Raw genomic sequence first — 136,549 nt, forward strand, 5'->3', positions numbered from 1 at the left:
ACCAGTTATTAGCTCTGTGACCATGGGTAATTCATTTTGTCTCATCAGACTTTATTTCCTTATCTGAAAAATGAGAAGATTAAATAAAATCATTTCTATGACTTTCTCAGTTCAATTTTTCCCTTTGTTGTTGTTATGTTAGTCGCTCAGTCGTGCCCAACTCTTTGTGACCCCATGGACTGCAGCCCACCAGGCTCCTCTGTCCATGAGATTTTCCAGGCAAGGATACTGGAGTGGGTTGCTGTTTCCTACTGCAGGGGATCTTCCCAACCCAGGGATTGACCCCAGATCTCCTGCACTGCAGGCAGATTCTTTACTGACTGAGCTATAAGGGAAGCCCTTATTTCCTTATCTGTAAAATGAGAAGATTATATAAAATCATTTCTATGACTTCCTTAGTTCAATTTTTTCCTTATTCTATTCCAAATAATTGAGTGAACCAAATACATCAGCAAATAGTTTTTGTACCATGGTATATTTTGTATTCAAAGCATTTCTCTCTGTATTTTTTCCGTCTACAGTGAATAAAATAGAAAGTTATAAAAGAAATTACAAAGAGAATTTTGTAACAGCTAGCAATCTACTTGTGCTGTAAGCTACATTGATTTTTCTCTCTGAAATCGCCCTCTAAAATCTAAGTTATTCCAAAGAAATCATTTTTTGTGTGTTTGTCTGTGATGACAAGGCCCAAATTGCAAATGAGTATTGTCACTGGTTACAGAGGGAAATGTCTGGGGACAAAGCCAAGTGGAATTCTAGTTGAACCCAAATTTCACCAGTCTTTTTTGGTCTCTCCACTACACAACTCTAACTCTTATATCTTTAACATAAAAGAAAACACTGTCAACCATTATTTACCTAGGTTAAGTGTGCCCACCACCTAGAAGTGAAGTTGGGAATCCCTGATTACATTTCTGTAGTCTTAGCCAGTTTCTAGTATAGGGCAAGATTCACATTTTATATATATATACATATACATACATATATATATATATATATAATATACTTTATATATATCAAAGTTGCCAGTGAGTAACTAAGCACTAATGGAACGTTCTCATCTCTAGGATTCCATTTGGTCTACCGTTTGTGCACCTGTTCCCAGCTTCCCCCATTCTGTTGACTCTTTGTGACCTCATGGACTGCAGCACGCCAGGCTTCTGTCCTTCACCATCTCCTGGAACTTGGTCTAACTCACGTCCATTGAGTCAGTGATGCCATCCAACCATCTTGTCCTCTGTTGTCCCCTTCTTCTCCTTCAAAGTTTTCCAGCATCAGGGTCTTTTCTAATGAGTCGGCTCTTCGCATCAGGTGGCCAAAATACTCTACTTTCTAGGATGTGTCATCCTCTTTCCTTCTGCTTTGCCTTTTACCTTATTTTCACTCCTCTAGTCCAGATCAGGGACCCCTCTCATGTTTCTTAGAATCTTCTGTTGATGGCAGCAGTTTTTTTTTTTTCCATTTATTTTTATTAGTTGGAGGCTAATTACTTTACATCATTGCAGTGGTTTTTGTCATACATTGAAATGAATTAGCCATGGATTTACATGTATTCCCCATCCCGGTCCCCCCTCCCACCTCCCTCTCCGCCCTATTCCTCTGGGTCTTCCCAGTGCACCAAGTCCGAGCACTTGTCTCATGCACCCAACCTGGGCTGGTGATCTGTTTCACCCTAGATAATATACATGTTTCGATGCTGTTCTCTTGAAACATCCCACCCTCGCCTCCTCCCACAGAGTCCACAAGTCTGTTCTGTACATCTGAGTCTCTTTTTCTGAGCTAATCAACGAATACAGTAAAGTTGCAGGATATAAAATTAACACACAGAAATCTCTTGCATTCCTATACACTAACAATGAGAAAACAGAAAGAGAAATTAAGGAAACAATACCATTCACCATTGCAACAAAAAGAGTAAAATACTTAGGAGTATATCTACCTAAAGAAACAAAAGACCTATACATAGAAAACTATAAAACACTGATGAAAGAAATCAAAGAGGACACAAACAGATGGAGAAATATACCATGTTCATGGATTGGACGAATCAATATTGTCAAAATGGCTATACTACCCAAAGCAATCTATAGATTCAATGCAATCCCTATCAAGCTACCAACGGTATTTTTCACAGAACTAGAACAAATAATTTCACAATTTGTATGGAAATACAAAAAACCTCAAATAGCCAAAGTAACCTTGAGAAAGAAGAATGGAACTGGAGGAATCAACCTGCCTGACTTCAGACTATACTACAAAGCCACAGTCATCAAGACAGTTTGGTACTGGCACAAAGACAGAAATATAGATCAATGGAACAGAATAGAAAGCCAGAGATAAATCCATGAACCTATGGTCACCTTATCTTCGACAAAGGAGGCAAGGACATACAATGGAAAAAATACAACCTCTTTAACAAGTGGTGCTGGGAAAACTGGTCAACCACCTGTAAAAGAATGAAACTAGAACACTTTCTAACACCATACACAAAAATAAACTCAAAATAGATTAAAGATCTAAATGTAAGACCAGAAACTATAAAACTCCTAGAGGAGAACATAGGCAAAACACTCTGACATAAATCACAGCGGGATCCTCTATGACCCACCTCCCAGAATTTTAGAAACAAAAGCAAAAATAAACAAATGGGACCTAATTAAACTTAAAAGCTTTTGCACAACAAAGGAAACTATAAGCAAGGTGAAAAGACAGCCCTCAGATTGGGAGAAAATAATAGCAAACGAAGCAACAGACAAAGGATTAATCTCAAAAATATACAAGCAACTCCTCCAGCTCAACTCCAGAAAAATAAATGACCCAATCAAAAAATGGGCCAAAGAACTAAACAGACATTTCTCCAAGGAAGACATACAGATGGCACAAAAACACATGAAAAGATGCTCAACATCACTCATTATCAGAGAAATGCAAATCAAAACCACAATGAGGTACCATTATACGCCAGTCAGGATGGCTGCTATCCAAAAGTCTACAAGCAATAAATGCTGGAGAGGGTGTGGAGAAAAGGGAACCCTCCTACACTGTTGGTGGGAATGCAAATTAGTACAGCCACTATGGATGGCAGCAGTTTTAAATTCTGATTTTCTGAAGGAAAACATTTATCTTTAAGATTTTGGGAGGAGGGATGGCTTGAGTATTGGTGGTGGTAAAGAGATAAATATTGAAGAGCAGTATGTGAAATGCAATACTATTTGAACAGATTTTAAGTCACATTTCCCAGTCCCCTACTTGGGTTTTCTTCTGTTTTCTTATTTTGTCATTGAAAAGCTGGGCAATCTTCTCATTCCCTCGTTTCATATCAGCAAAAGATTTATTTTTCCAAAAATAACAGCAGGAGACAAATTATGTATTTGGTACAAATATGGAGAGGCATTTTGATCACATCTGATAAAAATTACCCCTGAACAACAGAAATTAAAATGGAAAAATATCCAAATTATGAGAGATGTTAGAAACCAGGATAATCTCTAAAAGATTTAAATATAGGAAGAAATAGGGCAAATGATATTTTTCCATACATATACAGAAATCACATTTTCATAAGAAGTTGATGTTAGTTTGGGCCCATTCCATCTACAGTTTTCCAAGACTGTAAAATTAGAGCTCTCTTGAACATTGAACTTGTAGCATAAGTGTGTCTTAAAGGGTTATATTTAAAATAAGATGACAAGATGAAGTATGAGAACATAATTCTGAGAAGGCATTTAGCTTAGGAAACCAGAAATTGTATACCAGTAGAGAAAAAGAATGATGTATCAATTAGCAAGCTATACTTTTCCTAAATGCCAAAGACATTAATATCTTAACAAGTGAAAAATATATTGAGTTGGTTAACTAATATCAAGTCAGTGATTTAATTTATATTCCGAAGGCTTTAACATATTAATTCTAAGATACTTTTAAAAATAACACAAAAATCACTAATATTCATTATGTGTCAATTACTTTTAATTTTTTATTGTTCAGCTGCATTTAAATAAAATGAGAAAATTAGAATTATTTTGGTTAGGAGGATTTCATTTCAAAATATTCCTCCTTTCTTCTCACAAATTTTCATTATAGGCCAAACCAAAAATTATTCCTTGAAGAAATGTATACAATTTTCTCTTTAAATTCTTTTGGAGGCATGATGGGTATTTATAGACAATTGCAAGAGATTAAAAATAAGAAAATAACTGCTACCACAAGCTAATGGATACTTTCAGTTCAGTGCTTTACCTCTCTGGTGGTGTTCCTGTTATTTTTCTTAAAACTTGAACTCTTCCCTGAATATCTCTAGGTTCCATCATATCTCAGTTCAAATTTATGAATTCAATTATATATCTTTTGCATCTCATTTTTCAGACCACATCTACTGAAGTTTTTAAACTTTCACTAGTTTACAACCATATGTATAAAGAAATATACCTTTCTACCCAACTTAAAAACTAGAATAAAAACTGATTCACCCTAATATTCAGTAAAGTTCATTTATTCAGCATTCTGTTAACTAGAACTCATTAACAAGCATTTATGGCCACACATAGTACCAAAAATATTCAGTTGTCAAAATGACACCTCTGTGGCATTTAACATTTGAACAACCCAGGATTAAGCCCAGATCTCCCACATTGCAGGCAGACGCTTTACCTTCTGAGTCACGAGGGAAGCCCTTGAAAAGACAATAAATTATAAATCACTCTATAGCTTTGAAAACTGTAGTAGAGCTTCACTGGTGGCTCAGCAATAAAGAATTCCCTTGCCAATGCAGAAGACACAGGTTTGATGCCTGAGTGAGGAAGATCCCCTAGAGAAGAAAATGGAAACCAATTCCAGTATTCTTGCCCGGAGAACCCCATAGATAAAGGAGCCTGGCGGGCTATAGTCCATGGGGTTGCAAAAGAGTGGGACATGACTTAGTGACTAAAACAGCAACAATATGACTTTTACACATTATAATTGTTATTATCACACTGATTTTATCCACAAATGGCCTTTTTAAATTTTGTCCTTACTCAAGTTTCATATATTCTGGAATTCAGAGACCAAGCCCATACCCTTTGTTGTTTTATAAATATCAATTGTCTTGCTGTCCCTATTATTCCCTCCCCTTATATTCTTAGATCTATCCTTTTAAACCACAGTGAAAACTGTATGCTTGTTATATAAACAATATGCCCGCATACCTACATACACATAATTTCATCTTTGTATTTTTCTCATAAAAATTTTTATTTTCTATTTTTCCTCTATACTCTGTTTTTATTTCTTATTCTGTTTCATGTCAAGTTTCCCATTCTGTTTAAGGAATTCGTCAAAAGTGACTGAAGTGATCTGTATGGGGAAAAGTGTGTAAAAACAGCCTATTGAAAGCAGAGGCTAAACCTGCCACGCAAGGACAGTCCAGTTTTAAACCTAAGAGCAAATACTCATATCCACAGTTAGAGGTTTAGCCCTAGGGCTTTTTATATTATTATTTTAAAGAAATATTAATTTATTTATTTGGCTGTGCTAGGTCTTAGTTGCATCATGCATTATCTTCACTCTTCATTTGGGCATGTGGGATCTTCAGTTACAGCATCTGAACTCTTGATTTGTCATGTGAGATCTCATTCCCTGATGAGGGATTGAACCCAAGCTAGTGGGAATTTCTAATAATGTACTTTCACAGCCTTGAGAAATTTCATAGAAATAGCACCTGGAAAAACAGTATATATCAAGAAACTGTGTTGATGATTATTTTTCATGTTTTTCTTAGAATAATAGCCTTGTTACAGACCCCAAGGCCAGACCCAGAAGGGAGTATGACTGGGCATGGACCTTGGGATACCGGGTCGGCATTAGGTATGAACACCGCCTACGAACTTGCTGATTGTTCCTGAGACTATCCTAGAAGGGAATGGCCTGGGGTAAAAACAAGGAGATCTGGACTATGTCAATGTAGTGGCTTGGGAAAGAAGGATCAAAGAAAGTTTTGTAGTGCGCAGTTAGAAATAAAAGCTGGACTCAGAGTGGACTCTGCACCTCAGCCCAATAGAGGCTGCAGATCCCCTGACCCATTGCACCAGATTTTGAGTTCTGTTTTCATTCTTGATGCTCGTTCCCAGACCTTTAGGGCAACATAGCACAAAGTCTTAGTCACTAGACCATGAGGGAAGAACGTAGCACTAGTTCTTAAGAGAAAGTAAAAGCAGACAAATGAGATAGAATCTTGTTTTGGGGCTAAACATACATTCTTCTGGGGATGTATTGTTTTGAATGAAAAGGCCTAGTAATCAACGAATATAGTAAAGTTGCAGGATATAAAATTAACACACAGAAATCCCTTGCTTTGAACTCACATTAGACAGTGAAAGTTTATTCTGATGTTAGATATGCAGTATATAATGGATTGTATTTTTAAGAAGCTTTGACATTTGTTTCATACATATTAGCACTCATTTCAACTCTAAAATCAATTCAGGTGAACAGTGTCTTGTAACATAATAAATATACAGTGAATTGTTTATGTGTATATTGCATCTCAACTTTATTCTTATGTGATTTGTTCAATCAGTGATAATGTAAGATGATACTGCAGGAACTGGCAATCCACTCCAGTATTTTTGCCTGGAGAATTTCATGGACAGAGGAGTCCAGCAGGCTACAGTCCATAGGGTCGCAGAGTTGGACACGACTGAGCGACTAACACAGAAGATGATACTGAGTATTGATTTCTCAGACTTTAAGGCAACATGATTAATTTGTTAGAAAATTTGAACTTAGCAGTAGTTTCTTAAAATTATGAGATTTATCAGTTAGAATGCTTACTTTTCCCCAGTGTCATCTTAGTCAACCTGCATAACCTGGTTGAGCCTCAGTTTTCTCATTAAAATTAGGATTATAGTTTTATAAGCTTATTGTGAGGGTTGCAAATGAGTGGATCTTGAACTCTGCCTAGAAGAAGGAGCTCTGTGATTAGTTTTTCTTCTTCAAATAAGCCCAAGAGATAGTGAGATAAAGTATCAATGTATATTTCAGATGATAAAAACAGTTTTAAAGTATTATGTTTTATATAAGCAATAACCACATTTTTATAACTTCAGAGCAAATAAGATACAACAAATTCATTATTTTTTATACTCCAATTAAGAACAATAGACACTCCAGTGTATTACTGTTTTTCTTTTTAAATTAAAGACATGTTCAGCAATATGTTCATCCACAATTTCCACAGTTATGTAAATTGAATAAGCAATGAAAAATTGTTAAGTAAAGGTTTTAAGCAAAGATGTTTCCAAAAGTGAAGCAATGTCTTCAAATGATGTCACAGGATGGCTATTTGTCCTCTTAAGTATAATTTTGTTATTCTTCCACTCCCAAGTTTAACCTCCTTTTCCCTTATTTCCCGTTTTTGCCCCCAAACTAATTATAGATTGCATGGTTTTTGTTAGGTAAATAGGAATAATCATAACTTCATTTTAATTTCTCTCTTGATCACTTTCTTAGGGAATCTGATACTAGAATAAAAAATTTTGCTCCTGACCCTAATTTCAAGGTCTAACAAAATGCCTGGCATGTGGTAGGCACTCAGAAAAAAGTGATTGGATATAGGATTGACATGCATCTGGTATGCGCTGGTATGACCAGGTTTATTAAACATTGATACAGCTCTGAACTAGCAGTGGTGTGCATGCATGCTAAGTCAGTTCAGTTGTGTCCGATTCTTTGTGACCCCACGGACTATAGCCCGCCTGGCTCCTTTGTCCATGGATTCTCCAGGCAAGAATACTGGAGTGGGCTTCCATGCCCTCTTCTAGGGGAGTTTCCCAACCCTGGGATCAAGCCCACGTCTCTTAATGTCTCTGACTTTTGCAGGCTGGTTCTTTAACACTAGCGCCACATGGGAAGCCCCCTGAGCTAGCAACAAATAGCTATTATCCTGAGGGCCCTCCAGCATCCCTCCTATATCCCTGGCCCCTTACCTGTGGACATCCCAGACCCCGGATTCAGTATTCAGGGAGTGGGATACTTTCTAGATCTCACTCCAAACCTCTGGTTACCCTCAGCTCTGGTTGGCCAGTGCTTATGTCGCATTGTGATGTATCTTTAAATCTTCAATGAAATTAAGATTCTAAATGCTGGTTTAGTGATATCTACCAGCCAGATGTGAAGAAAGCTGAGCGCCGAAAAATGGATGCTTTTGAACTGTGGTGTTGGAGAAGACTCCTGAGAGTCCCTTGGACAGCAAGGAGATCCAACCAGTCCATCCTAAAGGAGATCAGTCCTGGGTGTTCATTGGAAGGACTGATGCTGAAGCTGAAACTCCAGTACTTTGGCCACCTCATGCGAAGAGTTGACTCATTGGAAAAGACCCTGATGCTGGGAGAGATTGGGGGCAGGAGGAGAAGCAGACGACAGAGGATGAGATGGCTGGATGGCATCACCGACTCGATAGGCATGAGTTTGAGTAAACTCCGGGAGTTGGTGATGGACAGGGAGGCCTGGTGTGCTGCGATTCATGGGGTCACAAAGAGTCGGACATGACTGAGCGACTGAACTGAACTGAACTGAACCAGCCAGATGGGCTTCCCTGGTGACTCAGTGGTAAAGAATCCACCTGCAATTCAGGAGACACAGCTTCTATCCCTGCGTTGGGAAGATTCCCTGGAGGAGGGCATGGCCACCCACTCCAGTATTCTTGCCTGGAGAATCCCATGGACAGAGTCGTCTGTGGGCTATAGTCCATGGGGTCACAAAAGAATTGGACATGACTGAACGACTAAACAATAAAAGCCCTGATACAATAAAAGGTGGGAAAAGTAGGAGGAGGAGAGAAGGATTCTGAGGAGGATGAGAGTGAAAGAGGAGAAAAGTTGAAAACAAAGGGAAGGCAGAAGACTAAGGTGACACAGAAAAGAGCCAGGAGGAAACCTAATATAAGAAGATCCACCTACAAGGATCTGTTTCACTCAGTCACCTTTCTCACGTGCACTCCATCAGTTCAGACCGTCCTCCCAGGATGGTGAGTGAAAGCTCTTTGGAAAGTATATAGTACAAGTCTAGAACTGTAATTACTATTTGCAATGCTGACACCATTGTCTGACAAAATATTGTGCCAAACATTCCCCTTCTTTTGCCCTTGGTATTGGCTTATGTTAGGTAAAATAGCATTAGTCAGATTCATATCCAGCCTACATGAAATCCTATTACAGTGCACTCCCAGGCAGGGGGAATCTAAATTGTTTCCTTGTGCTTGTATTCCACTGTATTAAATATTGTTGAAGATCTGGTACTTGTGAATCTTTTGGTGTTTTGTTGAAAGGTATTACACACTAGTTTAGAAAGCTTTAAAGAACTGCTGCTGAGTGTGTGAACTGCTTTTGTTTGGATCAGAGCTGAGTTTTGAAAACTTTGCCCTGCTAAACTCCAGAAAAGTGAAAGGAAGTTCAACGGTCAGAAATGTTTGGGAAGTACATGTGTGTCAGAATATTCAAGTTCTGAGAAGTCATGTATTTTTTTTAAATAACTTTTTTAGCACCAAGTTTCCTCAAACCCGACTCTCGATTTTTTCATGGAACATCTAACGTGGGATAGGAAGTTTGAGAAATGCAAATGCTGACACAGGGTATTCATTTTTGGATTTGTAGAGGATCTGCCATGCATTTGGAGATGGGCCAGGCTGGCAAAACAAAGGCAAATACGGCCCCGTGTTGTCCCTGAAAGGCTAGCAGAGGAGGTACAAAGCAGATGATCTTACGGAGTTGTTTTGGTGTGTTTTTTAATTGTGGGAAAACAAGAGACAAAGCAACTGAGCAGGAAAGAAGGGAGGTTAGGACCATGTCTGGGAAAATTTCCCTGGTGGTAAAGTTTTGCTGTAGGAATATATTCGTGCAAAGATCAGATAATGGAGATTTATAAAATAGCCAGAAAGGGAATGACGATCCTCTCATGCATCCTCTTCTAAAATAATTTAAAATATACCCTGGCAATATTAATGCCTCCTATTTCAGGATGTTGGATATGTGTTGACACGTCGTCCTTATGACAGGTCACTCTCATTTCAGATAGTTTCCTGGAGGGCGAGTAGTGGCCATAAAGATAATCTGCATTTGTTTTCCTTTCACACACATACACACCCACAATTTGGGTCTCAACTGGACATCTACTTAGGTCCTAGCTCTCTTTGCATGGCTGGACAGGGATTTAATAAATGTGCCAGGTTTCCCGAGTCGTGAACTTGTTTTCTCCTGTATCCAACATGCACACTGGCATGGCCTTTGTTAACTAGTCATTCAGTGGATAGGCAGTGGAAATAGACTGGACTCCTTGATGTGGTTCCAAACATTGCTAGCTTTTTCAGCCTTAAAATCAATTGCCCAAAGACATTCAAACATCTTTGGTGTGTTCCATACATTCCAAATACACTAGGTGTGCAGCAGCACATTACAAATGCTGAAGGGAAATGGTGTGTGTGTGTGTGTGTGTGTGTGTGTGTCCCCACCCCCACCTCAGAAAAAGAGATGGTGTGCCCTCCACTCTACCAGTCAATCCATATACATCATTTTGTTTAAAGTTTACAACAACCGTAACAGGTAGGTATTACAGGGTTTTTGCCATTTTTACTGGCATGCAAACTGAAGAACAAAGAAGTTGGGGATTTATCCCAGGTAAGAGGTGGAGTGAGGAATAAAACAGGAGTTGTGCTTCATTCCAAAGCCTAAAAACATTTTCCATTGCACCCACTACAATGCTAGAATGGGATGACTAAGACATATTTTGTATTACTCTAAAATAATTCTAATTTAGGGTGCTAAATTGACAAGAGTTCTTTAAGCAAGATGTATTAATACTTTCTTTTCCTAATAAAAACAGCGTACCATTACTTACATTGCTCCGAATGGTTCTAAACAGAGTTCATCATTTCTTTACTTTTCTCCTTTTCTCTGATAAATACATTCTTTGAAATAATCAATCCACTTCCTTTTGAATAAGGAGAGAATGGGCTAGAATTTAGGGTGGTACTTGGAACTCGTCAATGTACGCCCTGTTACTATTGGGAGGCGCACACACACACACAAAGGGACAGGTTTTCCAGAATCTTTAAGTTGACCCTTAAATATTTAACAGGGAAAGAGTCTCATTATTGAAAATATTTTGCCTAGACTACTAATTAAAAGACAAAGCACTGACTCTGAGGTTTCTTTTCATGGTACTGACAATATGCTGTTCATAATGAAACAAAAGAAATGAAAGTTAAAATAAGCAGTGTTTCAAGTTGATATTTTTTTAAAAAAAAAAAACTTAACTTCTGAGGCATGACACAATGAAATAAGATTTAGAGGGAAGTAAGGTGTACCATGGTTCTTAAACAATTAGGGGCAGTTCCTTTGAGAATTTGGTGAACACTAAGAACTCTCTTTTAGAAAAATAGAAATATACAGTCACATTTTATATTCAGTGCATTTGTTAGTCCCTGAAACTCACTCATAGACCTGACTTGGAGGCTTTGATGTAGTCCTGAAGACCTTGAAAAACAAACAAACAAAACTATGTCCAGAAAGAAGGGCAAATGTGACATAATTTATCAAAACAACTTTGTGTCTCTATTAATCTGTGATTCCAATGGCTCAGTTTTTAATGTCACTCTAAAATCCTTGCCCCAAGAATCTTGTTTCCTATTTGAGATCTTAATAAAAATTCCTGGAGTATTAATGGCCTGAAGACTTCTGCTTTTCTCTTGTAAGAAAAGCCAGGGAACCAAAACCACAGGATTGGAAATGTTTGTATTAACTCCAGAATTTCTATAGTCCAGCATTTCCCAAATATTACTGTGCACACACATCATCTGGGGATCTTCTTAAAATGAACTGTCTGGTTCAGAAGATCTGGGGATAGGATCCAGGATTCTGCAAATTCCCAGGTGATGTTGATGCTGTTAGTCTATGGGGCACACTTACTATTAAGAGTAAGACTGGGAGTGGACCCAGTTCTTCATCTTTACTGAAAAGTACTTTAGAAAAGCCCCTCCTATCCTCCTCTCTATCTTGAACTGCCCCAACTTACCACTCAACCAGACCCCAAACCTATACAAAGAGGAAGATGTCACCAGGTTTAGGTAGAGAGAGGAAACTGACTTTTTGCCTTAGGATAAGACCAACAATGATCTGAGTTTTGTATTAAATAGTTCTCTATCTACTTCTGTGGTACTTAACGTCGTTTTTGTTCAGTAATTCAGTTATGTCCGACTCTTTGCGACCCCATGGACTCCAGCACACCAGGCTTCCTTGTCGTTTGCCATCTCCCAGAGCTTGCCCAAACTCATGTCCAGAGAGTCGGTGATGCCAACCAATCATCTCGTCTTCTGTCTTCCCCTTCTCCTGCCTTCAATGTTTCCCAGCATCGGGGTCTTTTCTAATGAGTCAACAGGGTGGCCAAAGTGTTGAAGCTTCATCTTTAGCATCAGTCCTTCCAATGAATATTCAGGGTTGATTTCCTTTAGGACTGACTTGATCCGAGATGGATTACAAGTAATGTATATGAATGGTTTATCTCTTTAAATGAGAGAAGACTTAAGATTTTCCCTTTAAAATCATTGCTTTCAAGAGAAGAGCAAGAGATGGAATCAGAGTTAACAAGTACAGAAAATCACACTATCACAATTTAATAATTGATGCCACGCCCATGCATTAATTGTATCATCAATGTGTGTGCTCGAGTTAAGAACCACCACTCTCCTTTATAGATACCACTGCCATCCTTTGAATCTTCAAAATATGAATGAGTCAAAAATAAGCAAGGCCACTGATCAGAAAGATAGATTTATTTCTGAGCCAGAGAGTAACTTTCTGTATGTTAGCAACTGGTGAAAAATTTGTAGCAACTGGAGTTATTAATTACATTTTAAATTAAGAAAAGGTTAGTAATAGTTCCTAAAACGGGGGTTGAACTGACAATGTTGAAAAATTGTGGAAACTGATTTAGCATTTAATAAATATACCTAACGGCACTTGCCCAATCCAAGAATATGTCACTTCGTGTTCAAGAGAATGAAAATCTTGACTTTCAATAAATGTTCTCATAAAAAAGTATAAGGATTGTATTCAGTTTACTTTTAATAATATAAATACATCTTTCACTATCTACTTTATGGAAGTTAGGTGAAACAAAATTTGTCTTGACTAATTGCTTAAAGAAAATAACATGACCATGCAAAGTGATAGTCCAAACTCAGCACAGAATAAAATATATGTCATCTAACATTTTCAGCTTGTTTTGTTTGTTTTCTGGCCATACCGCGTGGCTTGTGGGATCTTAAGTTACCTGACCAGGGATCAAACCCACATCCTTGACAGTGAAAGTCATGGGTCCTAACCATTGGACCATCAGGGAATTCCCAGCTTGTTTCTGTTTTAACTAGAGTATTTACCTGAAAAGCGTGGCATTGTTTCTTTTAGAAATATTCAGTTCCCCTGTCTACATGCACCAAAAATGATTCCACAGTCAGAACTCTCAGCCAGAAAGTTAGCAGGCTTGTAACTCCAGGCACAAAAATCTACTGATGGAAGACAACCGAAGTATTAAAAACTGTGGAAGAACAAATGTGGAATCACAAATAATTTTCAATTTACTTCAGTGTTTTCCTTACCATTGTTATATTCTCTTATTTATTTCAATTTTTATTGTAAATTATGGAAACTTTCAAAATGTCAGATGCCCAGATATCCACTATCTAGTTTCAACAGACATTAACTTTTGCAAGTTTGGGCCATTTATGGCAGCATTCTGTTACTCCTTGGTTTATTGTGATATTATGTGTTTGTCTCAGGGAAAATTGTTTGTTTGCCACAAATTGAAGTCTAAATGACAATCCTTTTTCTATGGGCTTAAGATAGTTTTTGTTTGGGTTGATACTATTTGAGATGAATTATCCTTTCTTTGGCTCTTTTCTAGTCATGGTGCTTTGATACATAATTTTAGTTAAGCAACTGTATACTCTTTCTGTAACATTCTGGGCTCATGGAAGTTTAAAAGTATGATCGACAAATGAAATGCTTATACTTGCTTATTCAATATCTTTTCCTATTGGATTTGCATGAAGTCTTACCTAGTGGAACTCATTTATAATGAAACCTTTTTTCCTCTTTATGTCTTATATTTAAAACAGCTATTTGAGTAGATAATTCTGTGCTTTCCATGATAAAGTTAGTGGGTTTCTTTTTCACTTCAAAAAAGCACTTTTAGTTTTGAGTTTTCTATGAACAAGTTTCAGTAAATATATATATATATATAACATGTATTATATATATATATATTTAAATATATTTAAAAACAATTGTTCATAAGGTTCATAATCTTTTCTATCTCAAGGCACATTTTTCATGATTTGCAAAATACCTGACTTTTCCCTTATACTGTGACTATAAATTTTGAAAACTCAGTTTTCAAGAGCTATCAGGAATATTTTAATAGAAATAAACTTGTTAAGTTTTGCTCTTTATTTCTTGGTCAAGAGGGTCAAGATGGCTTAAGATTTCTGTTCTTTAAAACAGAATTCATGAAATCACCTGTTTTAAGCTGAAGTACAAATGAGTTTCTTTGATTCCTGTTTACTACATTAAACATGAAATACTACTGACCTCTCAACTCAAAATACACACTTAAGTGTATGTAGGACATGACAAAAGGCATAAATATTTTATTCAACTGTAGTTTATAAAGAAATTTAAAAATTTGAATCTTTCGTATTGCCCTTGAGTTCAAGTGCTCTTGCAAATCTAATTATGTAATATGTAAACTGTTTAAACTGCATTTGACTTATCTTCTATAGTTGACTAAGGAAAGAATACTTTAGGAAGTGCCAACTCATTAGGGAACATCTGATGAATATTTTTCACTTCGACTGAATGACTTTTTACATGGAGATATATGCCACCTTAAATGAAATATCACTATGAGGGACTCGGACTGACCTTTGCCAAAAATTAATTGCGTTCTCACACAGAGACAAAATCTCCCCGGACCTCTGCCCCCATCCTACATCAAGATGCAAGATGCCATGCTTGGCTTTCAGAGGATATACAGGTATTCAGAGGACATAGGGAAGTAGGCCAGTCAGAATTTCCTGCTAGGTCATCTGGTGAGTTCTAAGTATCGCTCAGTATTTGCTTGAAAATTTCCAGAGATGAGCAACTTATTACAGCCTTAACCTTCAAAGAATTAAAACCCAAGTGGAAAGGATTAGGGAAGCATAAATCCCTCTGCTGAAAATGAATACAGAGAGTACAATAAAAATAACTACTGAGTTTAGAGATGGCCCGCTGCATTTCACAAAGCGCTCTCACCCAAAGGCAGGGCCTATAGAGAGGTTCCGAGCCCTGGCTGTCCAAAAGGGGGCGAAATCAAATCTGGACGAGGGTGGGCACCTGGAAAAATTGCACGGTGGAGACCGCATCGGAGACGGGCCTCGAAGCACCCACAGCGTTGCGCGCAGGGGAGAGGGCACTCCGGATGGAAAGCTCCCCGCCTGTTCTAAAGGCAGTCACACCAGGGGGCCCATTCTACCAGCCAGGTTTTCAGAAGACCCCTGCAAATGCAGGGGTCCGACCTAGGAGGCATTTCCGCTGTGCATTTGGCTAAGTTTGGATTTGACGAGCGCATGGGGGAGCTAGGGCTCACGCAGGTGGGCACTCTCTCCCTTCCTTAGCTCTCCTGACTCTCCACGAGACGCTCCCACACGACAAAGGATGCCGCTCCCCCGCAACAGATCCCGGCACTCCGGAGCGGCGCTGCAGTGTAGAGACCCGGGTCCCGCCCAGCCCCAGGGAGGAGGCGCAGCGCCCAGCTCACGCACCGGGCTCTGGGAGCCGCTTCCCGCCCGCTCCCTCCCGCTGCCGCGGCGGCGGCGGCGGCAAAGGCCCGAGCGGGGGGCGGGCGAGTGGGCGGAGCCAGGGAGGAGCGGTGACGGCGGCGGCCCCGGCGGCGGCGGCAGGTGTGGACCGGGTGGAGGTGCGGGGTATCCGCTCGCGCCCGCGCTCACGAGAGGCCGGGAGTCTGGGTTCCGGGCGGCCTCCCTGAAGGTGCTTCGCGTGCGGTTTCGACCCGCGCACAACTTGGGGCACGGGCCAGGGACGCGCTGGTTCCGCGTCCGGCGCCGAGAGAAGACGCGCGGACCGGGAGGCGAGTGGAGGGCGGCGGAGGCTGAGGGGAAGCAGGATGCCGCCCCTGTTTGGGCCCCCTCTCTCGCCCCCGCGAGGCCGCGCGGAGCTTCAGCGCCCCAGCCCTACCGGCAGGTAAGCGAGGAACGCGCGCGAAGCCAGGCGAACTCCCGAGTTGAGAGGGAGCTTCGGGGCCTGGCACACGGCAGTGCGCGCCCGGGTCCGAGGGCCGCCGGCGCCCGAGCGAGGATGCTGCGGCTGGGTCCGGCGCTTCCCGGGGCACCGCGGCCCTGGCTCTGCGCAGAACCGCCGCCCCCTCTCGCCCACATAGCAGGTTGTTACCCTGGCAGGATCTCCAAAGTCCCAGGTTCTTCGCTGTCTTCCCCTGAACCGCGAGGAAGGAAATATGTGGGTCTAGGGGCGAGTGCGGAGCGAGAGCTTTCAACCAGTGATGTTTCACGAGAGCCCAGTTGCTATTTAAAATTACTGCCGCTTTACAACTTAAGCGGCTTTCCCCTCTTAGAGTGAAGAGAAGTTGAGCGTGTATATTACATCCCCTCCTGGTAGGATTCGAGTTTGTTTTCGCCACATACAGGTGGGAAAATGATGCGTTGTAAATCCTGGCGTTTCCAGCGGTAGTTCACTGCTGGAAGAACCAGCGATCCTACAGCGAGACAATGGCTGTCGCGAAAAACATGAAAGAGACGTTCGTTTAATGCCGCTTTGGCAGGGGAGAAGTTAAGGAAAACTTGAGCGTAAGTGACCTGTTAATCGGCTTCTTGCGGGACCGTTTTTGTTCCGCCTAAGTGGTATTAGGACCACGAGTGACAGCCCAAGACCTACACTTGGGTTGGAGTTAAACACTTGGGGCTGTGGTTAAACACCCCCCATCGTCAGGGACCTCTAGTTTCTGGAGTCGGGCCTTTCAGCTTTGTTCATTGAAATCTAGGCAGCTTTGAAGTGAATTAGGAAAATGATCCTATTTTTTTCCTCTGGAGTTTTTTACCTCTGCATTAAAATGTTTCTCTCATGGACAAAAATATGAACAATATTCTGCCTTATACTTTCTTTTAAATGAATGTTGCTTGAATCCGTAAAAATTTGATTCGAAATTGACAGCCAAGTTTAGATTTAGGTGTTGTGGAGTTTTGTGTTTGGCTGGGGAAGGGACTGACTTTTAAATTATTATTCAAGCCTAATACTGCTTATTTTTCACGGTCTCCAGACATTAATCCGTAAGTGAAGGCCTTTATCTTGATTTTAAGAGATATAAAAGTAACAGTGGTTTAAGCCTGTGCATAAAAACTATTGCTGCCCCCACTTCTTTTCTTAATTTGTGATAGAGCATCATGAAAGTTGAACAACTTCCTTAACTTAGGGTGTGAAAACCGCTGAAGTAGAATTTTAGGCCCCGAAATGAAAGTTTTTTATTTGTGTTTATCTTCGTATAATTATCAGATTTTATGGAATTATCAGCATGTGATGTTTATCTTTATTTATGCCATATTAGGACTTTGTTGTACATGCAGAAATATTGCCTACATAATAGGTAAATGTGGGGAACCCTCAAGAAGCTCCTTTAAAAACTACACTAGGTGAAGTTTTATAGCTCTGAAAAGCCTGCATCAGACACAAAGCTTGGACTGATAATGTGAACTGTTGGTTCTTTTTGAAATTTTAAATAGATGATTAAGAAGGGAGGTATAAAATGCTTTATACTTAGCATGTTTTTTAAAATGCAAGTGGGAAGAAAAGTTAAGGGTATTATTTTTGTATAGTGTAATAACTGGATAACTATTTTAGAAGCTCTAGAATGCTTGAGGAAATAAAAGGTAGCATAAAATTATGTATTTGTACTTTTAGAACTTCAATGAGAATGCATACTTGTAAATCTCAAATGCTCAAGTGAACAGTATTAAACTGAATGAAATAGAATTTTTCTGCATATGATTTTTTCTCAGATTAAAAAATATTTATCTTGATTTGCCTTAAAATCTAAGTTATAGTTACATTTTGTTGGTAGCTATTTGGGATAATTCCAAGTGCTTTAAATCATTTACATTGACAGTTTTCTTTATTAATAGATTTGTAAGATGTCTTTTACTTAAGACATTGATACTTAATGACAATAGGTGTCATTAAATTTTTGCCACAGTTTTTCTTCATTTAGTGTATCTAGGTAGTTGTAACATATAAACATCTGTGGGGTCCCACCAAATTTAAGCTGTAAGAAAGAAGTAGATTAAATTCCTTATTAGTAGCATTTCAGGAATGAAATCTAGCTTTAAGACCAAATGGCTTTCTGAAGACATTTTAGAATACATATATGATTTTTAGAGTTCTTTTCTAGTTCTTTGAAATGTTAAATTAGCGAAAGAATCAGTAATTGTATTTTAACAGTGTTTTCATGTATTTAATAGATTATTTCTTTAGGAATAAGGCTCCCAAGTGTTTTAAACATTTGTATGAAAACAAGAAAGTCTTTTTTGTTAAAACGTATTTCTATAGACTAGGAAAAAAAAAAACCCAACTTGTTGAGTCTAGAGTAGGTCAGTCTTAAATAAGAAACGATGAAATGTGAACTTTGTATTCTGAAATGTATTTCCACTTGAGTACTTTAAAATTTTGTCCTCTTTTTAAAAACCTTTGTATAGAAAGTCAATCAATTCTTGCACCGGTGCAGTGTAAGTTCCTTAATGTGTTTGCTTTATTCAAGAGTATGGAGACTTTTTTCTCTGTATCTTAAGAGAGAGTAGTCCAGGCAATTATCAAAATATTTTTGGTGAGGATTGGAATGAAGGGGGCTGGAAATCCAAGCATGATTATGGTGCACATGTGTGTTGATTTGCAGCAAGGAAAGGGTGAAAAAGAAGAGTTTGGGGTCAGAATTTATACACATCAATCAGGTTCCCTAGTGCTTGCTTCTTCATTGTCTAATTGACTTTTTAGCCAATATATCATTACTGAGGTTAAAATACACAGTGGACACCAAAAAATACAAACTGGTTTGAAAATACTTTCTCATGGCTTGATCAAATATTATCTACATACCACTTTCCAAGCTATTCAGCAGTTGAGGACAGTTTATAAATTAAATGTATTATAAAAGTTAAATAATTTCCATTTGAGAGAAATGCCCCTTTTGAGGGACTTACTTTTTAAAATCACAAATAGCACCAATCCTTTGAGTAAAGTAAGAATGGTTATGTTAATTACAAATTATATTTTTAGCAAGGGAAAATGTAAGTTTTATTGGCCTTGGGGGCATTCAGTTTGTGGCCCAGTTTCCATTTCTCTACCTGCCCTGCCTCTTATGAAGTGTCGGGTACTGAGAGAGGAAAGACTGTGAGGAGAAAATTAATGAAACAAGCTATGTGGGCTGAGCATAGTTTTGCTCTGTAAGCCTGTGTCCACATGAATTCAGAACCAGAAGAGAAATTCTGAGAGTCAGATTCCCCACTGTCCTCTTACACTGATTCCAGTGGCAGGAAAGGGAGTAGCCGTCCTCTGCCATTTGCAAAGCCAGCTTCAGATCCACAGCAGATCAAACCCACACAATCTTTTAGTCTTGTCCAGTTCAGCCCCACTTCCTTGCCAAGGGCATAACAGCTGAAGTTAAAAGACTTACATTCAAACAAGAAAATTAGTGCCATTTGTGTATAGGCAGTAGCCTTGTTCAAACTGCTTTCAACCTTAATTGGAAAGAAAAAAAAAAAAAAAAACCCAGAATATTATTTGATTATAAGTTTTCCAGGGTAGTATGCAGGAGACCGTGGCTTAAGAATGCAGTTAGGTTTTTCACTTATCTTGAATTACTTATGGTTTACATTGTAGTTCTCTGGTTTGTGTGTGTGTTGGGGGTGGGGTGGGGGTTACAATTTGAAAGTGGTGAAAAGTACAATAAAATGGTACATTTTAACATGACCGAGATGATGTAGCACTGGTACGTAAAAGCTGTTCCAGTACTGCTGAAGTAATTCTCTGTTGGACTTTCTTCCTCATGTTGTAAATATAAGTTCTTTGCTTAGAAGTAATCCTGATTCTGAGAAGAGTGGCAGGAAAGGACAAGAACTATGGCTAAAAACCAGTGTCATCTGACATGGACATTTTAAGTTGTCTTTGTCAAATTTCAGGTGAACTTTAGCCTCATTAATAAACTGGATATGTATAAAATAAGATAAATCAGCTCAGAAAGGCCTTTATCAGAAACTTGTGTGTGTGCTTTTCTAGTTGATCTAAATATGACATCCGGTGATGAGTAAAGACCAATTATTATTAGACATTTGAGGTGAAACTATTTTGGAGTTTAAAAGTTGAAGCAAGTAAAGAATTGGTCCCCCTCACAAAGTCAAACTGGTAAAATCTTTCTAAGGTAAAATAGCCTGAGATTTGTGAATTACAGTGCATGTTCGAGTGAAAATTCAAGTCATAAAATCATTATTAAATAACCCTGTGGGGTTCTGGTAGTTTTTTCCTTGTTTAAATCTGACCTTTTACCTATCATCTCAACTTCATTAACTTTAAAAAAAGTCTCAAGAAACAGTAAGACTAAAGTAATGAAGGGTGTAAGAGCTCTTTGTTGTAAAATCTATGTAGAGTGAATGAAAAGCCTTATAAAATAGCATTTAACTGACTTTTAACTAGAATGGATTTTCAAGTAACTAACTGGTAATACTGTCACTTGACATTTCCTTTAAATGTTCTGTGCTATTAACTCAAAACTGATTTCCTTTTTATAGGTAAGAGTGGAACTCTATTAAATTTAAAAAAGCAGAAGAAACAATTTATAGCTTACAACCTGACTTCTAATAGTTTAAAATACTGCTTCTGCTGCATGTTGGCCAGCACCCTAATAATGATAAGATTCTATGTTGTTTTATTATTTATTTTTGTTTTTTGAATTAGGATTTTTTAATGAAAAGAGTAACATTAATTTCCTTCTTAAGTGAGTATCTTTGTGTATTAACTGTCAGTTATGACACCCAATAGTTTGAATTGTAATTTGAAGTTAAAAAACTTATAGGTTAGTACCTGGACTAATGTGTGCTAAGTAGCATTTTAATTGCTTCTAATAATTGAATAATTAAAATTTTATCATAGCTCTTTAATATCTGGAAACAGATTTCTAGTTTCATACCAAAGAGGAAAAAATATGACATCTTAATCTTTATTAAATTAGCCAAATAATATTTTCTTTCAGCATTATGGCTTTTCAGCCAAAAGTACTAAAAATGTCTTTGTCGACAAAAGAAGGCTATATAGGAAGGTAATGAAAAGAAATATAAGATAAGAGACTAACCAACTGGAATTTTTCAAAAGTCTGGAGAAATAGCAGTAAATCATTTATTGACAAAGATGAGCTAAGCTTTTGACAGAAGTCAGTTTCCTTTTAAAATAAATGTATTTAGTAATTGGTAACAGCTCATGTACTCTTTTCCTTTTTTTTTATTAACACATTATGGCAAAGAGACCAATGATACTAGAAAACTAATTTATCAATCAGTTAAGAACACTTCTAAAAACATTTTTTTGAAAAGTAAATCTTCTAAAGATGTTCATTATACTAACCATTAAGTGTTAGTAGAAATTTTTTGCAAAATTTAGTAAAGAAAGCATGATATGAGAACTATATATTTCAGAAAAATACAGATATGCTGGATGGCTTTATTAACTCACCTAAAAATGTAGTTTATACTGGGAATATTAGACTATAAATGGAATAGCATAGTTTATTATTGCTGCTTTTATTTCAGAACACATGTTAATCTAGAACCAACAAAACTTTTCCAGAACTGCCAGGGTGGGGGGTGTCTACTTCATCTAGATCTTTTCTCAAAAACAAATATTAAAATGTGTCCAGTTCTTCTAATTACCAAAGCAGTAATGATGACAATTATAGCTCTCTTTATTAATCATTTTCTGTGTGCCATGCTTTATTCCACATGCTTTATCTGAATTACCTACTGTAATCTTCACAACAACCTTACAATTTGGGCACTATGATTATTCCAGTCTTATAGACAAGAAAACCATGGCCTGGTGAAAATAAAGGGTTCAAACAGCTAATAAAGAGTGTGACTCTGAGATACAAACTAAAATCTTTCCTATGCCACCTCTCTGTTCTTGATTACTTTGCTGTACTTCACAGTTATTAAGCAGAATATTTGTGGAATTCTTGTAAAAAAACTGGGAGTCATTTGTATAGCAGTTTGAATGTTCTCAGTTATAGCACTTTTTTTTCCTTTACTTTTTAGAACTAGTTCAAAGCCTTTCATGTCCAAGTTTGACAGACGACATAGAAAACATATAGGTAACCATGTTTGTGACCAAAAGAAATAGGTAGTGTCTTTAAAGTACTAAGCCTGATTTTTAGATGAATTGTAAATTTTCTCTGAAAATCATTTCAAAAGCCTGTATAGACAGTTTTTTGTTGTTGTTTACTGGAACCATGGCACTGGAATTGCATTGTAGTTAAAACCTCTGGGACCCCTAATCCATAATAGGTGTTCAGTGAATATATTTTGAAACAATCTATGTAGGGAATGAGTGCAAAGAAGACATTTCTTTGTCCAGGAAAGTTGTAACATGTGTTTGTGTGTTAAACTGTGGTAGACAAGTTCTGAGTAGTTTACCATTAATTGTGCAGCTGGTACTGTACCTTCTTGAACCTCGGTTTCCTCTTTTGTGAAATGGGAATAATTACATCTTCTTCAGTTATTGTTGTGAAAGTTAAGTAAATGATCATTCACTCTTCTTTATTGTTAAACCTGACCTTTTGTGTGGGTCCAAAGTCTATAGGAGATGTGAGGATTGAGGAAAATCTGTCAGAGCCTGCCATTAATTAAGGCATGAGTTTAGACCGGAGTTCCTGTAACTGAACCCACCAGAGAAAGAGTATAGGAATGAGGTGAAAAGTGGGCTTGAGCGGTAGAGGAAGGGGGGACCCGTGTTCCAGTGCTGAATCTTTATAGTATTGACTTGTGGCTTTAGGTAAGTCAGCTGAGCTGTCAGTGTGTAAACTGCAGGCACACTGCAGGGCTGCCTGAGAGTCTCTGAAGTGTGGTCCATCGTAACAGCTCTGCTTGCAAAGTTTCAAGTGCCTCCTGCCACAGTACCTCTTCTAAGGAACTTACGGGAACTCCCCTCGAGAGGACACTACCATTCCATATACACACCCTCCACACCCTTCTCTCTTTCTCTCTCTTGCTTCCGTTTGCAGGTTAGCACTACTTGGACCTAAGCTTTTCCTTTAGCACCATTCTCCATTTCCCTTGGCCTCTTGCGCTGCTCTCTGTGATGGCAAAGGAGATAGGGACTTGTTAATTTTTTATTTGATAAGGTTAAAGGTCCTGTACTCCTGAGCAAGATAATTGCAAAGGCCCTTTTCAGGCCAGCATTTTATGGTATCTGAAATTCAGTGTAGGGACACAGGAAAAGAGCAAAAGGATCAGGCTAAAGAGTGGACTGAGTCAGTTTGCAGGCTGAACAAAACAGGGATTAAAACGCAGAGAAACAAAGGGAACTTTAATAGCAAAAAAAAAAAGTTCAGAGGTCAAAACAAAAATGTTAAGGGCAAAATTAGACAAATTAAATTTATGTGAAAAGAAAGTAAAAATGTAATGGAATTGAATGGAAATTAATGGGAAAATGACATTTAAATAGTAAAAGTAATTAAAACTCTATTTTTTTTCCATCAGAATTCCTCTTTTGAGACCCACTGGAGCAGAGTGGTTATAATCCAGAAAAGCAGACCTTTTATGTGCGTGGGAAAAAGAGGTTATGAGGCGAATGATATAAAAAATGACACTGCCAAATCCAAGCATTTCAACTGATATTTTTGACAAAAGAAGTTCTAAACAAAGTTATTTAAAAATAGGAAATCATTTTCTGTTTTTGTGTCTGAAATGAAAAACAGGGACTACACAGGTTGAAAGTCACCTGAAATTTAAAGTATTTTTTTTAAAAAGCCAAAACAGACAAGTTTGTCACCAGGGGTACTTCAAAAAAATCTTTGGAATCCAAAAGCTAGTATAATAGAAACAGTATGATAAGAACAAAAGAAACTTAGAGAAATAATAGTAGATGCTGAATTCTGTTTGAGTCAGCAGGAACCAACGTAGCTGCTAGAACCTGTGGTATTCTAGAAGCTGACACTCGTTTATGCATAATCATGTATGACAGTGAACACAGTGGAAATGAGTGAATATTACTTACTAGTTACTTGCTCATCTAGCAGTAACTTTGTTAAGTAGGTTGCTGTGGATAGAAGACTCTTTACATTGGTTTTTGTTGTTTCCCTCTTCCACCCCCACATTACAGATACCACTCGGGGGGATGGGCTTGGGCTTTAATGTTGGGAACCTTGTGTTTGAGTCTCAGCTCAGCACTTAATTTCTGGCTTTGTGATTTGAACAGGTCTTTTAAAAGCTCCCTGCCTCACTTTTTACATTCATTGAATTGTGCTGTGTGCTTAGTTGCTTAGTCGCGTCTCTGACTCTTTTCAACCCCGTGAACTGTAGCCCGCCAGGCTCCTCTGTCCATGGGGATTCTCCAGGCAAGAACACTGGAGCGGGTTGCCATGCCCTCCTCCAGCAGATCTTCCCAGCCCAGGAATTGAACCTAGGCCTCCTGCATTGCAGGTGGATTCTTTACCATATGAGCCACCAGGTTAATACTAATCTAATACCTTCCTCACGGGGTTGTGGTAAGAATCAAATGAGCTCATGTATTTTGTAAGTGTAATTGGATGATTTACTGTAATAGAGATCTTTTTGAAATTATTTCCAATGAGAAAGTGAAAGTCGCTCAGTTGTGTCTGACTCTTTGTGACTCCATGGACTATACAGTCCATAGAATTCTCCAGGCCAGAATACTGGATTAGGTAGCCTTTCTCTTCTCCAGGGGATCTTCCCAACTGAGGGATCGAATCCAGGTCTCCCACATTGCAGGTGGATTCTTCACCAACTGAGCCACAGGGGAAGCCCAAGGATACTGGAGTGGGTAGCCTATTCCTTCTCTAGGGGATCTTCCCGACCCAGGAATCAAACCGAGTCTCCTGCCTGCACAATGATGAGTTTTGATAGTAATCAAGATGGTGGTGGTGATCAAAAACATTTCCTGAGCATTTCCTGTGCCACAGGCACTGTCCTAAACGCTCTACATAGTAAGACTCTCACCCTCACAACAACCCCATGAAACAAGTACTGTTATCATCTCCGTTTTACAGGCTGAGGCCAGGCAGCTGGAGTGTAGTAGTTGTGTTGCCCAAATAACCGTGTCACCTGTAAATCAAGTTTTCCCAACCTTGGCACTCTTGACATTTGGACCATATAATTTGTTGTTGTGGATGCCTGTCCAAGCCTTGTAGAATATGTAACAGCATCCCGCGCCTTTGCTCAGTTGTGTCAACCAAAACTGTGTCTCCAGACATTGCCAAATGTTCCCTAAATTGTTTCTGGTTAGGACCCACTGTTGTAAACTTATAGCAGAAATTACTTTTTCAAATGACCTTCTTAGTAACTCTCTTACATGACTCATGATCGTGATTGGGCAAATTACACATTGTAGATTTTGTGACTTTATCAAGCTGTGTACACTTGCGTGGGGGTGGATGTGAGTTCAACTTGACCTATGCTGCTCTCCTCTACTCCCTTTCCTTTACTGCCTCTGATGAGAGCCCAGAGGCTAAAATTGCGATTCTGCCTGTAACTTCTTTTAACTGCCCCACACACTCCCAAATCATATATTGTTTCCCCTTGTACTTGACCCACATAAACACACACACAGAGTCTTGTTTTTTTCTTTCTGTTAGAGGACTTAACACATTTGAATTAGTCTGCAGTAAGAATTTATGTCTGAGCCAAGATTAACAGCTGCCAAGAAAAACATACCCAGCAATGAAAAACTCACAAAGATTCAGTGAAGAAAAAATAATGTTATATGATGAAGTAGATTACTAAGCTATTGGGTTTTATTTTTGCAGTATGATAACGTGTTAAATTCACATACTTCAAATGGATTCAAGGCTTCTGGTCATTGCTTCTTTGTAACTTAATATGCCATTTTCAGGAGCAGCTGAGGTGTAATAAAAAGAGCAATGAAATACCTAGGTTTTAGTACTGTCTCTGCCAGACACTTACTGTGTGACCTCACCTCTTTTTTTACTTTACCCCACAAGTAAGATGGGGTAGTGCTATGAAACTGATCATATTGAAAGGTTGAAGTGAGAGCATAGATGTACTGATATCCAGCCCAGGTCCTGACCTGTTGGTTTTCTCCTTCCTTCCAGGACCAGTTTATCAAGAACTTTGCCATGGTTTTTAACTTTATAATCCATGGTTTTCAACTTCAAAAAATTGGTAGTTCTTTCAATGTGAACCAATTGTCTTTGAAAGTAATAGAGATAACATCAAATGGCCTATTCAGATTACTATTACAAGATGGGATTTGGAAAGAAGGGAGGGTACATACAGTATTCTAAACCACTGAATCATGAAAACTTTACATTTAAAGATACAATGAGGTTGCCAAGAGAGGGAGAGAAAAGATTCACAGAGGAATTCTTGGAGCCAAACCTTACCCTCTAATCCTAGTGGCCATTTACTGATTCATCTTTTTAGTGGATATTTGAGTGCTTACTGTGTGCCAGTCACAAAGCAAGTGCTAGGTATATGAAGAGAGCAAGTAACTAAGACTGTAGCTCTACACCCTGTCCCTTTGGAACTTAGATAGTGACCATGTCATGTCTTTGTCCTAACTCCAATTGATATTTGCTGCCTAGAACATGAGTTTGGAAGGAGTCCTGAGACTTGACTCATTGGAAAGAATGCGGTGATCCATTAATATTGTCTCCCTCGAACAAGATAAAGGCAGTGGCAGCACAGAATTTGACAGTCCTCTGGCAGAGAGGTTTTTAAAGTGTGGGCCTGACCCCTTTGTGTATCATGAGATCAATTATGTGCATCACCATAAGGGTTATTTAAGAAAGGAAGTAGTGAAATAACAAAGTGCGTTGCACATAGTGATTCTAAGTATTGCTTTGTTAAACTTTTGTTTTTGTAACGTGTCATGTATTGTGTAACAGGTCTTGACGTGAAATGCATTTTCTACAGTGGGTCACGTAAAAATGTAATTCTAATGGTTTCATGAACACCTACTCCTTTTTCTCTGTGTTTCATACTAGTTTTATTTTTCTGAAATAACCTTATCTGTTTGATAATTTATGTCTGATTAAAAGCAGAACAACTCATAGATTCTAGTATTCGTTCTTCAAAACATGGTTTATCCTTTGATTCTACTCTTACTAGACTCTTTGTATTTTGTCTGAGGTGATTAATAATTTTATTTATAGTCAGTTCTGGTGGGACCCAAAATAGCCCAGTAGTTAGAAGCATAGGCCCTGGAATGAAGCTTGCTTAGTAATGTAGATCGTGCCACTTTGAAGCTTTGTGAACTGGAGAAGCTACTTGAAACTTGAATTCTGTGACCATCACACATCATACTTATTTTTTACACACATGCAAATCTTGTTTCAGAATTCTTTGGTTACTACTTAGGGAAACAGATATATGCTCTCCTATTGCATGGCCAGATCATCGTATCACATGGCAAGAATTTGTAGAAACAACATCAGAGTTAAACTGGAGAAATAAAAATGCTGCTATATATCACATATTGAGAGCATGTCCACCATGAATGATTGCAAACTACCAACACCATTTTAGTACTTGAGCCAGCATTGTTTGGTTCTGTTTAATTCCAAGAGTGGAGGGAGATAAATGGAAGTCTGTATTAAAGATAACAGAATATTGAAGGAAAGTATTTGGAAGCCTTGAGGAAAAAAGATTGAGAGCAAGAAGGTAACAAGCTAGCTAATCTGAAAGACCACTTTGCCCCTCTTCCAATAATAGTTTCGAGCACAGAAACATCACTTGAAAGTCCCACAGTGATGCTTATAGTAAGAGAAAACCCTGCTGCATGGCTTGCCTGCCTCCTCGAACAAGAATTAGATATTTACAAAGTGATTTTAAAATAAATTCATTGAAAGCACCTGAGCTGGAGCAAGACAGAACTGGATTTGAATCCTGATTTTGCCGTTTCCCAGCTCGTTGGCCCTTGGCAGATCGCTTCAGCCTCTGGAACCTCAGTTCTACCGCATGTGAAATGGATATAATACCACATTTCACAGGGTGAGGATCAAGATTAACTGAGAGCGGCTATGTAAAATTCCAAGTGTGTGATGAGTGGCCAAAAAACGTTTTCCACAACCTCCTACCCTCTCAGAAAAAGTCAGATTTACTCCAGTATTCTTGTCTGGAAAATCCCGTGTCCATGTGAATACGTAGAGATTACAGACAAGAACAATGTTTGAGGACACAGGGCAAAAATGTTCCAAAAGAAACTTTAATTGCAAAGTCATTGAGCCTTTGACATCCTTCTGTGAGTGGACTGTCGGCTTTGTCACAGTGTCAGGAACAGAGGAAAAAGAGTACTCTGAGGCTTCCCTCTACAGCCTGGCTTACTCTCTGATGTATCTCATACCACACACTAGATAAGCAAATCGTATCATGTACCTTTAATGTGAATTTGGCATTTCTTGTAGGTTAAGCGGTCTCACAGATTACTTGTTTTTACTTCTCTAAATTTGTTAACTAAGGAAATTAGACTATCCCCAATCTAGTCCAGTAAAGGTTCCATCCAAGCTTTCACATCCTAAGAATCCTGTGATTCTTCCTTTAATTGAATCATAATCTATAGTATCCCAGTTAGCTTTTCTTCTAGTTTATATCTTCAAGACTTTTAAGCTTCCAGTTGGCTTGAGTGGTAACTATACCTGTGATTAGAACATTAACAAGAGAAATTATGTTGACCTTGACTCTTCTGATCCCCACCTCCTGAAAACTCGTGTTCTTATATCTCAGTAATTTCTGATGGCAGGGCTTCTTTTTAAGAAGTAGTCCGCCAAGTGACAAGACACACTTGCCTGTGAGCATGAAAAGATGGTGTATTTGTCAAAACAGGCACTGTTATGCTTGCATTTTATAAAACCTTCTGAGAAAATGCACCTCAGGGAACAGGCTTTAAAAAGTCAATGTTCATTCAGCTTCCTGGGAAGGAAGCACCCAGGACCGACCTTGTTTGCCAGGGCAAAATATGCTACACCAGGATTTTTCTCACTATTTCAGGAATTTTCTTCCCTCCATTCGTGAATGACTTTGGTGTGTATTTTATTTTCTGCTGGCTCCTCTGTAGATCGGTATTAACTTGTCGAACCTTTCATAGCTTTGTACGACTTTTAATATGAAAATATTCTGCTTGGTTAGTTACTAGCTTGAAAGACATGTGAATACTAACTTTATGAGAAGGTTTTGAAATTACTACCCTGAGTATTGTGGAATACTTCATCATCACAGGTAAAATTCTAGTAGGACTGATGGAGGAAGAAAGCAAATGTTATTCCAGTAACACAGAAGATAGCTATTTTATCATCTTCCTGGACTTGGGAATATAGTTATTAATTAAATTCAAATCTGCAATGTTTTATACTATTTAAATTTATGAATTAATTTAATTTTACTTTTCAAGAGTTGCTAATTCAGAAGTGTAATCTTTAATACAGATGATATGAAATTTTTACAGATTTACTAGCAAAATACTGCAGTTATGAGTCCTAAAGGAGTAAATGCTTTTAAAAATTTTATTCACTTAGCCAGCTTCTCTCAGATCATTACAAGCAATGTGCTTTTCACTGAATTTTGGTTATAACTTTAGGAAATGCCTGCTTGGTACAGACAAAAGCTAAGTAAATGCTAATATACAAAAACAACATTATTTTCTAAGTAGACTTAAGAATTTAAAATGTTTTAAGTTTCTTTAAACCTGTTGACCATCCTTTAAAACCTTAAAAAAATTTTTTTGACAGCATCAGAGTGAGAGAAGATTTAAACAGTTTGGTTTTTGCTTTTGCCAGTGGGCATTTTATGCTAATCAAGTTAGTAAATTGGAAGGCTGTCAGGAGTTTGACAATCTGAATGCAGTGAGCCATTTTCTATAGAAAGCAAGCCTCCCAAGTTATTTTCTATTGATAGGGTTTTTGATGTGCTCAGTCTCAGTAACGCTTCCCACTTTCTCTGCCAAGGGTCCCTGACCTCCATAAACAACTACCATGTACTCACTTTATAAATAGTATAAATGTGTATACACACACAAACACGAGTTGTATGAAGGCTACACAGTACAAAGGCTTAATGTGCAGAGGCACCACCAAGAGGGCAGGCATCTAACCTCAGCGTCACCACAGTTTATAACTTCCTACAAGGAAATCAATGGGTTCTTCTAAATTATTAGATTTCCACTATTAAATACACGAGGAGTTTGTCTTTTGAGAGAGCATTCTTTTAAAGTCTATTAAAGTGTTAAAAATTCAGTTATATAATTTATCAAATTTCCACAGCTAGTCTGAATCATGGTGTTTGACAGTTTGACACATAGAGAAAATAGGCTGAATTCTAACACTTCGTTATTTGGGGGTAACACAGATGTAGTGCTGTGACTGGGTGGAGGGGTCTGCATAGATGATGCAGTCCATGTCTCCAGGTTTGGATTAATGGGAGTTGTGGCTTGTGATCACAGGGCCTTGAGAGTCAGAGCTGAGACTTAAAACTGGTCAGTTTCCTTCATGCTGCTTCTGGATGCAGTGGTTCTTTCACACCCAGAATAGTGCCTTTAAATGGACTTCATGCCTGAAAGTTCTGGAGAGCAAAGTGTGGTGTGAAAAGTGCATTTTTATTTTAGCCTGACTCTGCATTTACTTGAAAGAAAATACAGATTATATGTTTATATCTGCACCACCTCCTCACTTTGAGGGATATTGAACTGTGGATTAAAAAAATAATGAAGATGCACCAAAATTATAGAATGGTAGCTCCCTGTGGTTTTATTTTTTAAAAATAATTACTACTTGTGACACATTTTATCTTCAAAGTGCTTGGTGAATATTAATTAACTTTCTAAAAGTTTAAAGGAACTCAAGTCAGCTTGCTTTTTCATAGAGAATATTCCATTGAAGTCAGGTGGCATAAGATTGAGCTATAATTGAGCTATAATAGAATTATTGAAGGATTCTTAATAGGATGCCTGGGCTTCAAAGACAGAAGATCTAAGTGGAGTAAAGTAATAAACATCTAAGAAAGTAATTTGGTTTGTACTGAAGAAAAACTGAATTTATTCTCTTGGCCAAAGAAATGTATGCCCAAGTGAAATCCCCTAATGGGTGAGAGACGGACTGAGCTTAACTTAATTCCTGCATTGTCCAGGAGGCTGTAGAGTGACCCTTGACCTGATACCTATATTAAACATTTTTAAATTTTGGTCCACATAGGCATATTATTAAAGAATTACTTTTTCCATACTTAGGAAGTAGCAAAAATTAATAACCCCAGAATTAACCCATTCTAATAAAAATAAATGATCTAAAATGCTTAATATTAGAAAATACTTTCAAAACAACAAATACAAGTATTTATCAGTAGTTATGATAAATTCTACAAGATCCAGAGTTCAGAACATCCTGTAGTTTTAAAAGAAGTTAATTCCTGTGTTAAATTTCCTTGCTTTTGTTGATGGTTTCACCTTTAAGGTGGTTATTCCTTTAAACACCTTTAAGGTGGTTATTCATATTCTAATATGGCACACATTATTTTCTGATTACTTGCTCCCCAAACTGCTTACATTTAGGGCATGTCTCACTCCTACTTGCCCCGTATGCACGCGCACACACATTCTTGCATACACGCCGCCGCACCCCCATCTCTGGACAGATATAAGCAGAGAGTTAATATTTAATTCTTGTTAGGAAGAGGGAAGTTCTGTGGTAGATAAATAAATCCAAAACCCTGGACACCATAATTCATCTTAATCCTTTCCATGTAATGAGAGCAGCTGAAATATGAAAAATGAAATATGAAAAAAGGGAAGGGAAGGTTTCATATAAATATAACAATATGAAATTAACTAACCTTGAAGGTGTAGTTTCAGAGATGTCTAAAATAGCCGTTACTTCTCTGGGCCTCAGTTTTCTTATTTGTGATATGGTCTTGGTTGGGAGAAAAAACAAAACAGAACTAACTCAGTTCTTGTCATATAGTATGTTTTTCATAAATGCTTATTCCCTGCCCTCAAAGTCAAGATCCTTGCAAGTTTCTATTTTAGGAGAAAGAGCAGAGCCAAGCTCCTGACTGTTTCATGCCTGAGATCATTTGCATGGACTGTTTCTCTCCTAGAAAAGTTCTGTCCTGCCTTCTCTGGGTTTTGAACCATTGTTTAGTCTTCACAGCCCTGCTCAGTCATCATTTCCTCTGTGAAGCTCTCCATGACCTCCTTCTGGACAAAAGTCACCTCTCCTTTCCCTGCATTCTAAAATCTTTGGCTGTTTTTGTTCTTGCTTGTATTAGTGTGATGTGTTATTTTTAGTCTGTCCACCTTCTCCACTTGGCGGTTAGCTCATCAGTGCTGAAGTGTGTGTCAGTTCTTTAATCTGGTCTATAAAGGTTAAGCAGTAAATCTTAGTTGAGATGGAATGAAGTAAAAATGTTCACCATAATCACTAAAATGGCTTTAAGATTCAATATAAAATGTAATGTATCAAGTTTTTTTTTTTTACTCTACCCCATTTTCAAAAAAAGTTATTTTGGCTATAATAATTAAATTTCTTTGCAAAATTTTTGGAAAAAATATTTTTAAAGAAGAAAATTAAAATGACTTATTATTTCTCTACTCAGATAAACATTATTAACATTTTTTCCATATATCTTCACTCTTTGTACTCTAATTTGAATGTATGTAAACACACATATTTAACCAAAATTGGAATTTTACAGCCTGTGCTATTTGTAACTGCTTTCTTTTCTCTAAGTAGTTTGTAATTATCTTCACGTATTAGTAACTGTTTTTGAAGACATGAACCTACTATAATTTGTTATTGGCAGCATAAATTTTGTCCAGTTTTTTTTTAGTTTGTTTTAGTGTGTTTGCTGTCATAATCCATTCTACAATGAACAGCATTATATGCAGGACTCAGGAATGTTCATCTGGTTTGGCTATACTTACTGAGATACTGGAATATTTCATTAGTGATTGAAAAGTAGTCACTGCCCTATCCATCCTGAGTCCCCTCTCTCTACCCTTCTTGGACTCCTCATCATCCAGTTTAATGCATCTCCTGGCCCAATAGCAGGCCTCTGGGACCCAGGTGATATCCATTCTGATTAGTCTTGACTCTGGTATAGCTCTTCAAAATAGTACATGACACCCCTGAATACATCTCTCATACATTTGCATACATCTCTCATAATTTCTTGAAAAATTGGAAAGTGAAAATCTTTGGCCAACAAATATGTTAGGAGCCTGTCTGGAAACAGATCACTCAAATTAGGGTAATTCTTGTTGGGTTCAATAAAGGAGTTGTTTAAAAAAGAGGGGGCAGAGTAAGAAGGGCTTGTAAGAACAGAGATGGTTTGCAGTCCTAGACAGGAAGATGAGGGGTGGGAATAACTGGAACCTGCAAGAAGAGAGCCACTTTGAGAGGACCTGTGTCTTTGCTCCAACCTGTGGCTTTGGGCCGAGGTGCACAGTTGATCTGTGGCAGCCTTACAGCGAGCACGCCAGGGGAATGTGTATCCCAGTTTCCCTCTCTTCCTTCCTTCTGATCTCCTTTCAGGGCTCCTCAGTGCTGTCCCCAACAGGAAGTCAGAGGACAGGGGAATTGTTTATATAGTCTGTTACAGGTCAGCCTGGGCAAGAGGGTAGGGTGGAGAGATGATTTGGAGAGGTAAACCCAGAAGACAGCTGGAACATGTATAGCCTCCTTATTCCATAATGTAAATTTGTCTCCAGAAAATAGTGATGTTTTAAGGGCCTCGAGTTTTAAGGGCCATAATCTGGGCATGAGTTGATTACATTTACTTTAGATAATCTGAATTGACTCATAAAGGAGTGAAATCGAGTGCAATGGTGGGAGGGAAGAATCACAGGGATATTATGTACCTAGGAGATTCAGGGAGAGGAAAGACCAGTGAGGATGAAGGAGCATCTTGAGTAAACTCCTCCTGTCCGCAGAGTTGACCTGTTTTCCGCTCTGCTTTCTCCTCCAGTTCTGCCCTCCAGAGGATTTGCCTAACATCACCAATCATTATCAATTCTTTGTGGAGGCGTCCTCTCTTTTTTTCTCCACTCAGCATTGGTTCACCAGCTTGTTAAGCTGACCGTGATGTAACCATCCATCTGTCTTCAAGCCTTCTGTCTGTGGTTCCCTGCCCGCACAGGATAATCACATATGGAGCTTTTTATAAATATACCAGTGCTCTGGCCCTATCTCTAGAAAGTCTAATTTATTCACTGTGCTCTGAGGTCCAAGAGTCAGCTTTTTCAGCTTCAAAGGATTCTAGTAAACTGCAAGGACTTGTGAACCCATGTTCTGTTGGAGGCTCTGAAAGCCCTAAAATTCCCAGAAAGGAAAAGAATTTTCTTAACATCAGTTCCAGGCTTGTACCCTCACTGATCATGAAATGTGGAGGAAATTAAAAGTTAGCTTCTTCTCTGGAAGATTGGAGTCCAATCTTCTGATATAGAAATTGGGACAAAATTGCTCATAGTTATGCTGCTTCTAAGACATTTCGTAAATCAGAAATTGAGTGATAAAGCTCTGTGTGTGCTGTGTGCTAAGCTGCTTCAGTCATGTCTGACTCATTGTGACCCCATGGGCTCTATAGCCCACCAGGTTCCTCTGTCCGTGTCTCAACTCTATTAGGAGCAATTATCTGTGCTTACAAATGTGATTGGAAACAAAGAGTTGTATTTTCATAGGATGTATTCATTGATATTCTGTCATACACTCTTAAGTGGTTACTATATATGAAAAATAAATGTAGTTCTTAACATTTAAATTTATTGGGAAAATACACATTTTAATTAGAGTGCTTGTGGCTTTAATGTTTCTGACATGGCTCAGTAGAATTGTCTTAAGTTACAGAGTAGATTTTTAGTAAGATTTCTAAGGCATGATGTAAATAGAATAGTATTTCTAAAAATGGGCATTCTTTCAATAAATATTATGAGAGTCTAAATGTGAAACTGTATTTATTATTTGAAGACATTTTCGTTATTCATTATCTAATGTGTTAAATGAAGAGCAATGAGTTGTATTTTTGGTTTATGTTTTCTTTTTGCCAACTTTTCTTTTGAAGTCCTTGTGCCCCTGGGTCTGTTCTAACCATCCCATTGTGTTTGAAAAGTGCCTTGTCACCTGTTTGCTTCTTTTCAGTATAGTGCAGCCTAAATCTTTGTTCAGGTCTTTAAAAAGTCATCGTCCTTGCAGTAACAGATACTTTGTAATATAGTAAATAGAATAGTTTGCATTTTCTTCTGGATATCAAGCACAACAGAAACAAAGTTGAAATTACCTAAATTATCTAGTTAAATTGTCCATTCCTTTTAAAGTATTTATAAATTATGTCTCTAGGAGAGAAAGCTGATTGTAGATTAATAAGGCAAAGACTCTTTTCTTTCTCTCTTAAAAGTGTAATGTGTTTATTTACTTACAGTGCCACATACTAGTTAATAACTATCATCAGGAAATGAAATTATTTTGAGTTTGCATTTGAGTTTCTGAGTGAACAGTCATCACAGGCTGACATCAGTAACAAGATATACATAGGTCTTTTAGTAAAAATAATTTCTGTAAATATAAGCAGAAACATAATTAGGAATATGTAAGTGGATCTTCACTGTAATAGAAGATAAACATATGTGTGGTAATATACCCAGTTCTATGAAAAACAAAAATGTCAAGGGCAAGGACTTCCTCACCATCTGGGGGGTAAGAGCTTTTTCCTGTGGTTATATCAGATTACCACATGCTGGCAGAAAGAGCAGCATAAAAGACTAGTGATGACAATTAAAGTATGATGTTGCTTCTGTGGCCCAGAGGGCAGCCCCTTCAGTACACAGCCAAGTTCTTTACTGTTTGGACTTGCCTCCTCTTCACTGAAACTGGTCTTGTGTCTTTGGTTCTCCAGGTTTTCTTTTGTTCTCATTTTTTCTCTTTTTTCTTGAACTTATTTGAGTTTTTTATACACGTTTACTGGGAAAATAATGTACACTTTAATAAGTATTTCCAGAACACCTCAAGTTGTTTAGAGGAAATGTCTGAAAATGTACATATTTACTCTCATTCTTGTTTAACACCTATTAATGTTTATCTTCCCTCAGTTCAGTTCAATTCAGTTCAGTCGCTCAATCGTGTCCGACTCTTTGTGACCCCATGAATCGCAGCACACCAGGCCTCCCTGTTCATCACCAGCTCCCGGAGTTTACTCAAACTCATGTCCATCGAGTCGGTGATGCCATTCAGCCATCTCATCCTCTGTCGTCCCCTTCTCCTGCCCCCAATACCTCCCAGCTTCAGGGTCGTTTCCAATGAGTCAACTCTTCACATGAGGTGGCCAAATATTGGAGTTTCAGCTTCAGCATCGGTCCTTCCAATGAACACCCAGGACTGATCTCTTATAGGATGGACTGGTTGGATCTCCTTGCAGTCCAAGGGACTCTCAAGAGTCTTCTCCAACACCACAGTTCAAAAGCATCAATTTTTCGATGCTTAGCATTCTTCACAGTCCAACTCTCACATCCATACATGACCACTGGAAAAACCATAGCCTTGTCTAGACGCACCTTTGTTGGTAAAGTAATGTCTCTGCTTTTTAATATGCTATCTAGGTTGGTCATAACTCTCCTTCCAAGGAGTGAGCATCTTTGAATTGCATGGCTGCAATCACCATCTGCAGTGATTTTGGAGCCCCCCAAAATAAAGTCAGCCACTGTTTCCACTGTTTCCCCATCTATTTCCCATGAAGTGATGGGACCAGATGCCATGATCTTAGTTTTCTGAATGTTGAGCTTTAAACCAACTTTTTCACTCTCCTCTTTTACTTTCATCAAGAGGCTTTTTAGTTCCTCTTCTTTTTCTGCCATAAGGGTGGTGTCATCTGCATATCTGAGGTTGCTGATATTTCTCCCGGCAATCTTGATTCCAGCTTGTGCTTCTTCCAGCCCAGCGTTTCTCATGATGTACCCTGCATATAAGTTAAATAAGCAGGGTGACAATATACAACCTTGTTGTACTCCTTTTCCTATTTGGAACTAGTCTGTTGCTCCATGTCCAGTTCTAACTGTTACTTCCTGACCTGCATACAGGTTTCTCAAGAGGCAGGCAGGTGGTCTGGTATTCCCTTCTCTTTCAGAATTTTCCAGTTTATTGTAATACACACAGTCAAAAGCTTTGGCATAGTCAATAAGTAGGTATTAAAATGAAAATTTTAGCCTTAAAAGAGAAATTGGAGATACATTTAGCAAAAGGGTAGTACAGCTGGAAAAAGCACAAAGGGAAAATGTATTACATTGTTTTTATTCAAAACAGAACTCCTTTTCATGAATTGGAGTTAGGTTAGAAGGCATCAGTTTTACATATTCTCTGTAAAGAGAATAAGAAGGGAATGTTGATGTTACCTTGCAGGGCCTTTAGGGGGATTGGAAATAATCCAGTGACATATATAAAAGCTGAGCATGGTGTCTGAATAGAGTAGAAACAAATGACAAGCACTGTTGTTATCACTGCTGTTCTTCCCTACAGACTGTTCACCTTGCCACCCACTACCCCAGATTACTTGTGGCCCATGCTCTATGGCCTTCACTCCAGTCTCCCTGATGTTCAGTTCAGTTCAGTCACTCAGTCATGTCCGATTCTTTGCGATCCCATGGCCTGCGGCACGCCAGGCTTCCCTGTCCATCACCAGCTCCCGGAGCTTGTTCAAATTCATATCCATGGAGTCAGTGATGCTGACCAACCATCTCCTCCTCTGTCATCTCCTTCTCCTCCTGCCTTCAATCTTCACCAGCATCAGGATCTTTTCAGATGAGTCAGTCTTCACATCAGGTGGCCAAAGTATCAGAGTTTCAGCTTTAGCATTAGTCCTTCCAATGAATATTCAGGGCTGATTTCCTTTAGGATGGACTGGTTGGATCTCCTTTCAGTCCAAGGGACTCTCAAGAGTCTTCTCCAACACTACAGTTCAAAAACATCAATTCTTTGGTGCTCAGCTTTCTTTATAGTCCAGCTCTCACATCCATAGATGACTACTAGAAAAACTACAGCTTTGACTAGAAGGACCTTTGTTGGCAAAGTAATCTTTGCTTTTTAAAATGCTGTCTAGCTAGGTTGGACATAGCTTTTCTTCCAAGGAGCAAGTGTCTTTTAATTTCATGGCTGCAGTCACCATCTTCAGTGATTTTGGAGCCTAAAAAAATCAAGTCCATCACAGTTTCCATTGTTTCCCCATCTATTTGCCATGAAGTAGTGGGACCAAATGCAATGACTCCTTGATGTACTCAGGCCATATTCCTTCCTAAAGCCCCATTCTGGAATCCAGCTCTTCTTGGAGCCTTGATAGTCTCTGTGGATCTGAAAACTGCACTGTCATCCTTAATGGCTTAGGGTGTTGGATTTTATTTAGAGCAGAAGTATACACAGATTGGGCCCAGTTTGTCAACCTTCCAGTAGCACCAAAATCACCTGCAAGGGACCATTAAAAACAAAAACAAAGGAACCCTCCAGTGAATATGTATAATAACCTGGCATTCCTTAGTCTGTTCCTTTGTTAGAATAGGGCATTTATCATGACATGCATCAGCAGTATGGCACTACCTAAGCAGTCTTAAGGATGAATTCTGGTTTTCCAGGTAAACCAAAGGGTGAGTTTGGAGGGTGCAAAGGGCTGGAGACTTAGCATCTAAGGCTCAGCATTCTCCAGCACTTACAGATAATGGAGATACTTGAGAGCCCTTGGTTTTTGGTTTACTTGGAAGAGTTTCCTGTAATGTGTTCTTTATGTCTGAATTTGGTGGTAGTTGGCTCACAGGTAACCATCTAGCATATTTTATATTTTTATTATATTTAGTTGGTATCCCAAAAATGACTGACAAAGAAGAAGACTGAGTCATTTATAGATTTGCTGTGAATCAACTTGATGGATCATTTCTTTGAGTTCAGAATGCTCCCTTTTAGATGGATCCTTTTTTAAACTGTGAAGCAGAATGATCACTTAGAAGAATATTTCAGAGACAGAAGAAATAGTATGAGCACAGTGGAGCTGGAGGTGTCTCTGACATGCTAGGGAGATAGTGAGATGAGTCTAGCTGCAAGGAGAGCCATGCTGGTAGGTGGGAAATAAAGCTGGTGACTTTGGAATTCAGTATGGGAGCACAGATACAGTGCATGGGGAAAGACATGCTGATTCAGGCTATAACATTTACTGGCAATGTGGTTATAAACTAGTTACTTAGCCTTTCTTAGGTTTAGTTTCCTCATGCATAAAATGGATATAATTTACTCAACAACTCTTTAGTTTGGAGTTAGGATTTAATCACAGAATAGATGTAAAGTATTTGACACTTAGTATAGATTTAAGGGACTAGATCTGATAGACAGAGAGCCTGATGAACTATGGACGGAGGTTCATGACATTGTACAGGAGACAGGGATCAAGACCATCCTCATGGAAAAGAAATGCAAAAAGGCAAAATGGTTGTCTGAGGAGGCCTTACAAATAGCTGTGAAAAGAAGAGAAGCGAAAAGTAAAGGAAAAAAGGAAAGATATTCCCATTTGAATGCAGAGTTCCAAAGAATAGCAAGGAGAGATAAGAAAACCTTCCTCAGCAATCAATGCAAAGAAATAGAAGAAAACAACAGAATGGGAAAGATTAGAGATCTCTTTAAGAAAGGAGAGATACCAAGGGAACATTTCATGCAAGATGGGTTTGATAAAGGACAGAAATGGTATGTATCTAACAGAAGCAGAAGATATTAAGAAGAGGTGGCAAGAATACACAGAAGAACTATACAAAAAAGATCCTCACGACCCAGATAATTACAATGGTGTGATCACTCACCGAGAGCCAGACATCCTGGAATGTGAAGTCAAATGGGCCTTAGAAAGCATCACTATGAACAAAGCTAGTGTATGTAATGGAATTCCAGTTGAGTTATTTCATATCCTGAAAGATGATGCTGTGAAAGTGCTGCACTCAGTATGCCAACAAATTTGGAAAACTCAGCAGTGGCCACAGGACTGGAAAAGGTCATTTTTCATTCCAATCCCAAAGAAAGGCAATCCCAAAGATTGCTCAAACTCCCGCACAGTTGCACTTATCTCACACGCTAGTAAAGTAATGCTCAAAATTCTCCAAGCCAGGCCTCAGCAATATGTGAACCATGAACTTGCGGATGTTCAAGCTGGTTTTAGAAAAGGCAGAGGAACCAGGGATCAAATTGCCGACATCTGCTGGTCATCGAAAAAGCAAGAGAGTTCCAGAAAAACATCTATTTCTGGTTTATTGACTATGCCAAAGGCTTTGACTGTGTGGATCACAATAAACTGTGGAAAATTCTGAAAGAGATGGGAATACCAGGCCACCTGACCCACCTATTGAGAAACCTGTATGCAGGTCAGGAAGCAACAGTTAGAGCTGGACATGGAGCAACAGACTAGTTCCAAATAGGAAAAGGAGTACAACAAGGTTGTATATTGTCACCTTGCTTATTTAACTTATATGCCGAATACATCATGAGAAATGCTGGCCTGGAGGAAGCACAAGCTGGAATCAAGGTTGCCAGGAGAAATATCAACAACCTCAGATATGCAGATGACACCACTCTTATAGCAGAAAGTGAAGAGGGACTAAAAAGCCTCTTGATGAAAGTAAAAGAGGAGAGTGAAAGAGTTGGCTTAAAGCTCAACATTCAGAAAACTAAGATCATGGCATCTGGTCCCATCACTTCATGGGAAATAGATGGGGAAACAGTGAAAGTAGTGTCAGACTTTATTTTGGGGGCTCCAAAATCACTGCAGATGGTGATTGCAGCCATGCAATTCAAAGATGCTCACTCCTTGGAAGGAGAGTTATGACCAACTTAGATAGCATATTAAAAAGCAGAGACATTACTTTACCAACAAAGGTGCGTCTAGTCAAGGCTATGGTTTTTCCAGTGGTCATGTATGGATGTGAGAGTTGGACTATGAAGAAAGCTGAGCACCGAAAAATTGATGCTTTTGAACTGTGGTGTTGGAGAAGACTCTTGAGAGTCCCTTGGACTGCAAGGAGATCCAACCAGTCCATCCTAAAAGAGATCAGTCCTGGATGTTCATTGGAAGGACTGATGCTGAAGCTGAAACTCCAGTACTTTGGCCACCTCATGCAAAGAGTTGACTCACTGGAAAGACCCTGATGCTGGGGGGGGATTGGGGTCAGGAGGAAAAGGGAATGACTGAGGATGAGATAGCTGGATGGCATCACCGACTCGATGGACATGAGTTTGAGTAAACTCCAGGAGTTGGTGATGGACAGGGAGGCCTGGTGTGCTGCGATTCATGGGGTCACAGAGTCGGATACGACTGAGTGAGTGAACAGAACTGATACTCTAAATTCACCTTCCTCTTGGGAAACTCAATCATTATAAAGATATTTTATTGATTTATAATAGTATATTGATTTCAGGTATACAGCACAATGATTCAATATTTTTATAAAATTTTGCTTTTTTAAGACATGCACTATACCAGATCTAAGGGCGGGTGCTGTCCAAGTAGTCAGAGGGTTCCCCTTGGCTGTGCTTCAGCAGGTACCCTGTATCACTGGTGAGTCACTCGTCCCCCTTGTAACTCAGAACAGATCCACATTCTCTATATTTTTGTATTTTCACACATGAAAATAGCTCACACACCATCAGAATGCTCCAGTCTGTTTCTATAAGTGTTGATAGTTTTGTATGGGTCTGTCCCTTGTCTTTTATAACCCCAGCGCCTTTAAGACCAACAGCACACAATTTTAGGTAACTAGGATTGGGGTAGCAGTCCATGACTATGAAATCAAGAAAAAGTAGAATGACTCATACTCACATAAAGCAATGATCTGTTGTAAAAATAAACATTTTAATTTAATAAAGGACATGTTTTAAGGGCTTGGTTAAGGACTGAAATCTTTAGGAAAAGATGCCAGTTATGAGTTCAAGCCAGTGGTTTTACACTGGTGTAGACCACAGTGTGGTGGCTTTCGCAGTGCTCAAAAAGATAACTGATCATGACCTTAAACAACTAGATTTTTTTAAAAAAACTAATTGCATTAAATGAAATTCTAGGAATATGGTGTTCAAGGTGAATGTAAGAGAGCAAAGCAAGAGTGCATACTTCCTGTATGTTCTAAAGTCTCCTTCAATTTTTAGGTCCATGGAAAATTTGTTAAGAAGAGATTCATCCTTAGTCTCTTAAAACTGATTTCAAATGTCCCACATACACTCTTTACTTCCTTAAGCCTGATTTCCTTTAAAGGTTTAATATAGTTCAAGAAATTTCCGCAGCAGGGCTGTATTTTGTCCTCTAACAAAGACCCAGCATGGCCTTCCTTCAGATTGCTTTGGCCCACAGAAGGTAGATGAACTTTTCTGGGGCAACAGATTACAGTTTACCATTCAAGGAACATCAGTCTTGGAGTAATTGATACCACATATTCTTTACGTTGAAGTTCCAGATGGTGGCTTTATACTGGGATTAACTAATGATCTCTGTAATTAGGAGTCTACATTTTTAAAATATTTGTCCTCTTTCAGCATTCCCAATCTCAGTGAAAGTCACCACTTCCCATCAGGCGCACAGACTAGGACTCTGGGTTTTTCTTGGTTCTTCTATTTCTTTAGGCCCTCAAGTCCTCAAGCAAGTTTTCTCTGTTCTGCCTCCCAAATATAACTGGGATCTGTGTTCTTATTTCTTCTAATCCAAGCTGACACCATCTCTGACTGGACAACCTTAGTGGCTCCTAGATGGTCCCTGTGCATCCATTCTGGCCCCTTCCGTCCATTCACCATTAATGAGCAGCCAGAGTCATCTTGCCAAATCACAAGTCTGGAAAATAAAGACATAAAAGGTGTTAAAACTTAGAGAAAAAAAGACTTGTATTTTTAAAACAAGTCTACTACTGTTGCTTTCTTACAGCTCTTTGGCAGCTTCCCATTGATCTGCTGATATAACTTATATCCTTACTATTCTCTTATTCAACAAATACTGACCAACCTTTCTGCCAAAGGCCTTTTATAACATTGTGTTCTGGGTGTGAAGAGATAAATGAGACTTGCCTCCTATCCCCAAGGAGCCCATCATCTAGCAAAACAGTGCTGGATCAAAGTTTACTCATTTATTAATAAATACTCACTGAAATCCTACAGTTTACCAGCAGAGTGCTAGAAGGAACTTGGGTGTCAGTTGACTTTGCTATACCTTTAGTGAAATGAGCAAGTCAAAGAAATATGGCCTGCGCTGCTCTCAGGATAATTTTGACCCAGACACATAATCATTATTTATGTCACCTATCATCAGACAATAATACTACCTAGCAAACAACCAAAAAAAAAAAAAAAATCCAAAGGAGTTCAGCAGAAGTGTTTATTTGCTCTCATATCAGGGATGGTCAGCTAAGCACCTCTGTTCATATTGAATGGGCTGGCAGGCTATTGGCTGATCTAGGCTGCCCTTGACTGGAACAGCCAGGGAGGCTTTGCTCTGTGTGCCTGATTTTTCAATAGAGCCGTCTGGGTATGTTTTCATGGTGATGGCTGAGGCTCAAGAAAGAGCAAGCAAGCCTAGTATCACAGTGCTTTTTTTTTTTTTTTTTTTAACAATTTAACAAATTTATTTGCACTTGTTCTAATGTGGAATTTCTGAAATTTATTTCACGGAAACAGTTTGACTTGTCTTGGTTCTTTGTGCCTTATATTCATATTAAAATTCACACATGAGTGAAAATGGAAAAACAAAATAACTTGCTGATACATGATCTATCACCTGTGTTTTTTTCCCCAATTATTTTTATTAGTTGGAGGCTAATTACTTTACAATATTGTAGTGGTTTTTGCCATACATTGACATGAAACTCTCCAGAAAGCAGGAATAGAAGGAACATACCTCAACATAATAAAAGCTATATATGACAAACCCACAGCAAACAAGATCCTCAATGGTGAAAAAGTGAAAGCATTTCCCGTAAAATCAGGAACAAGATAAGGGTGCCCACTCTCACCACTACTATCCAACATAGTTTAGGAAGTTTTGGCCACAGCAGTCAGAGCAGAGAAAGAAAGAAAAGGAATCCAGATAGGAAAAGAAGTGAAACTCTCACTGTTTGCAGATGACATGATCCTCTACATAGAAAACCCTAAAGACTCTACCAGAAAATTACTAGAGCTAATCAGTGAATATAGTTGCAGGATAGAAAATGAACACACAGAAATCACTTGCATTCCTATACACTAACAACGAGAAAACAGAGAAATCAAGGAAACAATACCATTCACCATTGCAACAAAAAGAATAAAATAGTCAGGAGTATATCTACCTAAAGAAACAAAAGACATAGAAAACTATAAAACACTGATGAAAGAAATCAAAGAGGACACAAACAGATGGAGAAATATACCGTGTTCATGGATTGGAAGAATCAATGTTGTGAAAATGATTATACTACCCAAAGCAATCTATAGATTCAGTGTGATCCCTATCAAGCTACCAACAGTGTTCTTCACAGAACTAGAACAAATAATTTCACAATTTGTATGGAAATACAAAAAACCTCGAATAGCCAAAGCAATCTTGAGAAAGAAGAATGGAGCTGGAGGAATCAACCTGCCTGATTTCAGGTTCTACTACAAAGCCACAGTCATCAAGACAGTGTGGTACTGGCACAAAGACAGAAATATAGATCAATGGAACAAAATAGAAAGCCCAGAGATAAATCCACACACCTATGGACACCTTATCTTCAACAAAGGAGGCAAGAATATACAATGGAAAAAAGACAACCTCTTTAACAAGTGGTGCTGGGAAAACTGGTCACCACTTGTAAAAGAATGAAACTAGAACACTCACAGTGCTTTTTAAGCTCTTCTTGCATCCTATCTTGTTAACGTAACTCGAGTCAGAATGGGTACTGCAAAGTTACATGGCCAGGATGTGAATATGGAGAGAACTGAGGCCATGATTGAATCTGTCACAATGCCATGTTTTCTCTTAATATACTTTGTGTGCAGCTTGATCATAGGACTTAACCAAACTAAGTTGAAATATATACGGGTTTACCCCTCCCCCAGCTTGGGAAACTCACTGTGGACAAACACCCTGTCTTTAGCATATGGCTTGGCGTATAGTAGATGCCCAACAAATGTTAAAGTAACAGAATTATTGGTAGATTAACTTTGGACTATATATTTAAGATAATTAAGCTTTCTCAGCCTCAGCTCAGTCTTTTATAGAGGATAATAATACCCACTACAACCCACCTTTCTGAGGATTAAATAGGGGAAAAATGTAAAAGTACATACCATTTCCTCAAGAGAGTTGTTTTCTCTCCTCCTCCCCACACCTTCTTTTCTCACTGTGTTTATATGAATTTGGGAGAAGAGTAGTTGATTTAATCTTGGCCTATTTTATACAAGAAGTTGTAGGATAATGATGCCCCTATTAAAACCATCTTCCATATCTTCTAAAAACTAATTTTGTATAATACCCGTCTCCTAAAGAAGTTTGGTCCCCTTGAAAGCTTAAGCTTTTGAACCATTTGCAGTATAAGGAAGGGATAGATTTCTTTTTTCTCATTCCCACAGAGAACTTACACAAAGAGGAAGGCAGTTTGGAATGAATGGAGGACTGTAATATGGGGTGGGGCGGGGGGGGGGGGGGATGTGTTTAATGGAGAGCAAGCCTGGTAGGTGCCACAGTCTGTGTGTGTGTGTGTGTGTGTGTGTGTGGTGGGAGGGGATGGCAGAGGGGTGAATGAGATCTTCCAGCAGGAAAGCCAGAGGCTGATGGGGAGGGCAAGGAATAAAAACCCAACCCTTTCTGCCAGTTCCTCTTTAATTTAGTGGTTGCATCTTGGGGGTTGTTTCTGATGCTTGATATAGATATTCTGTTGTGTTTTATTAATATTTCTAAATTTAAAATATGTGATTTTTATTTATTTATATTTAGTTACATACTTTTATATAGTCCGGTTTTATACATTATTATATATGATCATATATAATTAAATATATATAACTATAAATGTGTGTATATATATGTAATTATATATATGTATGACTTTTCCCCAGATGCAGGGCAGACACACATCTGGCTTCTATCAATTGGGGAATAGCTTTAAGCACATCCTGTCAAGTTGTCTGTTCCCAAAAGCAATACCAGCACATTCACTGAATGTTATTTTTTCTCCCAGTGATGTTCTTGATTGGACCACAAATTTTTCCATAATACTGTACTTGAAAAATAGGACATTCTAGCTCTTTATACATAATCAGCCCTCCACCTCCAGCCATTTTTAGAAAACTTTTTTTTTTTTTAATGAAGTGTTAAGTAGACTGTATTCCAGCTCTGGAAAAGAAAAAAGAAAAAAACCACATTATTAGTTATACCATTTTCTTTTGGTTTCTGTGATTGAGTTGTTCTCATTTTTTATATCTGAGTACTCACTGGGGCTGGTATAGCTAACTGCCTGCTGTTCCCCTCATGTCTGAGACATGCTGGATTTGCTGTCAGAGTGATCAGTTATCCACAAAATGAAATCAGATTATTCATTTAAGTGAATTTAAAGTTAGTTAAAATAGTTTGAAAATTCCAAAATTTAAACTTTATTTTGTTTAATTTTACTACTGAAAGGTTTAGGAGGTTTGAGGTGTTTTTAAACATTATTTTTATTCTTCTTTTTTTAGGGAAAAAAACAGGGCCTGCATTTTCTCCAGGGTATTTCATTGACAGTATTTTTCAGAGTTTAACCTTAACTGCTAAAGGCTATAATCAGGTACCCATAATATTTTTCCTGCTTTCCAGTTGTAACATAATTCATGGTTAGGCTATATTTTTGCAAGAAATTTGTCTAAGGTGTATGTGGTGAGGAGGTACCTGTTACCCGTGTTTGATGGAAGCCATATTCCCTGGATACATCAGAGAAATTAACAAAAGGACCCAACTTTTAAAAGCAGCAGCTTCTTTAACAGGAGAAGGACATGCCCATGTTCTAGACTTTTAAATTATAAATTGGGCAATTATTTGAGAACTTACAAAAGTAAATTTCTTCCTGTTTAAAAAAAATGCAAGTAAATAAGGAAGAGGAACATAGGACAAGTTATTATATCATCCTATCTTTCCCTTGAAGTGATCTTCACTTAAAACAGCCTGTATGAATTCTCAGGTATCTGCTGTATCTGACTGGTACATCAGATAGTTGCTGACATTCAGTTTTCTTTTGCATGTGCAAGATGAATCTGAAGAAGTCACAGAGAATTATTGTTTTCAAATACATTGTGTGTTCCTTCTAAAATGATTGATCTACATCTGCCTCTGAATTATGAATATTAGGAATATTCTTAAAAAACTAAGCTGTGGGGAGAAATTTGATTTAATTAAATCTTCTTGATTCAGTGGTACATTTTGTAACCTAATCTATATTGTATTTACCATTAATTTTGAACTAATGTTCTGTGCTTGATGAACCAAAAATTCCTAAATACCTTTACATTAATAGATCATAGTCAACTTGAATTGTAATCTAGAATTTCAGTTAGTACCTCTTCCACCAGTTCCCTAGCCCCAGGACCATTTTTACAGGGTCTTGTGCAATAGAACCCTCATTACCTCCTGTCCTCCCACTAGAAATGCATACCACAGAGTGCACACATGTAAGTGAACGTGTGTAAATATACCTAGCTTCAGACTTAGGAAACAATGAGCTTTGTTTCTGGCAAATGCAGTAGATATTAATCAAGTTTAAGTGAGCACGATTCTTTCTTAGCTGTACCTTGGTAGCACTGTGCAGCTGAATGTTGTATCTTTACGTGGGTATATCTTAGATTCATTTTTTGGTAAATAATATTTATCAGAAATGTATATAAAGAAGAAAACTAAATAATGCTGTCATCTGATTACTTTTAAAATAATAAACATTATTTAAAATAATAAAGCATTCGTGTGCCCTTCAAGAAGAAATTTATATGTACACCCCAGGCTATGTATGTGATTATGCATACTTTTTCACTTACACAAAAGTTCTCATATACCACATCATTATTTTTATGCTATGATCTTTTGTAAGAATGATAAAATACATGATCATGAGACTATATCATAATTTATAGTCATAATTTAGCCAGTATCAGTCATATTGATGGACATTCAGGTTGTTTCTAGTTCTTTGGCTATTGAAAACAGTGTTTCAGTGAACATCTTTGCACATAGAGTGGTGCTTTTGGAAATGCACTGGATTACGTTCCCAGCTGGGAGTTATTGGCTCAGAGGGGCCCTATTTTTAAGAGCACATAAAGCAGTGAACTACACATAGCATGGTGACAGATTGTTATCGTTTGAGTACGTCTAAGTGGCAGGAATTGACCAATAGAGTTATTAGAGTAAAAAATAAAACTGTACTCAGAGCCACTGGAATGTACCTTGGGCTGTAGATATAGTGGTATTCACCCATAATTAACTGTCATCAACTTTAGACTTAACTGGCTTAAAATTTTTGTCAGAATTCCTCCCCACCACCCCTGTTGTCTCATAAGCAGTCAGTAAATATTCAGTTCTCATTTTTGATCAAAGGCCTTGAAAAAAAAGGAACTAGGCCACAACCTTCCTATGCTTAAACTACACCTTCCAAATCCGGTGCTCTGAGACTTGTGCTGTGATGTTCAGAAACCAGTTGGCATTTCCCCTTAACAAGTGTACTTTGCCTCCCTCAGGTGAAAGGGAAGACTGGAAAAGCAGAACACCGAAGAGTCGTGGTGCTGCTCCTGTAACTTGGAACTGGAGAGGAGGCAAGATGCTGGCATAGCTGTTGAACTGCGAACCTGCTATGCCAACATATTGCCATCTCTCTTGTCCGAAAGCAGCCATGGCCACCTGCATGCCATTCCCCTGTGCAGTGCTCTGGAGGCGTGCCCTTCCCTGGATGTGGCTTCCCAGGATGCAGCCCTGCTCACCTCCCTGACCTCACCTGCCATGCTCTCTGTCTCTTCATTTTAGCCTCGCTGGCCTTTCTGGCTGATCTCTGAACACATCCAGGATGTTCCTGCCTCTTCCTCTTCACTTGTGTCTTAACAGGAACATTACTTCCTCAGGGAAGCTTCCCTTGACCACACTCTTCAACAGCGGTCGCATTCTGCAGTTATCCATCTTGCCTGCTTCCTGCCCTGTGTTTTCAAAACATTGATCACTATCTGAAACACATTTGTTGGCTGGTAAATGTTTTTATCTTCCTCATTAGATTGTAAGCTCCTTGAGGGTTAGGGACCTTGTGTCTCGATCAACCACAATATTCCCAGACCCTGATGCATGGTAGGCCCTTAATACATACATTTGAGACTCCATCCTGACTTTCTTTGCAGGAAAGATGTTAATCTCTTCCCAGTATGAATGCTTTTGGTAAAACCCTTCTGGGCCTGCAAATCAAGCTCCTTAAAACAGTCCCAGCATAGAGTCAGTCCGCCATATTCAGACTGAAATTTGATCCAAAGTTGATTGAACATGCAAATGCAGAGCACTTACTGTATTATACCATTTTATATAAGGGACTTGAGCATCCACTACTGAGGGATGACTGTGTCTATCATTGGGTCCACAAACTCATGGAAGTCAACACAGCATAGTGGGGAAAGTATGGGCTTCAGAATAAAACTTATGTTCGAATCTCACCACTGGTGTTCTTAGACAGTCATTTTACCTTTGAACTAGAATTTTCTCAATTGTAAATTGAAGATAATACTACTAACCCCTCAGGATTCTTGAGACAAAGAAATGAGATGTTTTATCCAGATGGTTCTTTCTTTGTGTCTAAAAAGTAACTGTCTAAAACTCCTGAGATACGTGTAGTTGTAGTAGGCACCCAACAAATTTTATTTTACTACCAAGAAAAGTTAACTTTTCTCTAGCTAGAAACAGGTGGTCAGCCGTGGGATGTGTGGAAGTGCTCTGCCAAAAGACACGGGCTTTTCTCTTGAGAGATAGAGGTTTTGAAAGGTCAAGGAATTCATTGTCCAATGTCTCAGATTCTTCTTTCTGGTTTGGTTCTCACTTCTCTAACTTCTTGTATTTCTAGAGTTGCTCATTGTCTGTGGATCTCTTTTAAAAGCAACTTTTACAGAGTCACGTAACAAAATAAAAATATGTGATAAATGCTGCTTGGTGATCCTATTTTTAAGCATTGAAGTTTTAGTTTAAAAAAGTTCTGCTTTTAATAAACTTAATTTTATTTTGATTTTAATGCTTTTCCAAGAAATAAAATAACAGTCGCTACTTGTGACTTATTTATCGTTACTCTTGGTATTATAACTACAACATCCAGAAAGTGTTTACTATACATTTTTGTCTTGCCACCTCAGGGTATATTAATATCAGCTGTGAATTTAACAAAAATCTACAAAGTATGGCAATTTTAGTCTACAAGTCTTGTAAAAGTTCTGTTGATACCTGAGGATGATTAGAGACATTATATAAATTCAGTATGATAAGTAACTTAAGTAATATTATGCTACTTTCCTAACCTGAAGTATGTATGGATTTATCATCTCAGTATTGATGGTTTGTGTATTTATCACCTTTTTTTATTCTTTGAATTCTTCAACTTATCAGCCAGAAATAAATGCACAGAGCAACCAGCCCTGGAGGGTCATTATGTAAGCTAATATTGCCGATGAAGACTTTTTTTACCCCCAAACTTAGGATGTTTACTTACACCGCACCTGAAATAAAAATAGATACGATGTATGACTATCTCTTCATTCTTTTAAGAATCCACACAATAGCTGTAGCTAAAATCAGAGATCCACATCACCTTATTCATTCTTTATCTTGCTAGTAAAGAAAATGGATGCAGAATCAATAGGCTAGGACATTCTGTCTATTCTAGGAAATGCTGTTGTATAATACCTTTTTTTATTTAACCTGTAACTTAGTTCTCAAAACTCATTTTGTGAGCTTGTTTGGGCTGCTTCTACCTTTCTCAGAGTTTTGTTATACTCATCTACATCCATTGAAAGATATCCACTACCCCCTTGATGTTAATACTGTTGGTGAGCTGGATCTATGATGGAAATGAACCCTAAGCTCACTGAGATGGCTCCTCAACATCTTAGTGTGTTTTACTGTAATTCGATAAACACCCAAACTGTGATTGATTCTAAGTGATCATGGGGGGTGGGAAACAAAACTTGGGCTCTAGGAACGTCAAAATGAGAGGCTAAAATATTAATTTTCTGAAGTATCCAATATCTCCTCAACTCAGTGGTTTTTAAACTTTAGTGTTGTATTATCAATCACTGAGAGAACTTGTTTTTGAAAAAAAAAAAAAAACAACAGGTCCCAAACCATCCCCGGGACATTCTGATTTAGTAAGTCTTGATTGAGACTCAGGAATCTTAATTTTTAGCAAGCATCTTTTCTTGATGCAGTTTGACAGTGTACCCTATTTCAAGAACATTTGTCTTAAATTCTGAACCACAGGGCAGATTTTTTAAAATCATATACAATTTCCAGTATGGAACTTGGGCATGGTCTTGAAAGCAGGCTGCTTTTCCACTGCATCTGTGCTTATGGAAAGCTGGAGCAGTGTTTTGTAATTGTGCTTCATACCCTGAGGTTTCTTATATAAACAGGTCATATAACTGCATACAGGAGCACTGTAGGCTGCAGATGTGCTTCTGTGGGCTTGTTTTTAACTTCAGTTATTTTTTGTCCGCTGGATCACGTTACAGTTTCCGAGATGGTTTTTTTTTTTCTTTTCCAATTGACTTGATATTGACCAAAATCCTATTCCTCTAAGTATACATTCTTCTCTAAGATTTCTGTTAAATTGCAAATGATACGTGAGCTCCTGGAGGCTAGAAACTAAGTCTGATTATGCAGAAGGGAAATTTTCAACATTTATAGGACTTCTGTGGTGGTAATCTTTCTATAAACTAAAGGATTGCATCTTAATTGACCCATATCTTAAGTTTAGACTTTTGTGGACTTTTTTTTAATGGAGACCTCTTTTTCTCTCTAAGACAATATGGTACAACAGAAAAAACTTCATAACATACAAAAAGACCTAGGTTCTAATCCCAATTCTGTAATTTCCTAACTGTATACATGAATTTGGACAGATCATTCCATCTGTTACCTTATTTGTAAATTGGGGTAATCGTAAAAGAGATTATATGATACACTAGAAGGAGAAAAGAAAAATAACAGCTGTGCAAACTAAGTATGTAGGCCAGTTGGAAGACAATCTACAGAAAGAAAATAGTTGGAAATTTTCAGGAGTAATTTACACTTTGTTCAGTGTTTTGTTGCTTTATGTTGTTACTGTCCAATTTAAAAATCACTTAAAAATTGTGATTTTGGGTTAAAACACAGAACTTTGTTCTCATTTAGTCTAAATCACTTATTTACTAATTTCAATCAATAAAGAAAAAAAGGTGATATTGTAGTTATGTCTTGAAGAAAGACCCAGCTTCTCTTAATCCTGTTTTAACACTGGTTTATCTTATTGACCTTCAAATAACGATAATAATAATTCTATGATCCTATACATTTCTCTTATGTCATTGGCTTATTATGAAGTTCAAATTATGAAACTACTTCAGAAATGGGATGAAGTCATGTGAAGTTCTAAGATATTGTTTATAAAATTCTTTCCAACCTTCCCTTTCTCCCTTTATCCATGTAAAAGTTTGCTTTTGAAATGATTGAAATTTTAATAAAATTGAAACATTTTATTATAAACCTGGGTATAATGTTTTAAATCATAGGGTTCTCATTACTTGCTAGTATATCTATAGCAGCAAAACTAACAGCTCTGCTCATCTGGGAATGAGGAGGCCAAAAAATGAGACACCTAAGGCATCCACTACAATGGCTTTCCTATTCTGGTCACATGTGTCACGAAACAGACCAGAGTACTATTTTTAGTTTCACTGAGACTTAGATAATGTGTTTTTTTCTTATATAAACATTTTATGTACTTATTTAATGTATATTAGAAAAATGCATTAGAATTTCATTTTGAAAGTAAATTTGTTTTAATGTTTTAAGAGTTCTAAAGTGTTATATTTATGATAAGTATATATAACAAAGATTGTGGAAGTGCTGCCCACATACCCAGATTTTGGAAAATGGTAATGTGGGTAAGCAAATACCTTCTCTGGAGCAGCAGGGGTGAACTGTATGGATTGGGTGAGATATTTCCTAAAGTCTCTTCAATGTGTGGTCCAAACTGAGAAATTTATGCATTATTCATAGATGAAGAAAATTTTAGTTTTGAGTGTTATTAGACTTTGCCAGTGCATTGCATATATGATCGTATACTTAGTTACTGTCAAGAATTACTAATATTTCCCTGATACAAAAATAATACATGTTGTGTCTTTGAAAGCAAAGCCCAATTGGTAACTTATTTAACTTATATGCAGAGTACATAATGAGAAATGCTGGGCTGGATGAAGCACAAGCTAGAATCAAGATTGCTGGGAGAAATATCAGTAACCTCAGATATGCAGATAACATCATCCTTATGGCAGAAAGCGAAGAAGAACTAAAGAGCCTCTTGATGAAAGTGAAAGAAGAGAGTGAAAAAGTTGGCTTAAAACTCAACATTCAGAAAACTAAGATCATGGCATCCAGTCCTATCACTTCATGGCAAATAGATGAAGAAACAGTGGAAACAGTGGCAGACTTTATTTTTGGGGGCTCCAAAATCACTGCAGATGGTGACTGCCACCTTGAAATTAAAAGATGTTTACTCCTTGGAAGAAAAGTTATGACAAACCTCTACAGCATATTAAAAAGCAGAGACATTACTTTGGCCTCAAAGGTCCATATGGTTTTTCCAGTAGTCATGTATGGATGTGAGAGTTGGACTATAAAGAAAGCTGAGCGCTGAAGAACTGATGCTCTTGAACTGTAGTGTTGGAGAAGACCCCTGAGAGTCTGTTGAACGGACTGCAAGGAGATCCAACCAGTCCATCCTAAAGGAAATCAGCCCTGAATATTCATTGGAAGGACTGATACTTAAGCTGAAATTCCAATACTTTGGCCACCTGATGCAAAGAACTGACTCATTTGAAAAGACCCTGATGCTGGGAAAGATTGAAGGTAGGAGGGAAGGGGATGACAGAGGATGAGATTGTTAGATGGTTTCACTGACTCGATGGACATGAGTTTGAATAAGCTCTGGGAGTTGGTGATGGACAGGAAAGCCTGGTGTGCTGCAGTCCATGAGGTCGCAAAGAGTTGGACAGGACTAAGTGACTGAACTGAATTGAAGAAAGTCCATTTATATGTTGACTAGCCCATTGAGCAAATATTTGAAGCTAGGTGTGTGGTCTTTTTTCAGATAAAAGGGTCCTCAGTGCCCAAAGGTAGCATTTTCCATTGGCAGAGCAGGCACCTCACCTGTGTTTATGAAACAAAAGCAGATACCCTTTCTTAAATAGTCTAGAGAGTCTTCAAAGTCTTAAATCAGAAGATGCCACTGGGAGATTTGCCTCACAGTGCCTGTATATGTCATGAGAGTTCCAAATTTGAAAATGTCAGCAAAGATAATTTGCTAAAAAATTTGAGATTAAAATTCTAGAGATCTAAAAAGATGTGTCCTGAGGAAATCATCAAGCGTGTGTGAGGAAACAAAGCTGGAATGGCATTACAGGAAGATGATGTATTACTGGGAAGCAGGCCACCTTCATAGTTTGCATTTTTTGGAAATATGTTCTGTCTAATTGCTGAAAAATGAATGAGTTGACATGCTGATTCCAAATTAATTACCTGGCTGTTAAAAGAATTTCTAGAAGCACACTTGGAATTTCTGTGACCAAGATGGTATCTGCCCATGTTTCCTCACCTGCCTTTTCACTTACAAATCTTTCCTGATTTCTAAAACTGTGTAAGGGATCCATATAGTAGACTTCAGTGATTAACCATTAAAAAGTAGGTTGACTCTGTTGCTGTACTGTGGGGAGAGAGGTGAGGAGAAAGAGAAAGGAAGTAATTTGAGGAAGATCAGTTTCTAAACTTAGAAGAATCAGCACTTCAGAATGAAAAGGAAAGAAAAAAATGAAGGTTAAAAATTAAATTGGTAACAAGGCCACAGACTGAAAAATTAAACCATTTTTTTAAAAATTAGGATACAGTTATCTTACAATGTTGTGTTAGTTTTATATGTACAGCAAAGTGATTCTTTTTATCTGTGTATATATAATCAGTTTTATATATTTTTTAATCAAATTCTTTTCCATTATAGGTTATTACAAGATTGTTTCCTGTGCCATATTGTAGGTCTTTTTGTTTATTATTTTATATATAGTAGTGTGTATCTGAAAATCCCAAACTCCTCATTTACTCCCCACCCTCTCCCCGCTATACTGTTTGGTAAGCATAAATTTGTTCTCTATGTAAGTCTATTTCTGGAAGACCCATCTTTTATAATTAAACTCACTAGCGTCTGTAGATGAATAGTTTCCCTAAATTTAATGATTCTGCATCACTGCCTTCAGTGACTATAAAAACTCTAGCAGTTTTTTGAGAATTTTAGAAGTCTGGTACCTAACCTTCTGTGTCTTGGTCTAGACTTTCTCAGTTTTTTATTCATCATTTAATACTTATTAAGCACATATCATGTACCAGATACGTAGTCAGTACCCTCCCGTGGCTTGGATCTAAGGAAAGAGATAAGCCATTACAAGTTTGATTATGATGTGTGCTTAGTCACTAAGTCATGTCCGACTCTTTGTGAGCCCTGGGACTGTAGCCTAATGTCTCCTCTGTCCATGAGGATTCTTCAGGCAAAAATACTGGAGGGGTTGCCATGCCCTCCTCCAGGGGATCTTCCCAACCCAGGGATCAAACCCAGGTCTCCTGCATTGCAGGAGGATTCTTTACTGTCTGAACCATCAGGGAAGCGCAAGAATACTGGAGCGCCCAACCCAGGGTCGGGGTCTCCTGCATTTTAGGCAGTTTCTTTACCAGCTGAGCTACCAGGGAACCTGGTAGGGCAGTACTTTTTTGCATATGGAAACATGACAAGGGAACCTAATTTAGATAGAAAATGATCAAAGAATTACATTCCAAGGTAGAGGTGTTTTAAGTTTAGTCAGAGACTCCCAAGGGTGCTTTGTGAAGGGAGAATGCCTGTGTTACTTCTGTGTATGTCTTCACAGTACCTGGTATAAAACCTTACACATATAATACGTTTGATGAATCTGCCATGATGGTTATCAATGGTTGTGTAATGTACAAAGTACACTTCCAAGGGATCAGCTTTTATTAAGTTATAAAACACACACATATGGAAACACTACAGTTGCTGCAGGCTGTCTGCTCAGTGAGAGCTCATTTCCTTGCCCAGGCAATTGGGGAGTGCTTTATCATACAAACTACTGCTGTGGTTAAGCCCTACTGATTTCAAGGATCAGAGTCTCAGGTTACCTCAGGGAGAAGGGGTCCAGTGTAAGGATTCATGACTACAACTAGACAATGTCAAGAGTCAAAGCAGCTATAAGGGAATGCCATTTTCTTCACCTGTTGTTTCTTGTGTGTATATTGCTCATGGCTTCCTTGTTCCCTCTGAAAGTCTACCCCCTTTTTCTTCTTCAGTACACTTTTCTCAGTTCAGTCACTCAGTCATATCCGACTCTTTGTGACCCCACTAACTGCAGCACGCCAGGCCTCTGTCCGTCACCAACTCCTGGAGCTTACCCAGACTCGTGTCCATTGAGTCAGTGATGCCATCCAACCATCTTATCCTCTGTCCTCCCCTTCTCCTCCTGCCTTCAATCTTTCCCAACATCGGGGTCTTTTCAAATGAGTCAGTTCTTCGCATTAAGTGACCAAAGTATTGGAGTTTCAGCTTCAGCATCAGTCCTTCCAATGAATATTCAGGGATGATTTCCTTTAGGATGGACTGGTTGGATTTCCTTGCAGTCCCAGGAACTCTCAAGAGTCTTTTCCAACACTTTTCTAATTACTCATTTTTCTCTTTCTCATAGCTTTGGTTTAGAAGAGGCTGCTATGTGAGTGCCGCCACCTGCTCCTACAGACTGTCTGCATCACAACCTTTTAGCTTCACTTCCCACTGTTAATTGTAACAGGGTATCCAGGTATCCCAGTTCTAATTTCCAAGAGTCAGAAGCTGATGGGCTCAGCTCTCCTTTTGTACCTGACCACGTCATAGGGTTCTAGTGGAGGCACTTCTTGTGTCACGTACCACCTCTGATCTAATCATCTCGTTTTAAACAAACAAACGTGGCTACCTAGGACATAGACATCATGGGCAGAGGGTCTTTTCATAAAGAGTGTAAGTAATGTCTGCTTACACTCACCAAATGCCAGGACTGAATATCATTAATGTGTCTACATATGCTTAAAATTTGAGAATTATTTTCCTACTCTAATATATCCTAATCACACTAACAGAAACACAGATAATTTTATTGGTTAAAAAATATATCCCTAATTCTTGGCTTTCCCTTCCTCTATTTCTCCTCTGTGTCATAATGAACTTTGTTCATCAAACCAGCCATTTTTTTTTCCCATTTATTTTTATTAGTTGGAGGCTAATTACTTTACATCATTACAGTAGTTTTTGTCATACATTGAAATGAATTAGCCATGGATTTACATGTATTCCCCATCCCGGTCCCCCCTCCCACCTCCCTCTCCACCCGATCCCTCTGGGTCTTCCCAGTGCACCAGGCCCGAGCACTTGTCTCATGCACCCAACCTGGGCTGGTTATCTGTTTCACCCTAGATAATATACATGTTTCAATGCTGTTCTCTTGAAACATCCCACCCTCGCCTTCTCCCAGAGTCCACAAGTCTGTTTTATACATCTGAGTCTCTTTTTCTGTTTTGCATATAGGGTTATCGTTACCATCTTTCTAAATTCCATATATATGTGTTAGTATACTGTAATGGTCTTTTTCTTTCTGGCTTACTTCGCTCTGTATAATGGGCTCCAGTTTCACCCATCTCATTAGAACTGATTCAAATGAATTCTTTTTAATGGCTGAGTAATATTCCATGGTGTATATGTACCACAGCTTCCTCATCCATTCTTCTGCTGATGGGCATCTAGGTTGCTTCCATGTCCTGGCTATTATAAACAGTGCTGCGATGAACATTGGGGTGCACGTGTCTCTTTCAGATCTGCAAACCAGCCATTTATGGGACTTCTTCACTCACTTGCAAGATTTAAGTATGCAGATACTCCAAAAAGTCTTAACCGTTAGAGATTCCTTGTCTTTCCTTTTCCTCATCTTTTTATAATATAACCCACATCAATTCCCATTTTCTGGTGTTTGTCCTCTTACCATCCTTCATCATTGCTGTCAAGAATTTTGAATAAACTCTGAAGTACATGTGACACTGGAACTCTTCATGATCTACTTTAGATCAGATCTTTTAATGCTTAACTCAAAAATAATGTTCAGTGATTGAGTTAAAGAAATCATAGGAAGAAAAGTCTTTTCTAGATTAAAGAAATCAAGTCTAATATCTTGTGAATTTCCAAAACCTTTCAACCTTGATTTAATTCTGAAGTTATGTAATACAGAGTATTACATACATATCAGCAAATGATATGCCCCATAGAAAAATAGCCTATTTCTAATTTAATCTCATCTTCCATTTTTCTTCATGTGCTGAAAACATCCTTTTATGGCTATAGCCAGAAAAAGTTTAGCATTCCTTTAATTTTTTTTAGGCATTAACAGACTGAGTTTTTAAAATAGTAATCAAGTAGTGTGCTGATATGCAGAGTCTCCTATGGCATTTCTGTTGCTTTTAGCTAATATTTGTAATTCCTTGTTAATGTATGTTGGTTTGGGTGTTTATTCTCCAGTTCCTCTTAAAAGATGGCAAAATTACAAGAGAATATGAAAGCTAACAACTTAATTTTTCTCTCAGGAAGGCGAAGAGGAGTGATGATTTAGAAAAACACTGATGTAAAAATCAAAACCAGTCTCTAAGGAATCAAATGAGGAGTATCTAGATATCACTGCTGTTATTGACAGGCAGTTAGTAAATATTTGTTAAAGTGACAGTTTTCATTAAGTAGGTCATATCAAACCCCCACTGTCTAGATTTTGAAGGAGTAACAAGTACTTAAAAAACAAGTTCCTTTTAGGAGGAACATCAAGAGTTATTAATGACAGCACTGTCTTCCAGAAAAGTCTCAGAATTAACTGTGTAGTACTTGCTGAAACTTCATCCTTTGAAAAGATGGCCAAGGGTATCAACATTGCCTAATGGGCCGGGCTCTTCTTTTCCACAGACAACAGCCAGAGTCCTCATTTTTGTTTGAAGCCCAGAAAGATGCCTGGGTACCTTTCTCTTTATTTATTTAAGCTCAGTGGTCTTCATCTATTGTTTTCTAATGTCTTTAAGGGAGAGAACATGTAGGAGTCATGGTGTTATTGTAAGAACTTCATGAATTATTGCTATGACAGCCTTAATTATATATTATGGACAAATCAGAAACCACCTTGAGATATCAAGATAAATCACTGCCCACACTACTGGTTTAAGACCAATTTATGATGAAGATGCTTACAATTTAGAGAAAACTATTCATTAACTTATTGTATATGCATTGATAATAATGCTTGCCATTATTTCATTTTAGCAGTAGATCATCTAGCTTTAACTTGCAAAATCTTTGTTGCATTGAGTCAAAGAACCAGTGGTCTTCTTTATCTTGAAAATAAAAGTAAAAGTCACTCAGTCATGTCCAAGTCTTTACAACCCCATGGACTGTAGCCTGCCAGGCTCCTCTCTTCATGGAATTTCTCCAGGTCAGAATGTTGGAGTGGGTAGCCGTTCCCTTCTCCAGGGGATCTTCCCAACTCACGGATCGAACCCAGGTCTGCCATGTTGCAGGCAGATTCTTTACCATCTGAGCCATCAGGAAAGTCCTTAATCACTAATAATTTTAAAATTAATAAGTGCTAATATAAAATTTTAGGCTTTCAGAAAATTGAGTGCTTTTCTTGTTTAGAAGAGTGGTTGTGCCTATACTTGGTGAATTACAAAATGCTTTGTGCCTATTGCCTATCTTCATGCCCTTGGTCTCCTACCTTACTCCTCCCCCACCGTACATATCTGTGTGATTTTCTAATTATGGCTGAGTAGACATGAATTAGAGATGGAAAAGTTCAATTTTACTAAAATCTAAAACTAACCGCTATAGTTTTTAGCCTCGTACCCTTCTTTGGGGATAAAAAAAGCAATATTTTTCTTAAACTGTATGGGATGGTAATGTGAAAATACAAAAAATGTGGCCATGAGCTATGATTCAAAATTATATGTTTTTTAAAAGTCCATGTGATGAATATAAAATAATGTGTTTCCTTGGTTTCTGAAATTCCTCCAAATAACCTCAAAGTTGTAGTAGTACAATACATTATATTCAACTCTCTATCCCAATAACAGCTGACTGGCAGTATTTCATAGTGTCCATTTTCCCCCTTCTATGATATAAGATGCTTTCTTTTAAAATGCTGTTTTCTGCCTTGTACATAGTATTATGAGTCCTGAGAAGGAAATCTGAAGAAGAGGGGATATATATAAACATATAGCGGATTCACTTTGCTGTACAACAGAAACTAACAACATTGCAAAGCAACTATAGTCCAATAAAATATAATTTTAAAATTTGAAAAAATATATTGTGCATACTGATGCATACTTAAAAAAAACCGTAAGGACGTCAGAACCTGGTGTAACTAAACCATTTTGAAAGTAACAGTACACCGCCAGCAGGGGAGTCAGTTCATTTCAGGGTGATCTTAGTCTTGTTCTGACTTTCAGGATGGGTGAGATGAGCAGGAAGAGGCTCCATTTATATTCCCAAGGCTAATGAATGGTTTCATTTTATGACCTGGTTGTATTTGCTACCCAGTCACAGCGACAAAGAGGACATTTGTTTCTGAGTCTGAAGACTTTTTATAAAACCTTTATTTCTGCCCCAAAGTGGAGAACTGTCGCCACACAAGATGCTTATCAAAGACCCTGTCATTGTTCCAGTTTGCTCCACCCACGCCCCAGTTGCTACCTGTTGTTGGCTGTGTGTTACCATTTCTAAGGCATCTCCTCTTGAATTCCCAGAGGGGCCACTCTGAGGAAACAGTCTCCCCATTTTACATCTTTAGAATGACCTTCCTCATCTTGCATTCACACGTGACTCAAGGCCGCACAGATTAGCTTTCTTGACTTACTAGGTTGCTTCCCTGGTGGCTGAGCTGGTAAACAATCCACCTACAATGCAATGAAGTTTGACAGTGATAGATGGATCAAACTGAGGTGCCCTCAGGAAGTTGATTATGAAGATAAATTGACCCAACGTTAATAAGAATTTAAACCTAGAAAATTGAAATTGAATTTAAGTAAATCTGTTCAGTGTTTCTGCCTCCATGTTCTAGGCATAGATTTTCAGCCTTCATAAAGAACTTTGCAAAGTAAATCTGTTCAGTGTTTCTGCCTCCATGTTCTAGGCATAGATTTTCAGCCTTCATAAAGAACTTTGCAAATCTACTACACCTTTAGTGAGATTTTTAAGTTGCAATATCTTGTCTTCGTTTTTAGTTTATTTATTTAGAGGAGCACATTGTTTACTTGAGACACTTCTTATCTTAGCCTACAAAGAATATTTTTACCTAAAATTCAGGTGAACTTGTGTTCTTGGCATGGCAATCTATAGACCACTTAGATACCCTACCAGCTCATTGATCTTTTGATAATACTCTCACGAATCTAAGAATTTCCCTGGAAACACTTTAGGTCATAACCTCTGCACTCGTCATCCTTCCAGTACTATACCAAAAGAAATGTGTGACTAGGTGGTCAGACTGTGTTACTCAGCAAACTCATTGATCTCTGGGCCAGGTAGGCACCAGTCTTCATTATCTGCTTTTGGGTGGCTATATAAGGTAGCAGTATTGATTTTAGACAACTCTGTCTCTTAATAGTTGCTTAGAGCTTTGGAAAAGTGTAGGCTAGGTTAAGAAGTCAAAGGGCAAATGTTCTGACTCTTTAGTATTTTATAGTCTCCTGGTTTATTTTTCTCTTTGCTCCACCAAGGAGTGAAGCCGACCAAGGTCTCCTCGAGACTCTGAGATTAATGAACCCCAAATGTGACAAAGCTCTGTGAGGTTACAGTGACTTCTCTGGTGTTTGTCTCTTTTAATCCTTCAAATGTTGCTTCAGGAAAGGAAGAATTGATAAGCCTAAACTGAGATATTTGACATCAGAGGCCAGTGATAGGGAATCTTAGTTCAGTTTTGATCTGAGGAAGAATTCATAATATTAGGTAAATATGAACTGAAGGGGAAAAAGGACTTCAGAAGGGCAAGAAATAGGTAAATATTAAATTGCTAATACTAGGCAATTTATGTATATTACCTTATTAACGCTTATAACTTCCACATTATTATTAGCCTGCCAGTTTTACAAAAATGGAGACTTACTAAGGTTAACTAACTCTCCACGTACTGTACCTCTAGTGTGCTAAATTTCAGAAGCAGTACTATTTCAGGGTGGGGCCTGATTCCATTATTTCTCTGTCAGACTCATTAACTCATTATTCTCCTAGGTATGGGTCATGTTTTCCTATTTCCTTATATGTGCAGTATTTTTAATTGAATGCCAGACATTGTGATTTTATATTTTAGTGTGCTGGATTTTGATGTATTTCTTGTAAGCGTCTTGGATTTTGCTCTGTCAGGCAGTCATAATGATTGCAGATGAATTTGGTTTTTTCTAGTCTTATTCTTAAGCTCTCTTGACAGGTCTAGAGTAGTCTTTACTTTAGGACTAATTTAGTTCCACATATAAAAGTGGCTCTTTAAGGGATCTCTAATAGAATGCCTGATGTATTCTCCTATGTGGCTGGTGGAAACTTGAATGATTTCCAATCCTGAATATGCTCTTTAGCTTAAAAGTTCATGGTAATTATTTTCTTCTGAAGGTTGTACTTATTGTGCTTTATAAGGTTTTACCTAACATCAACACACGTTAGTAACACCCAAAGGCTCAAGAATATACCTCTCAAATTCTAGACAGTTCCGCCCTGGTGGCTTACTGTGACCTGCAAATTCTAGCTGTGTTGAGCACTGCAAACTCTGATCTCTCTTTCTTCAACTTAGATTGTTTAGGGAGGTTTATCCTCCCTGCAGTCTAGTCTAGAAATTGCCTCCAAGCAAAAAGCATCATTTGTTTCTCATCTCAAGGATCACAGTCTTCCACTACCTGTTATCCAGTGACCAAAAATTGTTGTTGCCTGTGTTTTGTCTAGTTTTCTAGTTGTTTATGATGGGAGGGTAATTCTTGACCCTGTTATTTCCTCATACCAGAAGTACAAGTCCATGGGGTTGGAAATGTTATTTAATTCTTTAAATCAAAAGTATTTTTTCCTTTTCATTTTTAAGTGGAGATAATAGGACCTCCCTCTCAAGCATAGTATAAAAATTAGAATTTTTCTTTTTAAATTACATATACTTTAAAATTTTTTTCCCATTATATCTTATTATAAGATACTGAGTATAGAGTTCCTTGTGCTATACTGTATGTCCTTGTTATTTACCTGTTTTTTGTAGAGTAGTGTGTATATGTTAATCCCAAAATCCTAAACAAAATTTAGAAATAATACTAGTGCATTTTCTTAGTGATGTACTGCATTTGTATTTAATAAATCTTTGAATGTCCTTGTTTGTACAATGGGGATAATAATAATACTTCATAGAATAGTTGTGTGTATTAAATGAATTAATATTGGTAATTTGCCTAGAACAATGCCTCCCTCAAAGTAAGAGGTATAATTGTTAGTTAAGTAAATGATTTTGAACAATTGTGGGTGTGTTGCCTACTACTGGAAAGAAAATTATCTTACCATTAATCAGCAGTGAACCCACGTGGCAGTTAGAGAAAATACAAGCCATTTCTTTGCTTTTCCCATTGAGATACTTTTCAGTCCATAGAGACCATCTTGGATAGCTGTCCAGGGTCCCATCCTATTCATTGTCCCCCTTCATTTTCCCTCAGGTTAAACCTCTCTTCCCTTCCCTGCCTAATTTCCTGGTTCACTTCTGGCCACAAGATGAAATGTCCTCAAGATTATGCCTCATCCTTGCCTTTTAAAGCTTTTCTCTTTGAAGAGCTTTGGGTATCTTTTATTGTTTATCTTATAAAAGCTTAGGTCATTTAATTTGTCAGAACATACATAGGACAAGTTTCTCTCTTGCTATCTGAACCACTTCTCATAACTTTGATGTGTTATAATTCTAAGAGAGACTCTTCACATTATTTTACCAAAAAATCCTGCTGAGGTTTGAAAGGGAGAAAAAGGAAGAAGATTAAAGACTGACTACGTAAAACTTTTTCAGAAGTGTTTCCTAGACAGTGTATATTCAGTAAGCAGTGGCTATTATTTGGATATTGCCTTATGAATGAAAACACAAGTAACAATGTTATCTAACCAAGTATTCAAACTAGAGAAAATCAGAAGTCAGCTGTGAAATAGGATCAGAGGGTTTTAGAACTGTCCCACTCCTGAACTTGATCACTTAGGTATATGGTCCGTACTCACCTATTATCAATTCCAGGGTCCAACACTTCTACTACTCTCTTACTAATATCTTGAAATTATTTCATTGTCATTCAGTGGAATATCACCTGGCAAAACCCCAATCCTGGGTGGACTGTGGACTTTCTCTGCTTCTGCTGAAAGCAAGGTAAATTGATGCCATTATTAACTTAGGTTCAGCAGTCTACCTAGTTTAATAGTCAACTAATGGGATGTGTGTATGTACACAGTGACATACACATTTGGAGGCTGGCAGATCCAAAATCTGTACGGTGGGCTGTACAAGGCAAGTTGCTGATTCAATTCAAGTCACTGTGGAATTCTTTCTTGCTTGGAGGAGATTGATTTTTTGTTTTATTTAGACCTCTGGCTGATCAGATGAGGCCCATCCACAGTATGAAGGACAGTCAGTCTCACTCAGAGTCCATTGATTTAAGTGTTAAGTCTCACAGAAACATCAAGGATAATGTTTGCCAAGTATCTAAATTCTTTTGCCCAGCGAAGTTAACATAAATGACCATCACGCCAGGTCAATATTACTCTCGTACCTGATCAGCCATCTCTTCCTCAACATTCTTTGCTGTCACAGCCCTAAATCTTGTTTCTTCTCTTAAACCTAGAATACCTCTCCTTTTATTGAATTAAAAACATTCAATTTTTAATTGAATCCATACTATATTCCAAGCTAGAAATATAATGTACCAGACCTTTTCAGTGTAAGCAAAACAAAGACTTGGCTAGTGCCTTGTTAGGAGAGAAAGAAAGTAACAAAATAATCACAAATTTTAGAGACCATGATGAGAACAATGAATGGGGCTATAAGAGCATGTATATGGTGTGTGCATGCTCAGTCATATCTGACTCTTTTCAACCACATGGACTGTAGCCTGCCAGTCTCCTCTGTCCATGGGATTCTTCAGGCAAGGATACTAGAGGGGATTGCCATTTCCTTCAGGGGATCTTCCCCACCCAGGGATCGAATTCATGTCTCTTGTGTCTCCTGCGTTGACCACCAGATTCTTTACCTCTAGCACCCTCTGGGAGGCATATAAGCCCAGAGAAGAGGGGTTGGAAAATAAGAGGAACTTTTGAAGGCAGAAGAAATAGCATGTGCCAAGGCAAATATTGATCCCAAAGATGGCCCATCAAGTGATCTAACCTCCTACTTCACCGAGAATCCAAATAGAAACCATCAGAATGAAACTCTGAACTTCCTCTTCCACACCTACCTACCTGTGTCAATGCCTATTCGTTCCTCTTTCCTTCCTGCCAAAGACCAAGCCTGCTTTGAGTTCCATTTCTTCTCTCTCTCTACTGACTTCTTCCAGCCAACCACTAGTCTTTCTCACTTTAAAAACAAGTCAAAAGTTAGAAATTAACAAACTTTTTCAAGATTTAACATCCTACTCCTGCTTGCATTCTATTTTTCTCCTCCCTGGAGTGATCAAATGTTTGTTGGCATTGCTTACATTGTTTTTCCACTTCTTAAAAGCATTGAAATTTGGCTCCCACCCAGAATACCCTATTGAAAAATTCTGTTTATCAAAGTCACTAATGACTTCCAAGGCATTAACTCCAACATATGCTTTCAAGTACTTTATTTTGCTTATCCAGTCATCAACATTGGACACTGTTAGACTGTCCTTCTTTCCTGAAAAATGGCTTTCCTTCTACCAATGTAGTAGTCATTCTTTAGTTCCCTTGTGGTGTCCTCTTTTACTCATTTCTTAAATACTGGTTCCCTTCAGGGGTTGATCTTAGGCTGCTTGCTCTGCTCACTCTATGTACAGAAGTTCTATAACCAAGAGGTCAATAGATGGGAACAAAAGATGCTCCCCACTGATCTTATTCTGATCTAAACTTCTATTTTATATTATACTATATAATTTGATTTTTCTTTATTGTTTCTCCTCAGCCATCCTAATCCAATTAAACCACATTCTGATGATCTTAATCTCTGCCTCACTGAATAATAGGTCTAAAGCAGTGATAGGAAGATAAGCAATCAATAAAAATGTGTTGAATAAATTAGTATTGTGAGGAACAGTACATGTTGTGTAAGTGCTTCTAGAACATGCAACCACTTGGTCCTTCTTTCTTTGGATTAATCGACATTTACTGAGAAACCATCCATGGAAGATAGACAGCATCTTATTTGCAGCTGATTGATTAATAGGGGTCTGCTTGGAGAGCTATGTTGAAAGCAGTTACCTAGGGATCAGTGGAAAAGAGTGCTGTAATCTATTAATAATGTCTAATACAAATACCATATTAATAATATTAATTGAGCACAGACCATGTGCTGTACATTGAGACAAGCATATTAATTGGATTCTATCAATTACAGAAGCTCCATGGGATGCCATTATGACAGTTGTCTTTACGTTAATGTAACTGAGACACAGAAATGCTAATAGCTTGCCCAAGACCAGCCAGCAGACAAATTAAAGTTGGGATTAAATCTAATATGCCATATTTTAGAGTTCATGGGCTAAAACATCATGCTATATTGATATATTCATAGTGGGGAGTGTAGCCTTTTTTACCCTGCATTTTTGCCATTCTTAGCCTAAATTAAACTGAAGAGGTGAAGAAAGAACAATAAAGGTGATGATAGTGTGTAAAAAGAGGGATGCTCTCCCCTATGATGCCTCAGTTACCACATTTCAAAAATGGGTTATTTAAGCTGGGGCTTCCCTGATAGGTCAGTTGGTAAAGAATCTGCCTGCAATTCAGGAGACCCCAGTTCAATTCCTGGGTTGGGAAGATAATGCTGGAGAAGGGATAAGCTACCCACTCCAGTATTCTTGGGCTGTTTTTTGTAGCTCAGCTGGTAAAGAATCCACCTGCAATGCAGGAGACCTGGGTTGGGAAGGTCCTCTGGAGAAGGGAAAGGCTACCCATTCCAGTATTCTGGCTTAGAGAATTCCATGGACTGTATAGCCCATGGGATCACAAAGAGTTGTACATAACTGAGCAACTGAACTGAAGTTGCCAAACTGACGCTCTAATACTCTCAAATACTTTAATGTGTATTTCTTACCAACAAAAATGTTTCTTCCATATAACCACAACACCATCATCAAAACTGAGAAATCAGCATTGTTAAATTAGTACCATGTAATACGCAGCTGTCACATTTAGATTTGTCCAGTTGTACAATAATACTGTTAATTGCGAATGAAGACTGTTCAGAATCACACTGCATATTCAGTAGGGATATTCTTTCATCTCACTGAGCATTCAGCAACTCATCAATAACAGTTCAGACTTTCTTATCATGCGCTGGTTCCCACGGTGGTTTCCTTCTGTGAGTCTCTGCTCTGGTGAACTCTTACTCCCTGTATTCTCCTGTCTTTCTCCATAATTTGAGGGAGAGCAGTTTGCCTTGTGTCTTCTCTTGTATGGATTCTAGAAGACTTACTGATTTACTGGTCTGTTCAGCTTTTTACTTACTATTGAGACAGTCACTGCTTCCTTGCTCCTTACATGCAGAATTGAAAACTGGATGTCGCTTTAGTTTCTTTCATTCTGTAGCAGTTCTTTGGTCTTTTTGACTTGTTTTGTTTTGTGCAGTGTTCCTCAGTTTGAGTTTAAGTAATGGTGCTTCATGGTTAAAGTTATTTACACTTGGCAGTAAGAGTGCAAAGGGGATGTTGTGTTGTTTGAGTTGAATCTTTTCTGGTCATCCATGATTTCAGTTTGTCCCATTTGGGGTTCACTTTGATCCTGTGAATGAGGTTGCGGCTGCTGGGCTTTTCCACTGTAAAGTTACTCTTTCACTTTTTAAAACTAGTAAATATTTACGTAATTGTGTGAGGTAATGTACATGTTCATTAGCTTGAGTATCGTAATCATTTCATGATGTACATGTGTATTAAAACTTCACGTTGTATACCTTAAATCTATACAGCTTTTACAAATAATAAAATTTTGTAGTACAGTACTTTGAAACTTTTTCCATTGGAAACTTTGCTTTTCTCGCCCAACTCAGCCTGTGACTTTTCATAGCAGCTGCCCTCCCCACTCCCTGCAGATGCTCAGTCTTCTCAGGCTCCAACATCTCACACCAGGTAATCTCTCCGTTTGGAGACATGCCCCACCCTCTTTGAACTCTGCCATCCCACCATGGCATCTGGACCACCAGGGGTCCCTGCCCCCTTCCAGTGCAGTGCTTTCTTTTTTCTACCCATTTTTTAGCTTCAGAATGAGTTTTTTTTTCAGGAAGAGAAAGGGAAGCAGAGATTACATGCTATTTAAGGTCATTTCCAACTCCTGCATTCTACAATAGATAATTTGCAAGTTTATGCTCAGGAAACAGGGGTAGAGCAGGGGTCCCCAGCCTATGGGCCAAGGACCGACACTGTCAGATGAGCAGTGGCATTAGATTAGAAATAAAGTGCACAATTTTCCATTCTTGTGGTGAGCATGGTCTTACTAAAACCACTTAAGAATCCATTAACTATTACATTCAAATAGTATAAAATCTCTGAAAAAAACTATTTGATCCTCACAGTATTAAGCATAATAATGACTGAGTAGCTTGTGAATCCCATAACTACATGTGAAAAGGAGGGTGGGGGAAATAATTCTTTTTGCTTTATCATAGGATTCTCTTCATATGTGTTCATATTCTGATATTACATATGTTAATAATTTCCTTCCTTATTGCTTCATAATAAACTATTTCCAAAAATTAAAAAATAGAGCACAATAAATGTAATGCACTTGAATCATCCTGAAACTATCCCCTCTACACCTGGTCTGTGGAAAAATTGTCTTCCAGGAAATCAGTCCCTGGTTCCAAAAAGTTTGGGAACTGCTGAGAAATCACTGGGACAAATGACCTTTCCTGAAATCATCACTGAAACCAAAGCAAAGTGAGTCACTGAGTAGTTTGGATCAGGGCTACATGTATCATGTTGAGTCTGGTCAGAAGCACAAGAACCAAGAGTAGGCAGAGAAGTCAGGATGTGTTTAGTCCATAGTCCCCAGAAAGGAGAGGGGTGATGGCAGTGAATATGCAGAAAGCAATAAATGTCCATTCGAGTAATCAAGGCAAAACAGGGAGAAATATTTAACACTAACCAGTAAGCACCTCAATATAAGTTAGAGTGATTAGTAATCTTATGCATTATGGGAACAGTTCAGTTGGTCAAAGCCATAATATGTTGTTGACCACAGTTATTAGACTACTAGATGCTGCAAACTTTATTTCTCTTGAAAACAATGCAAGTTGATATCAGGCTATAAGTAATTGATCTTACACTGCCATTCTTTGGTTTAAATACCTTCCTTACTAATGAACTGTTTTCGTGTATTTTTAACTCAGAGAGGTAGTCAGGATTCTAATTACAGCATAATTTTTTTTATTTTTTAGGCTCATTTGTATTGGAGGATAGTAGCTTTACAGTGTTGTGTTAGTTTCTGCTATACGGCAGAGTGAGTCAGGTGTACATGGACGTGTGTCCCCTCCCTTCTGGACTTCCTTCCCCGTCAGGTCACCAGTGCATTAAGTGGCGTTCCCTGTGCTCTACAGTACGTTCTGGTTAACGATCTGTTTTATACGTAGTTTCAGTAGTTCACATGTGTCAATCCAGTCTCCAATCCACCCCCCCTCACTTTTCCCCTTGGTATCCATACATTTGTTCTCTGTATCTGTGTCTCTATTTCTGCTTTGCAAATAATATCATCTATATTATTTTTCTAGATCCCACTTGTATTCATTACTATACTATATTTGATTTTCCCTTTCTGACTTCACTCTGTATGACATTCTCTATGTCCATCCACATCTCTACGAATGACCCAATTTCATTCCTTTTTATGGCTGAGTAATATTCCATTGTATATATTTAGCACATCTTCTTTATCCATTACACTGTGGATGAACATGTAGGTAGTTTCCGTGTCCTGGCTATTGTAAATAATGCTGCAGTGAACATTGGGGTGCATATATCTTTTTGAATTATGGTTTTCTCTGGGCATATGGCCAATTGTGGAATTTATGGGTTATATGGTAGTTCTATTTTAGTTTAAGGTATGTGCATACTGTGTTCCATAGTGACTGTATCAATTTACACTCCAGCAACAGTGCATGAGGGTTCCCTTTTCTCTACACCTTCTCCAGCATGTATTGTTGGCAGGTTTTTTGATGGTGGCCATTCTGACCGATGTGAGGTGATACCTTATTGAATTTTTATTTATATTTCTCTAATAATTAGTGATGTTGAGCATCTTTTCATGTGTTTATTGGTCGTCTGTATGTTTTCTTTGGAGAAATGTCACATTAGATCTTCAATTTATGGAAAAAGTGAATAAACAGAAACATACATTCAGATGATAAACTAAGAAGTCACTGACAAAGCCTATTTTTGTCACAACTACTCAAGTCTCCAGTTAGATCATGAAAGTGTTATATGTGATACATAATTGAATGGGCACAGTTGTGCTCCCATAAAACTATTTATGAAAACAAGTAGCAAACTGGATTTGACCCATGGGTTGTAGTTTGCTAACTTCTAATTTAGATCATTAATGTTGAGAGAACTTCAACTTCCAGGCCTGATAGATGACTCAATGCACCCTCCCACTTTAAACAACTGAAAAACAAAACATATGATACAATAGCTTTCAAATATTGAGCAACAGGAAACATAGAATAATGATCCTTGAGAAAAAGGAAATAAATATAGTTAGCCCTGTTACTGCTCCTGCTTACTGTGTAGAAAATTTCTAGGCTGCAGCACGAGGAGGAGAAGGAGAAAACCCAAACATGTCAGTGATCTCATTGAGTTAATTGTCAGAATTTGAAATTCAGAGAGGAAGAAAATATAGATGAACTTTAAGTTATAGCCATTGATCTGTCAAAAATAAAAAAGACTAAAAATAAATGAACAAAACATCATTGGCCCATATGATACTACTGAATGGTCTGACATATCTACAACAGAGTCCTAAAAAAGGATGAAAAATGTTGGAAAAAATAAGGTCTAAAACTTTTCTGATTTTGATGAAAATTATAGAAGCACAGATTCAAAAAACTCCCAAGCAGAGGACACAAGAGAAAAATGACCTCAAGGCACATCATAATTGAATTGCTGAAAATGATGACAGAGAGAAAATCTTAAAAGCTGTCAGAGAACAAGGAGAAACATTAAGTACAGGGGAATAAAATTAAGAATGATAGCAATCTTCTCTTCAGAAATTATATGAACCAAAAGACAGTGGGACAATACCTTAAATACAGTTCTGAAAGGAAAAAAACCTGTCATCTTAAAATTCTGTACCTAGTAAAAAGTGTTTCAAAAATGGAAAAAAGTGTTTCAAACAAACAAAAGCCAAGAGAATTTATTGCTAGTCAAACTGAAATACAAGAAATATTAAAGGAAGATAAAAATATTAAAGGAAGATATTAAAGGAAGATATACAAGAATAATATTAAATATTATTCAAGAAGAAAGAAAACAATACCACATAGAAATTTAGATCTTTAAGAAGGAATGAAGGACAAAAAACAAGGTAATCATACACAGAACAGGGAATGTTCCAGTATCCTGTGATAAACCATAATGAAAAAGAATAAAGATTGTATGCATGTGTACAACTTAATCACTTTGCTATACAGCAGAAGTTAACACCGCATTCTAAATCAACTATACTTCAATCAAAATTTTTTTAAAAAAGGAGTGAAGACCACTAGGAATGGTATCTGTGTAGGTAAATATGTGATAATGGTGTATGGTTGGTTAGATAGTGAATATGTGAGTAAATATAGAAAACAGATTTCCAAAATCTCTCTACTATGTAATTGACTAATTTAAAGGAACAATATCAATGCCTTTGAGGCTTAAAACATATGAAGATGTCTGACAACAATAGTATAAAGGGTAAAAGGGAGGAGATAGACATACATTGTAACATCCTTACAGTATACTCTAAATGGTATTTAATATTATTTGAAAGTAAAATGTAATATGCCATATAAAAACATAGACTGTAAACCCTGGAGAAGCTATTGTAAAAATAAAATGGCTAATAAACCAATGGTAGAGGTAAAGTGGAATCACTTTTTAAAAATCAATCTAAAGGAAAAAGAACATACAGGCAGTTAGAAATTATATAGCAAAATGGTAGATGTAAACCCAGACACATTGATAATCACAGTAAATGAAAATGGCCCAGACACTACATTAAAAAAGTAAGATTGTTAGACTGGATAAAAAGTAAGATCCAACTATATGCCATATATAAGAAACTCATTTTAAATGTGAAAAAAAATGTGTATAGGTTAAAAGTAAAAGGATACAACAAGATATAACATGAAAACACTAATTTAAAAAAAGCACAAGTGTATAATATTATACAAAGTTGACAAGAATAAGGAATATTACTAGGAAAAAGAGGGACATTTTAAAATAAAAGTCAACTCATCAAATGGACATGATAATTCTAAATGTGACGTACCTAACAGCAGAGTTTAAAGATATATGAAGCAAAAACTGATAGAAATAATAACAGTAGGTAGACAAGTCTCCGTTTGATTGAGATTTCAAGGTATCACTTAATAGTTGATAGAACAAATGGTAGAGCGAGCATAGAAAATTTCAACAATACCATCAACCAAGTTGACCTAATTACCATTTATAGAACAGTTCAGCCAACAAAAGCAGAATATAATTCCTTTGAGTTCTCATGGGATAATTGCCAAGATAGAACATATTCTGAGCTATGAAATACGTCTCAATAAATTTAAATTTCTTTAACCACAAGAAATTCAAATTAGAAATCAGTAACAGTATGATATCTGGAAAATTCTCTAGTGTTTGGAAATTAAACAACACAGTTTTATAGTCAATTGGATGAAAATAATGTGAAAGTCTTGAGTACAGATTAGCAATTATTCTCAACTACCCTTATAGTTTTCCTGAAGCTCTGCATTAAAGATTTATAGATTTATCTTGACATCAGGTCAAAAATTTATTGTCTTGATGAAGTAACTGGAATGTTATGAAAACAGGTATTATTCTTTTTGTATATTATAAATTGCCATAGGTCTTTGTTGAGCGAGAGGAAGACCAAGACACAGAGATGGAGAAAGAAGGGGGAGAGGGGAGAGAAAGAAGATGAAGAGAAAGAGGAGAAGAAGTGGGAGAAGAAGAAATTTTTTAAAAACACTAGTGAAGTTATTGCCACAATAAAAAAAAATTCAGATATAGTGAGATCAGACCCTTTCAGAAGCCCAGAGCAACTCAGCTCAGAAGAGCCACAAGAAGATAGAAATGTTTCATTTTTAATTCTTCTGTTCTATCTATAAAAATATTTTACCATAACTATGAATCCCTGGGAAGAATGTGGCTGATTTAGTATTTGTTAAGTGGAAGTCAACAAATATGTATTAATTGTTTATCATAATTTAGGCACCATGTTGTTGTTACTGTTCAGTTGCTAAGCTGTGTCTGACTCTCTTGTGACCTGGTGAACTGTAGCCTGCCAGTCTTCTCTGTCCATGGAATTTCCCAGGCAAGAATACTGGAGTGGGTTGCCATTTCCTTCTCCAGGGGCTTTTCCCAACCCAGGGATCAAACCCACGAATCCTGCATTGGCAGGTGGATTCTTTACCACTAAGCCACCAGGGAAACCCTTAGGCACCATACTATATTTTTTATATTTTATCTGCTAATCCTCAAAACTGTTTTATAAATTAGAGATGAAAAAGTTGAGGCAGATAGAGATTAAGTAATTTGCACAAAGTCACACAACCAGCTAATGGTAGAGAGAATATTCCATTCCAGGTCTTTGTGACTTCAAAATCCAAATTCCATAATTCAGCTGATAATACATGACAGATTTCTTCTTTTTCTCTATCATTTCCTTAAGCACTTGGCTTCTGTAGCAGCCAGTGGGAAGGAACAGAGCCCTTTGGCCACTGAATCACTTTATAAAGTTACTAGTTGCCCTGGATGTGAAAACATGAATGAAGTATTCAGACATTTGTCACCCTGATGACACCACCAAGCAGAGAAGCACAATGTACAGATGTCAAATAACTAATAACTGTAATGGAATTGCTAGGTAATTTTTGATCTGTGAAGAGTTTAAAAACTTTTCAAAGAGAACATGCTTTATAGAACAATATTCGGTGCAAACTATACATGGCTTGGATGTTAAGTTTATAGTCATGGGCACAAAGTTTAACATGACATAACTACCTTTGAATGGTTTCTACTCTGTCCAGTTTGGTGTGAAATTTTCTTTTCTTCCCAAGTCCCACTCCTTGACATCAGCTTAAAGCCTGTTTACCTTGTTAGCTCAGATAAGAGATTTCTGTAATTTGACTCTCATGGACCTGGATCTAAAAGTTCAAATTCCACAGCACCCAAAATGTTTGAAACTTTTTGATTGATGTAGTTGAACTTTTGAACAGGAAAAGATTCCTCCATGGAGCATGTTGACTCAGTTTATTAAGATCAGACTGACTAAATGATACCAACATATAATTGAGCTGGTAGATGACGAGGCCACGCATGTTTATATTCTCTTTCCAGCACTTGTGATTTCACTCAATGACCTGCAAAAAAAAAAAAAAAAAGGTCAAATATGAGATGTAACATCTTGTTATTACTTTGTGGTAGAGCACGTTGTCAGTCCAAGACAATATGGGTTTGTTAAGCTCCTACTATAGTTGTACAGACAGTAAAAATAGGAGTGTTTATTATACATTCGTAAGATGTCTTAATGTTAGAAGGCTGTAAGGCAATTAAATAAATAACCATTTATAAGACAGACCAAGAAAAGTGTCTTAAAAGGTGCAAAGTTCTGTGAGGATCCAGAAAGAGATTATAGCTCACTGGGAGCAGTCTAGGCCTGAAAGGAGAAGTAGTCCTTAGTTCTTGGACAGCAGGTACTGAGAATGAAGGAGGCAACAAGTGATGTTTTAGAGAAAGAAAATATTACTAAACACACACACAAGTCCGGACAATCCCATGGACAGAGGAGCCTGGTAGGCTACAATCCATAGAGTCACAAAGAGTCAGACATGACTGAAGCAACTGACCATGCACACATATGCCACATTTGGAGCAACAGTGAGAGATAAGATTGGAACGGTTGATTGGAGGTTTATTCTGAAGAATTTAGAATATGGAACTGGAGACTTCCTGGTGGTACAGTGGATAAGAATCCTCCTGTCTCCCAGTGCAGGGGACACAGGTTCAATTCCTGATCTGGGGAAATCCCACATGCCGCGGAGCAGCTAAACCCAGGCACTGCAACTGCTGAGCTCACTTGCTGTGACTACTGGGCCAGGTGCTGTAGCTTCTAAAGCCTGTGCCCCTAGAGCCTGGGCTCTGTAACAAGGGTGGCCGCCACAGTGAGAACCCCATGCACCACAACAAAGAGTAGCCCCAACTCACCTCACCTAGAGAAAGCCTGCGTGCAGCAACAAAGGCCAGCACAATCAAAAAATTAATTAATTTAAAGGGTAATTGTTAAAAAAAGAATATGGAACTGGGAATTTGTAATTCAAGAAGCATTACTGATATAAACTAGTCACATTGATTTTCTTTAGTGATTGGTACCCTAGGGAATATAGACTAACCAACTGCCCTCAAACTCTTTCCACATACGATGTGATTATTTATAATGTTTACATAGCATTTCATTATGTGGATTTCCCAACATTTATTTAACCATTCCACTATTGTTGGACCTATGCAGTGTCTCTCATGTTCTGCAATTGCAATAATTTTATAACAATCTTCTTTTGCTAATATTTTCTTTTTCATATTACTTCCATAGGCTAGAATCTTAGATATTGAACTGCTTGGCTCAGACACAAAGCAATTTAAGATTGCTGATACATATCTTAAGGTTAATCTGCTCAAGCATTTGTGCAAAGATACAGTTCTACTTGAGGTTTTAAATTTAGTAGTGTAAAAAGGAGACAACAGACCCAAAATGGAATTGCTTATGCTAAACCCCATGCCAGTAAACCAAGACTTAATATTTAACTTAATTGCAATTTCAACACCCCAGGAATGTAACCTTTAACCAGTCAACCTAGAATTACCTGGTTAGCAGTAGTGAAGTAATCTGTGTATAGGCACCTCCATCCCCCTTAGGGAGGCAACTTTGCCTGAAACAGTACATGTTTTTGTTAATAATTTTCTTTTTTCTGCCCCCTTTCTACCTTTAAAAACCTTTCCTTTTCTATAGCTCGGTGGAACCAATTTGACCTTTAAATTTACTCAGTTAAATTTTTTTTGTTTAATTTTTGCCTGACTGTGTTATGGCTTCCCAGGTGGTGTTAAAGAACCCACCAGTCAATGCAGCAGATGTAAGAGATCTAGGTACGATCCCTGGGTCAGGAAAGTCCCCTGGAGGAGGGCATGGCAACCCACTCCAGGATTCTTGCCTAGAGATTTCCATGGACAAGAGGAACTTGGCGGGCCCCAGTCCATAGGGTCGCAAAGAGTCAGACATGACTGAAGTGACTTAGCACACCCGCACACACACCATATAGGTGCTGCTAAGCCTCTGATAAACATAACTCCATGAAAGACTATTCCTTTAAGAAGAAAAACTTACTCTCAGTAAAAGAACGTTAATAAGCTTGACTAAATATTTAGAAAGCATATTGTGTTGAGTGAAACTTTGTGTATAATAAATAATGAGAGTAATAGAAGATCATTTTGGATGACTGGTCTGTTATTGTCTCAAGGAACACATGCAAAGAAAACAAATTCTTTTGATTACTTCCTCAAATAAACCAACACAATGGGGAAAGTGGAAGAAATGTCCTGTAAACCTTGTGAAAACAGAACCAGAAAGCTTAACATGTCAACTTGGAGAAATAACAACATTAGAAAACAAAGCTACAAAAGAGAACACTTTCCAGAATAATCTAAGATGCACAAAAATAAATAATCACTAGAGTAGGAGCTTTATCCAGTCTGCAAAGAGATAAGTGGAATATTTGACCTTCACCATGATTAACAAGGCTTTCTTTGAAATTGTGTTGGTTCTGTTGGCTTCTTCCACTGTTTGCTCCCAAGAGCTGAAAGTGTTTCTTTGCCAGCAAAGGAGAGTGAACCAAGAGAGTTTAAAACTTTTGAATAAACTGCAGACCTCGTCAATTCAGCAGTGTCTACCACACAGGAAAAACTTCCTGCTTCCCCAGAAGTCTGTGAATCCTCACCAGTATCAGAAAGGACAAGTACTGGCCATTCTTCATGAGATGCTTCAACAGATCTTCAACCTCTTCAGGGCAGTTGTATCTCTGGATGGTTGGGAGGAAAGTCACACAGAAAAGTTCCTTGTTGAACTTCATCAACAGCTGGAATACCTAGAAGCACTCATGAAACTGCAAGCAAAGCAGAAAAGTGACACCTTGGGCAGTGAGAACATTAGATTACAGGTTAAAATGTATTTCCAAAGGATCCGTGATTACCTGGAAAGCCAGGACTATAGCAGCTGTGCCTGGACCATTGTCCAAGTAGAAATCAACCGGTGTCTCTTCTTGGTGTTCCGACTCACAAGAAAGCTGAGTGAACAGGGCATGGAAACTTGAACCGTGTGAAGGAAGAGCCAACTGCAGGTTTTAAAAGCATAGCATGGAGGGGTAGTAGGATTTCTCCAGGCACTATTATATCTTTTTGTTTTAAAGTAGTACTGTTCTTTGGGGTGTGTGTGTGTGTGTATGTGTGTGTGTGTGTGTGTGTGTGTGTGTGTGTGTGTGTAGTGATCTTTGCTTTAAAGATGCACATTGACTACAGTTTTTATTTTGTGATGTCACTTTGTATTTTCTGTCCATCTGAAATTTTTATGAGTTGAAGCGATTCATTAATATTTCATAATTATTCTTCAATTTGTATATTTTCATAAAAACTGGCCAAGTAGATATAATGAACTTTACTGTAATACTTTGCTTATCATTGAATATTCATCCCAGTGATTTCTTTTTTTAAAAATTAATTTGTATTGTGTATAATTGCTTTAAAATGTTGTGTTAGCTTCTGCTGTACAGCAAAGTGAATCAACCATATGTATACATATATTCCCTGTTTTTTGGATTTCCTTCCCATTTAGGTCACCACAGAGCATTGAGTAGAGTTCTCTGTGCTATACAGTAGGTTCTTTTTAGTTATCCTATTTTATACATGAAAGTGAAAGTGTTAGTTGCTCAGTCCTGTCCAACTCTTTGCAGCCCCATGGACTGTAGCCCACCAGGCTCCTTTGTCCATGGAATTCTCCAGGCAAGAATATTGGAGTGGGTAGCCATTCCCTTCTCCAGGGAATCTTCCTGACCCAGGGATTGAACCCAGGTCTCCTGCATTGTAGGCACATTCTTTACCATCTGATCCACCTCCCTTTCCCTGTTGATATCCATATATTTATTCTCTGTGTCTCTGTTTCTGTTGTGTAAATAAGTTCATCTGTATCTTTTTCTAGATTCCACATATAGGAGACATTTTATAATATTTGTCTTGTCTTTCTGACTTACTCCACTCTGTATGACAGTCTCTGGGTCCATCTATGTCTCTGCAGGTGGCGTAATTTCATTCCCTTTTCTAGCTGAGTAACCCTAACCCTAACCCAATTATATATATGTAATGGAATATTATCCTTTTTATCCATTCCTCTGCTGATGGACGGTTAAGTTGCTTCTATGTCCTGCTATTGTAAATAGTGCTACAGTGAACATTGGGGTGCATGTATCTTTTTGAATTATAGTTTTCTCCAGTTATATGCCCGGGAGTGGGATTGCTGAGCCATATGGTAATTCTGTTTTTAATTTTTGAAGGCACTTCCATACTGTTCTCCATAGTCTCTGTGTCTGCTTACACCCCACCAGTAGTGTAAAAAAGGTTTGTCTTTTCTCCACACTCTGTCTAGGATTCATTATTTGTAGGTTTTTTTGATGATGGCTAGTCTGACTGGTATGAGGTGATACCACACTATAGTTTTGATTTCTCTATTTAGTTAATGTTGAGCATCTTTTCATGTGTTAGCCATCTGTATGTCTCCACCCATGTTTTGATTGGGTTGTGTTTTTTTTTTTTATACTGAGCTGCATGTGCTGTTTATATACTTTTGAGATTAATACCTTGTCATTTGCTTCATGTGTAAATATTTTCTCCAATTCTGAGTGCTGAACAGTGATTTATTTGCCAGAAATTGATAGCAACAATGGGAATATTAGGAATAATTTATATTGCAAATTCTGAAAATAACATCACACACTGAATATTTGTTACAGGCAACATAATAGAAGTAAGGCCAAAGGACGTGAATAAGCAGTTTGCAGAGGAAAAAATAAATGCATAAAAGAGGTTCAACCTCTCACATAACAATAAAAAATAGAGATTAAAAGTGAATAATATTCCATTTATAACCTATCAGATAGATGAGACTGTAGAGTTCAATTTTTAAAACACTATGGAGACTTTGGAGGAGGGATGCTCTTATAATTTGCCAGAGCACCAGAAGTTGGCACAGTCACTGTGGAGGCAAATTGGTGGACTCTGTTAAAATCACAGGTGCATGTATACCTTTATTCATAAGTGCAGGTCTGCAATGTGTCCTGTAAAAACACTCGCATCCATGTGAAGTGACTTACATGCTGTGTTATTCATTGCAACATTTTATATATAATATCAAAAGACAGGAAAACACCAAAATCCTTCCAGTTAGAGACAGTTAAGGCATGTTAACACAAAGGAAAACTGTTCAGCTGGAAGGAAGAATGAGGTGCTGTTACCATACTGGGAAAAAAAAAACATAAAAATAGGCAAGAGGCAGACAGAAAAAAATAAATAGGCAAGATGCAGACTGTATATAAAATGCTACATTTGAGATTAAAATGTAATACAAATTTTTTATATTTGACCTTATGTATGAATAAATCAAGAATATACAAGCAATAAATTACAGTGATGATAGCCTGTATTTTGTGGAGTGGGGTGGGGAGAGAAACTAAGGGAGGAGGACAGGGTAGAAGAGATTTCACCATGTATTTTTATATTTTGATTTTTAGTCATTTGAAAGGTACAAATTAAAATAATAAAATATATCCAATGAATACAGTAATGTTGCAGGATATAAAATTAACACACAGAAATCCCTTGTATTCCTATATGGTAACAATGAGAAAACAGAAAGAGAAATTAAGGAAACAGTACCACTCACCATTGCAACAAAAAGAATAAAATACTTAGGAATATATCTACCTAAAGAAATGAAAGACCTATATATAGAAAACTATAAAACACTGATGAAAGAAATCAAAGAGGATACAAACAGATGGAGAAATATACTGTGTTCATGGATTGGAAGAATCAATATTGTGAAAATGACTATACTACCCAAAGCAATCTATAGATTCAATGTGATCCCTATCAAGCTACCAACGGTGTTCTTCACAGAACTAGAACAAATAGTTTCACAATTTGTATGAAAATACAAAAAACCTTGAATAGCCAAAGCAATCTTGAGAAAGAAGTATGGAACTGGAGGAATCAATCTGCCTGACTTCAGGCTCTACTACAAAGCCACAGTCATCAAGACAGTATGGTATTGGCACAAAGACAGAAATATAGATCAACAGAACAGAATTGAAAGCCCAGAGATAAATCCACATACCTATGGACACCTTATCTTTGACAAAGGAGGTGAGGATATACAATGGAAAAAAGACAACCTCTTTAACAAGTGGTGCTGGGAAAACTGGTCAACCACTTGTAAAAGAATGAAACTAGAACACCTTCTAACACCATACACAAAAATAAACTCAAAATGGATTAAAGATCTAAATGTAAGACCAGAAACTATAAAACTCCTAGAGGAGAACATAGGCAAGACACTCTCCGACATAAATCACAGCAGGATCCTCTATGACCCACCTCCCAGAATATTGGAAATAAAAGCAAAAATAAACAAATGGGACCTAATTAAACTTAACAGCTTTTGCACAACAAAGGAAACTATAAGCAAGGTGAAAAGACAGCCCTCAGAATGGGAGAAAATAATAGCAAATGAAGCAACAGACAAAGGATTAATCTCAAAAATATACAAGCAGCTCCTGCAGCTCAATTCCAGAAAAATTAATGACCCAATCAAAAAATGGGACAAAGAACTAAACAGACATTTCTCCAAAGAAGACATACAGATGGCTTACAAACACATGAAAAGATGCTCAACATCACTCATCATCAGAGAAATGCAAATCAAAACCACAATGAGGTACCATTACACGCCAGTCAGGATGGCTGCTATCCAAAAGTCTACAAGCAATAAATGCTGGAGAGGGTGTGGAGAAAAGGGAACCCTCTTAAACTGTTGGTGGGAATGCAAACTAGTACAGCCACTATGGAGAACAATGTGGAGATTTCTTAAAAAACTGGAAATAGAACTGCTACATGACCCAGCAATACCACGCCTGGGCATGCACACCAAGGAAACCAGATCTGAAAGAGACATGTGCACCCCAATGTTCATCGCAGCACTGTTTATAATTGCCAGGACATGGAAGCAACCTAGATGCCCATCAGCAGACGAATGGATAAGGAACCTGTGGTACATATACACCATGGAATATTACTCAGCCATTAAAAATAATTCATTTGAATCAGTTCTAATGAGATGGATGAAACTGGAGCCCATTATACAGAGTGAAGTGAGCCAGAAAGATAAAGACCAATACAGTATACTAACGCATACATATGAAATTTTAAAAGTTGGTAACGATAACCCAATATGCAAAACAGAAAAAGAGACACAGATGCACAGAACAGACTTTGGGACTCTGTGGGAGAAGGCGAGGGTGGGATGTTCTGAGAGAATAGTATTGAAACAAGTATATTATCAAGGGTGAAACAGATCACCAGCCAAGGTTGGATGCATGAGACAAGTGCTCAGGGCTGGTGCACTGGGAAGACCCAGAGGGATGGGATGGGGAGGGAGGTGGGGGAGGGGGGGATATGATGGGGAACACATGTAAATCCATGGCTGATTCATGTCAATGTATGGCAAAAACCACTACAATATTGTAAAGTAATTAGGCTCCAACTAATAAAAATAAATGAAAAAAAAAATATCTAACAAGTCACAGTTATCAGAAATACACATGGAGGAATCTTGCTGGTGAAAGGAAGTGTTAGGTGAAAGAAAGTGTTAGGTGCAAGCTAGAAGAAACAGGAGTGAGCCAGTCTGCTCTTGGGTTGGCCCGGAGAAGGGCTGGGTGGGAGGAGAGCTGGAAAGAAGGGTACCAATGACAAAGAAGAGGAGATGCTGATGAGGAAGGGCTTCCAGCTCTTCCACCCAGGAGCTCCCCAAAATCATCATGGAACAAATGTGAGGCTGGAGAAACTGAAGGTCACTAAGGCTTGGTGACTTCCCCACAGTCGTCAATGTGAAACACATAGCTGTGTCCCAGAAATTTGGTGCTCATTCTATCACTTTATGTCATGCTCTGCTTCAGGTTCATTGTGTAATTCTAGTTAAGTCATTGCTGGCTGTAAAAGCTTGCTGAGGAGCATGTTCCTTTTCAGTTTAATTAATGTGTGTTAACTGTCGGCCAGTGCTTCCAGATTTGGCTTGAAAGGAACAAGGAAGAACCAAATAGGATCCTGAGACCTAGGCAGGGTCCGCTGCAGCAGTGGCAGAGGGCAAGGAAGCGGAGGCTCGGCAGTCAGGAGGAAGTCTGTCGGCTTCACATTTCAGCCCAGGCACCTTCCAGTTCACGCAGAGAGAGGGAAGTGGGGAAAGGAGAAGTATTTATCAATTCACCTGTGCTGCAGGTTATTTGCTTCTCATGTCTATTTAATTTTTGTTGTTTTCTTTAAACCAGGAACTTTTTCAAAACCAAATCCATTATTTAACATGTTATTCAGTTCTCCAGTTAATCTTGCAGGGTAGTTTCAGATATTATCTTCTTTCCTCAGGTGAGGAGAACAAGACTTTAAAAGTCAAGTATGTAACTGACTCAAAGTAATGTAGCAAGCCACAGAGTGAGCAAATGCCAGAGCAAATGCCAGAGCAAAGATTACCTGACTAAAAAGCCTGCATTGTATTCTAGACACTACAGATCCGAACAGCATTGTATAATATTACTGGCAAATATACTGATGACAATAATGATAATAATTTGCTTTTGGATTTCCTTATTCAAGTTCCCATACTCTCACAATCTTGAATTACTTGATTACAGTGTATCTTTACCCCCAGACATTTTTTTCCTCGGAACTAAGGTGAACAGAACACTTCTCCATGTGGAAGCTGCCAAGTGGAAACTTAAAGCAGATAATATTTAGAAGTTAAAACCAATACTTTTCATACTAATGTTTCCCAGACATTTAGCTTAAGTTGACATCCTGCTTGTATAACTGCCTTAGCTGCCTAATACAAACTAAAAAGTGCTTGCTTTTAAATATATGTACCATTTTAAAACTTTAAATCCAAAAAGTTTAGAGATATTGAGAAAGAGAAATACTTCAAAAAACTAGATACCCTTCTAGCAATCCATGAGTGAGCTCAGAGTAAAGGTAAGTTCATTCATTCAGTGAGTCATCTGAATTATCATTGTTACACCTATATATCCTGAGCTAAATAGATTACTAAATCAAATAAAAATAGGTTACAAAGTAATAAGTACAGTATCATCATATTTTTTACAAATATGTGTGAAAAACGTCTGAAAAGAAATTACACTAAAATGTTCATAACAGTGCCATCTGGGCGATAGAATTTCCATTCTCTTACACTGTTCTAATTAAATAGCTCTCTCATAAATATGGATTCATTTTAGATCCAGGACAAATAAAATTATTTTATTTTTGAGATTTAAACAAAGAACAAAGAGGGAATTCCCAGATTGTCCAGTGGTTAGGACTCTGCACTCCCACTGCAGGGGTATGAGTTCAGTCCCTAATTGGAGAACTGAGGATACTAAGATCCAGAATGCCATGTGGTGTGGCCAGAAGATAAATTAATTAGTTAATTAAAATAATTTAAAAAAAAGAAGTTGGCCCCTTGTAGAGATCTGGCTTAGAATACTCATCACATGCAGTAAATTAAATACCACCTCCAGCACATCAGAATCATTTGAAGGACTTGTTAAAACACAGGTCACTTGGCTCCATCCCCACTGTTTCTGATCCAGTAGGTCTGTGGTGGGGACTGAGTATTGGCATTTCTAACAATTCCTAGATGAAGCTGATGCTGTTGATCCTGTGACTGCACATTATTAGCCACATTCCTATTTCTTGATAGCCGTGGGAGACTTTTAACAGATAAAGGGATGTTCTCCTTGAAATTCCTGACCTCATGTTTTCCCCGCAGTACCTGGAGAGAAGTGAGCATCCTATAGATGGTAAGGTAGTTGGTAGATGGTAGTTGGTAAGGATGGTTTTTTTTCTGTCATTACCTTTTCACAGAAGCAGATTAGATAGTCTTTTTCCCTCTTAAAGAAGCCATATATAGAGACTTCAGTACCTCAGTCACACCCCATAGCAATAACTGCCTTTTAAGGAAAATGACCCAAACCAAATTTCTTTCTGTCAGAGTTTCTGATTCTCATGCCTATGGTTGAGTGAAATAAAAATGACAACTATAGCACTCACTACAGTTGGACAAAGAATATGCTGCGGACACAAAAGAAACCAAACTTCTAAAAGATAGAGGATTCCAAGGTGAAAGATGGCAAGTGATTCAATAATCTCTGTTGAGATATGTAGATGTTTGGTAAATAAAGAGATCTAGGGTTCATTCCTGAAATTGATTTTGGCAATAAGCCCAGATTTTCTCTCCCTTCCTGAGGTCTGTCTGTATTCAGTGACTGGTTGATGTGGAGGTATAAAGGCTCAGACCCCTCATTCCACCTCTGAAAGGTCATCTCACCTTCAGAGCTCCTCACTGTAATTGGCCAAGGCCACTTTGTGACTGTACGGCAACTCAGCATTCCCTGTCTCCATCCTCCTGGTTTTTCTTCCCTGAAGTGTTGATCCATAGTACTCCCTAGTAAACCCCTTGCATGGTAAATTGTGTCTCAAAGTCTACTTTCTCAGCATCTGACCTCTAATGGCATAGCATATAGAACTTCCCTTTAGGGCCATAGGAAACACAAACTCACATTCTGTTTCTTTTCCTAATACGTGTTAATATTCTTTTGCTAATATGTGTTAATGTCTCATTCTTGCTATTTATGACTCACTTAAAACTTTTTCCTTCACTGAAAGCCCTTATAGTCTGATTTTTCTTAATCTGTCTGTGCCCCTCCAGATCGCAACTTTTACTGTGTCCCAAACTACATTGTAGTGTAATCGGTTACTTCTCTTTCTTCCAACAAGAGTGTGAACAATTAACGCCTCACAGTAGGCAAATGAAATCTTACCTCTTTACCTGAGCACATAACAGGGTCAATCTAAATATTGGATGGATGAAGAAATTTAAAATATAGTACTAAAAGAAAGAAGGACTATGTCAATACCATATTGTCATGGGCAGTTCTACATGTAAGGGGATTCTGTCTAGAGATAAGACTCAGTGATAAAGAATCTGCCTGCAACGCAGGAGACCCAGGTTCGATCCCTGGTCAGGAAGTCCCCTGGAGGAGGGCATAGCAACCCACGCCAGTGCTCTTACCTGGAGAATCCCATGGACAGAGGAGCCTGGCGGGCTGTAGTCCGTAAGGCTGCACAGAGTTGGACACGACTGAAGTGATGCAGCAACAGCAGCAGCAGCTAAGGGGTAAAGTTTTTCATTTTTGTTTTTCAATTTCTCTACTTTTCCTGGATGGGATATTGGATAAACTGCTTCTTGGAGTAAGAAGTGAAGTATCTATCTTTCTCTGATGAAAGGGTGGTTTCTGTCCTTGTATATTTAGGGCACAGTAAAGTAATGGTACAATATGTAAGGCAGAAATCCAGGTAGGAGCCTCTCTTCTGATAGCTCTGGTCTTAGACAATCCTTTTCTGAATTCACCCTTTGTGGGCCTTTGGCCCCATCAGTCTGGTGATGGTTAGTCATGCTTTCAATTGCCAAGTAATATAGAAACCACTGGTACCAGTTTGAAATTATTGTTCAGTTTATAGAAGGCTTAATATGTTGGAAAAATTATGAAAACAATACATGCAAATGGTGTAAATGGCTCAATTTTATAGTTGTTATGTGACATTTTTTCCCGTTGTCCTTTTAGAAAGCTAACTTCTGCAAAATGGGGGGCTACTGGATCAGTTTGTCTGCCAACTATTAGGGAAGACTTGATGACAATTTTCCTCATCTCTTTGGATTATATACTTAAACATCATGGGTAGACAGGAAATAGCCAGCATGTGATGAGTATTTAGAGACAAATAGCCAGAGTCACATTACAAGTATGCAGGGAAAGGATCATAACACAAAAACAGTCCTATGGATTTTCATTAAATAGAAGAGGAATCCAGTTTCTTAGAAGTATGGAAACCTGTTCACCTAAGTTCTCATCACTGAAGGAGGAGATGTGTACTCTTGGTAAGGGTGGAGCAAGGTTTGAGTAAAGCAAAAGGCAGGTTCCCTTGACTCATAAATCATGTAACTTTTTCTGTGTAAGAGAGCTAAGTGCACGTTGTTTTAGTAAAATTTATTCCAAGTTAAGTTTCAGTATAAGCATTGTACTAAACAAAGCATAGATCCCTGGGAGAAATTTATTTATTTGTTCTCAATAACAGATTCATTTGGTTTCATGTTAGATGAACAAGGTGGCTCAATAAAGGACAAAAATGTTATGGATCTAACAGAAGCAGAAGATATTAAGAAGGGGTGGCAAGAATACACAGAACTGTATAAAAAAGATCTTCATGACTCAGATAATCACGATGGTGTGATCACTCACACTGACCTAGAGCCAGACATCCTGGAATGTGAAGTCAAGTGCACCTTAGGAAGCATCACTACGAATAAAGCTAGTGGAGGTGATGTAATTCCAGTTGAGCTATTCTAAAAGATGATGCTCTTAAAGTGCTGTACTCAATATGTCAGCAAGTTTGAAAAACTCAGCAGTGGCCACAGGACTGGAAAAGGTCAGTTTTCATTCCAATCCCAAAGAAAGGAAATGCCAAAGAATGCTCAAACTACTGTACAGTTGCATTTATCTCACACGCTAGTAATAACTATGCCAAAGCCTTTGACTGTGTGGATCACAATAAACTGTGGAAAATTCTAAAGGAGATGGGAATACCAGACCACCTGACCTGCCTCTTGAGAAACCTGTACGCAGGTCAGGAAGCAACATTTAGAACTGGACATGGAACAACAGACTGGTTCCAAATAGGAAAAGGAGTACGTCAAGGCTGTATGTTGTCACCCTGCTTATTTAACTTATATGCAGAGTACATCATGAGAAATACTGGGCTGGAAGACCACCGGGAGAAATATCAATAACCTCAGATATGCAGATGACACCACCCTTATAGCAGAAAGTGAAGAAAAACTAAAAAGCCTCTTGATGAAAGTGAAAGAGGAGAGTGAAAAAGTTGGCTTAAAGCTCAACATTCAGAAAACTAAGATCATGGCATTTGGTCCCATCACTTTATGGCAAATAGATGGGGAAACAGTGGAAACAGTGGGCTGACTTTATTTTGGGGGGCTCCAATCACTGCAGCCAAGAAATTAAAAGATGCTTACTCCTTGGAAGGAAAGTTATGCCCAACCTAGACAGCATATTAAAAAGCAGAGACATTACTTTGCCAACAAAGGTCTGTCTAATCAAGGCTTTCATTTTTCCAGTAGTCATGTATGGCTGTGAGAGTTGGACTCTAAAGAAAGCTGAGTGCCGAAAAATTGATACTTTTGAGCTGTGGTGTTGGAGAAGACTCTTGAGAGTCCCTTGGACTGCAGGGAGATCCAACCAGGCCATCCTAAAGGAGATCAGTCCTGGGTGTTCATTGGAAGGACTGGTGTTGAAGCTGAGACTCCAATACGTTGGCCACCTGATGCAAAGAGCTGACTCATATGAAAAGACCCTGATGCTGGGAAAGATGGGGGCAGGAGGAGAAGGGGACGACAGAGGAAGAGATGGTTGGATGGCATCACAAACTCAATGGATATGAGTTTGTGTAGGCTCCAGGAGTTGGTGATGGATAGGGAGGCCTGGCATGCTGCGGTTCATGGTGTCACAAAGAGTCAGACATGACTGAGCAACTGAACTGAAGAAGAGGAAGGGAAAGAGAATACACTCTTGTGGGTGGGATAGCGTTCAGGAGCTAAAATAAATAACAAAAATGTCCCCAAAATGCCTCTAGCTAAGTAGATTTATACCATAGATTGAAATTAGAAGGACAAAGAGATGAGTTTGGACATATCAAAGGATTCAGTTGTAGCATTCTATAGGGAAAAATCTGATAAAGAACACAATAGCTTGCTGATGATTGGGATAAGAGCTGACACCTATACACAGTAGAAACAAAATTTTTCAAATATCAGTAATTTGGTAAAAATTACCAACATTTTTGAACCATTGGACTCACCAAATGCAGTTCTAGGTACTTATATTCCCTATTCAAATGGGAATACAAATTTATTTTTTGCAGCCCTATTTACATAAAGGGTAATTGTAGTCAAATGTGTTATTATAGAGGATTTGGTTATGTAAATACTGACCCCTTCATATTGTGGAATACTACACAGCATTTAAATTCTTCTAGGTAAAGAGTATTCACCTAAATACAAGCTCGTTCATAACATGTTGAATAATATTAAATGGATTACACTGGGGAAAACTGATGTCTCATTATTTCTAGGGAGTAGGATTTGAGGGAATGGAGGGTAAGAAATGAGATCTTTAAACTCCCTTTTAATTTTTGGAGCCTACATACCATTCCCTTTTTTTTTCTTCTTAGCTATGTGCCTAAAATTGACTCTTTTAAATTGTGTCCAGTATTTCCATTTTTCTGAATAAAAGGTAGCTTGTCTTAGCTCAGTCTTCCAGAGTTGGTACTGGAAGATGATGACTCCCGCCTTTGTATCACCAGGGACAGTACAGAGGAACCAAACCACTTCACTAGACTCTGTTAAAAGACAAAGATGAGACAGACAGAATTTTGGGTAAAAATCATATTTTTCTAATAATATATAAATAGAAAATTTTAATATATGTTTCTCATTTAATGAATGAAAACATTGATATAACTTTAAGAGTAAGTAACTGATTCCTGAATGCTAATGTCTTATTTGCTATATGGCTTTTCATAGTAGTTTATGGATGAATAAAGTACATCCTGATTGTTTTTTCCAGCACTATTATAGATCTTATATCTATGTATCTGTGCCTCTTGGTATAAACTTATTTTCTCTTTAGTGCAAATATTTTCACTACAAAGGACTCCTAAAACTCAATATCTTGCTTTAAACTTACCTTTAACACTTCGAGCAATTGTTGAATAAGTTACAGCAGAAATTTCTATACATATATCTAGTCCAATCAGAAAGGTTTCTCTTAGATAAAATTAACGTGAAAGAAGAACTTCTAGGATGCAATTTAGGGAAGAAAGACAACTGAGAAAAGGACTTCTGGTACCGAATTAGCCAAGATCTCTTACCTGCAGGGAGTATGAACATACAATGAAACTCTACAAAGGACACATTTTTGATGGATCAGAACAATCCCATGCCAATCCCAAAGACAATCATGATGTTGTCAGACCAGCCAGGTTAAAAAAAACTCCAAAGATTATGAACTTACTTGCATTTCTAGCTTATTTATGTCTTTATCTTTCTTACATATTTAAAAAATATGTATTTCCGTATCAAGAAAATGAGAATCTTCATATTTTGTGAAACCACACTACACAAAAGAGAATCTCCAAATGATCAATAAACTTGAAAAAAAAGTGATCAACATCATGACTGCTCATGGGATGCAAATTAAAGCCAAAATGTCATACCACAGCACACACATCGGAACAGCTAAAACTAAAAATATTAAATAAAAAAATATAAAAAGACATACAATTGTTGATGATGGAAGTATAAACTACTAAAACTTTTAGAAAGTGCTTGGTACTATCTATAAAGATAAACATGTAAACACACACCCTGTGATAAAGTCACTCCACCCACCCCTGGTCATATATCCACATATGTCATATATCCACAGAAATCATTGCTTAGATCCACCAGAAGAAAAGTTCAAGTATGCTAACAGAAGCTTTCATCATAGTAGCCCCAACACATGCCAAAGAAACAAAGTTAAACTACATTAATAATAGAATTGACACATATTTGTGATCTATTCAAACGACATAGTGCATAACAATGAATTATTGATACACAAAACAATATGGATGATTTCACAGACATAATATTGAGCAAAAGCACTAGACATAAAGTATTTTAACATTATTTTCATTTATAAGAAGTTCAGAAACAGGCAAAGCCAATCCATGGTGATAGAGGAGTCAAGAGTGGCTAGATTTATGGTGGAGTGTTCAAAGTTGATCTTACTTTTGCCTTAGAAATTATATTTTCTTCTTGTTATAATAATTTTGCTTCCTTGTATTTGCTTCATATATTTTTAACATGTTATTATTCCACCACAATGTTAAATACTAGAAGGGAACATAGGCATCGTCGTTTTTTACCTAATTTTTAGCAAGAATACAGGCGTATCTTCTTTGATTGTGCTTTGTAGATGATTGCATTTTTTATGAGTGAAAGGTCTGTGACAACCCTGCATTGAACAAGTATATTAGCACCATTTTTCAAACTTTGTGTCTGTGTCACATTTTGGTAAGTCTCATGATATTTCAGATTTTTTAATTATTATGGATTAGTTATGGTTTTCCATGATTAGTGATCTTTGATGTTACGATTACCAAAAGATTATGACTCACTGAAGGCTCAGATGATGGTTAGCATTTTTTAGCAATAAAGTATTTTTTAATTCAGGTATGTGCATTATTTTTAGCATAATGTTGCACACTTAATAGACTACAGTATAATGTAAATAAAACTTAGATGCACTGGAAAATAAAGAAGTTTGTGTGACTCACTTTATTGTAATATTAGCTTTATTGCAGTAGTGTGAAACTGAACTTGCAAATCTCTGAGGTATACCTGTATTCCACTTTATCATTTCTCTTGTTTATAAAGAAAACTGATTGATATTATTCTCATGTTTCTGTTATTTCTCACTAGTTTGGGGTTTTAAAAGATGATGCATATATTACTAATTTCTTTTTTAATAAATATCACACCAAAATATTTGAGGTGAAAGTTTATTTTTTTCACATTAAATACTGATGAATAGATTGTTTTGAATTGTTCCCAGTAGTTGGATCAAAAATCCACATTACTGATTGCCTTATCAATTGTGGTAACCAACTTAGAAAAAAACTGTACAAAAATCTTCCATGTACCATCCTATTGAAATAAATCAAGTATGTTTACAGAAATCTAGAATAAGTAAATAATGCAGAATGAAGAGGAAAAGGTAAGCTTTAAAATGGGGATGTCAGCCTAACACCAGTCCTGTGTGGTTATTTACTATCAAATCTGACAGTATCAGACATCCAATATCATTATTTTTTAAAGAAGTGGAACTTTTTCCATTCTGATTTTAATAACTTAGCTTTGTCCTCTGGTGTCTCTTTGCTAAGAAGCGTATTTGAATGGATAACCACTGGTAAAAATTGTGTTAATTGTGTTCCCTATGGCTGAGTATAACATTGTGTTATGTTAGCTAACCAAATGCACTAAGACATGAATACCTGCAGTTAATTAATTTGTTTACATTGACTCAGTGAGCAAGTGCCTTCTATAACTAATGTTATTCTGCCCTCTACTGCTTCAAACTGAAATCTCCTATACATTCCAGGTGGAGAAGAAAATGGCAACCCACTCCGGTATTCTTGCCTGGAGAATCCCATGGACAGAGGAGCCTGGCAGGCTACAGTCCAAGGGATTGCAAGAGTTGGACACGACTTAGCAACTAAACCACCAACAATACATCCCAGAAAAAGAGCTTCAAGGTAAAATTTTTATGAAATTTTCCTCTTAAAAAGAAAACAAACAAAAAATAAAACATAGAAAACTTGATGTGTCTACATCATCAGGTAATCAGCAGAAATAATTTGACTCATATAGGATTTCAGATTTACATTGTTTAGCACATTATGTCATTTAAAAGGTTTCATAGCTGTAACATTTCAACTCAGTTTTAAGCTTTCACAACCAATAGTTTCAACAGTAGAGTTCAATGATAGCTTCCCCATGCCATTTTCTGAGTGGAGTAACTTATCTTCACACCTTCGAAACCCAAGGCGAAACACCCCAAGACACATATTAATCAAATTAACAAAGATCAAACACAAAGAGCAAATATTAAAAGCAGCAAGGGAGAAACAACAAATAACACACAAAGGGATTCCCATAAGGATAACAGCTGATCTATCAATAGAAACCCTTCAGGCCAGAAGAGAATGGCAGGACATACTTAGAGTAATGAAAGAGAATAACCTACAACCTAGATTACTCTACCCAGCAAGGATCTCATTCAGATATGAAGGAGAACTCAAAAGCTTTACAGACAAGCAAAAGCTGAGAGAATTCAGCACCACCAAACCAGCTCTTCAACAAATACTAAAGGATCTTCTCTAGACAGGAAACACAGAAAGGTGGTATAAAGGTTAACCCAAAACAACAAAATAAATGGCAACAGGACCATACCTATCAATAATTACCTTAAATGTAAATGGGTTGAATGCCCCAACCAAAAGACAAAGGCTGGCTGAATGGATACAAAAGCAAGACCCCTATATATGCTGTCTACAAGAGACCCACCTCAAAGCAAGGGACACATACAGACTAAAAGTGAAGGGCAGGAAAAAAATATTCTACGCAAACGGAGACCAAAAGAAAGCAGGAGTCGCAATACTCATATCAGATAAAATAGACTTTCAAATAAAGACTGTGAAAAGAGACAAAGATGGACACTACATAATGATCAAAGGATCAATCCAAGAAGAAGATATAACAATTATAAATATATATGCACCCAACATAGGAGCACCGCAATATGTAAGGCAAATGCTAACAAGTATGAAAGAGGAAATTAATAGTAACACAATAATAGTAGGAGACTTTAATACCCCACTCACAACTATGGATAGATCAACTAAACAGAAAATGAATAAGGAAACACAAACTTTAAAGGACACAATGGACCAGCTAGACCTAATTGACATCTATAGGACGTTTCACCACAAAACAATCAACTTCACCTTTTTCTCAAGTGCACATGGAACCTTCTCCAGAATAGATCACATCCTGGGCCATAAATCTAGTCTTGGTAAATTCAAAAAGATTGAAATCATTCCAGTCATCTTTTCTGACCACAGTGCAGTAAGATTAGATCTCAATTACAGGAAAAAAATTATTAAAAATTCAAACATATGGAGGCTAAATAACACGCTTCTGAATAACCAACAAATCATAGAAGAAATCAAAAAAGAAATCAAAATATGCATAGAAATGAATGAAAATGAAAACACAACAACCCAAAACCTATGGGACACTGTAAAAGCAGTGCTAAGGGGAAGATTCATAGCATTACAGGCCTACCTCAAGAAACAAGAAAAAAAGTCAAATAAATAACCTAACTCTACACCTAAAGCAACTAGAGGAGGAAGAAATGAAGAACCCCAGGGTTAGCAGAAGGAAAGAAATCTTTAAAATTAGGGCAGAAATAAATGCAAAAGAAACGAGAGATCATAGCAAAAACTAACAAAGCTAAAAGCTGGTTTTTTGAAAAAATAAACAAAATTGACAAACCATTAGCAAAACTCATTAAGAAACAAAGGGAGAAGAACCAAATTAACAAAATTAGAAACGAAAATGGAGAGATCACAACAGACAACACTGAAATACAAAGGATCATAAGAGACTACTACCAGCAGCTCTATGCCAATAAAATGGACAACTCGGAAGAAATGGACAAGTTCTTAGAGAAGTATAACTTTCCAAAACTGAACCAGGAAGAAATAGAAGATCTTAACAAAACCATCACAAGCAAGGAAATCGAAACTGTAATCAGAAATCTTCCAGCAAACAAAAGCCCAGGACCAGATGGCTTCACAGCTGAATTCTACCAAAAATTTAGAGAAGAGCTAACACCTATCTTACTCAAACTCTTCCAGAAAATTGCAGAAGAAGGTAAACTTCCAAACTCATTCTATGAGGCCACCATCACCCTAATTCCAAAACCAGACAAAGATGCCACAAAAAAAGAAAACTACAGGCCTATATCACTGATGAACATAGATGCAAAAATCCTTAACAAAATTCTAGCAAACAGAATCCAACAACATATTAAAAAAAATCATACACCATGACCAAGTGGGCTTTATCCCAGGAATGCAAGGATTCTTTAATATCTGCAAATCAATCAATGTAATACACCACATTAACAAATTGAAAGATAAAAACCATATGATTATCTCAATAGATGCAGAAAAAGCCTTTGACAAAATTCAACATCCATTTATGATTAAAACTCTCCAGAAAGCAGGAATAGAAGGAACATACCTCAACATAATAAAAGCTATATATGACAAACCCACAGCAAGCATCACCCTCAATGGTGAAAAATTGAAAGCATTTCCCCTGAAATCAGGAACAAGACAAGGGTGCCCACTCTCACGACTACTATTCAACATAGTTTTGGAAGTGTTGGCCACAGCAATCAGGGCAGAAAAAGAAGTGAAAGGAATCCAGATAGGAAAAGAAGAAGTGAAACCCTGTCTGCAGGTGACATGATCCTCTACATAGAAAACCCTAAAGCCTCTACCAGAAAATTACTAGACCTAATCAATGAATACAGTAAAGTTGCAGGATATAAAATTAACACGCAGAAATCTCTTGCATTCCTATACACTAACAATGAGAAAACAGAAAGAGAAATTAAGGAAACAATACCATTCACCATTGCAACAAAAAGAATAAAATACTTAGGAGTATATCTACCTAAAGAAACAAAAGACCTATACATAGAAAACTATAAAACACTGATAAAAGAAATCAAAGAGGAGACAAACAGATGGAAAAATATACCGTGTTCATGGATTGGAAGAATCAATATTGTCAAAATGGCTATACTACCCAAAGCAATCTATAGATTCAATGCAATCCCTATCAAACTACCAACGGTATTTTTCACAGAACTAGAACAAATAATTTCACAATTTGTATGGAAATACAAAACACCTCGAATAGCCAAAGTAATCCTGAGAAAGAAGAATGGAACTGGAGGAATCAATCTGCCTGACTTCAGACTATACTACAAAGCCACAGTCATCAAGACAGTATGGTACTGGCACAAAGACAGAAATATAGATCAATGGAACAGAATAGAAAGCCCAGAGATAAATCCACGAACCTATGGTCACCTTATCTTCGACAAAGGAGGCAAGGACATACAATGGAAAAAAGACAACCTCTTTAACAAGTGGTGCTGGGAAAACTGGTCAACCACCTGTAAAAGAATGAAACTAGAACACTTTCTAACACCATACACAAAAATAAACTCAAAATGGATTAAAGATCTAAATGTAAGACCAGAAACTATAAAACTCCTAGAGGAGAACATAGGCAAAACACTCTCCGACATAAATCACAGCAGGATCCTCTATGACCCACATCCCAGAATTTTAGAAATAAAAGCAAAAATAAACAAATGGGACCTAATGAAACTTAAAAGCTTTTGCACAACAAAGGAAACTATAAGCAAGGTGAAAAGACAGCCCTCAGAATGGGAGAAAATAATAGCAAACGAAGCAACAGACAAAGGATTAATCTCAAAAATATACAAGCAACTCCTCCAGCTCAACTCCAGAAAAATTAATGACCCAATCAAAAAATGGGCCAAAGAACTAAACAGACATTTCTCCAAGGAAGACATACAGATGACTAACAAACACATGAAAAGATGCTCAACATCACTCATTATCAGAGAAATGCAAATCAAAACCACAATGAGATACCATTATACGCCAGTCAGGATGGCTGCTATCCAAAAGTCTACAAGCAATAAATGCTGGAGAGGGTGTGGAGAAAAGGGAACCCTCTTACACTGTTGGTGGGAATGCAAATTAGTACAGCCACTATGGAAAACAGTGTGGAGATTTCTTAAAAAGCTGGAAATAGAACTGCCATATTACCCAGCAATCCCACTTCTGGGCATACACACTGAGGAAACCAGATCTGAAAGAGACACGTGCACCCCAATGTTCATCACAGCACTGTTTATAATAGCCAGGACATGGAAGCAACCTAGATGCCCATCAGCAGACGAATGGATGAGGAAGCTGTGGTACATATACACATGGAATATTACTCAGTCATTAAAAAGAATTCATTTGAATCAGTTCTAATGAGATGGATGAAACTGGAGCCCATTATACAGAGTGAAGTAAGCCAGAAAGATAAAGACCATTACAGTATACTAACACATATATATGGAATTTAGAAAGATGGTAACGATAACCCTATATGCAAAACAGAAAAAGAGACTCAGATGTATAGAACAGACTTGTGGACTCTGGGAGAAGGCGAGGGTGGGATGTTTCAAGAGAATAGCATCGAAACATGTATATTATCTAGGGTGAAACAGATCACCACCCAGGTTGGGTGCATGAGACAAGTGCTCGGGCCTAGTGCACTGGGAAGACCCAGAGGGATCGGGTGGAGAGGGAGGTGGGAGGGGGGACCGGGATGGGGAATACATGTAAATCCATGGCTAATTCATTTCAATGTATGACAAAAACCACTGCAATGATGTAAAGTAATTAGCCTCCAACTAATAAAAATAAATGGGAAAAAAATAAAATAAACATTTCTCAAAGTCAGAAAAAATAATGGAACATACAGCATATTCAGACATTAAAAATAGCTGACAAAGTCTTAATATTCTAAGTGCTCTTTATACACCATTTCCTTGTAGACACTAGGCTTTTTGCTACTGTAACCCAATAACTTTCAACACACAAACAAAAACAAAGGCACACACATGAACCCCCCAACATACACACACACACATGTATAACCATTCACCCATATTTGAATGATACTGACTGGCTGCTAGACCAACTAAACCAAATTCTCCCAATACTCACACCTGTTTTCGCCCAGGTTATTTGTTGACCATCGAATCGTCAGGTGGAACTGACTGCATTTCCCCCTCTTCAGTCATTATCTCTGCAGGATGTTTTCCTGTTCTAACATTTCTACTTGGGATGGATGTGGCTATAAACACATATGCTTTTTAATGGTGCTTTCTAAACTTCAGCTTGCCTGCACATATTTCCAGCTTTCTTTTATAGATATAAATATAATCTATATATATCAATATACAGTGGAGGAGCACTCCCTCGATCTGTGACTCAAGCACTGCTGTTTTATTATTGCAGTCTCCTTTCTTAGTTCTTGTCTATAAAAACATGTCCAGCTCTTATTGGTCCATATCCTCAAATTTGTTACCTAAAAGTGTGGACTTAATCATTCTTTGACTTACATCATGTGTCCAGAGATTCTCTCTCATCCCAAGTACTTAATATGTCGATGGATCAAAAAACAAAGATACCTCACTGAGATTCAGCCCAAAATCAACCAGGGAAATACAGGTATTCCTTGTTTCCAGCATAGATCTCACACAGAAAAACATCAACTTGATTGCAGTTTCTGTGTGCATTAAAAACTGAACGCAGGAGCATATTACACTTGAGAAACTGCATGTATGTTTACAAAATAAAATTTTATACATGGTAATGAAAACACTTTGTTCTGTAAGATACAAATACCATATACAAAATAAATACATGGTAACTGATTTAAACCTGTCAGGCTTAAATCACTGAGTATAATTCATGTTTCTCTGCTTTTAAGGTCACCATTGCTGATTCTAGACTTCAGTTTTTCAGCTAGTAAAGCAACTTATAAAATGCATGAAAACCTGAACTTTGTAAGAATCATTTTGCCACTGTTTTGTGAAAGCTTAATTCTCTTTCTTTTTTTTACCCTTAATTTTACAAATTTGTTAATGAAGAGAAAGTATCTGTTGATTTCCACTGTGTTAATTTCTTAAACGTGGAGGCCTGTATCCTTCCCCCTTTAGGGAAAGGTTCATTCCTTGAAAGTAGATCTTCACAACCAGTTTTGAATCCTCACTTCTAGCAAGTTCTCTTCTAAATTGCTCTCTTGTCTCAAACACGTTCCAGCTACTAATGATGTCCAATGTGGAATTTGTCCAAGTGGGTCTCATCCCAAACATCCTGGACCCTCTATATTGAAGATGCTGCAGAGACATCTCAGGGAAGACAGCAGGGTGTGGGCTTTCCTGAAACTGCCCAGCATCCACTGGATCCCAGACATCAGTCAGGCCTGTTTTCCAGAAATTACAGATGCAAAGCACTTTTTTTTTTTTTTTTTTTTGAGAAACATTAAGATGTGCCTCTTGTCCCTACTACGACGTGTGACACCTCACTACTCAGGCAAAATTTGGGGCTGTTTTTGTGTAGACTTGTGGACTGTGTTGGTGTTGCACCTGCCTGTATTTACTGCATTTCTGTGTATTGGAGGATTTCAGGAGCATCTTGATCTCTGCAGAAGGGGGCATGGCAGATGGGGAGAATTGAGTTGTGTCCATGTTCCTAATCTCACACTTGAGCCAACTGCCTCTCCCTGACAGTGCCCCGTGATCCCCCACAGAAGCTCATGGTCACCCTAGCTGCAACCTTGTCTTCCTTCATCCTTTCCGCATTTGACCACATGTGTCTTGAGCTGCTGAAGTCCTGAGCCTGGACAGGACCTGTGCACAGCTGGCTGGCGGCCTAGTTCAGGCAGCAGCTCAGTCACCCCTAGTTCTGCTTTAACAACCCAGCTTCTTGGTTCTCCAATAATTTGGAACCTACAAGTTAATAACATCTGACCATTAAACAGGATATGACTACAGAGGTTTTAGGGCAAGGTGACAGTACTAAACTAACTGGGAGAAGTTTTTCACATTAAATAGAATTTAAAATTAAAACTTAAAAAAGAAAAGTATACATATATATGCATACCAACCAGCCAAATGGGTGGGTCATTTGTGAGGTATGTATGACTCTTTAAGTCTCAGACTATGAATTTCTGCCATCATTTCTTAAATTTGAATTTATGTGACCACTAAACTCTCTTGCTGTCTGTTCATTTTTTCCTGGCTAATGTTATAACTTTCCCATATATTATTTAATAAAAGTTCTTAGCCATAGGTTTTGGGAGAAAGATTCTTTGATTCCATTTCTTTCTTTCATTTTTATTGAATGTCTCTCCTTTGTTATAACTAGCCATTTCAGTTCAGTTCAGTCACTCAGTCAGGTCCTGACCCTTTGTGACCCCATGGACTGCAGCACACCAGGCCTCCCTGTCCATCACCAGCTACTGGAGCTTACTCAAACTCATGTCCATTGAGTTGGATGCCATCCAACCATCTCATCCTCTGTTGTTCCCTTCTCCCACCTTCAGTCTTTCCCAGAATCAGGGTCTTTTCCAGTGAGTCACTTCTTCGTATCAGGTGGCCAAAGTATTGGAGTTTCAACTTTAGCATCATTCTTTCCAATGAATATTCAGGACTGATTTCCTTTAGGATGGACTGGTTGGATCTCCTTGCAGTCCAGGGGACTCTCAAGACTCTTCTCCCACACCATAGTTGTAAAGCATCAATTCTTTGATGCTCAACTTTCTTCCGGCGCTCAGCTTTCAGCACTCGATTAGCCATTTGGGGATCCACAAATGTTTGTGATTCTCATTAAGCCAATGTTCTTAACCTTAGAACAATTCTAAAACTAATCAGAAAATAATGCAAGCAACAATATTTAAAAACAGAAAGGAATATTTGACTTTGACTTCCTCAGTCAGAAGCATTAAATGAGTTTTAAAGTAGCTGTAGTGAAACCGTGTAGCAGTGAGTAAAGTTCAGTAACCATATTAATAAAGCAAAAAAAAAAAAATCTCAAAAATTGCCATATTATCAGGATTAATTAGATGCTGATCATTAGCTAAAGATTTATGCAAAAGATATACCTCTTGTTAATGAGGAAAGAAATGATATTTCAATAAAATATTCCAGGAAACTTGCCTGACACGTGAACAAAAAGCAATTTAGATTCTCATATCATAGATCAAAAAAGGGAAAAAATGCTAATGAAATACTGAATTTAATGTAAAACAGATGAACAAGAAAGGACATCAAATACATACCAATTCAAAAGAGGAATGAATGTGACTAGGGAGAGGCTTGATTCTATGTCGTAAACAGCGCTTGGCAAAATATACAAGAGACTGACTAGCTCTGTGTACACAGGAGAAATGAAAAATACATATCCATCAAAAAATGTGGCTATAACATAGAGAAAATGTATATGTCAATGATTAGAGATTATAAAATGATAAATAATGTAATTTACCAATATAAAACTAAAGGAAGTAGATAAAATGAAGCTTGATTGTAAAACTTGATTGAACAAAGAATTTAAATTAGCAGGCAAATGAATTACTGTTGAAATTCACTACAAAGTGACTGATTAGAACAATGCTAAATTAATTTTTAGCTAAAAAAGCAATACGTCAAATCAAGTATCTAAATAAGCAATTGTTTAAATCAAATAAGTCATATATTTAAAATGTTTTCTGGCAATTCATCCATCCTTTGAAAATTATTCTTAGAAACCATGGGAGAAATGTGCACAGGCATATTAACCCATCATCTCCTCAATGTGCCATCTTGTTTCACTGCTCTACTTCACAAACAAAATTTAATTTTCTATACAGTGTCCCTAATACTCATTCTTATGTTTCCTTTTCAACCTACTCCCATCTGGTTTCTGCCTGGTTAATTCTACTAAACCAGATCCTGCTAAGGTCACCAGTGGCATATATTTCAGGTTCACTGGGACAGTTCAGCACTCACCTACCCTGCAGGCACCACTGCATCTTTGAAACACATTCCTTCCCTTCAGTAGTCTCTCCCCTGATCATCCTTGTATCCTTCTCACTGCACTGCCCCCTGCCTCAGTGCCTGTTGCACTCTCCTCTGCCTGGCCCTTAGTACTGAGGGTATGAAGGATTAGGTTTAGGTCCTCTTCTCATTGTCCATTCTATTTATAGTGACCACATCCATCCCCATGCCCTCATTACCAGACACACAGTAAACAATTTAAAACTAATACCTCCTCCTCGCCATTTTTTAAAAATTTCCAACAGTCAATGACTCTGAATATTATATGTTTCCAGGCAACTTTAGAAAGAATATATAATATTATTTTTCCTTTTCCAGCATCATTTGTACCTAAAACTTTCAGTGTGAGAACATTCTTTTCCTTTACTTCTCTTTGCAGTCTTTAATATAATTGAAATGAAATAAACAATAATATAGTTTTAGTGTCCTCTTCTTTGTCGAACTGAGAGTTTCAATGCAATAGGAACTGCATTTACTTTACTCACTTGTATTTCTTGGTGGCAATTACACAGTCGATCAATAGGGTACTCAGTTTATATGTACAATCTGAAAGGAATGAATGAATAAATAAGTGTTACCACCCATTCTTTAATAAAATTTTGAAAATGAGGGCTTGGATTTTAATTATTGAATAAAGAAACTCATTTTCTTTGATAAGAATTTAATAAATAGAACAAAGTGCAAATTTAATAACATGAAATGGTAAACATGTTTTAGAAATTTTAATAGCATGTATAGATGAAATGTAATTTTATTAATAATTTATAAATATTATAAATATGATAGATGCAAGAAGGAAAAGTAAATAATAAATAACATCAGGGCGGGCATTGCTTAAGGACTGATGCCCCTGCAGATGAATACTTTTGTATCTACTTCCTTACTACTACTGACAAAATATTGGCTGAAGTAATTCATAAATTTGGTGGCTAAAGCAGAAATCAGTCTAATAAACACAGGTGAGCGTGCAGCCTGATGTGGCATCTTAGTCAGGGAGAGTCATGTCAAGTTGAGTTCAGGTCTCCATCCATTTTTCTTAACCTTTCTTGTAAGTCGGTTGATTAAGAGAAGGCTCTCATGATTTCCACTCTTATGATTTCTCAGGCGCAATTGCTGTATTCCTTCTCTTTAAGATTGACATGGGGATTTCCAGGAAGTACCTCTTCATGGCCAGGGTGGGGCCATGTAGTATTTGTGTGAAGGACCTGGGTTCTCAGTGATGTCCTCCTTTCCTCCTGATCTGTGTCCCCAGGTTTCAAGTGTCAGCAGCCCTCAGAGGCTGAGAGCTAAAGTGTGGAGAGCTAAGTAGGTGGAGGCATTATCCAATTGCAGTTGTTACACCTTTGGTAGACAATATTTATTTTGCTACTACAGCTTTCATCGCTCAACTCTTACTTAAAGTGTTGAACATTTGCTTTGCTCAGAATTTCCTAGTGGGCCATAGGGAATTCCATGACGGTGTTATGCATTAGTAAAAGCTATGTCACAGAAATCGATGACCCTCAGTTGTTCATTCAGCCTACATCCTTCTGTTGGGCTGACTGTCACTCCATCTCTGTCTCCTGCTCAGAATTCAGAGCAGTGAGGCCCAGGCTGTGTCAGGGAGAAATAGCCTTGTCTTTTTACTTACTCTTGATGTTTTGTTTTAAATTTAAAGAACAGCAAAAAAAATTTAAGAACTTATTTCTTGCATATTGATTTACTGGCCAGTTTGTCTCTCCTACTGTGTTCCTTTACATGTCATCCTAGGGTTAATACAAAAGGAAGGGAAAGAATGGCAGAGGGGCATCCCCATATTTTCTGTGATTTTCCAGACAAGAGATTTTTTTGTTTCTCATGTCAACTTTCCTGAAAGGCAAAACTTGATAGTTGTTTGTGGACAAAAATAAAGCAAATATAATTTTGAAGGTCATGAAAGAGAATATAGACAAATGTCTTTTTTGCTGACAGTGTGGCAAATTGTAAGTTAAATCTAAAGAAAGGTGAACCAAAAAATGGAAGGAACCATAATATTTGAAAGTTGTCAAACAGTCTCAGAGATAGCCATGTGCACATGCTAAGTCGCTTCAGTCATGTCTGACTCTTTGTGACCCTGTGGACAGGCTCCCCTGTCCTTGGGATTCTCCAGGCAAGAATACTGGAGTGGGTTGCTGTTTGCTCCTCCAGGGAATCTTCCTGACCCAGGGATTAAACCCTGGTCTCTTATGTCGCCTGGATTGTCAGGGAGGTTCTTTACCACTGGTGTCACCTGGGAAGCCTCCACAAAGACAGGCAGGTGAGACCAAAATTTTTACATGTACTCTTGCCCCCAAAAGGGGCCCTAAAGTGTTGAAGGAAGAAAGAAAAGGAATGAAACTTATTTAGCATATAAATTAGAGAGCCCTCTCATTTGTCAGTTGGAGAGAAGCATTCTAAAGACAAGTCTGTAACCTTGTCTTTAGAGGCAGAGATTTGAGAAATCTAGGCTAAATTGACGCCTTTCCCCACTACCTGAGCAGTACACACACACACACACACACACACACACACACACATCATGGTTAATTCCTGAGTTACAATTGGATTACCTTAATAGTTCTCAATTCTACTCAAATAGATAAATCCCAGGCTAATGTCTGGCAACAGTTGTATTCTCTGAAATCTCTTTATTTGTGCCTGTGTTCTCTCTTACTAGTGAGTCAAAGTGGAAGGGATGCAAGTGCAGTTATTATTCAAAGGGACATTGAGAATTTTCTCCTAATTATAAATTCAAGCAACAGGATCTCATACTGGGAATGTAATTTAAAAACTGACAACATACTGTTAAGAAAGATTTAATGCACCTTCCATCAGGATCTTTTTCCTCTGATTTCTCTTGCATTTCCAGACCAGAATGCCAGGTTGTAAGCCTCCAAGGGTCTTAAAGTATGTGAAACGGATGAGAAATCTGGTACCTTTGCCAGATGAGCAGCCTAGAAGCAAGAATCACATCCTAATCTTTCAGGCTGCTCATCTGGCAAAGGTTCCTTAGCCCAAAGACATGTCCTGCCTGAAGCTGGGAGTATTTTCCCTCTCTAATACGAAAACCAAGGAAGCAGGCTTATTCAAGTTACTGACATCAGTTCTTTCCAGGAAAGACCCTCTTTTAGCTCTGAAGAAAATGTTAATGTAAGAAGACAGACTTCTGCCTGGAGGAGCAAGACGCCTGTTCCACAGACTTGGTCAATGTCCTAGTCCACCTTGGCCAGTAGATGGCACTCTTCCTTTGTAATTATTTTAATGGCCTCCAGAGGAAAATGGATCCTGCTTTCTAGTTCTTTTTTTTGCCACAGGTGTTGTTATGGTATTATAACAAGGACATCCTCCCATTCCCAAAAGTATTCATCACAGGAAAAACAGTAACCTCTTATATAAGCATTTCTGAAAAACCTAGAACTTCATTCAAACCTTTATTGATGGCTTTGCATTCTTAAGGGAAAATTATTAACCAGAACCATAAAGAAACAGGACACAGCTGTGTGAATGGCTAGGGCATGTGAAGACAGAGTGAATGAGGAGAGCTTACTGGGAATTTCTACATTAGAGGGAAAGTACAGGCATACTTTGCTCTATCTCACTTCACAAATAATTCCAATTTTAACAAATTGAAAGTTTGTGACAACCCCATGTCAAGCAAGTCTATTAATGCCATTTTCCAACAATCCTTACACACGCCCTGTCTCTGTATCACACTACAGTAATTCTTAGGATAGTTCAAACCTTCACAAGCAAAAAAATCTGAAGGACCAGATGATCATTGGTGATTTTTAGCAATAAAGTATTTTTTAAATTAAGGTTTGCATATATAGTCAGGCCACTCAAGTTGTCTGTCTCTTACTCTCTGTACATCCCCTGCCCACCCAGTACACCTATGCATATGACTGGCCTTCTCTGTACTTGTCCAAGGTCCCAGCTGGTGATCTTTCCTATCAAAGGAGTGGTTAGGGGCATGCCCCTATACTGCTTTCCCTGTTAAGTAGAGCAGGGAAATGAACTCCCCTATAACTGGCAAAATCCCCCCAACCCCCACTTCCCCATCCCTTAGTCCCCAGTCCCCCCATCCCTCCCAGTATGAAGCCTGCCACCATGTACTTCCTGCCACCAGTGCACCACGTATGGTGTAGTGTCACTCCAGGACCTTGCTTCAGACGTGTAAGTGCCCCCATCCATGAAGCTAGTGATGTCTCTGTTGCTGACACCAGTTTCTTTCTTTGTCTTGAAGCTGGGCAAACATCAGCCTTGTAGCCTGCTGGGTCCAGCCTGACAATCGGTGGCAGCAGCCAGGAGGCCACAGAAACTCCTGTGAGCGTCAAGATATCGGGGATATAGGATGGGGGATGGAAAGTTGTGGGGGCATCCACTAGCATGTGAGACCCAAAAGTTGAAGGTATTATATAGAAGTTTACAACAAAGGCTACCTGAACAAAGGTAGCCTGAACATCAAGAGATTATTGTTAATTAAAGAACACCAGATATCCCAAATAAAGGGATTTAGCACTTTTCTACGTATGGGAGAATGGAAGAGTCTGGACTCACTGAAATCATTCCTTTCATGCATCTCAGCCATCTCGTGGTCACTACCCTGTGTTTTTCACATCCTGAGTTCCTCAGGGCTCACCACAGCAGGTGGCTGCAGCCTGACGGCAACTGGATCACAGGTATTCTTCTCCTTTCTGAGTGCCCTTAAGGCTCAGGAATTCACATCTGGATGACTGTGATATACTGTGATATACTTGCTTTACTGATATGGCAGGGAATACTGCAGTTCTTAATAGCAATTTGGGAAACTACCTCTATGCTAGAATTAAAACATTTTTCTTTTCTGTCTGCCTTTTCTCTCTAGGAACTGGAGACTTGAGTTCCAAGCAGCATAATCAGGTGAGTGGGAAACCCTGTCTACTGGCATGTGCAAGAATCTCAGTATTTGGGGGACCAATAAATCCACTGAGGTAGAGCTGCCTCACCATACCTGCCTGGTGGCTCAGACAGTAAAGAATCTGCCTGCATTGCGGGAGATGAAGGTTTGATCCCTGGTGGGGAAGATCCCCTGGAGAAGGAAATGGCAACCCACTCCAGTTTTCTTGCCTGGAAAAGCCCATGGACGGAGGAGACTGGAAGGCTACTCTCCATGGGTTCGCAAAGTGTTGGACATAACTGAGTGACTTCACTTTTACTTTACCATATTTAAGCTCTAACTCTGTGGAAAACAACCTATGAAGTGTTTTAAAATGTTCATTTGTATGATAATTCTTAGAACATTTTCACCTTATTGTACATTTGTGAAACCTGAAGTGCAGAGAAGTTAGGGGAATTTCTAGGATCACACATAACTGCTGGCAGAATCACAATTCTATACAGTACCCTATATTGCTTGGTATAAGCAATTTTAAGTTTCATTTTAGAATTCCATCAAGTTTTAAAATAAACTTTGATCCCCAAATTAAATAAATGTTTTGTTTCCTTGTCTTCTTTTTATTGGTACTTAACATTTTGCTGTTTTCACCTATTCTTTACCTTAGGTATTGTAAAAGAGACTTCCTTGATCCAGTTTTACTCCTCTATCTTATGAAGGAATCGTTGCCGGGGTCCAGCCCCAGCAGGATCCAGGGGTACCCTCAGGATGAATGGCGTCGGCAAGTGAGAGAGAGAGACAGACAGACAGACAGACCAGACCAGACTGGGGTGTGCAGCAGAGTCTGGCGTCGCTTTATTTTTCACCGTAGCTTTTATTCCCTAAGTAGTACATCTAAGGGGAGGTGAAAGATAAGCATACAAAGTTTAGTTTAACATTACATCAGTTTTGTCCTTCACGAAACCAGGGTGTTTTCTGCATACTTCTTTGTTCATGAGAGTCTTCTTTCATAGTGGATCTTTGTACATTATCTTCTGGCCTTGGGGCCTATTAAGATTTTATGACCTAGGAGAAGGCAAAACTGTTTTCCGTAGTCTATTCTTTATTGTTCTATTTTGCCTTTGAGTTTAGCAGAAAACAGAAAAGTTGCAGTCTCATGGTACAGCAGGTTGCAACATAGTAGAAATACAATCCTGTTAATGCAAATGTCAGCCTTTTTGCAAAAGTTCTCAGCTAAATTTATCTAAAAAGTTTAGCTCACAAAGAAAGACTCTGTGGCTCTGGTGAGGCAGCCTCTGTTTTAGCACTCTTGATTAAAATTAACAATTATCTTATTGTTTCCACACTAGGGCTGAACTCTTATTTTTTTAAATCCTTAACTATATTAACAATAGTTTTTACTGCACAACCTCAGCACAATAACAGCAATCAATTGTTGATCTAATAACCACTTTTAGAATAATATTTGTTGTGTTCTCTAATAGGGCTTTCTCACCCCCTGAAGGGCTCTGTGCCCGCTAGGGCCTTTTGTGATCAGGTTCCTTATGCTGTTTATGATTAAGGTGTTGTGAGCAGTCATGTGCATTAGTATGTATTTGCCAAACAAGCCAGAGTGCCAGCAAAAGGATTTTTACTTGAAACATTTCCTTTATCCCTGGCCCCTTCATAGGGAACCAGCGTCCAGGAGATTTATTAATAAGGGTTCTATGTAGGTCTTTATTTAGTGAAAGAGGAGCAGGAGAGCTCTCAGCAGGCAACACAAAGATCCGCAACAGGATGAACAAGGACTACAGCAAGAGGGGGAGGATACAGGGTTGGGTAGAGGCCGGGGTCACCTGGAGGGTCCCTTGTAGCCTGAACAGCCTTGCGTTTCAGGTCTTCTCCTCATGACCTTGTCATGGGTGGGATCTCCCATAATGGCTCCCGACAAATCATCCTGGACTATTATAATCATTGCCATTTGGTTATCTCTGCATACCCAGGAGCTTGTGATTTTCATAAAATTGATGCTCCACATTAAGGATGAAATATAAACTTAATCAGGAAGAATGGAAATAATAAGAATAGAAGAATTCTTGGCATGCCTATCTTTTCTAGAAAATGAAATGAGATTATAGTAGTAATACTAAAAGCAGTGTGATAAAGGGAAAATTAGGTGAACAAATGATTAAATTTTAATTCTGAAATTGAAATATCTGTATTAATTAGATATAAGATAAAATATGTATCTTACAATAACATGATGGAAAAAAGTTTCAGTAGATGGTTCAAGAAGAATAGTTAGTAATCTAGAAATTGAGTGTATGTTAGTCCCTCAGTCGTGTCTGACTTTTGCGACCCCATGGACTGTAGCTCGCCAGGCTCCTCTGTCCATGAAATTCTCCAGGCAAGAATACTAGAGTGGGTAGCCATGCCCGTCTCCAGGAGATCTTCCCAACCCAGAGATTGAACCCAGGTCTACTGCATTGCAGGCAGATTCTTGACCATCTGAGCTATCCTTAGCTCAGTTGTGTCCAATTCTTTGTGACCCTATGGACTGCAGCACACCAGGCTTCCTTGTCCAGAACCAGCTCCCTGAGCTTGCTCAAACTCATGTCTGTCAAGTCAGTGATGCCATCCATTTCATCCCCTGTCATTCCCTTCTCCTCCTGCCTTCAATCTTTCCCAGCATTGGGGTCTTTTTCCAAGGAGTCAGTTCTTCACCTCTGGTGGCCAAAGTATTAGAGTTTCAGCATCAGTCCTTCCAGTGAATATTCAGTACTGATTTCCTTTAGGATTGACTTGTTTCATCTCCTTGCAGTCCAGGAGACTTTCAAGAGTCTTCTACAGCACCACAGTTCAAAAGCATCAATTCTTCGGCACTCAGGTTTCTTTATGGTCCAACTCTCACATCCATACATGACTACTAGAAAAACCATAGCTTTGACTAGATGGACCTTTGTTGGTAAAGTAATGTCTATGCTTTTTAATATGCTGTCTAAGTTTGTCATAACTTTTCTTCCAAGGAGCAAGCGTCTTTTAATTTCACGGTTGCAATCACCATCTGCAGAGATTTTGAAACACAAGAAAATAAAGTCTGTCACTGTTTCCATTGTTTCCCCATCTATTTGCCATGAAGTGATGGGACCAGATGCCATGATCTTAGTTTTCTGAATATTGAATTTTAAGGCAACTTTTTCACTCTTCTCTTTAACTTTCATCAAGAGGTTCTTCAGTTTCTCTTCACTTTCTGCCATAAGGGTGGTGTCATCTGTATACCTGAGGTTATTGATATTTCTCCCTGTGATCTTGATTTCAGCTTGTGCTTCATCCAGCCTGGCATTTTGCATGATGTACTCTGCATATGAGAGTACATATCATATATGATAGTAAAATCATGATGGAATGGAGAATTGACATTGAGATTAGGTTTAAAAAGGAGAGAGGGGATCAAGGGTAACATTGTAACCATGAGAAATAGCTAACCAAAAAAAAAGTTGGCTTTTTAAAAAATATACATGTTTTTAACTTCAAATGATGAAGGTCATGGCTATAGAGACTTACCTGGCAAGTTGACTGAATGAAGCCTGATCTCAGAATTTCCTCACCCAGAAACCAATAAAATAAGGAAAATTATGTAAAATATACAAAATACATAAGCATTCATCAAAGAAAGGAGAGGAATAATATTTTAAAAGTATTAGGTCTTGAATTAGGGAAGAACAGTGTAATAGTTCATTTTATGTCAACTTGGCTAGGCCACAGTACCAAGATACTTAGTCAAACATTATTCTAAATGTTTCTGGAAAGTAGGTTTTACATGAGATTATGGTAATTTGACATTTAAATCAGTAGACTTTGAGTAATGCATATTATCCTCCATATTATGGGTGGGCCTCATCCAATCAGTTGAAGGCCTTAATAGAAAAAGATTGACCCTCCCAGGAATAAGAAGAAATTCCTCCAGAACTGCCTTTGGACTCAAGCAGCAGCTCTTCCCTGGGTTTCCAGCCTGCGGCCTTCCCTGCAGATTTTGAACTTGCCAGGTCCATAGTCACCTAAGCAAATTCCTTAAATTACTCTCTCTGGTCCCTGCTGGTTCTGTTTCTGGAAAACCTTGACCAATACAGGCTGGGAAGCCAAATGTTTTCAAATCTTCTCCATCTACTAAATGTTCCCATCCTCCCTTCCTCCAGAGGGGCGAGCAAGACAGCAAAGGACAGAAGTCTGTTGAAATTTTACTCAGTAATCCAGATGCTGAGTGAGTGACCTCAGGAAAAGATTGGAGACAACACCTCATTTGCCCCCCCCAAACCACACACCCACCCAGTTACAGCCCCTGCTACCTTAGCAATTCACACACACTTCCCAGTGAAATACCCCATTGGAAATGCTGATTACAGAAATTCCTCTCAGTTTATACCATAATTGATACATTTGAATTAAGAAAATGTCACTAAGCTCCCAGGTAGAAATGATACTGTTAATTCACAAGCCTTAGCTTATATCACACTTCGTTCTTGCTATCTGGGCAGAATTTTTACTACTGGGTAGAACAGATGTCAAGATTATGATTAATCTTGACTCTAAGTCAGAAAATTATGATTGTGTTTTCCTATGTTTCCCCCTAGTTTGTCATTTGGATGGGTAAATGATGAAGCACTGATTGAATTTATAGTTCAACTATAATACCTATATTACTTCCCTGGTGGCTCAGATGGTGAAGCGTCTGCCTACAATGCGGGAAAACTGGGTTTGATCCCTGGGTTGGGAAGATCCCCTGGAGAAGGAAATGGCACCCCACTCCAGTACTCTTGCATGTAAAATCCCATGGACAGAGGAGCCTGGTAGGTTACAGTCCATGGGGTCGCAAAAAGTTGGACATGACTGAATGACTTCACTTTCACTTTCATAATACCTATAAAAATCACTCCAAAATGCTCAGAGGATACAGAATTATTGCAAGAGTGTATGCTGACTCATAGAGAGGTATTAATATGATATAGTCATATTTAATGCAGCAGGCTCAGCCATAAATATATCTTATCATGGGAGGTTTTTTTTTTTTTTTTAAAGATTGTTATTTGAAGTAGCAATGAGAGCATTTTTCTATTTAATGATAGTTGAAGTCTGATATTTGGAATAAATCTGTGAAACTAAAATTTTACTGTTGAGAATTGTTTAATGCACTGTAAATCTGAGGTGTTCTTGATTCATATTGAACTCCATATCCAGGTTGACAGCTCTGCCTGTTGTGTAGTACAGGGAAGGAGTGATTCAATGGGAGCCTCTGGTCTGCAGAGTAGTTTGTAAACCACGGACATATCTTTGTCCCTTTAACGACTCCATCCCAAAGAGTCCGTGCCCTGTCTGAAGCCAGAGACTCTGGAGACTCTGGTAGTAACAGACAAGAATAAAGAAACAGCTTGTGACGGCATCAAAATCTACTGGTGCCAAGAAAGCCATTTTGTACCATGAAGGGACGTCCCCAGAAAGCAGTAGGATTTCTGCATAGCTCAGAAGCTTGTTCTCTGATCATGGTCGCTGCTCTTGTTGCACTTGCCAGAGGGCTGTCTTCCCTGAAAGGACTTTCCTCTTACACCCAAAAGCTGGGTCCTACTTTGTTTCTCTTTAGCTACAGCTACAGTATAGGAGGGGCCTTCCCAGGCAGCACTAGTGGTAAAGAATTTGCCTGCCAGTGCAAGAAATGTAAAGAGAGAAGGGTTCGATCCCTGGATCGGGAGGATTCCCTGGAAGAGGGCATGGCAACCCACTCCAGTATTTCTGCCTAGAGAATCCCTTGGACAGAGGAACCTGGCCGGCTGCAGTCCATGGGGTCACAAAGAGTCAGATATGACTGAGCGACTTTCACTCATTCATCATTCACTGTTACATCATACTCAATAAAAATTAAGGAAAGCCTCTCTCGCAGATGTTTCTACAAAACCTAGACATTTTATTTAACATTTGCTTTCTACTCGTGTTGTTCTGCTTTTCAGGGACACCTTTAAGTGGAAATCAAACAGCAGAAAGCAATTGTGTGAATGGTGGAGAGGTAAAAAAGTGAATGAGAAGGGTGGTATGGGGATTTCCACCTTGGAGGGGAAGACAGTATTGTGAAATGGGAATGTATCCTGAAATGCTGAGAAGAGAATGCACCAGAAGCCAGACCGTTAAATAGATAACATGTTCTTCTGCCCTTTATCTAAATATTTGTTCCCCTCTCTCGGATGTTGATACAAGCCACCATTTCACCTCTGAACAAAAATGACACACTTCTTTGAAATGAGGGGGGGAAATGACCTTTTTTTCAGCCTTCTGTAGAATTCATTACAGAATTCTTTTTTTAGGCTGACTCCTGTGGAGGTTAGTTACTGAAAAGTAGGTCACGGTTCCTGAGAATTTTATAGAGACAAATAATATTTACTTATATAGCTATCTGAAGGAAAACAGGAAAATACCTACCATATTTTAATCCCTTACTCTAATAAATGATGCTAAATGCCTTTAAGTGCCTAGGTTTATTTAATATTCACAAAAACTCTAAATATTTTGAACCCGTTTTATTTATGGAAAAGCTGAGGCTTAGATTAAGTGGGTTTCTTAACATCAAACATGTGTCCAAACAGGATGGAATTTCAATGAAAAATTCCTTATTGTGAGTTACGGGTGACTCTGTGAGCTTTGTATTCTGAATTTCTGTTCCAATTGTTAAATCTGTTCTTACTCCTGAATTAAATACAACACTCTCTTGCTCTATAGATTTTGATGGTTCGTGTTGCTTTTGAGCTGATTTTGACCATTGTCAGGAAACGTTTAACAGGAGGCTTCCTGTGTGCTGTTTTGGATCTGTCATGAACCCTTTGTTCCTTATTAATTCCTGAATATTCAGGAATTTAGAGGAGTGGCACGCTGCTCCTGGGACTGAGGAATGCATGCATTTCCTTCCTTAGTTTCTCTATACGGTGATAAGTAACTATTTATGACCCTCTTTCTTTTTATGAACCATATGGTAAAAGTGATTATTTACAACCCCCTCTCTTTGATATGGATTGCCTTATGTTTCCTTGATAATTTTAAGTCTGGACTTTTGATCTTTATCTTTGCTGAAAAAGACTACCTTGTAAGATAGTATATATTCTCACACTATGTTGAATAAAGCACCCTTGTTCCATCAGAGCTTGGGTCCTGGTGTCTGTCTTTCTCTTTCTCTCTATCTCTCTGTTTCTGGCCAATTCCCTGAAGCGCAAAGGCCTGCTGCGTAACCCCAGGAATATTAGCCTCTTTCCTTCTTTTACTTTCTTATCGTGGACTCCGGACCACCAGGTTCCGGTCCATTAAAGGACCTCAACAGACCATTTTCTTTTCCTTTATCTTAAGTTTTGAGAAAGAGGTTGCCTGATCCAGTTTCCCACTTTCCTTTTTGAAGAAAGTCTCAGTCTTTATATTGAGTATAATTTTTGTTATTTCAGAATCCATCACATCCTTTTAAATTACAAACTCACACATCCAACTAACAAATGATATTTGCATATAAATGTTTACCAGTTAACTAGAGAAATATCTACTGCTTTTGTTTTTATTTCCTGACATTTCTCCACTCTTGCTCTTAGTGAGAGAATTCATTTGTTTTTCTTCTTATTATGATTGCATTCATTGTTATTATTTTTGTTTAGTTGCTGAGTCATGTGCAACTTTTTTGCAACCTCGTGGACTATAGCCCACCAGGCTCCTCTGTCCATGGGATTTTCCAGGAAAGAATACTGAAAAGGGTTGTCGTTTCCTACTCCAGGGGATCTTCCTGACCCAAGGATCAAGCCTACATCTCCTGCATTACCAGGCAGATTCTTTACCACTGAGCCACCTGGGAAGCCCATTATTGCATTAAGTATGATTGCTATTTTTAAATTTCTTTTCCTTCAAAAATAAAAAGTATAAGAAGTTTTGTATAATAAAAATTTAATAAACAGAAGAATAAGCTAATTATGGACACATTTTATTACAGTGTAAAAGTACACAAATATATAAATAAAAGTGCTTTAATTCCTTTAAATAGTCAAATAAATATTTTTAAAAGATAAATATTTAAGTAGATAAATAAAAAGATTGTCTTTGGCATGTTTGAGAGACTAGCACGCCAGACTTCCCTGTCCTTTACTATGTCCTGTAGCTTACTCAAACTCATGTCCATTGGGTCAGTGATGCCATCCAATCATCTCATCCTCTGTTGTCCCCTTCGCCTCCTGTATGTGTGTACACACACACACACACACACACACACACACACACACATATATATGTAACTGATCTACTTTGCCGTACAGCAGAAGCACAACTTTGTAAATCAACTATACGCCAACAAAAATTACTTTTTAAAAAGATTTGTTTTAAAAAACAATATTTAAAAATGAGTAAAGTAGGCTTCCCAGACTATTAGAGATAGTTCTTTCCAAGAAAACACCTTTTCAACTCTGAAGAAAAATCTCCTGCTAGAGAACAAGACTTTTGCCTAGAACAGAAACCAGGTTTTCACATCAGTTGATGTCATTATCCATCTTGGCCAACAGGTGGCATTCCTCCCTTAGAAAATTCTAAGTGAAATGGATCCTGCTTTCTATTTCCTTTTCACTACAGCTACATTGCATCATTGTAACAGAGTCATTCACTCATTTCCAAAAATACTCATCAAGAGAAAAAGAAAAGAAAAATGCCTGTCATGTGAGAGTTTCTGAGAAACCTAGAACTTTCACACAATTTTTTATTTGAATTGGAGATTTTCTGCTCAAGTAAAATAGACAGCCGGCTTCCCTGATAGCTCAGTTGGTAAAGAATCCCCCTGCAATGCAGGAGCTGTTGTTAGTCACTCAGTCGTGTCTGACTCTTGCAACCCCATGGACTGTAGCCTGCCAGGCTCCTCTGTCCATGGGATTCTCCAGACAAGAATACTGGAGTGGGTTGCCATTTCCTTCTCCAGCAATGCAGGAGACCCCAGTTCAATTCCTGGGTCGGGAAGATCTGCTGGAGAAGAAATAGGCTACCCACTCCAGTATTCTTGGGCATCCCTTGTGACTCAGCTGGTAAAGAATCTGCATGCAATGTGGGAGACCTGGGTTCAATCCCGAGGTTGGGAAGATCCCCTGAAGAAGGAACAGGCTCCAGTATTCTGGCCTGGAGAATTCTATGGACTGTATAGTCCATGGGATCTCCAAAGAGTTGGACATGACTGAGTGACTCACTTTCGAAACAGACAGCAAGAAACCACAAGGGAATAGGAAACAGCTGTGTGGATGGATATTACAGGTTACTGCAGAGTGAGTGAGAAGAGCCACACAGGGCATTTCTTCACTGCGAGAGGAAGGAAGCGATTATGAAACGGAGTGAAAGAGTGGGATCCAGGAAAGCAGAGAGGAAAGGGGAAGTAAGGCAGGTATCAGAATTGTTTATTGCAAATAGATAGATATTTTTAATATGTTCTATACAGTAATACATGCCATCAAACATTATATACTATATATATATTTTTTTTCAACTTTCCTTTAGGAGACTGGTCTCTGTACCAGTGCTTGAAGCCCAAGATGGAATCAAGATTGCCAGGAGAAATATTAAAAACCTCAGATAGAAAGATGACACCACCTTTATGGCAGAAAGTGAAGAGGAACTAAAGAGCCTCTTGATGAAAGTGAAAGAGGAGAGTGAAAAGCTGCCTTAAAACTCAACATTCAAAAAACTAAGATCATGGCATCCAGTCACATCACTTCATGGCAAATAGATGGGGAAACAATGGAAAGAGTAAGAGACTTTATTTTCTTGGGCTTCAAGATTACTGAAGATGGTGACTGCAGCCATGAAATTAAAAGACGCTTGCTCCTTGGAAGAAAAGCTATGACCAACCTAGATAGCATATTAAAAAGCAGAGACATTACTTTACTTACAAAGGTTCGTCTAGACAAAGCTATGGTTTTTCTAGTAGTCACATATGGATGTGAGAGTTGGACCATAAAGAAATCCAAGTGCCGAAGACTTGATGCTTTTGAACTGTGGTGCTGTAGAAGACTCTTGAGAGTCTCTTGGACTAGAGGAAATCAAACCAGTCAATCCTAGAGGAAATCAGTCCTGAATATTCATTGGAAGGATTGATGCTGAAGCTGAAGCTCCAATACTTTGGTCACCTGATGCAAAGAACTAACTCCTTGGAAAAGACCCTGATGCTGAGAAAGATTGAAGGCAGGAGGAGAAGGGCATGACAGAGGATGAGATGGTTGGATAGCATCACCAACTCGATGGACATGAGTTTGAGCAAGCGTTGGTGATGGACAGGGAAGCCTGGCGTGCCGTAGTCCATGGGGTCACAGAGTCAGATACGATTAAGTGACTGAACTGAACTGACAGGGAAAACTAAAATTGAGACAAAAGAGAACAACTATTAAGCCAAAGGAGATAAAACAGAAAATAGAATCATATTTAAGGTCAATTAATTCAAGAGAGGGGGCTTCCCTGGTGGCTCAGACAGTAAAGAATCTGCCTGCGATGTAGAATCAGGTTCGATCCCTGGGTTGGGAAGATGCCCTAATGAAGGGAACAGCTATTCCAGTATCCTTGCCTGAAGAATTCCATGGACAGAGGAGCCTAGTAAGCTACAGTCCATGGGGTCACAAAGAGTTAGACACGACTGAGGAGCTAACACACACAGACACACAGACACACACACACACACACACAACACACACAATCCCAGAGAAGCAGAAAATTAAGAAAAGAACTAAGTCACAATAACAATTAAACATAAATAAGGAGAGAGTGATTCTGTGGAAGTATTTCCTCACAGCCAGGAGACTTGGCAGAAGTCAAGGAAATAGGAAATCTATAAAGAAAATAAGCAAAAGCAAGAATTTGTTAAAAGAAAAAGTTTAATAAATTATAGAACTCTAGCCAGATTGATCTAGCTAAATAGACGAAAAAATTTACCACACTACTATTATTCATCCCTCAAACTACACCAGTCTGGTTTCTGCCCTACTTTTCTGCCAAACCAGGTCTTACTAAAGTCACCAAAGGCATCTGTGCTTCCAGAGCCACTGGATAGTTCAGCCCTGTGTGAAAGTTAGTAGTTGCTCAGTTATGTCGGGCTCTTTATGACCCCATGGACTATAACCCGCCAGGCTCCTCTATCCATGGGGATTCTCCAGGCAAGAATACAGGAGTGGGTTGCCATGCCCTCCTCCAGGGGATCTTCCCAACCCAGGAATCAAACCAGCATTATAGGCATACTATTTACCAGCTGAGCTACCGGGGAACCCCCTATATATATATGCCTCAATGTAATTTTTAAAAAAATAATAAAAAATAGAAGTTTTCTATACTCAGAAAGTTTAATGAACAAAGAAAATAATAAGTTGACTAAACACAAAGAATGTATTTTTTCTCTGAAACCTCTGTGTAAAGATTCACATATTATTATATGAACAAAAGTTATTTATATCTTTATAAATAGGTAAATAAATAAATAAATGATAGATAAATAGATCAGCTTGGGCATCTGTGAGGGCCTAGTGCCTGTAGAATAGAACATGATGTAGCTTAAAATTCTTGAAAACATTTGACAACCTGATTCATTTCAGGGCAGGATGACAGCAGAAATGAGAGTCCTCCACGTGGCCGCGCAGGAGGCAGTGTGGTCTTGCTGGTCTGTGAGGATCATTTCCGTGTTGAACCAGGTGTCTGTCAGTCCTTCCTCCGGAATCTCTCCTGCAAGTGTGTTGAGGAAGCGAAGGCTCTCATGACTTCTGCTCTGACAACCTCCCAGGCACAAGGGCTGTGCCCCTTCTCTTGCAGATAGAGAGTGACTCCGTGGAAGTATTTCCTCAGAGCCAGGCTGGAGTCCCCCTTGAGCAGGGGAGCCCCTTGCAGCCCCTGCTCCTGCCTCAGACAGGCTTGCAGGTCAGTGAGCTGCTGATGCAGCGCAGTGCGGAGCTGGTCCAGGAGGCTCTGGTCCCACGCAGCGGCCGAGCCCTCGGTGCTGAGGAGCCGGAAGGTGTGCTGGGTCACCTCGTGGAGCACAGAGATGGCTTGAGCCTTCTGCAGCTGGCTGCCACCCAGCGCCTCCTGGGGGAATGCGAAGTCATTCCTGTCCTGCAGGCAGGAGGAAGGGGAGACCCTCCTCAGGTGTCGCAGGAGCGTCAGGACCCTCCTGTTGGCCAGGCTGTGGGTGTGAGGCAGGTGGCAGCCCAGAGAGCAGATGGCGTTGCAGCTGAGCAGCAGCAGGGCCAGGAGTAAGGACCAGGCTGGGGCCATCGGGGACCTTGCGGATGCTGCTGGCCTGGGGCGGTGGGTGACTCTGTGAACCTGCTCTCTAGGTCCCTCTTCCTTCAGGCCTGTGTCTTAAATAGGAGCCCATGGTTTCCATTTTCTGAAAGTTCCCTCTTACTTTCCACTTCTCTTTGCTTTTCCTTTTGTACTCTCCAAATGGGTTAGGGCAGAATTTCTCAACCACTTTTTTTTTTCATTATTGCCCTTCTTTCTTCTGCCCATAGAGCCTTTTTAGATATTTTTTTTTCTAATTCCTACCCACCCCATGAAATTTTGATAACACTAATATATTGTGTATCTGTTTATGTAACCTATAGATATCTCTACTCTGTAGATAGAAAAAGAAATTGCAAATCTTACTCTTTGAATTCAGTGCAGAGTTAAATTTCAGCTGTAATTTAAATCTGAGAGCTATTGAATTTTAATTTAACTTTAAAACTAAAGTTTTCAGAGTGACTTTTAATGTAACATATTTACTTATATAAGTAGGAATTATCAAATTTAATATTCAAGTAGAATTTAGATAACTATTTTATAATAATACCAAGGTATAGGTATATATAAAAGTCATTCAAAGCTGCTCAAAATCATTGAAAAACTTATTTCTTTCATATTTATTTTAGGGACTTATCATTTAATTTTGCTTCATATCAAAAAACAGTGGTTACTTCACTGCCTGCTAGATATTCATCTGGATATTGTTAACATTTTTTTCTGTTTACCACTCACTACAATTATGGATATGTTGAACAACTCTAGTAGAATTACATAATAAAATGTAATTTTTTATTTTACTTACAAATAAAAATTCCTATTTGTATTTAATTTCCAGAGTCCAAATCACACTGAAACTCTAACACAAGCAACATCCACAAGACAGCCAATGGTTGCTCATAAGTATGGGAAGGCCACCTCTCACAATATGACTTTGAGATCACACAACTGATGGAGAGAAGGTTCTCCAGTGAACCATCAAATCACCTTAGGTTGTAGCACTGTTTGTGTGCATCATTTGTTTTTCTTCCTTGAACTCAATCTCAATGCTTCCCTTGTGCATAGTATATAAGAAAGCCCAAATACAGAAATAAAATACTAAGGAGTAAAATTTTGTTATATCTGGTTGAGCTTTGAAGTGCCTCAAATCATTGTAATGACAGGATTTGTTCATATTCCAAAAAACAAATTCTGCAAATTTGGAAGCATATCATCCCCAGTGAGAAAGGGTGATTTAGGAATCATGATCCATTTGAATCTTTCTCTGTATTGTTGCATTAAATTTCAGATTTCCCAGGGGACATTCAAGGTTCCAATCCAAGTCTGTTCTTTTCAAACAAAAGGAAACCACCTTTGTGATTTATCCAGAACTGGATAAATATTGATTTTTTTCATGGGAAGAACTAGCTTTCGGTTCTGCTTCTTTTTTTTTTTTTACAGTGAATTTTCTGTTGCCTCAGTGTCTATGTTCCAAACTTCAGGCAATAGGTTGTGACCATCTTTGACTCTGTCTTACTGTCTATGGTCTCTTTGGCGCCAGTCCAAGTGTAATCGAGCAACAAGTAGTTTTCACTAGAGCAGTTTCTCAGATTTCCTCCTGCCACTGGAAGGTATTTACAGATGACCAAGCTATTTTGCTTCCTTTTGAACATACGTGCTAGGATTGTAATAGACAATGGCTAATATTTTTACTCTACTCCTGCTGGTATCAGTAATGCCTACTAGGGTCTTCCCTAGAGACTCAATGGTAAAGCATCTGCCTGAAATGCGGGAGACACCAGTCGAATCCTGACCTGAGAAGATCCCAGGTGCCGCAGAGCAACTGAGTCCATGAGCCACAACTATCGAGCATGTGCTCTAGAGCTGGGGAACTGCAACCGCTGAGCCCCGTGCCACAGCCACTGAAGCCGAAGAGCTCTAGACCTGTGCTCTGTAACAAGAGAAGCTACCGCATTGAGAATAGCCCCGACTCACTGCAACTGGAGCCCCAGCAGCAAGGAAGACCAGCACAGTCATGAATAAGTAAATCAATAAATTTATTTTTAAAAAATGATACCTACTATGTTTGTTGATAAAACCACTAGGATTCTCTTTCCTTGAAGGTGCATATAGCTCTAGGGATTCAAATGGCAAGAGCAGCACAATTTTCAGCTTTTGCCTGGGCTTTCCAGGTGGTGCTAGTTGTAATGAACCTGTCTGCCAATGCATAAAATTCATGGGTTCAATCCCTGGGTCGGGAAGATCCCTTGGAGAACGGCATGGCAAACCACCCCAGTATTCTTGCCTGGAGTATCCCATGAAGAGAGGCGCCAGGCAGGTTACAGTCCATGGGGTCACTAAGAGTCAGGCACCTCTGAAGCGACTTAACACACGTGCATATTAAACTCAGGAGGATGCCGTGTCTCTAGTTTGTCCTCTAGTAGGTCATGATAGAAAAGAACAGCCTGGTGTCATCTACAGAGCCATGCGTCTGAACTCAAGCCCTCCCTGACTCACAGTGAACAGCAACCAGACAATTTACCACATTACTGTTTGGTGTATCTTTACTGATACGGCAATTACTACTTGTATCCTGATAGTGTTTGGAGATTCCTCACAAAGAATGGGGAATGGCCATTTTCATCCTGTATCTTCATTCCCCTCCATGGGATGGTGGGCTCCATCCCAGTCTGATTTCCAAAATTTGGCATATGAGAATTAAACTCTTACTTCAGGTTCAAAAGCAGAGTTTGTATTCTGAGTCCTTTGCCTGCTCCTTTGGCAGAAACTGAGAAGTGAGAAGCTCGTTCACATTTATTTGCTCAGCATGACTGTGTCCTCTCTTCCAGATGTCAAGTATGTAGCCTTCAGGGACCTTTCTGGTCTCAAAGTTTCAGTCCCCACAAAATTCTTATCTTGAAGCCCTAATCCCCAGAGTGATGGTATCAGGTGACGAACCCTTAGGGATGTGATTAGGGCATGAGTATGGAAGCCTCACAAATGGAATTACTGCCCTTATAAAAGATGTGGCTATAAAACCCTCACTCTCCGGTCCTGTGATTATACAAGAAAGAACTCTACAGTGTGAGACCTGAAGCAGGCTCTCACCAGAACTGGACCAAGCTGACACCCAGATCTTAGAATTCCAGATTCTAGAACTGTGAACAATACATTTCTGCTCTTTACAAACTACCCAGTCTATGCTATTTTGTTGAAGAAGCCCGAACAGTGAGACCTGGCCTGATCTACTGTATCCTCAGAATACCTCTCAGGAGTCTGTAAAATAGCTACAGGGAGAGGCACATCCAACTCAACCCCATTTCCTAGACATCTAGTCTGAGCCCTATCATTGCTTGAGCTCAATCCATATTTATGTAACATTAATTTACAATGACGGCAATGATAGGAGAAAGGGTAACACCAACATCTATTACATAGATAGGGTGTGAGAAGACAAATTCTAAAAATACTTTTAGATTCTTCATGGTTCTACAAGGGAAGTTATAGTGGGATATTTTGAGAGGCATTTTTCTAAAGATCATTTTTAGGAATATTTTATTCAAGTTTGCATTTTCAATATTTGGAAGGTGTGGTGAGTGAAGACCCACTGTCCACTTTTAGTTCAGTGATTCTCAAGTACTTGCAAGGAGCTGCCTGATCATTCTTTCGTTGTCTCCCTCAGGTAATAAGGAAACACTTTGTCTACACTTGTAGATGTTTTCCTCATTAGCCTATGCCTTTGGGAGTCAACCTGAATGCTTCTTTCAAATAATCTATGATGCTCTGAACTCTAAGTGACATCTCTGTCATCTTCCCCAAGCTGAAACTGTGGAATAAGAGTTTAAGTCAGCATGTGTGCAAGCAAGAACATTGGATTTCCCCTTGCACACCCACCCAGAGCTCCATTAGGACAACAATGCAAAAATGAAAAAATGATCTTGTGCACTGAACTTGTCGTCTCCTCTCTTAATCATCCAATTATTTCCCAACTTTCTTGCAACAAGATTCCCATGAGGATAAGTCCAGGCTGTGTAATGTGAGAGAAGTGCTATTACCCCATCCAGTCCTGGTCCCTGGAAGCATCCCATGTGATCCACCAGACTTTTCTCTTTGCCTCAAGGAGAATAGACTCAAGTGCTACAGAGAAATTCAGAGTCACATGTTGATGATAGAAAAAATGCAAAAGAAGGGGACCCATGTCCTCAACTCATTGTTTGGAGGAGAGAAAGCTAGAAGATTCACCTGATCAAGAAGGCCTGCATTGTGCTCCTCAAAAAGGAAAGGAAAGTGTCCATTAGAATAATATTCCTGACACTTTGCTTTTAAGTGTTATGGAGGCTAAGCAGTAGGTTAACTGACAAATACCTTTAACAGCATACTGTCTTAAAAACTTTTCCATAAAAAAATAAATTTCATATGTTGAAAATAGCAAATACCTTCAAACACATAAAAAGATCTTTTCCATTATGTTATAAAATTATTTATTAAAGAAAAGAGATTGTGTTTCTCCGTCTAAATATTTTTGTAAAATTGTGATTTTCATTTCAGACATTTTTCAGCTTGTAAGCAAACAGATGATCACTTTGGAGGCTTAAGCAAACAACAGTCTGATTGAGTGGAGAGTTGTCACAAGTATAATTTTCATTTTATCTGTTGACTTTTCTTGAGGATTCTTACATGAGGGAAAGGCACTTTTCAATTTCCACTCTGACAACCTCCTAGGCACAGGGGCTGTATTCCTTTCCCTTCAGGTAGAGATGGATTCCTTGGAAATACTTCCGGACAGCAATTCCCAAATCGGGACAATCCAGAGTCACTTCTTCCAGCCATTCCAAGCTCTGACCCAGGCTGGAGTAGTTTGTCGAGGAGGGCGCTGTTCCAAGCAGCTCAGCTGCTCTCCATGGTGAAGAGGTTGAAGATCTGCTGGAGCATCAGTTGGTGATAACAGGTGCCTTGAGTCATCTGGATTGGGGTGATATTCTCTCTTCTCCAAGGAAACTTGAAGTCGTGTCTGTGCTCTAGGCATGACTGAGAGGGGATCGTTTTCATCTGTCTCAAATGTATGAAGAATTTGTTGTCAAGAGGACAAGCAGGGATGGAGCAGAACATCACTCCTGCAACTAGCAAATAGATCTTTGCCATACAGAGTTTCCACAGTTTATTGGAAAACTGTTTATTTATAAACTGTGGAAAATTCTGAAAGAGATGGGAATACCAGACCACCTGACCTGCCTATTGAGAAACCTGTATGCAGGCCAGGAAGCAACAGTTAGAACTGGACATGGAACAACAGACTGGTTCCAAATAGGAAAAGGAATATGTCAAGGCTGTATATTGTCATCCTGCTTATTTAACTTATATGCAGAGTACATCATGAGAAATGCTGCACTGGAAGAAGCACAAGCTGGAATCAAGATTGCCGGGAGAAATATCAGCAACCTCAAATATGCAGATGACACCGCCCTTATGGAAGAAAGTGAAGAAGAACTAAAGAGTTTCTTGAAAGTGAAAGAGGAGAGTGAAAAAGTTGGCTTAAAACTCAACATTCAGAAAACTAAGATTATGGCATCCAGTCCCATCACTTTATGGCAAATAGATTGGGAAACAATGGAAAGAGTGGCTGACTTTATTGTTGAGGGCTCCAAAATCACTACAGATGATGACTGCAGCCATGAAATTAAAAGACGCTTACTCCTTGGAAGGAAAGTTATGACGAACCTAGACAGCATATTAAAAAGCAGAGACATTACTTTGTGAACAAAGGTCGGTCTAGTCAAGGCTATGGTTTTTCCAGTGGTCATGTATGGATGTGAGAGTTGGACTATAAAGAAAGCTGAGCGCCAAAGAATTGATGCTTTTGAACTGTGGTGTTGGAGAAGATTCTCGAGAGTCCCTTGGAATGCAAGAAGATCCAACCAGTTCATCCTAAAGGAGATCAGTCCTGGGTGTTCACTGGGAGGACTGATGTTGAAGCTGAAACTCCAGTACTTTGGCCACCTGATGTGAAAAGCTGACTCATCTAAAAAGACCCTGGTGCTGGGAATGATTGAGGGCAAGAGAAGAAGGGGACAACAGAGGATGAGATGGTTCGATACCATCACCGACTCAATGAACATGAGTTTGTGTAGACTCCAGGAGTTGGTGATGGACAGGGAGGCCTGGCGTGCTGCAGTTCATGGGGTCACAGAGTTGGACAAGACTGAACTGAACTGAGCTGAACTTAACTGAAAAGTTTCCGTGATTCACTGGAAGGCCAACAGGGGGCGCGCGGACACCACTAATCAATGAAAAAAGGTTTCTTCGCCCGGTCCTGGGAGAGCGCCTCTGTAGGAGGCCGCAAGAGGGTGGAGGATGTCTCCTTATCAGTTTTATTGGCGAGTTTGAGAGTTCTGAGACTTCGTTTCAGTGGGTTTGGCAGCCTTTTCAGAGGAAAGGCTTCGCTGCTCAGAGACCAAGTTGGTGCTCCTTTGATAGTGCACTAAGAAATCTTCAATCCGAGTCCCCGCCAGAGACATTTTGTGTGAAGGCAAGCCAGGAACGTTGCATTTCTGGGCGTCCAATGAATGTTGTGCTTTCTTTTCGCACAGAAACTTGAGCGAAGCCATTTTTACAAGGAAAATGCGTGAAGCAGAGAATTAGAGCGACTTGGGGCCGATTTTACAGATTCGGGCTGGTTTCTGGCGCCATGAAGGGACCGCTCACGGAAAGGGGACCTTGACGGCGGCGACGGGACGACGGGACGGTGTTGGGGACGCCCTGGGGGTGAGTCGGGGCGCGGTCCCCACCCGAGGACGGGGGAGCTGTGTGCCCCTGGAGATGCTCTGGGACTTTCAGGCTGTCGTTCAAGGAATTGGCCTTGAAGTGGGGGAGTAAGTATTGAACAACTGAAAAGGAGGGATATTCAAAAACTAACAGGAATGTATGCCTTTAAATTTATATTTAATTATATTTGTCTCGTTAAATATTTTAAAACTTTTATTTTTGCAATATTTTTATGAAAACATTTTAAATATTAGATATATGATGTTTAAATGTATGAGTATTAAAACATTCATATTTATGAAAATATTTAAAATATTAGATATGATATTAAGGTATGCATATTAAAATATGTATTAATATTTATTAGTATTTTATTCTTTTTAAGCTATGGTTTATTTATACTGAAACAAGAATTTAATATGATTTTACTTTCCTGGCTTTGATGGAAGCCAACTCATTAATATATTCAAGATCACTTCTATATTTGTTTGACAATTCTTGTCACTCTGTGACAGTCTTAAATAATTTTTATTTAACCCGAGTTTCTGAAACACCACTGCCAGCACCCCACCTTGAGTGTAGTGTATAAAAAAGAATTAGTGCAGATGTCCTGGGTCAAATGAGTAAGACTGAGCTTTCAAGGCAAGAGGTGCGAATGTGATGTCTGGTCTGGGAACTAAGATCCCACATGCAGTGTGGTGCAGTAAAAAGAAAGGAAGATGGATGGAAGAGAGAGAGAGAGAGAGGAACCAAAGGAAGAAGAGGCAGTGTCCTGTACAAAGCATTGAGGGCATTTACCAGGTCTGATCTTTTCATTTCCTTTGGGAAGAATTTTGTAAGTGAAATGAAAATTGCCCAGATTTCATTGGCAATGTGAAGCCTTTCTTCGTAAGACACATATGGTCTTGCAAATGAAAGGGCATTTCTTGTCTTTCTTGAAAATTTTGATGTTTTGTTTAGTGCACATATATTTTGGTATTTTCATTTTTTTAATATTGAGTTACAATGTTATTTATCTTGATGTCTTAGACTTGGTGCCTTTTAACATTTCATACTCAAGAGAAGTCCTTTCTTACTTTTCCCCAATACTAACCCAAGAAATAGCTTTAGAAGTACTGTTGCCATCTTCCCTGGATGAAAGTATAGGTATGTCCCATTTCTTGTCATTCTCTCCCATCTCATTGTATAATGGATTTCCTGGTCTCTTTAACCATTAAAAAAAATCTTTGTCTTAAAGTTATATCAGCAAAGGTGGTCTGAGACTAACTGAGCATGATGTAAGGGACTGTTTTCCTCATTTATACTCTTCACAGAGCAGCCATTATTTTGTCAGACAGATTTTCAAGATGCTGGTTCTCTGCAAAAGGATTCAAGTGCTGTAAGATTTCTTTTCATAATGTTCTAGGACTGCTGTAAGCCTGGGATCTTGGGATCTGCTCCTTCAGAGACTTTTGGGCAGCCCCCTCTCCTAGACTTTGCTTTTGGGGGGCCTCAAAACACAGCATTTTAGCCATTTTCCTTCTCTCCACATCTTTTTTTAAAAAATATGTCTTTTTTTTTGCTATTTAGAAAAAAGATTACCTTTAGACTGCCTTCATCTGATTTCCTCTTCAGCTACCCCTTAGCTTATGGTAACTACAAATCTTGTTTCTTTTTCTCTCAGTGTGATTTTGAAGTATAACATAATCTGTGTCTTAAAAAGTACCATCAGAGGTGGTCTCACTGGAATTAACTGAGGTTGAGGAAAGGGACTGCTTATCTCATTTATTAACAGAGCTGTTGCTGCTGCTAAGTCGCTTCAGCCGTGTCCGACTCTGTGTGACCCCTTAGAGGGCAGCCCACCAGGCTCCTCCATCCATGGGATTTTCCAGGCAAGAGTACTGGAGTGGGGTGCCATTGCCTTTTCTGCATTAACAGAGCAGTTGTGTTTCATTAGACAACTTTCCTAGAATCTGTTTCTCTGCAAAGAACTTAAAGTGCTGTGGGATTTCTCTCCATACTGCACCAGGCACTGATCAAAGGAAGGACACTTGGGCTCGGGGGCCCCTTCAGAGTCCTGCAGGCAGCCCCTCTCCTAGAATGAACTTTTGGGGCCTCAATATGCAGACCTTTGACAGAGTTAAGGGGCTTGCAGGCAGAGAGAGCTTCTCTTGGTTGGACTGAGGGTGGAGTAAACAGGTGACCCTTGGTTCTATTGATATGAAAGACTGCTGTCATTCACTAAGTTCCACATGCTCAGCCGGTAATTTACAAACTTTATATTATTTGAACTATATGATGTCCTCTGTGATGATACTAAAGTTGTCTTGATGTTTTAGAAGAGGAAATGAACGTCTGGTGTGGCTACACTCAGGAGCCCCAGATAGTGTGAGAGTAGACCTTCCTGCCGCCCCCAGTCCCTCCTCTTCATCAGCTCTGAGACCCGGCCCTCAGCTGCTCTGAGCTCCTGCTGCCTCCTTCCTCCTCATCCTGCCTCGATGTCCTCTCCCCTGCTCCCAGGAGGGCAGTCACCATCCCCACATGACTCTCCTGGAATCCACATCGCCAAGCACATTGTCACATGTGTGTGCGGTCAGCACACTTTGGTGACAGAATGAAGAGAACTGTATGAATTAACCCATGTTCAGTATTATGCCACTGTTATCTGTAGACCATCAGAAAATGAGAACTATGGTCCTGTAAATCATTGTGGAAGAATTCAAACCTTATGTATTAGACCTTAAAAAGGAAATGCAGAGAGTTGTGGCTAGATTTATTTTGGTTCAATTTAAAAACTGTCAAGACTATGGAGTCACACCTCTAAGTTCTCTTTTAGACTAAAGAAAGAGTTAGATTGAGCCTTCAGGTTTTTCTTTCAAGCTGAGTTGACTCATATAGATGAATATCTCCTTTTGGATTGAGACTTTTCCATGAGTATATTTCGTTTCCAGTGTAATAACACAAAAGAAGCATCGAAGCTGTGACATTCTCTGATGCCCAGAATAGAAGGGAAAAGTTTTTCAGTGGAGACAAAATTGAGAAAAGTGCAGAAAGTGACAATTCTGACCTATTTAAAGATCTTATTTGCGGGAAGGTGCTGGGAACAGCTGGATAAAGGCTGGCACAGCCCAACATCTGCAGGATCACCAAGCTCACCAGATGCCAACCCCTTCCCTGATGACATGGAGGGTGATGTTCTCCAGCCCTGGAGAATGGTGATCATCACCATTGCCACCCTCTGAGAGACCAGGAATCCGCCAAACTCAGCACTTCTGTGAAACTGAGTCCCAGGGCTACAGTTCAACAAGGTACTCAAACTTGCCTTCCCTGCGCCCCAGCTGCCGGGAGGGCACTGCAGAACTCCCTGTGACAGAGCAATTGGCCCTGCCTGCCCAGCGGGAACCGACTCCGGTTCCAGTGCCTCAAACTCAGGCACCCAGTCCACCGGGGAGAACTCAGGAGTCCCCATAGGCAGGAGCCCCAGGCTGGGCCGGGTGACGTGCTGCCAGGGCCCAGGGAGCTTGTGGGGCCTCTGGAGCAGAGAGAAAACTTCCTTTTCGGGCCGACTGCCCAGGGGAGCTTTGCTGCCGCTTTGCTCAGAGCCTTTGATTTCTGCACCTGCCCTTGTATCCACCCTTCCCTTCCTGGGAGGAGATTTTAGGCAGAGCTGTTTACACTGGTGCCGTTTATGCTGTGGTTGGTGGCTGGAAATCAGAACATGTTGTGGTGTGTTTTCAGATTCAGGACTATTTCTGGGGGAAAAGTCAAATTCTGGGGAAAGGGGGAAAGCATCTACAATCTGGACAGGTATCTGCTAGATATTGGGACCCTCCAGTGGAGGGCTTGAGGAAAAGACAGACTTAAAGGAGTCCCAGGGTAAAGGGAAATGGTTTCATTTAATATAAATGGTTAATTTCTCCTGCAATATTCAAATAGTTGAAAAATATTTTAAAATGTGTGAGTAAGTCTGAAACTCACACCAAGTTTAAATAGTTTCCTTATGCCAAAACACAACTTTAAGTTCCTGGCTTCAGTGGAAGCAAAATCATCTGTAATATTTTCAAAATTACTTCTTTGTTCATCTCAGTTCAATTGAGGGAAAGCCATATTTGACAAACTTATGACCCAGTAGCTGCCTTAAATAATGAATCTCAATTTTCAAAATCTTTTTATCTTCTCATTTCTTTTAACCAAGGACCTTATGTTAAGCTTTCAAACTTATGCATAGTTTTTCATTGGAAAATTTTAGTAGCATTTCTAAAACGTCATTTCATACAGATAAGTTGCTTTAAAATTCATAATCAAGATGTTTTTTATTGGAACATAATGTAGGTTTACACTTACTATACCATTTGCTACTTGGTAAGTATCTTATATGCCAAGTGTACTGATGGCATGTTGATGTCACGCCCACTAAATAGCACACTGTGACATCATTTCATTTGCTAGTAAAATTTAAAAATGTGTAGATATGCTTTGTACAATACTAGAAAAGATTAACCTGTTCAAATTTGCAGAGGTAGAATTTTTGCATTAAAAATTAGAGTTGAGCAAGGCACAGATGTGGCATAATCATCTTTAGAGCAGGCATGAAATAATGGCAAGAGCTTTGTATGCATCTGGAAAAGTAAGCACGCTCACAGCTGTTTAATGTGTCCCTGATGCTTTATATAATCTACTAATTTAAGATAATTTTGTAAGTTGTTATATTAACATCATATAGAGGACATCACATGAGATGGTATGGTGAGTGGAGCACAGTATCCCCATTGTCCCCATTCAGTTTTAATTGGAGAAAAATTGCTTTACACTGTTGTCCTGGTTTCTGCTCTACAACATCATAAACCAGCTCTAACTGCACATCTACCCACTCCCATATCCCTGTTTGAAAGCTGAGAAACTGTAGTATAGGACAGGAAAACCAACTGGACTAAATGATGCAGGAAGCTGAAGGAAGAATAAAAAGATGCTCAAATAAGTATACTGAGAAGACAAGAGTAACCCACAAAAGACAAAAAAACAGCAAGATTGTCATTTTCAAACAGTTTAACTGGTAAAACTATTTTAAGCTTATCATTATGATTATTATCATTATTACACTTACACTTTTATTGACACCCCTGAGGACCAGCAGTATCCTACCATTGTGCAGGATGCTGGGTGGGAATAAGAAATGGAGACTTGCTCCTGCTCTGGGGAGTCAATTCCTCCCCATTTAAGGGACTGTCAGTTAGAAGGTCCTGATGGAGGATGTGTGTGGGGAAAGGGTGTTTAAAACTAAAAAGAAAGACCTTGATCTTGAAAAGTGCAGACTATATGAAATTCTTAAAATAATAAAAGTTGAAATATGGTGAATGAAATGTATAAATTGGTGGGATCTTTTTTGATCAATTTTTATAAATGAACCCTGGCTTGTTACTGCAGGAACTTGGATATGCCTCAATAATAATATTTTCTGTACAGCATGTTGACATATTGATTTTTAAAATCTTTCTTAGAAAATCATACTATTTGAAAACAGACCACATACCTGTTTCCAGTAATTCACCCCCTGTTCAAATCTCTTAGGTCCATGGTGCTGAATAAAAGACATGGTGGGTGTGCATGAGATGCTTCAACATATTTCAAATGATCAAATATCAAAGTTTTGCCTTAGTTTCTGGTTTAAGATGGCAGAGTAGAAGGACATGCACTCATCTCCTCCTGCGAGAATACCAAAATCACAACTAGCTATTGAAAACCATCCACAGGAGGACTCTGGAGCCCACCCAAAAAAGACTCCCCATGTCCAAAGTTGTCTTTTCAACAAGATGGTTGGAGGCGCTCAAATACAAAATAAATCCCATACCTGCCAGGTGGGAAACCAACAAACTGGAAAACAATACTACGAAAAAAGTTCTCCCACTGTTGTAAATGTTCTGAGCCTCCTGTCAAACTTCCCAGCCTGTGGATCTGGCAAGGAGACTGGAAATCCCCAGGGAATCTGACCTGACTTCCACAGGACTGTGGGGGAAAAAAGATTCCATTCTCAAATGAGACAAACAAAATCTTGCATGCACCATGACCCAGGGGGTAGGAGCAGTGACCCCACAGGAAACAGAACCAGATCTCCCTGCTAAAGTTGGAGTCTCCCATGGAGATATGGGTCAGCAGTGGCTTGCCTTGGGGACAGGGCACTAGCAACAGCAATCCTGGAAGCTGCCCCTCGACGTGAGTCCCCTTAGAGGTTGCAGAAAAGCAAACACTTCATTCATTAATAATGGTTCTTACTTTTTTAGTATAAGAAGGGCAAAAATTGGCTTCTAAACTCTTTGTTGGGTTTTGGTCTTTCAGTAGCAATGCAGAGGCTCCAGGAGGTGACATTACCAGCAAGTATGGACAAGGGACTTTATGGAAAAGAGAACTAGGATCCAACCCGGGACAGCCCAGGACTGGAGAGCAGAACCATGCATTTCACAGCGCCTGCTCTTTGCTTCCTGCCTCTGCGTGTGTTTGATTATTCTGCATTGATATGAGATCTCTATTCTTTCCCTATTATTTGTGTTTATATTAGATCAAAGCATTTTCTACTAATCCTCTTTCTCAAAGAGTTTTTTATGAACTCATAGGAATGCTTTTAGAAGTATGAAACCCAGAAATTGGAATGCTCTTCAGCATACAGCAAAGGAAAGTTCTCACACTGAAAGCACTATGGAACTAGCACCCAAGGTGAAAAGAAAATACCTTTGCCAGGGGCCTAGCACCTTTCCAGTGTTGCCTTCCAGTCACTGTCTCAGGCCAGCTGTCCTGTCTCCTCCCTGAGGGCAGCCACTCTGTGATCCTCACAGTCCTGAGGATTTCTGCCAGGAGCGCTTGATGACTCTTGTGTGACTGAACTCATTGAATCCAAACAGTAATCCTGTGAAAACTACTCTTATTGTCCCCATATTAAGGATGAAGAAACTGATCTATAGTGTTATCACTGATCTATAATGATATTTTTCAGGGTCACACTACTGGTAAATAGCAGGGCTGGGATTCAGAGGTTGTGGAATTTCTAGAACTCTCCTTTCACTTGGGCTCTCTTCCTGTGGCTTCCACTCTGACTACACCGTGCAGCTGGAAGAAATCAGCACAGAACAGAGCTCCTGTGATGGAGGCAGTGAAGGCGCTGTGTAAGGGGGTGAACTGCTCAGTCAGGCAGGACTGAGGAGAAGGTGGGGGACAGAGTAATAGGCGTCAGGAGCGGCCATCAACACCGCATGTCATCAGCTTTCCAGCGGGAGGAGACTGCTTCCCTCAGACATTTATATCAACCATTCTTTAATGAAGTAGGTATAAATTAGTTATGCCTATGACATCAAGACTAACCATTTTCTACAATTTCATAATCTCCTTCCTACCTTTTTTCTTTTTAGCACCCTTGACAGCTTATAGGATCTTAGTTTCCCCAACCAAACCTCCCTAGAGGGAAAACTCAGAGTCTTAACAACTGCACCCTATAGAAAATTCCCAGAATTCCATCTTTTGACAAACATTTCCTAGAAAGTCATAGAACTGTTCCACACTATAAAATGAACAAATACTATTTTGCCATAGGTATATATAGACAAAATAAGGACTTAGTTTTTTAAAATAAAAAAACTCAAGAAGTTTAGCTTGATAAGTATTTAATAAATAAAACAAATTACAATTTGAATCATAGAAAGGGGAATATATTTTCTAAATTTTAATACAATGTAAGCACATACATCTTTTATATGAAAATATAAATATGAGATAAAACATTAACTAAATAAATAACACCAAGGCAGTCATTGCTTATGGACTGATACCCCTGCAGCTGAATAATTTTCTATCTACTGTCTTCTTACTACTGACAATGTATTGGCTGAACTAATCCAGTAAATTCTGTGGCTGAAGCAGAAATCAGAGTCTTCTGAAATGACCACAGGTGAGTGTACAAGGGTGATGTGGCATCTTAGTCAGTGAGTCATGTCAAGGTGAGTTCTGGTCTCCATCCATCACTCTTAACTTTTCTTGCAAGCTGGTTGATGAAGAGAAGGATCTCATGATTTCCAGTCTGACGATTTCCCAGGCGCAGTCGCTGTATCCCTTCTCTTGCAGGTAGACATGGATTCCCTGGAAGTACCTCTTCACGGCCAGCGTGGGGCCCATCCTTCCCAGGGCAGAGTCTTCCTCTCCCATCACCTGCCCCAGGCAGGCATCCAGGTGGTCCAGCTGCTGATGGAGTCCAGTGCGGAGCTGCTCCAGGAGGGTGGTGTCCCAGGCAGCAGAGGAGCGCTCTGTGTGGAAGAGGGTGAAGGTCTGCTGGAGCACCTCGTGGAGCACAGAGACGGCCTGGGCCTCCTGCAGCTGGCCGCCCTCCACCATCTCCTGGGGGAAAGCGAAGTCCATTCTGTCCTGCAGACAGAAGCGAGGGGAGAGCCTCCTCATTTGGCCCAGGAGCCTGAGGGTCTTCCTGCCAGCCAGCACGTGGTTCTGAGACAGGTCACAGCCCAGGGATCCTCCCGGGCCGTAGCTGACCAGCACCAGGGCCATCAGTAGAGAGAGCACGAAGGCCATGGGGAAGATGAGGCTGCTGCTGCTGGCCTGACTGCGATGGTGTCTGGTGGAACCTTGAGGTAGGTTCTCTGATGCCATGCTTTCTAAGCAAGGCCATTAAATAGGGAACATGGTAGTTTTCATTTTCTAATCATTTCTATACACTTTTACTTCCTTTTTTGGTTTTCTGTTATGTATTCTGAATATGGTCAAAGAACTTGTCTTCAGTCTAAACTGTTAATTTTACCTTTTCCCAGTAACTTCTGATATGCTTATCCAAATGGATATTCATCATCAAATGAGAAAGGTCTTCATCTTAAGTTAGAATTGAAGTACATTTGTAATGACACACATTATTACTCCCTCTCATGCATAAATGTTCCTGTCCTCTTTTCCAGGAACACATTTGTAGCCCTCATCTTAGGCTCCATTTTCCCCTCTCACTTTACCTAGGAAGCTAGACTCCCTCAGCTATGGTTTCCATATTTATTTAGGGTTTTACCAGATCACTGTGGCAGTTGAGCTCTTTCAAACAAAGGATGGGTTTTCTTTAGTGTTTGATTTAGAGAGGAGGCTGATTATTATGAGTCCATGAGCTCCTCCCCATTTCTCTTCCTTCTGGAACACGTTCCTGCAGGTCCATGTGGTTGCCCTTCAGGGAACCACGAGGGCAGGTCTATTACAGACATCACCCTTTCTTTCCACCATTTTCTTACTGGAGACCTGTCGTCCTCCACAGACTGGGCCAGTACCCCCACCAGAATCCTGGTTCTTCTCAGGGAACATGGGTGAGGAGACTCTAATTCCAGGATAATTGTATTTCCCCAGCAGCACCTCACTCACAAGGGAGAGATCACATGGAGCCACAGCCTGTCCTCTGGAGTGACTGAGTCCCTTCCTCACCTGCTGGACTCCCTCCCTGAGGACAGACTCACCACATCCTGTGGATTTGAAAATCTCCTTTCTGTGGAGGGCTTGTTTATTTGTTGGGAAAATAAATTCTCTTCCTAAACCCCATCCTCTCCCCTGGAGTGTTTCTGTGAAGGACCCTAGGTCTTGGTGGTGACCTCCTCTTCTCCTGACCAGTTTCCCCAGGTGTCCAAAATGTCAGCAGTGCTCAGATGCTGAGAGCAAAAGTGTGTTTGTGTAAGTTGGTGAAGACAATTTCCAACTGCAATCATTTTGCTTTTAGTAGATAAATAATATTTACTTTGCCAAGTATAGTTTTTATTATTCAATTCTTTTACTTAAACTCTTCAACACTTGTTCTGCTCAGAGTTTCTGAGCTGGAGGAAGGAGATTCAGTGCTGGTGTTGTCTCTTGTTGGAAGCTTATGTCACAGAATCTAGTGAGTTACAGTTGTTTATTCAGGCAGTTGATTCCACCAGGCATCTCTGTTCCTCTGTTTCTGTCTCCTCTGAGAATGCAGGGCAGTGAGACCCAGTTACTAGATCAGGAGAAATAGCCTTCTTTCCTTGAGTGTAATTTTTCATTTAAACTTTTTATATACACTTAGTGACTTATTGGACAAGATTTGTTTCACTGCTCCTTCTCTGGCTGTAATTCATGATGAGGTGAGAACAAGGGAAAGGGAAGTAAAGAAAGCCCAAGGGGTTGCATCACTTTCAAGAGGTTAGATTTTTTTTTGTTTCTCTTTGCAATTTTGCTAGAAAGTAAAATTGCACAGTTGTTTTGTGGGCAACAAGAAAACAAGAGTAATTCTCACTGTCATGAATATGAAAGAAGGGAAGTGGTTTTCCCCTGACACAGTGATGTATGCTGGGTTAGCAAACTTCAGGGCAGCATAGCTGGGGCCTAGGCTGTGGCAGAAGGGAAGGATCAGGTCAATATGAACAACAGAAAGGCTGAGACATGCTGCTTCTGATAAAAGCTCAAGGAAGAAGAAGTCCTGAGTCTGTGGACTGCCATCAGCTTTGTAAGACCAGCCACCTGATTTTTCTTTCCTTTAATCCATATGTGGTCAGTATAAGGGGAGAAGGAAGAAGTCACACGCACCAGTTCATGGGAGACGGGCAATCAGAAGCCCAGTTGCTCGAACACTAACCCTCTCTCACAGGGTCAAGGAGACCAGCCTTGCTGTGCATCTGTGAAAATCCACCTGGGCAATGAGAAGTTGCATTGAAAAAATTAGAATGAAAGGGAATGAAATGATTCCAAAGGATCCTGGTCTTAGTCTGGGTAACAATAATTATGATATTAAAAATGAAAACTGAATTT

At 38.7% G+C, this 136,549-nt stretch overlaps 4 protein-coding genes across 6 annotated transcripts; 2 read left to right on the forward strand and 2 right to left on the reverse strand.

The window, feature by feature from the left end:
- Positions 1 to 15,722: 15,722 nt before the first annotated feature.
- LOC110144829 (uncharacterized) lies at positions 15,723 to 118,114 on the forward strand. 3 transcript variants are annotated; one of them, XR_011492880.1, is made up of 4 exons: positions 15,723 to 16,271; positions 92,728 to 92,881; positions 106,760 to 114,635; positions 116,288 to 118,114. XR_011492880.1 is itself a non-coding variant. In XM_070480747.1 (3 exons), exons 1-2 carry the CDS (start codon positions 15,726 to 15,728, stop codon positions 92,836 to 92,838), a joined length of 657 nt encoding a protein of 218 aa, XP_070336848.1. In that variant the 5' UTR covers positions 15,723 to 15,725; the 3' UTR covers positions 92,839 to 92,881; positions 106,760 to 115,112. The 3 variants fall into 3 exon arrangements, 2 of the variants coding, with proteins under 2 accessions (XP_070336848.1, XP_070336847.1); XM_070480747.1 differs by lacking the exon at positions 116,288 to 118,114 and having other exon boundaries at positions 106,760 to 115,112; XM_070480746.1 differs by lacking the exons at positions 106,760 to 114,635; positions 116,288 to 118,114 and having other exon boundaries at positions 92,728 to 93,817.
- On the forward strand, positions 69,190 to 78,554 carry IFNE (interferon epsilon). The gene has a single exon (XM_070480745.1). It carries the CDS (start codon positions 77,869 to 77,871, stop codon positions 78,448 to 78,450), a length of 582 nt encoding a protein of 193 aa, XP_070336846.1. The 5' UTR covers positions 69,190 to 77,868; the 3' UTR covers positions 78,451 to 78,554.
- Positions 118,115 to 118,468: 354 nt separating the features above from the next.
- LOC110144826 (interferon alpha-1) lies at positions 118,469 to 119,038 on the reverse strand. Its single transcript, XM_070480748.1, has one exon. It carries the CDS (start codon positions 119,036 to 119,038, stop codon positions 118,469 to 118,471), a length of 570 nt encoding a protein of 189 aa, XP_070336849.1.
- Positions 119,039 to 133,744: 14,706 nt separating this feature from the next.
- LOC139039536 (interferon omega-1-like) lies at positions 133,745 to 134,453 on the reverse strand. Its single transcript, XM_070480749.1, has one exon. It carries the CDS (start codon positions 134,408 to 134,410, stop codon positions 133,745 to 133,747), a length of 666 nt encoding a protein of 221 aa, XP_070336850.1. The 5' UTR covers positions 134,411 to 134,453.
- Positions 134,454 to 136,549: the final 2,096 nt, after the last annotated feature.

Source organism: Odocoileus virginianus, chromosome 18 (assembly GCF_023699985.2).
Source record: "Odocoileus virginianus isolate 20LAN1187 ecotype Illinois chromosome 18, Ovbor_1.2, whole genome shotgun sequence".
Taxonomy (NCBI): Eukaryota; Metazoa; Chordata; class Mammalia; order Artiodactyla; family Cervidae; genus Odocoileus; species Odocoileus virginianus.

What these genes read in the sequence shown, in the direction of transcription:
- LOC110144829 (XM_070480747.1), top strand. Translation starts at nt 15,726, where the DNA reads ATGCCGCTCCCCCGCAACAGATCCCGGCACTCCGGAGCGGCGCTGCAG. An exon ending in CGCCCCAGCCCTACCGGCAG is followed by an intron (nt 16,272 to 92,727) that starts GTAAGCGAGGAA and finishes TATACATTCCAG; the next exon opens with GTGGAGAAGAAAATGGCAAC.
- IFNE (XM_070480745.1), top strand. Translation starts at nt 77,869, where the DNA reads ATGATTAACAAGGCTTTCTTTGAAATTGTGTTGGTTCTGTTGGCTTCT.
- LOC110144826 (XM_070480748.1), bottom strand. Translation starts at nt 119,038, where the DNA reads ATGGCCCCAGCCTGGTCCTTACTCCTGGCCCTGCTGCTGCTCAGCTGC.
- LOC139039536 (XM_070480749.1), bottom strand. Translation starts at nt 134,410, where the DNA reads ATGGCATCAGAGAACCTACCTCAAGGTTCCACCAGACACCATCGCAGT.